At 42.0% G+C, this 144,179-nt stretch overlaps 1 protein-coding gene across 5 annotated transcripts; it reads right to left on the reverse strand.

Annotated features, from left to right (window-relative positions):
- Nucleotides 1-204: 204 nt before the first annotated feature.
- On the reverse strand, nucleotides 205-83,346 carry ITGB8 (integrin subunit beta 8). Of its 5 annotated transcripts, XR_006577033.1 has the most exons (15): nucleotides 82,804-83,346; nucleotides 62,640-62,725; nucleotides 57,267-57,441; nucleotides 49,217-49,463; nucleotides 46,528-46,693; nucleotides 39,687-39,845; nucleotides 31,041-31,136; nucleotides 30,860-30,949; nucleotides 21,134-21,268; nucleotides 17,463-17,868; nucleotides 13,303-13,528; nucleotides 10,788-10,891; nucleotides 8,948-9,111; nucleotides 1,315-1,471; nucleotides 945-1,084 (listed from the first exon to the last, which is right to left on the reverse strand). XR_006577033.1 is itself a non-coding variant. In XM_045006104.1 (14 exons), exons 1-14 carry the CDS (start codon nucleotides 82,928-82,930, stop codon nucleotides 917-919), a joined length of 2,349 nt encoding a protein of 782 aa, XP_044862039.1. In that variant the 5' UTR covers nucleotides 82,931-83,346; the 3' UTR covers nucleotides 205-916. The 5 variants fall into 5 exon arrangements, 4 of the variants coding, with proteins under 4 accessions (XP_044862039.1, XP_044862041.1, XP_044862042.1 ...); XM_045006104.1 differs by lacking the exon at nucleotides 1,315-1,471 and having other exon boundaries at nucleotides 205-1,084; XM_045006106.1 differs by having other exon boundaries at nucleotides 953-1,471.
- Nucleotides 83,347-144,179: the final 60,833 nt, after the last annotated feature.

The raw sequence follows: 144,179 nt of genomic DNA on the forward strand, positions 1-144,179 counted from the left end.
ACTCTTTTACAGCAGTAATGAATCTGGCCAAATGTGTTGGTTTCTGTTGGGTAATTAAAATTTGACTGAATTTAAAAATATATTGGAGAGCGTCCCTTCAGTAACTGATACCTGAATGATTTGTTTTGCTGGTAATAGTTTTATTGCATCTCTATTTACATTCAATAATGTCATTACAGAACAATAACATTCATACTTCGGGGCATTGTTTGGTCTGAAGTCAAGAAAATGATGAAAGGCCAGATGATGATCTGGGCTGAGTGGAAAGCACAGGAGCTGAAGCGGAGCATGACACACTCTCGCCATGCAGCCTTGGTAGGCCCTGGGTCCAGGTATTAGAGGTCGGTGAGTGCTGTGCACCCACTACTCCCCATGATGGGGAACAGATCTTATTTACTGGGTTAGCTAAACATTTAGGGGTCAGTTCTTTGGACGTGCGCACACACGCGCTCTCTCCCAACAGCACCAATGGGAAGTAGCAGCTTCAGTACCACAAGCTATTCGCCCTCTCAAACAGTTTCAGGCCAGGCAAGTTTTCTATACAATTAAAGTTTTATTTATTTCGTACATTTTAAATGTTTTGTTATAAACCCAGCGTTGCAAGCGCATATTTCCAAGGTTCTTTTCTTTATTGTAGATCAACAAAATAAAACTCCCCAACACCCTTCAAAATCCACTCTTCTGCTAGTAGTGCTCAGCTCGATAACAGCTTCTTCTCCTCTCTCCCCACTCCCATTGATCCCTTTCCGGTTGCTATAGTGCCACCACGTACTCCAGATCTTTACTCAAACCATCATTGTGCTTTTTAAACACAGATCTTTGTGGTCAGCTCTCTCTCTCACTCACGCGGACACAGACGACTCTTACACTTCTTTAGGTAATGTTGGGACAAATCTTGCCCTTAGCACAATGGGAATCATGAAGAGACTGAAATTACACAATAGGGGAGTACACCTGCATCACTGTTGTCAAAGAAGTAGTTGATGTCAGGGCCTCTTTCATCCCTAGGCTCTAGAGGCTGTAAGGTAGGTTTCCCTCCTCTTCTGAGAGCTTGAACTACAAGCTTTTTTCTTGTCAAGGGGATCTGCAAAACAATATGAGTAGCATTAGACTGGGGCCAAACCACCTTAATCCCTATTAGGGTCACTGACTATGCAATGAGGTGAATGACGTGAATAATTATAAGACATTATATGCTAGAATGGTGCCAAAAACTATCACTATGTGGACAAATAACTGCGTAACAGTCCGGTTTAATAGCTGCATTTCACATCCTATGTGGAAAAAAAGAAAGGCTTCATAAAGCTCATTTACCATCATTCCACAACAGGGGTGAAGACTGGGAGGTGCACCACATAGCTTGGTATCAGGACCACTGTTGTTAATGGGGACAGGGCTTTGTAGGTGCATACGTTTATTTGCTATAGCTCATACTTTGCCTCTAACAGTTCCTCAACTTCGTCCTCTTCCACTGAAATTATGAAAATTGTGGTCATCGTTCTAACTTTTGAAAGAAAAAAAAAAGAGGTAAAATGATACATTTTTCCTTTTCTTAACATTTAGAACATTCTCTTATGTTGCCCTATATCATTTCCAAGGTTTCTCTCTTGCGTTGCTGAGTCCAAGGGCTCATGTAAGTGACATACAGATTGTCATGAACACAGCAGCCCTTACTTGAATGCTAATTCTTGTCCCGGCACTGTTGTGCTATTTTCAATTAAGCAAAAACAGTACTTGCCAGAATTAGCAATTTATGGTCATGATGAAAGAATGACTAAAGGGTAGGAAGTGATTATGTGAAACAAAACAGAGCTAAAAAGGTTAATTTTGGTGGTGTCACATCATGGACAAGTTTTGAAAACAGCTCTGCTCATTTAGACTTTCTTGGCCCCCTGTCGGTCTCTGTAGGTGATCAGGTATGTTCTTAAAGCATAGAAGTCCTTTTCACATCAACGGTTTGTCCTAGAATTTTGTAGGGAAACTACTATGACCAGAATCAACACAAGAACAAAGTGCATGTCCCTTTCACAATTTACAGACACCATTTTGGCCAGTGTTAGAAAAGCAGCATAACTGTGTCCTATGAGGGTACAGATGTATGCTCAAAAGTACAACTCTATTCCAAGCCAACCTCAACAAGCCAATTCTTACCCAGAGTAGGAACAATGTGTAGAGACAGGGAGGAGGAATATTCATAGCCACGTATTAATATTCAAATCATGCCTTCATGCCCGTTGCTATGCTATGTTACACTTCTCTGAGGTTCAGAGACAGTTTACTGAGTAGTGTCTCAGCATGTGCTAGTGAGCTTCCCAGCCCAGGTCCACAGACTTGTGCCAGTGGGTCTCAAGCTAGTGCTCTAAAAATACACGTGTAGACTTTGCAGCTCAGGCTGGAGCTCAGGCTCTGTAACCTCAAAGCACTGTCTACGAAGCTATTTTTAGATCACTAGCAGGAACGCTACTAGCACAAGTCCGGAAGGCCCACTTCCAGATGCAGCATAGACATGTCCAAAGGGGAGTCAGATACTAGTCCAACATACTCAATGCTACCCATATGTTTGCTGATAAATTCCTAGCTACACTGTCAGACAGAGTTCTGGACCATCATATGCTTTCATATGTTTACCTAAACCCAATAATCATGCTTCTTGAGATTTTGGTCCAGCACTCCTTATGCAGTCCTATTTCATCATAGACAAGTTTTAAGCAAACTTCTCTTTCCTTAACACAGTCCTACAGACTAATGAACTACCTTTATATTCCTAGAGGAAGTGTTATAGTGAGGATAACAAACATTTTTCTTAAAGCACCAGTGATAAAATACGAGTGTATTACAAAACATGACACTCCACAGGGATGAAATACTACTTTTTTATTTTTTTAGAGAGCAAGTACAATAATGTTGCATTAACTTAATGCTATGTCATAGCTGTTACAGCTCTGATAGAAAAATAAACATCTCACAGTACACTACAATGTCAATTCATTAATAAATATAATCAAAATAGAAGTTAGTAGTCAACTGAAATGAATAACCAGCTACAAAGTATATTATTTTAAACAAAATAGTCAGAACATTTTCAGACACATTTAAGTAGTGATTTGTTTAAAAAAATGTCCTTTCAAGCTGGAAATGAACAATAAGAGTTACAAATCTATTAAAAACCTGCTTCCCTTCCTAAAATGTTCTATGTATCAAACTTTTTAAATCTAAAGAATCATTATATATCCACATCTTTTTTTTAACGAAAGACAGCACATTAAACATGAAGATAACCCCCATATTGTATTAGTAATTTTATCACTACTTTGCTAAATGAGACACTTTAAAGTAGTTTTATTTTTTGAAAACAGTAGTAGTAAGTGTGAAATAGATCTCAGCACAGTGACTGTGTCTAAAACTAATGTGTTTGCAAACAGGAAAGAAAGGAAGGTAGCTGGGGTGAAGCTGTGGCCCCAATGAAAACTCCCATTGGCTTGAAAGGGGACAGGATTTCAATTCACATCAACACATGCCAGACATTTTACTCATTTTTTCCTAGCTACGTACCTTGTTTCAAGAGTGTGCAACAGAAAAATAAAGGAAAGAGGAAATGGTAGCTGAAGAGGAATTTCTAAAGCAAAAGAACTTCCTGGACATTTATTTTCAGAAAGAATCATCTTGAACAACATGAAAATATACTGGGCTCTAATTCTAAGCTAGCTTGCACTCTGTGCAACTGCACTGATTTGTCCCATTATATACAAATTATTTTTGCTAGGTAATTTTAACTTATTGCTGACATCAATGTACAGGACACTCAAATTTCCCTTGACTTCCATCAGAGTTCTGGGTATAGAGTAATAGCTAAAAACAGTAACATTCTTCCTAACTACTGCTTCATTATTGTTTACTATGTAAATCTTATTTTTATATTTCAAATGCATGGCATAAACGCTATGGATACATTTCATTTCTAATTTTATTGGACAGTTTGTATCATTCAGCATTGATTGACTGATAAATATAGTGCAGTGAATCAATAAAATTTCTTGCTCACACCTTGGCACTTCCAACTAAAAATCAAAGCGGATGTATCTTTCAGACGTGCATTTTTCTAACTGTGAATTGTGCTGCTTACTTAGGGCCTGCTCCAAAGCCCACCGACGTCAATGAAAAAATTCCCACTGACTTCAATGGGATTCAGTTGAGGATCATAGGTCCAGTCCTACAACCCTACCTCAAGTCATCCATCTTAGTCGCCAACATTGTCCTTTGTGTTTACATCAGGGAACAGGGTTAGGTACAGAGAATGCAGCCTTCTCATCTATGCAGGGGCTGGACACAAAATGGCCCTTACACTCTACTATGCACAAGGAATACCTTGTGAATGCCTCTGCCAGTCTAACCTCTTCAAAGTATCTGGGAAGGGACATGGTTTCCTGCACTGGCTAGTAGAACAGGTTGGGCACAGAGGATGGATACTGTACTCTCTTCAAGGACTGTACTCAAACCTCGCTCCCCAAAGCTCTTGGATGAATTCTGCCTGCTTTAGACACTGTGCCTCATCAAGCCCCTGCTAAGGCAGTACATTTCTGCACATCCCTCAACCCTGAGCTGTGCCTTAAAGGGCATCATAAAACCCAACATGGCTAGTTGGAAGAGTAGGTGTTGCCTGAAAGTAAGTTTCACAGGTTCACTGCTGTAGTTAACAACACAGTCACAATCACACACATATGGGAAAAAAGAACTAATTCCCCAGTGTGACTTGAGAAAGCAAGGGTATCATAATATTTTACCACGTACAGCAAATTATTTCTTCTAATACAAAACCATACTTTGCATAGGAGATTTTTGAGCCATGACACCTAAAAAAATTAATACAATTCAAATAACTGGTAACATGTAAAGTATGGCTAGACAAATGCGGGTTCTTTTTAAGGTCTCCATTAAACACCCCTTGTGAATATTTCAATCTGGCACAATGAAAATTCCCCATACATCATGTGCACATTTTCTGAATGAACAAACCATTTCCCCATACTCATTTGTGACACTGTAATAAATGTATTCATAGAGCTTGGAAGTAATTGACACTGAGTCACTGTAATTCTATGACTGCTTTTTTTAAAATTCAGAAGTAATGTGCACATTTTTAATGCATAAGCATCTCTCCTTTCTAAAATACACATGAACGAGTAGTTAGAGATTAATAGGATTCAGCTCTCTCTATGCTCAAGTATCTAGTTTAAGAACTAGAATAATTAAACCATTCATAGAGATGTTTAAACAAGGACCAACAATTTTTTGTTAATTGTAAATATTGTGCTTATGGGGCATAAAGTAAAACAAATAAAATAAAAAGATCCCCAAATGACCAGTTAACCATACAAATATAGTACCTGTATGTATTTCTTAAATGAAGTGTTTCATATTTTGGAGCTGGCCTACTGTCAAATTATTTGAAATATGATTCATTTTTCAGTGGGCTTAACTTTCTCCCATAAGCCTGTAGTGACTTTGGTTGAGGCCAAATGTTATATTTTTTGTTTGGAGGGAACACCTTAGAGGCACAATAGAGAGAGAAGAAATTGTGATATGAACTATGTAGAACGAACTTGTTTACAATAGCTCACACACTAACTGCTACACAAAGCACAGCCACAGTACCCTAAGTGCTGATCAAATTTCTTGTGAATTATGGGCTAAGTGCTTTCTCATTTAAGGTTATGTGCAAATGGGAGCACAGATCTCCACCACTGTGAGGCTTTTGTTGGGTCATTCCTCCTCTGCACCATCCCTTCTGAAAAGCAGGGCCAATGGCTGAGGGGAAAGCTAGCAGGCAAGGCTACAGTTTCTCATGCATGGCAGCCATCCATTAGAATCAGGCACCGTCTTGAGGATCTTGTTCTGTCTGACCTCCCCACAGGCCTTCTAAAGATTAGCTCTTGGCCTTCTGCATTGCTAGCAGCTAATTCTTTGTCAATAGCCCACTCGTAACTTCCTCCATGGTACATTAACACAGTGGAAGGGGGAGTTACAACTACTCAGGACAGCAGCAGCTTACAAAGACATTTATGTTGCAAAGTTCACTGATAGTGGAACATAATGCATTGAGCAGCTGTTCTGATGGCAACATGCTGGCCATGCCCCCGTTGGAGTAGAGCTGGAGTTCCAACAAAGTGCAACCGAAGGAGAGAAACAGCGATAGGAGGTATTTTGGAGGTAGGGGGGAGATGTTACCATAAAGACCCCTTTCTCTCCTGTATATGAAGTCCCCAACTCCATTTCTGTTCCATAATTTGAGACTTGTGAACAATGAAGAGAAGTTATTTTAAACAGTTATAAGTTATTTTTACCAATTATATCACTTAGCTATATGTTGTCTTAAGGGCTATTATATTTCATTCCAAGAGAATTAGGTTAAAAATCATATTCCATTATTTAAAGAATAGGTTCATATCTTTTGTGAAGCACATGAAATCTTTCAATTAAATAAACAGTTACTGATATCCAGACAGTACCCTGTTTCCTCCTCTCTTTAGCAAGTTGTGACCAGAGCAATATTAAGTATGTTTATTTCACATGAGCCTTTATTCTGTTCCCAGTAAAGTCAATGGTAATCATCCCGTTAACTTCCACGGGAGGAGGACTGAGTCCCACACTGTGCAGTATAAAGAAAAATAATTCAAGTTAAATATAGTATAAAGTTGAAATGATTCACTGTAGTTTACTTTTCAATAATCTATAATTAACAAATAAAAATGAAGGCTATCACGAACACAAATAAAATCAGTGTAATGTATTCCAATTTCAAGCAAGACTTTTTAAGCTGTCTGAAATGAAGTTCAGATACCACTGTGATGAGTGACATAGAAATACTTAATAGAGGAGTTTAAAAGGTGGCTTATTAGGGGAAGTATGTAGTGACTACCACTGATATCTAGAGCTGTTAGAACAATGACAATGGAAATTTTGAGCCATTGTCTTTGTAGGATTTTTTTTTCAAACCTCCATTTGATCAGTGTATTAGGGAATGCTGTCTGTGAAACAACCCATAAAGCTGATTATCAATTCCAAATCCTGCATTCCTTTCACATGCACATCGTTCCCAGATTTCAGTGGGACTTGTACAGAAGGAATGCAGAATTGGGAGAATTCATTTTTCTCATTTCTTATAAGTATCTCAACCATGTGTCTATTCCACTTTTTTTAAAATAAAGACATTTCCCCCTTTGTTTCAGTGAAGCAAATACTCTCTGCAATAGGCACAGATTAGTATTGAGTATCAGTATTTAGCATTGATAACATATGTCATCTCAGATAATTTTTTGTCAACTATTTTTAGTGCATATTTCAAAGAGGTTACCAGGACTTCCTAACTTTATGACAATGTAAAACAAGCCAGTCTGACTACTAGCTGTGCACTTTATATGGCATATAGCAACAAGACAACAGCCTCCACTGTTGCAGAGTTTGTTTTATGGAGAAGTAGAGTAGCTTTGCATAGTTTATTCTGTGGTACAAATTCTGCCCTCAGATGCATCCATATTGGTCCCATTGAATCTAGGAAGGATCTTGATGACTTCTGAAGGCAGAATTTGAATCTACATTGGTCAATTCAACTAGTTCTCATGGGAAAATTTCTCTCCTCTTTTCTGTATTCTTTTTCTTTTGACACCTTCACATCCTACTGGATACATATCTCACTGCACCGCAACAACAATTTAGGTGGTTAAATAAAGGATTCATGCAAACTGATTCTCTCAGCTAAAAAGTAGCAGATGTTGAAAAATCAGGCATATCAGATATTTAACAAGAAGAGAATCCTTATTTGGCAAAACACTGAAATGTAGCTAGCAGACCAAATACAGCCCTGGTATAACTCAACTGACTTCAATGCAGTTCCTCTTGCCAACCCCAGAGCTGAATTTAGCCAGTGTGTTTAATTATTATGTAGCGTATTCCAGTCAGCTAAAACAAAAAAACAAAACCACACTAGAATAACTCTTTCCCCCCCCCCTTCCCCTTTTTATATTGACCCAGTTCTCACATATCTTAAAATATATATAAAAGTCTCTATTTTGGAACAAAGGGAATACTAAAATGTATACACTTTATCACATAAGAAGAATAAATCCTGTTTAAGTGACATTATAATCTGTAGATTTTTAAAAATACCAGTAGTAACTAAGCACTCATTAATCCAGTTATTTTTTATAAGTAACTATAAGAAGATAAACTGATGTCAAAGCAGACAAGATCAGTGGAACTTTGAAAGGAAAACCATAAAAGTTTTAAGAAGTATCGTTTCTACATGTACAAGTACTCCAATAGCTCCATCTATTACCATAATGTATAGGAATGTTAATATTTTAATCACAGTTTTGCCCATTCCCACAGCGCACATCAATACTAGCTACATGTAAAGTGAGATCAGTGCTTTGTCCCCCCATGTTCATATCTACATTCTATGCCATAACTAAATAAATTATTTTACATTAAAGTGCTACACCAACACTAATGGTCTTGAACAGTAGTAATGCACATTTCTCTTTCATAAAATACAGCAGCCATAACTTCAAACGTAGTCACATTATGTGACTATGCTCACATGTTGGTTTGTTACAGTATTCAACAAATGCACGCCACAAAAACAAATAGCATCAGTCAAGACTCTTACACAGTAAAAATAAGATAGCTTTTTAAAAAATGATGGAAATAGAGATTTTCAGAAAATGGTCTTCAGAACTCGCACTTGAAAGTTTCATTTAATCGTAACTTGCTGATGTCGATATTTATATCTTCTGGTTTGTCACGTCTGTATGTTACTGTTCTCGTACAAACAGTAGGCAAAAACATCTTATCCTTGAAGGAGAAGATACAGATTAGCAACAAATAGCTAACACTTATACGCAAGCAAAAAAAAAAAGTACTGAATATGATTTTCTCTGAAATCAATTACCTTCTTTGTTGCAGATGCTCTGTAATCTGAGGAAGATTTAACTTTATTGCTATTCCACTGTAGAATTATCTGCCTGATGATAAGTACAGTAAGCAATCCAATCAGAAATGTAACAATAAAGATTATGAAAAAGATTCTAAAGTAGTTTGGGTCAGAAAAACATTCTGCAATAAAAGGAAAACAAGAATGTAAAGCTAAAATATTGATAAGGGGCACCCATTAAGCCAAGTTTGAATTTAACACTGCACATTAATTTAGCTTCACGAAATCAAATTCCTAAAATAACCCCAAACGATTGTACATGTGAAAGTATTTAATGAAGAAGGCATAATGATTCATATTGCCATATGCAAACTATTTTTAAAATAGCTTTATCAAGAAAAAAATTCCAATTAGAAAGATCCCGATATAGGGTCACGATTTTTTTATTCTTTAATGTTACAGTAGCACCTAGAGGTCAGGACTCTATTGTGTTAGGCACCATAAAACACAGGTTTCAGAGTAGCAGCCGTGTTAGTCTGTATCCGCAAAAAGAACAGGAGTACTTGTGGCACCTTAGAGACTAACAAATTTATTTGAGCATAAGCTTTCGGTGGGCTACAGCCCACTTCTTTGGATGCATCTGTAGAAGTGAGCTGTAGCCCACGAAAGCTTATGCTCAAATAAATTTGTTAGTCTCTAAGGTGCCACAAGTACTCCTGTTCTTTTTGCATAAAACACAGTAACAGACAGTCTCTGCCCCAGACAAGACAGACAGAGGGTGGAAGGTAAAAGTCAGGCTTGTCACTTTCCCTGCTGGTCAGTAGCAAAGTCAGGAATAGAACCCAGGTCTCCTGACTCCCAGTCCCATGCCCTATGCACTGCACCGAGCTACTTCTCTCAATAGTCTTGGCCTCTAATGGTTTTACAAATTTACAGATCCTTCTCATAAATCCCAAATAGAATCACTGTTACTTTTATATGCCTCTTTAAAACAAAAGGTCTACGTAAAGCTATTAACTGACAAAAAGTGATTACATATATGTAATTTTCTTTGCCATTTGGGCCCTGTCACTTGAATGGGCTTTGGATGTGTTTATTAATAGAGAAAGACTTTTACACACGCTCATTACCTTACAGCTGTGTATACTTAAGACACATTAAAATGTTTCATTGAGCTATGTGTTCTACTTCATTTGTTCAGCTCTTGTAATGTGAAATAATATAAACATATGAGAAGTAGTAAAACATATGGCTACTATAATAAATTTCTGTAAATCTTTCTTTAAACATTACTGAGGCAGGATTCACTATTGGATGCAACTTCTCAAGGATCTTGGAAATCTGATCTAGCAAAGCTTGCCAATCACATTTCCTGTTATTATTTATCTTTCATTTTCCCTGAAGCAAAACAAACTTTCTTCAAACAATCACAATCCACTCTTGAAGGAGAATATAAATGCTAACTAGAGCAAGTAATGTTATTACAGAAATATCTGTGCATCAGCGCCAATTTTTAAATACGTCATTCATACGAATATTTAAGCAGGACGATATCAGATTTGATTTTGTTACAAAATAACACGTCAAGATGTAGCACATTTTGCAGGGCTGAGGAAGGCAGAAGGGAAGGGAAGAGTGGAGACTTTTTTACAATTAAGTATTAACTGTTAACTAAGGGGAAAAATTCACCCCAATGCAGAGGGCCTATACGAAGTCCTATACATAACTTACACTCAATTTTAAAGAATTAAGTGGTTCTTAAGTGATGCCTAGTGTGTTGTGTGGCTCCTCTACTATGAATTTTGATGGTTTTCACACTTTTATTAAAGTGATTAGGCAAAACTAGGTTTTTACATACCTGATGCTGGATCAATATAATGCACCATATAAGCACATGAGGTTTTGCACTGGTCAGGTGTAGTTTGTGATGCATTGTTAGAATAATGGCACTGAACACAATTCCTGAAAATGAACATATAAAGAACCACCACTATAACTTCACTGCATTTTCCTTAAACGATTAAATCAACAGAATAATTATTGTGTTCAAATAATGTTCTCTTGCTGCTAGAAAAATACTGAAGCATTTATTTATTAACTTTGAGACATATTGTCTCTCTCTTGCAATATTTTAACCCATTGTTACTTGCAGTGTTGTTGTAGCTGAGTTGGTCCCAGGATATTAGAGAGACAAAGTGGGGGAGGTGATATCTTTTATTGGGCCAATGTCTGTTGGTGAAAGAGACAAGCTTTCAAGCTACATAGAGCTAATACAGTGACCAGAAGAAGAGCTTTGTGTAGCTTGAAAGCTCGTCTATTTCACCAGCAGGTCCAATAAAAGGTCACCTTGTCTCTCTATTTTAGCCCAATGTCGTTTTTCAAAACTATTTGGTGAAAAGTAGTGAAGTAAAACAGTTAGATTGGCTCAAAGCCACCCTCCCCTGGCCCTGGACTACACCTTTCATGCTGTACATCTAAGATGTTGCAGCACAGAATCTACCCCGTAGTTTCTTTAGCTATCAGACCCACAAACTCAACATGAGCTACTAAAATAAAGGTGGGTTCTTTCTTTTCATGCATCATCAATAATAATAATAATGCATCCTTACACCACATTTTCACTCTGTTCAATGGGATGCACAGGAATAATTACAGGGAAACATTTAGCCTTGCAAATGGAATTCTTTTGATGATACATTAGGAAGAATAGACAGGAGCACCTTCTTTGCACAGGACTGGGTCTGCCGTTCCTACAGAAGTAAAGTAGCAAACAACTTACTGTTGTCACTAAATGTCAACAGATCAGACTCTGAATACAAACGGAGTAGGTAGTGCCATTTTTACTACTACTTTCAGAGTAGAACTGAACTTTAAATGACTAGAGAAGACAAACATCATTAGTATTACAAGAAAAATGAATTGACTTTTTAATTAAGTTGAGATAGATTGTTCAAAAGCATGGGCACTAACTCCCTTTGACTTTCAGATATAACCCAGCTGCTCTATCTTCACATCATTCTGCCAGGTCTTAGCATTCACCTCTTCAGACATGGTCTGGGGTTTTCCTCCAACTGCATGTATACTAAACAGCTCAGAATTCAACTGAGAAATATCAATTCTTTCTATTCTTACTGTTTACTTTTTTAGATGAAGGGTTAAATTGCCCACAATGGAGATTGCAGAAAGATGTAACATTCCTGCAGGAGCTTTTGGAAGCAGTGTGCCTGAGAGATTGACAAAAGCCTTCAGGAGCCTTGCTTCAATCTTTGAAAGAGTGGAGAATTTACTCCCCCTTGTTAGCCCAGCTCTGCTGGCTAGTGGGGAGGGAGACACATGGCTGAGGCCTGATCTACATGAGAAAATTAGATTGGCTTAAGTATGTCCTTCAGGGGTGTGAAAACTCCACACCCCAGAGTAGCGTAGTTTAGTTAATCTAAGTCCCTGCACAGACAGCACTAGGTTGACAGAAGAATTCTTTCAACCTAGCTACCGCTTCTGAGGGAGATAGATTACTTACACAGATGGGAGAATCCCTCTCGTGAATGTAGGTTGTGTCTACACTGAAGCGCTACAGCGGTGCAGATGCAGCAGTGCAGTGTGCTGCTTTCATGTTTTGACTGTAGACAAGCCCTTTGTCTCCAGGCTCATTCTTCCTTGTCTTATTTGGGGAGAGAGCACAAGGAAAGGGTTGTGACTAGTCTCTCTACAAGGGTCAGCATGGCAATAGGATTGATGCCTTTCTACCTCGTCGCACATGGGAGCGGAACTACTCACCCTAAGTATTTATCTTTAAAACTCAAAGCTGCACCTTTCCTCCCAGCCCTGTAGATGTTGTATTCAGAACCAAATGAATGAATATACTACCCTCCTTTAATACTCTGTTCCCAAAACAACAGTGTTCCCTTAACTACTTATGAATAGCCTTGTTTTCATTGGCAGCAACGTTATTTTTTATGTTTTAACCTTCCTGATAAAGGGTTAGTGATGTGTGTAACAGATACCACTTTCAGACCATCTCTAAATTATTCCAGTTTAGTAATAATGCAGTGGAAATATATGTTGCCATGATAATCCTGTATTTATGGAGAAATATATAAAACAACCATCTTGATTACAATTACTGGGATACTTTTTTTTTTTTTTACCTGAAGTAAGTTTCAGTGCATTGCATGTGGATCTGGGCATGTCAGCATGAATACCTCAGCTGCAGATGAACTGTACAGTCCGAGCCTCAAGTCGAGACTCAAAGCTTCATGTTTAAGTAAGGCTACATTGAGAATAAAATTCTAATGTATACAGCATCTGAATGGGAATATTCTGGGAGAGGACAACGACATTAAAAATGGAAATTAAGTCACATATTAGAAACATACCTGTTTTCGTCACAGACATTGTTACAAGTAGGGCAATATTCACAAAAACGGCCAAAACTCCTTGGATCAGTACACTCGCATTTTCCACAGACACATGCTCCTCTTCCACTACAAATCTGGCCTTTGGAATTCATGCAGTGTTTTGCTGTCAATAGTGAACACTGACAGCGGTCACCTTCCCAACCGCGAAAGCATTTACATTTACCAGCTTCACATTCACCATTGCCTGCAACATCAGAGAGTATATAAGTGTTCAGTTAAATCCCCATCTGCCTTAGTAAGTGCGCATCTTGACTAGAACATATTCAAAATCCTTAGCATTCTCTAGATTTCTCAGAATTGGAAATGAGTAGAGTTAAATTTAGAAGTGTGAAATCCCTATTCAAGTTGAGAATAGAAGATATTAATAAGTAACTGTATATGGCAGTTGTTTTTATTTCAAATGTCACCTTAGTTTTCCCTTATTAAAAAGACTCATGGGTATGCCAGATATTTAGACAGTCTGTTTAATAACTCACTAAGAAGGGCATTTACAGTACTCCGTTTCCAAACCATGCAGACAGCTTACTTAGATGGTCGATATACTGACATGGAGAAACATAACTGTAGCTGTCCATGCGGCTCAGGATAAGGGGAAGATCTACCCCATTATTGATTAGGTTGTATTGACATTTGAGGTCAATATGGCTTTCTGTGTTTTTGTCTCAGATGCCTTTTTCTATGATCTCTCAGAAATGAGAGAGTTAGAATGGAAAAACTAAGTCAACCTAAGCACATGTTTTGCTTATATCTTATTGAAATTTTCACCTTTCAGGCTGAAATTTCCCCAGCATGATATAGACCTATTTTTTTTTTTGAAAATCTGAAAAAAAGCAGTTACATTGTTCTCATCAGACAATGTTATTCTGAAATTTTCTAAACAGGTCTCACATTCAAGCAGATAGGGTTAAAAAGTGCACATCTAGAAAGGAGAAAGTCTTTAGGGATGAAAAATTCATTTTAGTGCTTTAGTGAAAAATAGTTTGATTTGGCCAAGCTCTAAAGGTTTGAAAAAAATTATCTACGAATGGTAGTTCGTTTTTGTTTTTAAAGACAGGACTATAACAACCTCTCCTAGTGTTCTAAATGAAAGAGGTCTGTACCTAATTTAGAACCACAGTAACAACAACAACAACAACAACATGTAATGAGCTCTGCTTCATTCAGTGGGAATTTAAGCATGCATGCTAAAGGAGTAAAGGGCTATACAGAAGCCCTTATCTCCTTTAGAGTTTTCTATGTGAAACTGTGGCAGCCTGAGGCAGCTAAAAATGTGTTCAGGCACATGTTTTCCATGTTGTAGACACTTGTATAGTTTCACTTTTAACGTCTGGTAGTGTCTATTCCTCCCCCACCTCCCACCAAATGTGACTAAAGATAGTTTTAAACTTTGCATTTTTGGATGGGGGGGGGGAAAGAGAGAGAGAGGAGGGGGGAAGAAGACCATAGGCTTATACATTATATTCCAATATATAAAGTACATGTTAAGAAAACAGTAAAGTTGCAAAGTTAGGCATTCAAAAATCAGGAAAAGTGAAAAGTAAACCTTAACTCCCTCCCCTTGTGCATATGCATTACAATACTGTAATTATTTAAACGATCACACACTATTATTTCTACTTCATCTGAGCAAAGTTATGTTCATAGTTACTGTGATGAACTGGGAACATGTATTTTTATGAATGTATTATAAGTTTGTTTTCTTGTTCTGTTTTGTATTGCTGCCTAACTGAATGCACACAGCTATATCAAAGGAGGCTGTAAAGAAGCTGTTACAGAACTGAACAGGAAAGGTAAAACAACGACACAGGTAACACATTCTCTCAGGTATCTTGGTTTTCTTCCATGGAATTAATATAACGGATGGGCCCTCCAGCTAGTGGGAGAATTTGCCTGGCTGGCTCCATCCAGGTTAGGATGTTTTACTCTTCCCAAGACTATGCCTGGGATCAAAAGAGACCCTACAAGATCAAAAGACTAGGAATGCTTTAAAAGATGCCCCTGGAAAAGGAGGGGGTTTTTTTGGAGGGGAGAGAGGGGGTCAGCTGGATGTGTCAGGAAAAAGCTGACAGGCTGTGAGGTCTCCAGTGAAGAAGGCTGTATGTACGCAGTAAGGGCTGGTTCTCCCAACTTAGAGATGGGGAACAAGTCAGACCAACCTGAGCATTGGATAGAAATGTTAAGCTTAGGTAAGGGAACTTTTGTGTAGGTCAGTTATTTTAAATCTACTTCTCTAAGGACTGTGTACCTGTTGGGCAAATTAAAACATACTTTGGTTTGAAGAAACTGAATAAATGGACACAAATCTGACATCAGGAATCATAACATTAAAAAACCAGTAGGAGAAAACTTCAATCTTCCTGGTCACTCAATAACAGACCTAAAAGTGGCAATTCTTCAACAAAAAAACCCTTCAAAAACAGACTCCAACGTGAAGCTGCAGAACTGGAATTAATTTGCAAACTGGACACCATCAGGTTAGCCCTGAATAAAGACTGGCAGTGGTTGGGTCATTACAAAACTTAAACCTAATTTCCCCAATACTAATTTTCCTCTACTGTTACTCATACCTTCCTGTCAACTGTCTGAAATGGGCCACTTTCATTACCACTTCAGAAGTTATTTTTCCTCCCTTGAAATCCTGCTGTCAAATGAATTGTCTCGTTAGACTGACCTCACACTTGGCAAGGCAACTCACATCTTTTCATGTATTTATACCTGCTACTGTATTTTCCACTCTATACATCTGATAGAAGTGGATTCTAGCCCCCAAAAGTTTATGCCCAAATAAATTTGTTAGTCTCTAAGGTGCCACAAGGACTCCTGTTTGTTTTTATTGCAAATGTAGGCTGTCATACGTGCCCAGAGAAAAAGATCTTGTAGGTGCTAAGCTCACTGAACCTGCTAAATAACACGGCTGGCAACCAGGGAAGTAACCCAGAAACTCAGCTGGAGAGTGGCTGGATTGCATGATCTCATCCCAAAGAGAAGTGAATGCCTGACACTTGAAAGAGCTGCACTCTCAAGGGACTGGAAAAGGCTCTCAGTGTGGGCAGCCTACTCAGGTACTGCAACAATTACAGTAGCGTTAAACCAGAATAACTCTACTGAAGTCAGAGGAGTTCTAAATTTGCACTACTGTAAATGTGACCTAAGTTTGACCATCAATGCACAGGTTGTGCACTATACAGTGAAGTGAAATTAAATATATGGACACATTTCATTGAACAGTGAGGACTACAAAAAAGATATTTACATATTAAGTTATTTTAAAATAAAAAAATAAAATAAAAATTTAAATTTTACTTCCACTGAGAAAGAGAAAATAATTTTGGCTGACAGATAACAACGGTACTGGGCACAGTCTGCCTCTTTGCTTCTGTTGTAATGGTGTTTTGGCATTAATGTCACACTCCTGCCTCAGGCAAAATTTTCATTTTCACACTTCTTTGCAAACAGAATTTCACCCCAAGAATGGAATGAAGGTCTCAAGTACCAAATCAAGAGCTCATTTGGTTTCATACTGCTCACATTGTCCTGTTTTTGGCTTGGTTGTTCTGAGCTACTTTAGTCTGTTTGTTAGCATATGAAATTGAACATCAACCTAAGGCCTGATGGCATTAATTTGGGGTGACTTGTAGTTATACTATGCTATGCACTTGCATCTTCTTCGGAATCCATGTCATAATATAACCGGAGATGAGCCTGAGACACAAAATCAGATCTAGATCCAGAAAGATATTTCCCAAAGTTTGGTGGTGTTCACACAGACTCATATGTAGAATTTGCTTCTCTTCTTTTATAGAATTAACAATATTGTTATCATGGATAAGCTATCTCTGGAAAAAATGTATGAGTTTAGTGTTGAAATTCTTGAATTTAGAGATTAAGTCCAGTGTTTTGGTTCAGACAATCTCAAAAGCGTATGAGATTTTGAGACACCTGTAGTTAACAGAGGACTTCAGTCTCCAGAGCTACAGACACTCTACCAGGCTTTAAAAATAAATAAATTAACTTAATGGAACATTTAGTGTTTGACAACCATATTCATTATTGTTAGACTACATACTGTATATAAACACACGGTTGAGCAAAAACATCACTTAAATTCTGTAGCTTACCAGCACACAGGTTTCCATGGTAATATGGGCAAGAAAAGTCATCCATTTCACAGTATTTGCCATACACTTTGCCCAGCCTGGTTTTGTGACAGAGACATCTTCCACCTATGCAGTCTCCTTGACCACTGCAGATGGGCTGGTCCGGGTGCAACTTACATCTCTCAAAAGGAAATGTATCTTCACTGGAAGTACAGTTAGTGTCTTCGCAATGGGTGCTTTCACCATCGATAAAAGTTTCATCGACACATATTCTTTTGTGCCTTGCACTGTCCTCACACTGACAGGCACAGTTTTTATATATATTAATTATGGTGGTTTCATTGAAACCAATAGGTTTGATTATCACATATTTTCTTCCTCCAGTTGTACCACATCCTTTCATTGAAACTGATACATTAAAAAGCACCTAAGAAAAAATAAATTCTGCATTTATAATGTAGTAATTATTTCCTGTAAATTGTTTCAACATTCTATTATAAATTAAACAAGAAATCATACCACTTATAATACTTACCAAGCAATAAGACTGAAGACACAGTAGCAATTGATGAATGCATCATATTTTAGTAATGGCAAAAGTAACAAGCATAGTGAAACCCAATAGTACAAGACCAACAACAGTCTACATTTCATGTTGAAAAGGCATTGTAAATAATCTGCAGAATGCAGATTTAAACAAAGGAATACAGCATTTGCAAAGGTAGCTGTTCTATTTCTAACTTCTGATAGTGATGTCAGAAATTTCCTTCTCTTATTATTATTTACATTATGACAGCACCTAGAAACCTTGATCTTAATCGGGACTCTGCACTACACAATAGACATATCCCTGCCACAAAGAGTTTACAATTTATGCCAATACAAATGTATAAACCTTTCAGAGTAGACTAACATCAGTGAGTTAACATATTGGTAACCATTGTGTCACTGTAAGACATAAATAAAAGTATTTGTTTGAACAACATATACATGCCTATTGCACCGTTAAGCCTGTAACACCACTTACACTTTTTGGCATTTCACCAACACTAGCTCAGCAAATAAAACAGTTAAAATATTAAATATTTGAAGGTTCACTATGTAATCTGAATAATACCATATGTATGTTTCCTTGGAGACCTGATCTGGTTTTTAGGACTTCTGCATGAATACCTTGGATTAGACCATGCATGACCTCTGCTACTTGAGGACTACATATGCTTAGTTTCCAATATGAAAAATATGATATCACTGGGACCCTTAACACTGTGTGTTGCTGGCAGCTTAATGAGTGCATGAGTAGGTTCTTTCCTTCATGACTTATAAATGAGCAAGGAAAAAAATAAGGACCGTAGACTGTACAGAGTGAGATCTTTCTGGCTGCTAACTCATTCCTGCTATAAGCAAACAGAAACCAGGGACTCATCAAACCTTCTTCCACCGGTCAAAAAGCCAGCTGGAGGGGATGATGGAGAAGACCAGCCTCTAAGGAATCTTCAACAATATATTCTCACTACTTTCAAGTGGTTAGGCGTGGGAAAGACCTCCCTCCAACCCCCTGGATCCTATACAAATGTAACAAAAACAACAACAAGAACCAGCCTGAAGTCTGAGCCCAGGGCACATCCAACTCTTGCCCTGTGGTGCAGAGAGGGCTATGGGAGCTCTCGATGCTATCCAGATTCTAACAGGGGGCAGGAGAAGGACAGAAAGACCGAGGACATAGAACTGGAGAGAGCTAAAGGCAGTAGTAGTTCTGCAAATCACTTCTGCAGAGCTGTCCTTTTTTCTTCTGGTCCTTCTGTCATGGGATACCCATCTTCTTTGATATGCCAGTCCACTGATGAACTAAAACCCATGGCCTTTGGACACTTTGAAGGCAGTAGATATTTTCCCATAGATTGGATCAACCAAGTATTAAAACCTTTACATTTGGTGCTTGTCTTTTTCATTGGTAGGGTACTGCCTATGAAGGCAACCAAGCACAGGGGCCTCTTTTGAAAAGCTGCTCAGCCTGCTGATTGGAAAGGGAAAACTCCCATCCGTGTTCATCAGAGCAGGAATATAAACAGAAAGAAGGGGTGGCAAAAGAATTAGGGAAGAAGGAGATGTTTCCTCCAGTCTAAGGAGGTAACTAGGTCTGTAGACTTCCAAATCAAAGCCCAGATTCAGAAAATAAGAAACTGACTATTGAATTACACAAGAAGTTGGACTAAGTAAGAGAAGCTAAAACTGCTTATTATTTCTCCTTTTTTCTCTCCCCACCACCTCTCTGACCCCCACCTGGAGAAAGCCAGACTTTGTTTGGCAGTTACCTCTATCTTGGGATCAGACTGAAGAAAGCCTCAGACCTGATTTGTACATGGATAACAAGGAGAAAAGCTGTGCCTCCAAGCAGCAGGACATGGTATTTTGTCTTTCTCCCGTGTTTTTTTGATGCATGAGCCTAAAATCCTGGGCCACCACTGTACAACATTTAAAGGAGTAACATGTTTTTAGGACACAGTGTGAATACCACCAAACATTATGACCAGCCTTACTAGAAAGACTAGCTGAAGTGCTTATACCCTGAAGAGATCACAGAATCTTCCAAAGCATAGAACAGTTTTGTGTTTTGGTAGGAGGAGAAAGGAAGGAGGATTGTGCAATGAAAGGAATGTGAGAATTAAGGAAAAGCATTCTCCAAGTAAACAAATACTGAAAGGAAGATTTACTGTTAAGAAGTTAACCTCTTGAAGAAGGCTAATTTTCAGCTGCTGCTGGTTTTGGACCACATTTGCTTTTTTTTAATTAAAAGGAAACAGATAAATATTAGACAACATAACTAATTACAATGATACTACCTATGACAAGCATAGGTGGGAACACTGTAGCTGAGCATAAAGGAAAAAACTAGCAAGCTCATCTGAAACTAGTCACGCAAACAAAATCTACACAAGTATAAAGCATGGTGTAATTTCTAAATTTCACACAGCAAATCCACTGATTTGTGACTGCATACATCCATACACATGAGTGACTTTAGCTAAGCTACATACGCTCGGTAAGAGGAACAGAACTCCTTGAACTTACACTCCAAAAAACACAGACCTCTTCTTAATTAATTAAATAAATTACTTTGCTAATTTAAGCAATAGAATAAAGATATAAATGCACGCACAAATAGAACCGATTACATCCACTAAAGGATAATGCTCCAGATGGACATAAATTGACACTTTAATCTGATTTACACAATATACCAATTACCAGGATCTCTGGGCATGTGTAGGAGACACACTTTTTAAACAAAGAAGCAGAAAAAAAATGCCCCAAGCCATGGCCAAGCAGTTGTCAATCTGCCTCTAATGACTCTTCTCGCATATCTGTAAGGCTCTTCAGCTGAAGAGACCTTTCATATAGAACATGAGCACATTCAGTGGTGGACTGTGGGGAATGGTCCTCATAAATATTATTTAGATGGTTGACAACAATGCTTTGAATCTTATCTCCATGAAATCAGTGAGAACAAACAGTAGCTTTTGGTTTTAAATAAGGTTCAGGAGAAATAATGTCAAGGAGAATGTGGAGAGTTGATGATCAAGAACACAGAAATCTACTTTCAGTCTTAAAAAAGCTCTAGAAGATACCATACAACTAAGAAAAATACAATAAATAGCTCAATTCCTTTGCAACTCAGAAACTCAACATACTTCTTCATTATAGGCCACATTTTTGCATCCTTCCATGCCTGTTTTTCTACTTCCATCAGGGCAGAGTGCAGTTATGTTAAAGTGTAGATCTTGGATCTGGTTATCCACCTGAATTTTCACTTCAGAGATTAGTTTCTGTAAGGAAAAACAATTTTTAGTTACATTGCATTTCAACATTTAATATGCATTAGGGTCTAAAACATGAGCATGCTTGACTGAGAGGCTTTAACTGAAATGAATAAATCTTGTCAGTCTGTCTGAATAAAGGAATGAATTAAAGCATTCTTTTCCATATAAAGACCCAATTATATTCCAAATACATACAACCAATTAGCTAGTAATCCTGAAAAAGAAAACATGGATACTAACCTTTCTGTAACTATTGTTCTTCAAGATGTGTTGCTCATGTCCATTCCAATATAGGTGTGCATGAGTTGGGTGCACCATCGCCAGAAGTTTTTCCCCTAGTGCTATCCGTCAGGTTGACTATGATGCCCCTGGAAGCGGTGCCTTCTTGGCGCAGTATATATTAACTTGCCGCCTCCTCAGTTCCTTCTTGCCGGCAACTCCAACAAAGGGGTAGGTGGGCGGGTTGCGGAATGGTCATGAGCAACACATCTCGAAGAACACTTACAGAAAGGTTAGTAACCGTTTTTTCTTCTTTGATAGCTTGCTCATGTCTATTCCAATATAGGTGATTCCAAAGCAATCAGTTAAGTAGTGGAATTGGAGTTTTGCTGAAACACAGACTGGAGGACCGCTGTACCAAAAGCTGCAGAATTTCTGACCTGTTGAGTGATGGCATAGTGCGAGGTGAATGTGTGGATAGAAGATAAGGTCACTGCCCTGCAGATATCCAGGATCGGGACTCGAGCCACAAATGCCGCTGAAGAGGCTTGTGATCTTGTGGAGTGTGCTAGCAAGCACAGAAGTGACACGTAAGCTAGGTCGTAGCACATGCGGATGCAGGATTTGATCCAAGAAGAGATTATCTGTGATGAGACAGGATTCTCCTTCATCCTCTCTGCGATAGTGACAAAAAGCTGAGTGGTCTTCCAGAACAGCTTGGTCCTTTTCTATGTAAAAAGGTGCGCATCTAACGTCCAAAGACTGTAGCCTCTGCTCTTGCCTATTAGCATGAGGCTTGGGAAGAAAAATTTCCTGGCTACTGTGAAAATAAGAGACCATTTTTGGAAAGAAAGATGGATGTGGTCGAAGTTGGACCTTGTTCTTGAAGAGAACTGTATACAGCGGTTCAGAGGTGAGGGCCCCGATTTCCGAGACTCTTCTAGCCAAAATAATTGCTACCATGAAAACTGTTTTAAAGGACAAGAACAAGAAGAGGCATGTTGCCATTGGCTCGAACGGTGGCCCTGTCAGTCTTGACAGTACCAGGATGAGGTCCCAAGGAGGCAGAGGTTGGCACCCCGTGGATACAAACGCTCTAATACCTTCAAGTATTGGGCACAGATTGTGTTTGAAAATACCGACCGTCCATTCACTGCTGGGGCCGAGATCGCAGCTAAGTGAACCCTGATGGACGATACCACAAGATCTTCCTTCTTCAAGTAGAGCAGGTAGTCCAGGATAACAGGCAGTGGGGCTCCAAAGGTAGGATCTTTCTCTGCAGTGACCACAGCATAAACCTCTTCCACGTAGCCAAATAGGCCACTCTAGTTGCCTGCTTTCTGATACCCATAAGGACAGCTCACACCAGTGCCGAGCAGTCTTCTTCTGCCTCACTCAGCCATGGAGATTCCAGGCCAACAAGTGTAGGGACTCCAGGTTCGGGTGGAGCATACATCTGTGCTCTTGGGTGATCAAGTCCGGCAGCCTGTGCTATAAGGATTATGTGCACCTTGTCCCTCCTTACCTTGAGTAACACCCTATGGATGAGGAGCGTGGGTGGAAAGGTGTAGAGAAACCTCCCTCTCCAGGGAAGGAGAAAGGTATTGGAGAGCGAGTCTGAGCTGTGCCCCAGGTTCAAGCAGGACTGGGGGCATTTCCTGTTAAATCTGGTTGCAAACAGTTCCACCTGGGGAAACCCCGACCTCGGGAAAAACTGCATTCAAGACGTCTGGTCAGATGGACCACTCATGATGATTGGTGAAAGATCTGTCAGACTGTTCTGCCAGCCTGTTCTGAGTGCCTGGTAGATAGGAGGCTTCCAGGGAAATGGAGTGGACTATGCAGTACTCCCATAGCCTCAGCGCTTCCTGGCACGGGGGAGAGAAGCGAGCCCGCCCCCGCCCCCACCCCTTGTTTGTTTATATAAAACATTGTGGTTGTGACACACATTTGCCATGTAGATTGTGACAGAATGCCTGACAGGCTAGGTGCACCACTCTTAATTCCCTGACATTGATATGTAGGGCTATTTCCTCTGGCGTCCAGAGGCCCTGAGTACTGAGGGGCCCCAAGTGATCTCCCCATCCCACGTCCAAATTGTCAATGACCAGCAACATCGAAGGGGTAGGCCTTGTAAAGGAGATACCGGCACACACTGTGTCTCAGTCCAGCCACCACTGGAGAGTGAGCATTCCTGCTGAGGGAAGAGTGATCACTTTGTCCACTGGGTGATGGCCTGGTCACCCAATGCCAGCCAGGCTTGGAGAGGCTGCAGTCTAAGCTGCGCATGCTGCACCACATAGGTACAAGAGGCCCTATGTGCCAGGAGCCTCAGGCATCTCCATGCCCTGGTGATGGTAAAGGATTTCAGGCTGTTTATGGTCTCTTGGATGGCCCTGAAGCAGTTCTCTGGCAAGGAGGCTCTGGTCTGGTTTGAGTCAAGAACCACTCCTATGAACTCTATCCTTTGAATAGAAGAGAAAGTCAACTTGTGCTCATTTATCAGGAGCCCCAGGTCCCTGAAAGTGGACTGTACGAGGTTCATATGCTCTTCCACGACATCTCTCGACCAACCTTTGATCAGTCAGTCGTACAGGTAAGGGTAGACCTGCACTCCTTGCCTCCTGAGAAAGGCCCCTACCACTGCCATGCATGTCGTGTATGCTCATGGAGCTGCTGATAGGGCAGCAAACCAGTCCCCTGGATCTTAGGGAAGAGATATTAGAGGCCAGGAAGACCATACAGAACTTCACCTTCTTCATGAACTTGTCTAGGATGAGTCTGAGATCCCTGTTGACCTTCAGGATCAGGAAGTAGTGTGAGTAAAACGTTTTGCCTCTTAAACTCCACAGGAATCACTTCCACGGCTCCCACCCTTAGGAGCGAATATACTTCCTGGGCCAGAAATCTCAGGGTACCTGAAGAGGGACAGGGAGGGAGGATGGGAAGGAGGGGAAGAAATTAACTGCAGGGGATATCCCACTTCTACCGTGCAGAGCACCCAGTGCTCCGAAGTCAGGTTGATCCAGGCACAGTAAAAAATGGGACAAATGGTCCACACACATAGAGGTAAGATCCAGACTTTGGTCTGGTGTGCCATCCTCGGGCGCACCCTTAAAAGGACTGATTAGACCCTGCTGGTTGTTTTGAGGCACAGATGTGGATGCTGAAGGGGCGTGAGGTGTATGCCTCCTCCTAAAGCCCTTGTTCCTCTGCCGACCGAAATCCTGTCTCTGCTGTTGATGAGGCTGGTAGAATTGACCCTTAGGTTGGGGCTTATAGCTGAGGCCGCTGTGTGACGTCCTAACGACTTCAGAGTGGCTCTGGAATCCTTCAGATTATGAAGATGGGTGTCCATCTAATCTGAGAAGAGGAAATTTCCCTCAAATGGCAGGTCCTGAATTGTTTTCTGGACCTCATGAGGGAGTCCAGAGGACTGGAGACAAGAGCTCAGTCTCATTACTACAACTGTGGCCATGGCGCAGGCTGCTGCATCTGCAGCATCCAAGGCTGCCTGGATGGATGCGTTGGCTACAGCCTTGCCTTCCTCCAAAACTGCGAACGCTGATCTGGACTCTGTTGGTAAGAGCTCTGTGAATTTTAACATGGCAGACCATGAATTAAAGTCATAACAATGTAAGAGGGCCTGGTGGTTCAAGATTCTCAGTTGTAGGCCCCATGTAGAATAGAACTTTCTCCCCAGTAGGTCTAGTTTCCTGGCCTCCTTTGCCTTAGGCAAGGATCCTTATTGTCCCTGTCTCTTCCGCTTGTTTGCAGCAGCCACAACTAGGGAACCCAGCGGGTGACGCGTATATAGGTACTCATACCCCTTCGGGGACACAAAGTACTTTTGTTCCACTCACTTAGCTGTGGGTTGGAGAGATGTGGGGGTTTGCGTTGATGGCTGTAAAATGGCATAGTTTAAAACTAGAGCCACTCTAGATGGACATGAAGATGTCAATATGTCCACCAAGGCCAGGGCTAACTCCCCTATCTCCTCCACTTGTACATTCAGGTTCTGAACCACTCGATGCAAGAGCTCCTGATGGGGCCTGTAATCATCTTGCATGGGCGTTATGGACATATCTGCCACTGCCTCATGGAAGAAGACGATGAAGAGGCTTGGAATGTCATCTGGGCCTGCATGTCTTCTGTGGCTGGTGGGTCCCTTGTGGGGTTATCCTAGGCCTCCTTCACTTTTGCCCCTGGAACTGAACCCCTCTCCGAAGGGGAAGGTGGAGGTACCCTCATCTCCGAGGGCGCCAAGTGGGACTGGCCCATGTGGGAGGCTTGGTAGGGTTGCGCTGCCTATGGAGTCCACATTGGCCACTGTAGTGGCATCTGCCACTGGGCAGGTGGCCATGTTGACCGGGACAACCCCTGGATCACTGGCATAGGATGCCCAAGGTCCACCTGATGTCTGCTCTGTCGCGAGGTATAGACCCTGCCAGCAATTTTGGAGCCTGAGGACCCGCTCCTGAGTGATCATGATGGTGCCGTACCCATCAGTACCATGCAGTGGAACCGCGTTGAGGAGCAGTGCCTCAATGGTGATTTGCTCCAGGAAATTGGCCCTCAATGGGGAGCAGTGCCAGGGTGGTGACCAGCGCCGGGATTGTGACTGGCGCCGGGGCTGCAATTGTCGAGGAGTGGAGCCCCTAGAGGATGAGCGAGATGCCAGGCGATGTCTCACCATCATTGTCGGCTTGCCTAAGACAAGCATTTGCCTCTGTAGGACAGGTTCCTACATTACCGGGGCTGCACCCAACGGGCCTCAGCTCAGAGAAGGCGCTGGAAGGGACAGAAGGCCTTTTACTGCCTGTAAGGGTCTGGTGTGGCGGCTCGGCCCTCTCAGGTGTGGCTGGGAGTCAGGCCGCCTCACTACACGCGTCTGCGATCGGCGGTGCGGTCTGATAGGACAAAGGACAGTCAGGGCTCAGGGCTCAGGGCTCAGGCCCTCAGGCGGGGCTGAGCTGGAAATTAGTCTCTTTAGCTCGGGCCCTGGCTCAGGGCGAGCACCAAACGGTAAGGTAGGGCTCAGGCCCGCAGGCAGGGGCTGAGCGAACAAGCAGTCTAATTAGCCCGGGCCCTGACTCAGGGCGGGGCGACAGCACTACAGTTCAAGGCTCAGACCCTCAGGTAGGGGCTGAACAAACAGTTCAATATTAAGCCCAGGCCCTTGGTCAGGGCGGGGCAGCAAACAGTAGTTCAGGGCTCAGACCCTCAGGTAGGGGCTGAACAAACAGTTCAATATTAAGCCCAGGCCCTTGGTCAGGGCGGGGCAGCAAACAGTAGTTCAGGGCTCAGACCCTCAGGCAGGGGCTGAGCAAACAGTTCAATATTAAGCCCAGGCCCTTGGTCAGGGCGGGGCAGCAAACAACAGTTCAGGGCTCAGACCCTTAGGCAGGGGCTGAGCAGACAAACAGTATATAAGCCTGGGCCCTAGGGCAGGGCGGGGCAGCAAGCAGTTCAGGGCTCAGGCCCTTAGCGTTGGGGTGAGGGGGAGACTGCCAACCGTGTGTAGGGGTGGCAGGGGGGACGCAGGCCCACCCACTCCACTGCGTCCCAGCCCGGGGCCCTAACAGCGGCAGGCCGTCTGCTGCTGTGTCAGTGGGGATCCTGGCCGCAACACACTGACATTGGTTCGGGGTCTCCTGCAGCCAGACTAGGGTCGGCTACCCCCGGGCCACTTCCAATCTCCCCCTCTATTGGTACCTGTGTATCACTAGCATCTTCCGCAGTGTCCCACACCATGGGCTCCTCAGGATACTGAGCGCTGGGTAAGCGGGGCTGTTCCTCGGGATACCGGGCGCAGGGAAGTTCAGGCAGCTCCTCAGGATACCAGGCGAGTGGAAGCTCCTCAGGATACCGGGCAAGGGGAAGCTCAGGCAGCTCCTCAGGGTAGCGAGCACGGGGCAGGCTCGGCCAGTCCTCCTCAGGGTAGCGAGCACGGGGCAGGCTCGGCCAGTCCTCCTCAGGGTAGCGAGCACGGGGCAGGCTCGGCCCAGCAGGAGCTAGGGGCACCAGCGTCTGTCTTTTCCGGTGGCCAGCGGTCAACTGAGCGCTGGGCTTTTATACTTCCTGTCCCGCCCCTGGACTTCTGGGGGGGCGGGAACAGGCAGTGGTGGCTCCGCCCACTTCGGCGTCTGTTCTGGCTCGGCCCTCTCAGGCGTGGCTGGGAGCCAGGCCGCCTCACTACACTGCCTCATATGCCTCTGGCGGAGTTGACACGGCCAGGGCTGAGTCACCTCTATCGCTCACCCTAGGTAGGGAGTCCATGCGCACCGGACTCAACGGGTCCCTTCCCGTGGCTGAAGTCAACGGTGCAGCCTGGTTGCTGCCCATGTGAGAGTGGCCCAGCACAGGTCTCACTCTGTCTGTGGCTTTTCTCAGGGGAACTGTCCCCGGTCGGACTTCTTTGTCCTTTACTTCTGCACTGGTGATGGGGAGCAGTCCCAACCAGTCAGGGTTGACTTCTTGGCAGTCGGGGAAGTGTGTTGGTGCTGCATAACCAGTGCCATGGATCCCGGGTCTTGCTGAGCCTCTCTAAATGAGGCCAGGGAACTTCTGACAGAGGAAGTGCTCGGAGCTGGGTTGGGTTTCGATGAAGAGTGAAGTGCTGCCTCCATTAAGAGAAAATTTAGTCTATTGTCTCTCTTCTTCTTAGTCCAGGGCTTAAAGTTCTTACAGATTCGGCACTTATCCTGAATGTGGCTCTCTCTGAGGCATTTCAGGCAGCTATCATGCGGGTTGGTTACCGGCATGGGCTTGTGGCATGTTGCACACTGTTTGAAGCCCTGAGACCAAGGCATGCACCAGGGACCCTGGCGGTAGGTGCCCTGGCGCAGGAGCTTACAAATACTCTGTCTTATCTAACTATTTGCTAACTACCGACTAATTTAACTATTTACACTCTATTTTACAGAGAACCATTAAGGAGTATTTGCATGCAGAGCAAGAGAACGAGAGTGTTCCAGTGACTGTCATGGATGGGAAGAAGGAACTGAGGAGGTGGAGGGTCAGCAGGTGCCTATATACCACACCATGAAGGCACCACTCCAGGGGGTACCAGAAGCGACGGGACGGATCTGACCAGGGGAAAAACTTCCAGCAATGGTGTACATGACGTTCATGCAACTATACTGGAATAGACATGAGCAAGCACTCAAAGATGATGATTAGGGTATCCACATTCAAGTTTCCTGCTGTTTTTACATAGTTTTGTGACTGTGTATTTATGACCACTGAAAAACCTATTCTAATGACTGTGTGTAACAAAAACTGGTTATTACAGCGACAATGCTGTCTTAACAGCACTCTTTAAATAAAAGAGCAAGTATGCATCTATTGTTATCTAGCAGGAAAGGTTCCAAATTAGTTTGACAGTTTCCTCTTCTGACATTTTGCATCTACTTAGGAAAAATTTTCTCAGGACAAGCCTCAGGTTAATCTAAAAGTTACTGGATTATACTAACTGATTTATTCAGGACAAATGATATGAAGCAGGCAACTAGCCAATCCTGATTGGGGCATTTGAGTGCTACCACGTATGAAACAAAAACCCATCATCATCAAAAATTGTTCTACTGTGCAATGAGTCCGCCTGTTCATTTTAGAGGGAATATTGCTTGTATTTGGCTTATTACAGATTTATTCAAACTGATTGCTAAAAGCTACTACTATCTGTACAAAAATGGTATATAAAATTTCCCCTATTTTAGTAGGTTTTAAATATTTGTTTAATTGGACATTTTCACTGTTACAAAAGGAAGGTCAATTACATGAATCTGAAAACATGTTTTGTGACCTCTGAAAATTAGTGACTCATCTATGTTTTTTTAGCCAAGGATTTTCAGGCAGTGTTTTCCATAAATAAGCTGACAGATTTCCCTGCTTAGAACACAAGTGCGAAAGGCCCACTCTCTAACATTAACATTTATTTTCTTATATTAAAACATTTGCTTTCAGGAAGGCAAAACATCCAAGGCCAGTTCACAATGCATTTGTGTAGCACACATGCTAGAACCATGTTAAAAATGGAAAGTACCAAATCCACAAGGAAGGGAGGAGGGAAGGAAGAAGAGAAATAATGGATATTAGAGAAGTAAAAAACAGGACAAGAGAGTGGGTGGATGGAGCAGGAAAGTCCCAAAGAATCTTCAAGGAAATAAAAAGGTTACATTGTGAAATTTTCATTTCTTCTCATTACATATCTGTCCAGGGTTATCTTCTAGAAATTGGGGTAGGATATTTGATGACTAACACATACGTGCCATGTTACTGGTCAGAAACTGTGTAGCAAGAAATAATCTATTGATAATATGGAATGCTAAAGAGGACAGTGGCCTTAACCAAATGATGCTTAGCACAAACCTTGGATGTTTTCTGGAAATCAGCTTTCAAAGTTAACGTTATGAGAGAAGACACAACACACAGATTAAATTCACTGAAATAAACTGATTTGTATTAATTCAACTCCCGCTATTTTGTCTGTCTTTGGCTATTTCATAGTGCTTGCCTTTAACAGCACTGCAAGCTAAATGTGCACTGACATACTTTAGTGACTTATTTGGTATGCCTTGACAATCCTCAGACCTCAAAAGACAATGGTTTGTAAAACTTTTTCTTTACACAAAAAATGGAAATTGCTCTGAGATCTCCTTTCAAGTCCAATTTTAACATAGTTATTCTGCTATGGCAAAACCTACTTTAAGACTATATCACAAGTGGCCATCAGTAAATAAGACACTCCCAACTCCTACAAGTTAAAAAATGTTGCAATATACAGCCATATCACGGTTGCAATGTCTTTAGTTTTGTATTACATTTCTGAGCCTTTATGTAATATTGGTTTTGCGAAAAACAGCTAACAAAGAAAGCATATGTGTGGGAAAATAAAATGGGTAAAAAGGAAGAGGATAAAGGAGAGAACAGAGACAGAATATAAAACTAAAAGGGAGAAATAAAGAGAGACCAAAAAGGAAAAAATATTAGAGAAGGCAGAAGTGACAGAAAACAGTTAAGGAAGGTGGAAACACAGAAATGCACCTAAACCCACAAACCACTTCCTAGAAAATAGCATAGCAACCAGTGCAAAGGATCCCCTGGGACAGTTAGGAGCAATTAAGGCACCAATAAACTGAGAACTCATCCTAACTGTCAGAGCATTAGGTCACTTAGAATGTTCACCAGATATGGACCTCATGCTAGGAATTACAAAGGAGCCAGGCACCCAACTCCTATTGACTTTCAATAGGAGTTTGGCACCTAATTCCCCTAGGCACCTTTGAAAAGCTCAGCCTTGGGCTGTAGTTTATTCTATGTAAGAAAACTGCACAAACAAGAAAAAAAATTCCATGATCTTCATGGGAAACATACCTGATAGGCATCTACCACCAAATCATTCAGATTAGCTGCTTGCGATTCTATTTGTCTTGCGACAGTACCAGGCAACAGAGGCAAAAGATCCTATGAAAAATGCAATAATTTATTCACAATCATAATCTAAAAACTGCACTTTTAAAAAAGAAATCAATTGCAATTATGACTTTTATCACACCTTATACCAGTGAAACTGGTTTCCTTGAACTGCAAAAATAACATTGATGTTGTTGTCTATCAGTTTTTCAGAAAGTTGCCCAAGTGATGGATGTTCCTGAAAAATAAAATAAATTATAAAAAAGACTTCAGTTTTGGTAGACAAAACCCATGTTAATCATATTCCGTGGTCTCTGAGTAGTAAAATAAACATACCTGGGAGTTATTCCAATCTTTGAATACTTAACAAAAATTAAATTAAACACATATGATTCCTGGGAAAGTACAGAGAATTAATCAAGATTTGGTTCAATGCTTCCCAACCTTTTGATAGAGACACCATTTTCCATTGTATTGCTTTATGGGCCCTGATCCACTGATGCCAGGCCCTGGTACCACAGTTGTTACCTATTAACCTTCCTCCCCCACACCTTTCTTGTATTTTTCTGTGCCTGTTTTCTCTTGCCACTACCCATCTAGCTCATCTCATTTTTCAGCTTCTTTTTCATTATTTGTTTCCGTTCTTCTGTTTGCTCCAAGCTTCTACATTCCCTTGTTCACCAGAAGACAACATGCTACTCAAGATGATGAAAGGGGCAAGGACATAGAGGGTGGGGCATTTGTTGGTGTTTCTATAAGGGCAGGCTGCGTATGTCTGTTATTGACAAATGAGGTGGCCATGGAAGCAGAGAATAGCTGTGCTAGTGCTAGCTGTGCTAGTGCCAGCAGCTGCTTTCACTTGTGGCAAGGAGGGAAGGGAGGAAGTTCATAATTCAACCACAGGAGGATGCACCTTACCCATCATTGTTGGAGTAAGATAACAGGAGTTATAGATAGGACCGACGAGAGGGGGGGAAGCCGGTACAAATTATCGGGGCCCGGCGGTCCAGAAGAGGGTCTGGGGCCTGGCTTTCCCGACTTCGTCGGCCCTGTTTAGCTGGTCCGACCTTGCTGGGGGGACTGAAATTTTTTTTTCACTGGGGCCCGAACCCACTCTTGGCAGCCCTGGTTATAGAACCCATCCCTACCATTGCTTTCTTCCTATTCACATCACTCCCACACACCGCAGACTAATTTAGCACCACCCCTGGGGACCTACCACTCAGGCAGACACACACGGGCTAGATCAAACTCTTAAGTCCAGCAAGGAAATCAGATCTAACAAGGACAAGTGACTTTTTTGCACATATTTGTAGCAAACTTTGGAATAGAAGTTATTTTGGTAGCCCCATGTGGCATTTCCACAAAACTCCTACTATATAGACTACACCTCTACCTCGATATAACGCTACCTGATATAACATGAATTTGGATATAACACAGTAAAGCAATGCTCCGGGGGGGGGGGGAGCGGGCTGCGCACTCTAGTGGATCAAAGCAAGTTCAATATAACGCGGTTTATTTTGGCTCCCGAGGACAGCGTTATATCGAGGTAGAGGTGTATTGTATAAAAACTAAATAAAATCTATTTATAATAGGTCTTTGTGCCTTTATAACAGAACCACCCAAACAGCACCGTTGGCCTGTATGGATGGGGGGAAGGGGAGGAAGTTGTGGAGATGTCATTTATTAGGATCACCATGGGATATCAATGGGAAGACCAACTGTACGCTTGCAGCTGCAACAGCTCCTGTTTATATTGGCACAGCAGCAAAACATGATGGGTGAAACAGTGCTTAGCTTTACTCAGAACAAGTGCAGTCACAACAGCAGACTGAAAGCCCATTCACCAAAGGAGGAATTGTGTGAGTGGATGCAAGGTGCTTTTTATAGAGTTGCAACACCAAAATGCTCTAGTGTAGACAAGGCTTAGTCCAGCTGGTGAAATGCAGTTTATGAATTTGGGTTGAATTCAGTTTGGGCTGAATAAAAAAAAAATGAGGAAAACAATTTTGAAAGGATCAAAACAGTTTTGAACTAAAACTGAATTTTTTCCGGGGGGGGGGGGGGGAATAAAAAAATCAATTGTGGTTCGAAATAAACTATTTTTTTTCCAGATTTTTTACTTTGACAACTGAACTCAAAAATCAATTATTCACTCAGCTCTATTTCTGAGTTTGTGAGGCCCAGCCCAGTAGTCAAACTGCAGGAACAAACATTCAAGCAAGGTCAGCCAGAGGCAAATCTGAAATCAATGGCAAAAGCTCTTAACGAGTTCTGTGGGAGCAGGACTGGGCTCCTAGGCCTGATGAGACAAACTCTTACTCAGATGGGGATCACTGAAGTCTTATGCAAGTAACAGTTTGTAGCATTGGGTACCAGGTCTATGACTCAGCTAGTTAATTTATAAGTGCAACTACAGGTTACCTGTATTTTCATTTTAACTCATTGTAATGTCCAAATATGTTATGTCATGTATTAAAATATCATTTTAGATGAGTCTGAAAACCTGTTTCTTATTTTAAAAAAATAAGGCCAAAGTAAAAAATGTCATCTGAAAATTCCAGAGAGAGCAAATTTTCTATTATATTACAAACATATTACAATATCATAACAAGGCACAGCTGGCAACAGGATTAGTCATCGACTCCATTCTGCTTCCTGTAAGAATCTTACTATGTTTTATGTATTTTATCTTATCTTTTCCCTCTACTAGCCAGGAAAATGTACTCCCTTTTTAGATAGTGTCTAGTTTTAGTTACATCATTGCTCTTTCCCTACTCAAACCTACTGTTTTCTTGAGTTTAGAAGATAATGATCAGAGATATTAAATATTTCAGGGGAGGGAGTGAACCAAGGACATTTCTAATTAAAAAAGGAAAGAGTCTTCTTTCCTCCCATCACTCATGCTTTCTTGGGGACCTTTAAAAGCCACAAAGAAGCAAAGGAAAAAAGTGACAAACTGGAAACAATTTCTGTCTTAAAGGCAAGTATTTGTATATAAATACAGCGGAATCCTCTTAATTGGCACAGCCAAATGAAAACAGAAACACACCAATTATGCTTTCTTCTGTTATTCCCTAGTTTATTTCTAGAGTCTAGTAGGAATATAGCCTGATGGCAAATGGTTCTTCTACTTTGTAAAATTATTGTTGGAAAGTGATCTATAAGGGAGAAAAATAAAACCAAACACAAATAGGTGTGAGCACTTTTTCTTTTGTAGGATGTATTTTCAAGGAGGAAAAACAGTCATGCCTTCTTTCTGTGCCAAAGCAGAAGTTTTCTTGTTGTTTTTGCTTGTTTTATTAGAAAGTCAGGTCTGTGTCTGTTTTTCTTGGAAGGGTCTCTAGGTGACTAGAGGATAAGTAGGATTATCAAAGGTATCAAGAAAGTAAAACTTAATCAACGGTGAGGAGGAGGACTTTTTCCCCAGATTTTAAAATATCTTATTAAAAAGTGAGTCCCTCCAGTCCCTTAATTAAACACAGAATAAAAGGAAACCTCCATCAAAAACAGGGTAGACAAGATTTGACAACCCTGTTCCTACAGTAATTAGAAAACCAGAATCACCGAACCAACTAGTCTGTCCAGGTGTCTATAAGCAATAAACAACATCAGTCCCTATCTCTCCCAACACCTTGCTGGCTATGCTTAGAAGAAGCCACAACAAATTTGATTTATTAAAAGGGAAGGGAAGCAGCCTGTAGTGCACAAATGAGGACCTAATGATCTCCTAGATCAGCAGTTCTCAAACTTCATTGAATCGCAACCCACTTCTGACAACAAAAATTACTACACGACCCCAAGAGAGGGGACTGAAGCCTGAGATCGCTTGAGCCCCACCGCCCCAGGCGGGGGTGAAGGGGAGACCAAAGCCAAAGCCTGAGCCCCACTGCTCCGGGTGGTGGGAGAGGGCAAAGCTGAAGCCCAAGGGCTTCAGCCCCTGGCTGGGAGCCTGTAACCTGGGCATCGCTGCCCAGAGATGAAGCCCTTGGGCTTTGGCTTTGGCCCCAGCCCCCAGGCAGTGGCTCGGGCTTCAGCTTCAGCCCTGGGCCCCAGCAAGTCTAATCCCAGCCCTGGTGACCCCATTAAAACAGAGTCCCGACCCACAGTTTGAGAACTGCTGCATTAGATCTTTTCAACCTCCAAGATCAGGCTGGCAGGGACCACCAGACATGTCATGTACTCTGTATGGAGAAAAGCTACAGAGAAAAAAACAGCAGCGATTTGTGTAGGAAACTGCACAGCAGCCCTGCATGGATAAGCGTTAAACTGCTGCATCACATCTATTCCAAAAAGTCTGATATTGTGAAAGATCCACAGTGTAGAGAAACTCTTTCCCATGTCTGCAGCTACACAACTTCCCACATATCTGCATGCATCAGCCAATGGCAAAACTGGAAAGAGGGTCAGCAGAGCAGCTGTATTAAAACATGCCTCACTGTGGGAAATCCACTGATGACTTCGTTTGGGAGGCTAAACCTACTGCCCATTCCACAAAAACTCCACCACAAAAACTCAGGGCAAAGTTTGATGCCATTTGGAAGTATCCATGCACAGAAGAGTATGACTCCAAAAGCCTTTAGTTCTTGAAGAACATTTAAAACCCTGTCTGCAATCAGCAGCCATCCTGGCTTAATAGAGTAGCTCATTTTTTGTTTTGTTTTATACTGGTGATGGTTTTCAGTTGAAAACTGAAGTATTCAGTATTTCAGTTAAATTCTCAACACAGAAAATAATGGACTTGCTTTGTAACAGATGGACTATCTAGAACATCAGAAGAGTCTTTGGCACCAGATAAAAGATCTATATTTAAAGCAATTGTTTAATATAGAGAGACAAATTCTCCTCTGTTATAGTAGTGCAACTCCTCTGAAGTAAAAGGGGTCACACACACCAGTGGAACTGAAAAGATACTATAACTCACAAGTATATAGTCTTTTGTTCTGATGAAGGGATGCCTGTGGATTACTTTCATGAAACAGATTAAATGGAACAGTTGTTTACATCATTGGAGCAGTACAACAATACTGAAACTAAACAGGCTAGCCGAAGGGGAATAAACAAGCCTGATAAGCGAGGGGAAATATAAAAGGTGACAGAAGGAGTAAATTAATGAAAGGACATTAGATAATCTGAAATCCAAACAGCCTTCCAGTCAGTCTGCCAAGCTTCTAAACACCCACTTGTTCCGAGAAGCATTTCAGCTTCAATGTCACACAACACAAAGTGGCTGTTCTGGAAGGTATTCTACTGCTTTTGTACATACACACTGTTAGCATTATTGTGCCATTCCTGTGTACACTGGGCTTTTGGGATCAAAGTCAGCCCTGGCATACACAGATGGAATTCCTACTGAGTTAATGGGGACGACTGCCATCTTACACTACAGCTAAATGTGTGTCTTACAGTGTGAGCTCCTGGAGGCAGCAAAGTTGCCTGTTGGAAATGTTTGTCTCATGGACAATGCTGTGTTGCAATGGCACTGCATAAACCAAAGACCCACCTGTCATTTCATATTTCCGGTATCTACTAATCAGGGCTGGCTCCAGGCACCAGCCAAGCAAGCTCGTGCTTGGGGCGGCAGATTCTAAGGGGCGGCATTCCGTCCAATGCTAGGGCAGCACAGCCGCCCTTTTCTTTTCTTTTTTTGTTTGCCGCTCTGGCCGCCCTGTAGGGGGCGGTGGCACGGAGGAGAGGAGGGCCCTGCTGGGAGCGGGCTGCACCCTCCATTTGCCCCAGCCGGTGCCAGGTCTGCAGCAAGCCCGGCAGCCAGCGTCCTTCCCTCCCCGCCAACCGGAAAGGCATGGAGCCCGCCCGGCAGACGGCGCAGCGGAGGGGCTGAGTGGTGAGCGCCCTGGCTGAAGGAAGCCCTGGCCGCCTCCCTTCTCTCTCTCCCCCCCCGTCCCTCCCCCTCCCCCCTTGCTAGCTGGGGCACACACTCCATTGCCCGGGGCACGTCTGCAGGGAGTCCTGCTAGCTGAAAGTTTGCACCCTGGCTCCGGCTGCCCCACAGGGCTTTTTTTTTTTTTTTTTTTGCTTGTGGTAGCAAAAAAGCCAGAGCCAGCCTTGCTGCTAATTTATGGTATTGTATCAGTTAGGCGGTGATTCCTATTCCCTCAACTGAACTAAGATTAAGCAATTTCACTAAACCCTACAAATCTGACAAAAATTGCTTTCCAAAACTATAGAATCTTTCATACATTATTGAAGAAGACTTCTGAAAGCTAAAACAAGCCTGCTGAATATAAACAGGTTATCATTGCATGCCAGTGTATTTGATGCATTTTTTGCACGAATATATAAAACAGTAAGTCATGCCGGGTGGAATTTAGATGTATCAAAATGCATGCTAGCTCTTTAAACCCCCCTGGCACAAGACTCCTTTTAGTGTGCCAAGATCGAATTAGTTTCTTGCTATTATACATCATCCTTCCTGCGTGATTTCTACAAGGCCCTATCCTTTACTCCCTTCAATGCCACAAAGCATCCTCCCTGACTTTAAAGCACTATCACTATTTGATTTACTAGAACGAGTCCCTACCATATAATGCAAGACTTCTGCAAATTGCTAGCATATTCTCGTGCAGAGTAATGCAACAAAATGATGATTTCCCTCCTTCCCTTTTACATTCTATACAACAGATGCAGGAGATCTAGCAGATAGTAACTTACCTCCTAAAAATACCTTCTTATACTGTGCTTTGCAGAACACTGCTGACCTCACCAAAATGGATTATTGAAATATTTTACATTGGCTAGAAAGGATGTCAATAATTTTACTTCCACCACACTTCTTCTTGGTCCTACATCCTGCTTACTAAGGCAAATATTAATGTTTTACTAATTTAAGTAGAAGTATCATAGACTCATAGACTTTAAGGTCAGAAGGGACCATTATGATCATCTAGTCTTACCTCCTGCACAACGCAGGCCACAGAATCTCACCCACCCACTCCTGTAACAAACCCCTAACCTATGTCTGAGTTACTGAAGTCCTCAAATCGTGGTTTAGAGACCTCCAGGTGCACAGAATCCTCCAGCAAGTGACCCACACCCCACGCTGCAGAGGAAGGCGAAAAACCTCCAGGGCCTCTGCCAATCTGCCCTGGAGGAAAATTCCTTCCTGACCCCAAATATGGCAATCAGCTAAACCCTGAGCATGTGGGCAAGACTCACTAGCCAGCACCCAGGAAAGAATTCTCTGTAGTAACTCAGATCCCAACCCATCTAACATCCCATCACAGACCATTGGGCATATTTACCTGCTAATAATCAAAGATGAATTAATTGCCAAAATTAGGCTATCCCATCATACCATTCCCTCCATAAACTTATCAAGCTTAGTCTTGAAGCCAGATATGTCTTTTGCCCCCACTACTCCCCTTAGAAGTCTGTTCCAGAACATCACTCCTCTAATGGTTAGAAATCTTCATCTAATTTCAAGTCTAAACTTCCTAGTGTCCAATTTATATCCATTTGTTCTTGTGTCCACATTGGTACTAAGCTTAAATAATGCCTGTCTCTCCCTGATATTTATCCCTCTGATATATTTATAAAGAGCAATCATATCTCCCATCAGCCTTCTTCTGGTTAGGCTAAACAAGCCAAGCTCTTTCAGTCTCCTTTCATAAGACAGGTTTTCCATTCCTCGGATCATCATAATAGCCCTTCTCTGTACCTGTTCCAGTTTGAATTCATCCTTCTTAAACATGGGATACCAGAACTGCACACAATATTCCAGATGAGGTCTCTCCTGTGCCTTGTATAACGGTACTAACACCTCCTTATCTTTACTGGAAATACCTGGCCTGATGCATCCCAAGACTGCATTAGCTTTTTTAACGGCCATATCACATTGGCGGCTCATAGTCATCCTGTGATCAACCAATACTCCAAGGGCCTTCTCCTCCTCTGTTACTTCCAACTGATGTGTCCCCAATTTATAACCAAAATTCTTCTTGTTAATCCCTAAATCCATGACCTTGCACTTTTCACTATTAAATTTCATACCATTACTATTACTCCAGTTTACAAGGTCATCCAGATCTTCCTGTATGATATCCCGGTCCTTCTCTGTGTTAGAAATACCTCCCAGCTTTGTGTCAGCCGCAAACTTTATTAGCACATTCCCACTTTTTGTGCCAAGGTCAGTAATAAAAAGATTAAATAAGATTGGTCCCAAAACCGATCCCTGAGGAACTCCACTAGTAACCTCCTTCCAGCCTGACAGTTCACATTTCAGTATGACCTGTTGTAGTCTCCCCTTTAACCAGTTCCTTATCCACCTTTCAATTTTCATATTGCTCCCCATCTTTTCCAATTTACCTAATAATTCCCCATGGGGAACCGTATCAAATGCCTTACTGAAATTGAGGTAAATTAGATCCACTGTGTTTTCTTTGTCTAAAAAAGTCTGTTACCTTCTCAAAGAAGGAGATCAGGTTGGTTTGGCACGATCTACCTTTTGTAAAACCATATTGTATTTTGTCCCAATTACCACTGACCTCAATGTCCTTAACTACTTTCTTCATCAATTTTTTTTCCAAGACCTTGCATACTAGAGATGTCAAACTAACAGGCCTAAAGTTACTCGGATAACTTTCCCCTCCCCCCTTTCTTAGAAACAGGACTATGTTAGCAATTCTCCAGTCCTACAGTACAACCCCTGAGTTTACTGATTCATTAAAAATTCTTGCATCAGTTTAGTGCCAATTTAAAATCTTGATTTTTAAATTTGACAATGCATTGGCTTCCCAAAGGTAAGAGTGTATGACATATACCTTACCATACTTGTAGCTTTGATGTACACATTATCTTTCAGATGGCAATTTCCATCATTGGGAATTACTATCCCGGCCAATTTACTATCAAGGGCCAGATGAGAGGTCTGATCTGTCATCACAAGAAGTAATCGCTTTGCTTCTTTGCGCCAACCAATATGGCTCTAAAAGAAAAAAGGTAGGCATGAGAATGAAATTTAACTCTTTTAATTCTATAATGGTAAATATGACTTGGAAGTCCAATGTAAGTCTATTTTCAGGTACTGCACTGCTTAAAAATAAAACATAAGCACTGAAGCTGAGTGTTAGCACACACTCGAGGCAGATGAAGTAGTTAAAGCACTAATTCTTTACACATGGAGCTTGGTATTTATCCTGATCCTGCAAAGCACTTATGTGAGCAAAGTCCTGCACATGTTTAAATGCTTTGCAGGATTGAGGCATAGGGTTAGCAAGTCCACAAGAAGTGAGTTCTGTTAGTTTCAATCCACCTTGGAGCGGATAGATTTATTTTCCATTGACTTGTCTCTTCTTTTTAAAAAAGAGGGCAGGGGAGAAGAGACATCACCCATAAAAATTGAGTCAGAAATGTGTGTTGTGCAATATACATGTTGGTATAACACAACTGCAAAATTCCATTTGTGATGTTAGTACCTATCAACTCAACTGCACAGTGTTTGTAAAATTCTTTGATTTGAGATCATTACATACAAGAAACACACAAAGCAATTCTCTGAATGAATGCAACACATTTTTTAATATACTTGATACCAGAGTCAAAATAAGAGAAACACTGTTTTTTTGCAAATTCCTTACACTTCTCAAAAGGGACACAAAACATAGCATCAGTTAGGCTATTGCACGCATTCTACTCAACAAAATTTAACATGAAAAAAAATCACAACTCTCAATCATGGGCACCAGCTTTGTGTAATTTTTGGTGGTGCCCAGAACAGATCCAAGCAGAGCCGACCGCAGCAACCGCCCCAGAGCCTGCACTTTGTGGGGCCCCACACTTCAGGAGGACATGGGGTTAAGGGCGGCCTTGACACGGGGATTAGTGGGGGGCCTGGTGTTGGCAGCAGTAAACAACCTGGCCCCAGCCCATTCCACCCCGCCTGCTCCCAGCATTGCTCGGGGAAGGGACGGAAGCTGGAAAGAGGTGGGGGCTTGGGGGAAGAGTTGGAATGGGGGCGGAGGCAGAGCAGGGACGGGAAGAGGTGGGGCTGGCTGGGGCCAGATGGCTCACTGCTGCCGGCAGCATCATGTATGACATCAAGTTCAGCATCAGGTCTGACACCCAGGCATTTGTCAACCCAGGCATATATTCAGCTGGGCTGCAGAGCTAGCCTGTGGCTCCTTCTAGCTGCAAAGGGATGCTGTGGTGCCTGCTCTGCCAAAATTTGTGCAGCTCCATGTCCTAACTTGCCACTGCTTAGGACAGGGTACGGCGACAGTCAGATGAAGTTTATGGGCATATGCAAATGAGTCCATTACATAATTGGATAAAATGTCACATGGAGCTGCATAAAACCTATTAGCTATGATTCTGAGAAACACAGACCAAAGGATGGCGAGTTGTAGGATGGGAAAAGAGTGGGCTGTGAAGTATTATCCTAAATCAGGGGTCAGCAACCTATGGCACGCATGCCAAAGATGGCACGTGAGCCGATTTTTAATGGCTGGAGTCCCAGCAGGCAGCAGCGTGCCATTAAAAATCCTTCCCAGCCCGGCCCGGACCGCTCTTCTCCGCCCTCCACTCCCCCCCCCCCACGGGGGGGCAGAAGCATAGGCATGTGCACGGGGTGTGCCCAGGCAGGGAGTGGGGAAATGGCCCCACTCTCCCGGCGCGGCAAGCCGCGGGGTCCGTGCTCCTGGGCCGGAGCGCCCGACCAAGCGCAGCAAGCCCCCGGCCCCTCCCCCACCTTCCCCGGTCCCCTGGAGCCATGCCGCCACACACGCAGCACTCTGAGGGGCGGGGCTGCCCGCTCCCATGGGGCAGCGTGTCTGGCTCTGCGCAGAGGAGAACATGCTGCTAGGAGCCTCATGGTAAGGGGCCCAGGGCTGGGGGGGTTGGATAAGGGGTGGGGGCAGTCAGGGGACAGGGAGCAGGGTGGGTTGGATGGGGGGTGGGATCCCGGGCGGGGTGATTAGGGGTGGGAGGTCTCTGGAGGGGGCAGTCAGGGAGCAGGGAGGTGGATGGGGCATGGGAGTCCCGGGGTCTGTTGGGGGTGGATAGGGGTCAGGGCAGTCAGGGAACAGGGAGCAAGGAGGGTCCTGGGGGGCAGTTAGGGTGGGGGGTCTCTGGAGGGGGTGGTCAGGGGACAAGGAGCTGAGGGGTTGGATGAGTCGGGAGTTCTGGGGGTCCTGTCAGGAGGCAGGGGTGTGGAGAGGGGGGTTGGGTTGGCAGGGGACAGGTAGGGAGTAGGGTCCTAGGGGCGCAGGCAGGGGACAAGAAGCAGGGAGCTTTAGATAGGGGATGGGATCCGGGGGGCAGTTAGGGGCAGGGATCCCAGGAGGGGGTAATCAGGGGACAAGGAGTGAGGGGTTGGGGGTTCTGAGGGGGGCAGTCACCCAGCCCTCTGCCCTGAGCCCCGCACACACACACCCCGCCCCCGCCCTGAGCCCTGTACCTCCCTCATACATACCCAGCCCTCTGCTTGACTCCTTCACCTCCCCCAAACCCAGCCCTGACTCTGGCACCCCCCCATCCCATGACCCCACACATCCCCACCCCCACTCTGAGCACCAAACAGGAACTCCTGCACTCCCTCCCCCCACATTCCCACCTGCACCCCTCACATCAAATGGGAGCTACTCAGGTAAGTGCCCCACACCCAAACATCCTGCCCCAACCCTGAGCCCCCTCTCTCATTCTAGCTCCTGGCCAGACCCTTCACCCCCAGCCCTGTGCTCAGTGCACTCCCACCCTCAGCTCAGTGCAGAGAGAGGAAGAGAATGGGCCAGAACCAGGGAGAAGGTAGGTACCCACTGTATGTGGGCAGGGACGGGACCCCAGACTGGCAGCGGGCTGAGTGGATCCGGCAGTCAGGATCCCAGCTAGCAGGAGCCGGCGGATGGAACCCCTGAGCAGCAGTGGGCTGAGCGGCTCAGCCCACTCCCGGTCTGGGGTCCCGACTGCCGGCCCCGCATAGTCTGCTGCCGGTCTGGGGTTCTGGCTGCCGGACCCTTGCCAGCCGGGGTCCTGGCTGCAGGCCCCGCTCAGCCCGCTGCCAGCCTAGGTGAACAGAGCCCCAGACCAGCAGCAGGCTGAGTGGGCCAGTGGCGTAAGATCAACATTTTAATTTAATTTTAAATGAAGTTTGTTAAACATTTTGAAAACCTTGTTTATTTTACAATACAACACTAGTTTAGTTATATAATATACAGACTTATAGAGAGAGACCTTCTAAAAAACATTAAAATGTATTATCGGCATGCAAAACCTTAAATTAGAGTGAATAAATTAAGACTCGGCACACTACTTCTGAAAGGTTGCCGACCCCTGTCCTAAATAATTAAGCTCAACTACACTTTACACTCTAATTTGTAAAAATGGTAATTGGCAACGAGTCTCCTACTCAGAGCAAATTAGAAAGTTCTGCTCTATGAAAAATTAGTTCGTATTAATTAACTTACAGCTCACACTTGTTGTTATGAAATGCACATTGTTCTCATCCATTTTAGTCAACAATTCAATTAACGGGAAGGACTGTCTATACTCATGAATGTTTCCATTCTATTATTTTTGGAAGCATATAATCCCTTTCGAACTTGAATGGCAGAAGTATGGAATGTATCCAGTGATCAACATTTAAATGCAAGAAATCCTTTCAGTGCTTCAAAGTAATTTTTGTAGCAGCTGTGAACAGAATATCTATGTTTTGTGTTTATTTTCCCGCTTTACACTATTCAGCTTTTAAATATAAAGAAGCCCACAGTTAATCTGTTTTTGGTGGGGTGTTTTTTGGGTGATTATTCTCTCAACTCATTCCCCTGTCCTAAAAGAAAATGTATAAATGGATAAGAGAGAAGAACCATGAAAAAGAAGCCTGATCCTCTTGACATGAACAGTACCATTGTCCAGAAGTCCTACCTGCTAAGCTCGACAAGCATTGCATTGCTTCACAAAGCAAAAAGCAAGAGGACTGGATGGACACTCAACTTTGTGTATCATGTAGATCTTTCCTCATTCTTTTCTACTTTGAGGAGTATTAAGATGTTTCTGTAAGCATGCAGTAAGGTGGGTTTTTTTTGTTTTTTTAAAGTACAAACTCTTTACAAGATTGAACTGACACTGAAATGCATCTGTATGCTAAAACCATACAAGGCAATGACAATTTAGTACTCAAATATTTTTGAAAATGGAGGATTTTAGAAAGTTCAAACCACATGTGCAGCCCTCAGAACAAAGGTAGAGGGAGGATTCTGTATTGCTCAGTGGGATCCTTCTTTGGTTAGCTAAAGAGCAGGTCCGCTCTTTAAAGAGCATAAAACTGTTACATGGGATTTTATCATTGTGTCTCAATGATTTAAAAATATCAGCTGTTCAGTTTATATATTTACAGTTAGTTGTTTCTAACTGCCAACCCTGAAAATCCAACCCAGGATAGGAGAATCAAGATTGGAATTTTCCATTACCAATAATAAAAGTTTTCAGGCCAAATCTGATCCTCAGTTACATTCATTCAACTCCTGACTTTAAATTACACCTTTAATAACTTGTGTAAATGCAACTGATTGGAGCTTAGTAAACAATTCTGTTGATGCAGGAGAACTTGCTCCCAGCTCTGTCTCCCACTGTGTTGTTGACTATGCTGTGCTAACAGGAATAAGACACAGTAAAACTTTTTTTTTGTCAATGAAATCAGCACTCTTGCATCGGATCACACACACACGGACCAAATCTGTTAAGTAGGAAAGTGCCATTTTTACTAGGGCTGTCAAATGATTAATAAAATGAATCATGATTAATCATACTGTTAAACAATAATAGAATACCATTTATTTAAATATTTTTGTATGTTTTCTACATTTTCAAATATATTGATTTCAACTACAACACAGAAAAAGTGTAGTGTTCACTTTATATTTATTTTTATTACAAATATTTGTGCTGTAAAAAACAAAATGAATAGTATTTTTCAATTCACCAAAAACAAGTACTGTAGCACAATCTCTTTATCATGAAAGTTGAACTTACAAATGTAGAATTATGTACAAAAAACAACAACACCTGCATTCAAAAATAAAACAACTTTAGAGCCTACAAGTCCACTCAGTCCTACTTCTTGTTCAGCCAATCACTCAGACAACCAAGTCTGTTCACATTTACAGGAGATAATACCGCCCACTTCTTGTTTACAATGTCAGCTGAAAGTGAGAAAGGCATTCTCATGGCAGTGTTGTAGCCGGCACCACAAGATATTTACGTGCCAGATACTCTAATGATGTCCTTTCATGCTTCAACCACTATTCCAGCGGGCATGCGTCCATGTTGATGACAGGTTCTGCTCGATAATGATCCAAAGCAGTCCAGACCAATGCATGTTCACTTTTATCATCTGAGTCAGATGCCACCAGCAAAAGGTTGATTTTCTTTTTTGGTGGTTCGGGGTTTGTAGTTTCTGTATCAGAGCATTGCTCTTTTAAGACTTCTGAAAGCATGCTCTACCCCTTGTGCCTCTTAGATTTTGGAAGGCACTTCAGATTCTTAAACCTTGGGTCGAGAGCTGTAGCTATCTTTAGAAATCTCAAATTGGAGCCTTCTTTGCGTTTTGTCAAATCTGCAGTGAAAGTGTTCTTAAAACAAACAACATGTGCTGGGTCATCATCCAAGACTGCTAGAACATGAAATACATGACAGAATGTGGGTAAAATAGACAAGGAGGCATACTATTCTCCCCCAAGGACTTCAGTCAAAATTTAATTAATCTATTATTTTTTTAACAAGTGTCATTGTCATGGCAGCATGTCCTCTGCAATGATGGCTGAAGCATAAAGGGGCATATGAATGTTTAGCATATCTGGTAAACACAAATACCTGGCAATGCCAGCTACAAAAGTGTCATGTGAATGCCTGTTCTCAATTTCAGGTGTAAATAAGGAGATGGCACCATTATCTCCCGTAAATGTAAACAAACTTGCTTGTCTTACATTGTTTTATTTTTGAGTGAAGTTATGTAACAAAAAAATAAAAATAAACCTATATCTGTAAGTTGCATTTTCATGATAAAGGGTACTTGTTTACCTGTTTCACATTATGGTACTTGTCTGAGGTGAATTGAAAAATACTGTTTCTTTTGTTTATCATTTTTACAATGCAAAGATTTGTTATAAAAATAATAATATAAAGTGAGCATTGTACACTTTGTATTCTGTGTTGTATTTGAAATTAATATATTTGAAAATGTAGAAAATCATCTAAAATATTTAATAAATTTCAATTTGTATTCTATTGTTTAACAGTGCGATTAAAATGGCAATTCATCGTGATACATTTTTGTAATCATGATTAATTTTTTGAATTAATCGCATGAGTTAACTGCGATTAATCAACAGCCCTAATTTTTCCATAACCTTTTTTCCCCATACAAGAGACACATCAATTGTGAGCACTGAAAGGGATGTTCCTAGTCAGTCCTCCTCCAGCAAGAGGACATTATCCTTGATGATGGCTTGGAGACTGGAATGGCGCTGTGGGGAAATGTAATGCCTCTGTCAGGCATAAAGTTGATAAGGAGCATGATTACTATAAGGGCTCAGTATCATTGAGAACAGAAACAATGATAAATACAGATCTGTTGCTGAACTGCCATTCAGTTGTTTGTTCAGAAATCTCCTTACCTGGCACACAGCTGCCTGGAGCATAGCATCAAACCCCCCTTCAGGTGTATCAATATTCCCAGAGATCTTTTGTTTATTCACTGCATTTTTGAACTCTGCTATGTTGTCAGTCAGGGACAGCACATGAATGTAGCCATGAGGTGGCATACAATCTAAATTATAATCACTGTAGGAGAAAACAAAGCAAGCCCAACATATTATATTATTATTTAAAAATAATTTTAATAACTCCAATACTGAATGGGTTTTATGGAACATGTGAATATAAACATTTTGAAAAATAGAGAGAGAGAGAGAGAGAGAGATTTTTTTATACAAGAATCTTTATTAGACTCACTTGAACGAGAAATATTTCTAGTTCATGTTGAACAAAAATTAGCGCATGTTTTTTTTCTTCTAGTTATTTGAAAAGTGTACCCAATCCTAATTCATGCAATCATAACAGAAAATAAGCAATGCTGAAGTATCGAATTTAATGTACAGCAAAATATGGCAAGAGACGGTATAACTTCAAACAGCACATTATCCCTTTGGAATCCCTAAGAAAGGGAACAATTAGACTTCACATTCACATTTTTTGTGTCCTGATAAAAAAACTACTACATACTAAGGACCAGATCCCGTAACAATTTCACATGACTATGAGCTACAGAATCAAAACCTAAAAAAAAAATCAACTCTAAAGGGCATAAACATATGAATATATCTCACATTGAGATTAATAATAGTTATATAGCCACACGAATGGAAGACTATGTTCTCAAATTCTCAGAGGTTAAACAAGTTTTACCACTTTATGTTAAGGAAGCTTTGAGTAAGAGATAGCTGAGCTAATTCCAGAACCCACAGATTAGGCCCTTTTTCTGTAACACAGTTGAGCACTGACTTCAGTGGGACTGAAGCACATACATAAGTGCTTAAATGATTCAGAGAGACAGTTCCTGATCCAAAGCCCATGAAATAATTGAAAAGATGCCCGTTGATTTAAATGGACTTGGGTTCAGGCCCTTACAGTAGAGCTAATATGTAGCAACAAGTACAGTAACTCCTCACTTAATGTTGAAGTTATGTTCCTGAAAAATGTGACTTTAAGCGAAACGATGTTAAGGGTTAGGCTCCAGGGAAATTTTTTTCACCAGACAAAAGATTATATATATATATATATATATATATATATATATATATACACACACACACACATATATATATACACACATAATATATATATAAGTTTTAAACAATTTAATTCTGGTACACAGTGATGACGATTGTGAAGCTTGGTTGAGGTAGAGGAGTCAGAGGGTGGGATATTTCCCAGGGAATGTCTTACTGCTAAATGATGAACTAGCAATTGGCTGAGCCCTCAAGGGTTAACTCTCACACTCTACAAGGCAGCAAGAATGGAGGGAGGGGAGACAGCATCACAGACAGAGACAGACACACACACCATGTGTGTGAGAGATGCGCATTTCCCCTTTAAGTACGCTGACCCTACTCTTAAATACACTGCTTTGTAAATTAGATCAGCTTGCTGAGACCACAGCTGCTGCCAGCAAGCTCCCTCTGTCCTGAGCCCTGTCATGTGTCCCCCCGCTCTATGGAAGATGGGGTAAACGGGGTGCAGGAGCAGGGGGGAGGGGGACACCCTGACATTAGCCCCCCTCTTCCTCCCCTCTCTCCCGCACAGCAAGCAGGAGTTTCAGGGAGCAGCTCCAAGGCAGAGGGTAGGAGCAGTACATGGCAGTGAGGGGAGGGACAGCTGAACTGCAGGCAACTGATAGCCTGCTGGGCAGCTGCTGCACAGGGAACTTAGGGGAGTGGGGAGCTGATGGGGGGCTGCCAGTTCACTCTGGTTCCAAGCCCCCACCAGCTAGCTGCAACGGGCTGCTCATGCTGCAAGCTGTGGACAAAGCAGGCAGCTGCCAAACGACGCTAGACGGGAGCATTGCACTACTTTAAACAAGCGCGTTCCCTAATTGATCAGCAACCTAACAACGAAACAACGTTAACTGGGACAACTTTAAGTGAGGAGTTACTGTACATATGATGTAAAAAAGATTAATATTAATTATTCACAAACAATTTGATTTATATATAAGGGTATTTGGATGTGCTATGTGGAGTCTTGTTCTGTAGAGGTTATGGAAAGTGATCCCTCACCTTACATACATGTTGAATACAAGGAATACGATCTGTGACATGCAAAAATAATTGGTCCAATCCTGTACTTCTCACTTGTGGAAAATGGGGGTTTGGCCAAGTAAGAATGGCAGAAGCAAACCCCAAAGGTTCTTATTTTGTTGGTTAAATAGATTGGGAGAAATATGTATTACAGGGATGAAAGGGAAAATTTCAAGGAAAGCATTTTAACACACAAGTTTTGAAAGTACTGTTACTAGGAAATAAACATGCAAAATAATCAATCACAATATCTGACTGTATTAAACACAAAAGCATATGTAAAATATACAAAACATATGCCTTGAGTGGTTCTGAAATTTTCAAAATAATCACCGAATACTGTGTGAAAGAAGCCTTTTTTTTTTCCTTGGGAAACCAAGCTGATATCAAAGAGAAAGACTCATAGTGAAGTTTTAAAAAAATTATAATGTAGCATAACCTGTTAAGTTATTATTTATACAATTTTTGTCACTTGGCATTACCCAAATAAACATACATCATTACATACCTGCACTGATTGTGGATTCTTTCTGGGTGAATGCTAATGTAGGGTGACACAGTCTTGTCCACATATGATCCAAAGCCAAGTCGAAAATCAAGGGAAATATTTGCCATCTTTTTAGATAAATCAAATCCAACAGAATTTAATTTTTCTATGTTGTTGTGCATAGAAGCTGAGACATCAACTAAATAATAAAGGTCCACCGGATACTTCTCTAGAGGATGGACTTTTAACATAAAGCTTGCTTTACCTCCTGGTTAAAAGGAAACAAACAGGTTTATTGCATATTTTCAAATGTATCCTTTTCAAAATACTGCAAATTTACCTTTAATGTTGCAGGCACCATACACATTTGCAGGCAAGCAGAAAAAAATAAATTAAAGTCAACTAGAGTTTTAAATGTACATCAAAAACAAATCCAAAAAAAGGGCCTGTTTATAAAACTTATTTAGCCGGTCTCCTATATGGGTTATTGTTAAAAATGGGCCTTTTCCTATTATCTTTTAAATTCTTGATTACACAATCCATTTGGCATTATACCAGACAGGAACCATGACTCAAAAACTGAAAGAATTTCAATCACTTCAAGGCTGATAGTTTCTAACTGTTCCATTTTACTTGGCTAACAAATGGGTCTGTTATTTCCATGAGGGGTGTGTCTAACTCTATAGGTATTATATATACACATACCCCAAAGAGAACAGGACCTGAAATGCCTAGTTATGTAGGGCTTCAAGTTTTCCATTACATTAGTGCTAAAGAAGTCAATGAGAAATCTTTCAAGGATTAAAGAAAAACTAAATGTGAGTTTAAGAAGAAAAATCCCTACACTGACCTCAGACAAAAACAAACACAGGTAACCCTTTATCTCAGGATGTCAAATGTCTGTCTGTCCCACAGAGCCACATTACAATCTCTTATGTAACAAAAATCACTAACCTTTAAAAAAATCAGCCTATTGCATTATTATTTGTTGTTTTTGCAAATGCCAGCAAAAAACAGCAACATCAATACACAACTGGGTAGCATTTAATTTTAACATTGTGAGGGTTTACGTTATTTGTTATTTCACAGCACCCAAAAATATGCTAGACGCTTCACAGAACAAATAAGATGGCATGATCCCTACATAAGGATCTTACAATCTAGTATGACATGACACAGTGAGGAAATAGCAAACCAATAGCGAGGAACAAGTGCAGGATAGAGGTTACAGCAGAGATTATTGTAGCTGCTCAACAAAAGCTAGTGTGCAACATGCTTGACCAGAAGCTATTTAAAAAAAATATATCATAAAAAATGTGGCTATGCATTTATGCCAGATATTAGTCTCTAATGACACTGCTAGACAAGATCCTCAGCTAGTTTTAATTGGTGAAGTTCCGTTGACTTTAACAGAGCTATTGCAATTGACACCAACTGAGGATCTGCCTCATTGAGTTAAAATGAAAACTGCAAATATATCTATTTTAAAGGCAATTTACCTGATGATTTTGGGGGGGGGGTGAGGGTGAAGGGCAGGGAGGGGTATATGTGAACATTTTCCATCTGAAAATTTCAGCTTTTATCCATGACCAGCTCTTGTATGAATAAAAGAAAATTTCAGTATGCTGAAATTCTACCTATATGCTTCCTACTTGCCAATGAAAACATTTTTTTTTGAAAATGAACCTCACAGTCTTTAATTTGCAATGCAACTCCCATGATGTAAAATATTTTGTCATAAATAGAGCTTTTATTTTCTTCCACATAAAGCCTGGCTTTTCTGATTACGTAAGTGAATCCTAAAAGACGGGATTAAAAACAAAACAAAAATCCTTCCCCTCCACCCCCCAGCACACACTTTTATTCTGCATAACCTACCATACAAATGCCATACAGTGAGCGTGGCCCCACAAAGTCGCGGGACCTCCTGGTCAACCTCCTCCTCGCCCTGGCTAAAAAGGCCATCCACGCGACCAGGGAGAGGAGGTTGGCCGACGGAGACTCCTGCGACTGTGGGGCTTGTTTCCGGTCCCTCGTCCGCTCACGTCTCCGGGCGGAGTTCCTCTGGGCGGCGTCCGCTGGCTCCCTTGACGCCTTCAAGGAGCAGTGGGCGCTGTCCGGGGTTCTCTGCTCGGTGTCCCCATCAGGCTCCCTCCTTATGACCCTTTGACCTCACTCCTGTCCCTGTTCTTTTATTAGTTGTCCCCCGCACTTAGTGGGTTTCCGTGGCCCTGTGGATCCTCCCCTTAGGCTGGGGGGGGATCCGTTAGCATGGGGCGGGCTTCCGCCCGCCCCCTCTCCCGGATAACCCAATAGTACAGTTATACCTATGCAACATCACTGGGTTTAATTAAGGGCAGACTGTGGCCAATCTGCTCAATTCTGAGTCTTAGCACCGTGGGCAATTTCAGTCGTATGCTTCTCTTAAGCAAAAACCGGCAGTTGCTCTAACTCTGTGAAACTTTGTGACATGGACAGATGTTCATTTAGCACTAGGACGAGATCTCTAAGCTCCTTTTCATTTATAGAAAGCAGATTACTTAAACCAGCTTTTCAGAAGATTGTGTTGCACATTAGCCCAAAAATATTTCAGAGCCCCTAAAAGAATTTAATTACGGCTGCTGGAGGGGCCCAGATTCCGAGACCCCTACTCAGCCTGAATTCCACCTTACTCTACAAGTAGTCCTACTGCACTCAATGGGATTTTTAGAGAAGTAAAGTATGATTCAGTGTGAATAAGGGTATCAAAATGTGACCCACCATTTTAATAATTTGAGGGGTGTAAAAGGTGGATGGCTAATATTCACTTGTGCTTCACACTTGTAGTAAGACTTGAAGATGACTCAGATCTTAATTCCCTTAGTGCTTTTCTACGGAAGACCCATCTTCCTCGTTAAATGTGGAATTGTCTTTGTGACAGTGGCTATTCTCCTTCTGTAGACTACAGGGAGTTGAAGGACACACGATCACACATATTTGAGTTGGTCAGACAGTGACTTTCCGTTCATTTAAGGGCAAGTTTAGGTGTACAGAGGTACCTGGGAATTTATTCCCTATATCAACTTTAGGCGCCTTTGCAAGCAGATAGTAAATGTGAACAAAAAACCCCAAACAAAATATAGGGCCATCAAGCTATTAAAAGAGTTTATCGTGATTAATCACGTAATAATAGAACAACATTTATTTAAATATTTTTGGATGTTTTCTACATTTTCAAATATACTGATTTCAATTACAACACAGAATACAAAGTGTACAGTGGTCACTTTATATTTATTTTTATTACAAATATTTGCACTGTAAAAAACAATAGAAAATATTTTTCAATTCACCTAATACAAGTACTATAGTGCAATCTCTTTATCATGATAGTTGAACTTACAAAAGTAGAATTATGTACCAAAAAAACCCCCTATTCAAAAATAAAACAATGTATAACTTTAGAGTCTACAAGTCCAGTCAGTCTTACTTCAGCCAATCGGTCAGACAAACAAGTTTGGTTACAATTTGCTGGAGAACATGCTGCCCGCTTCTTGTTTACAATATCACCTGAAAGTGAGAACAGTAGTTTGCACGGCACTGTTGTAGCTGGCGTCGCAAGACGTTTACATGCCAGATGCACTAAAGATTCACATGTCCCTTCCTGATTCAACCACCATTCTAGAGGACATGCGTCCATGCTGATGATGTGTTCTGCTCGATGATCCAAAACAGAATGGACCGACACATGTTCATTTTCATTGTCTGAGTCAGATGCCACTAGCAGAAGGTTGACTTTCTTTTTTGGTGATTCGGGTTCTGTAGTTTCCACATCTGAGCGTTGCCCTTTTAAGACTTCTGAAACCATGCTCCACACCTCGTCCCTCTCAGATTTTGGAAGGCACTTCAGATTCTTAAACCTTGGGTCCAGTGCTGTAGCTATTTTTAAAAATCTCACATTGGTACCTTCTTTGTAGTTTGTCAAATCTGCAGTGAAAGTCTTCTTAAAACGAACAACATGTGATGGGTCATCATCCGAGACTGATATAACATGAAATATATGGCAGAATGTGGGTAAAACAGAGCAGGAGACATACAATTCTCCCCCAAAGGAATTCAGTCACAAATTCAATTAATGAATTATGTTTTTAACGAACATCATCAGTGTGGCAGCATGTTCCCTGGAATGGTGGCAGAAGCATGAAGGGGCATATGAATGTTTAGCATATCTGGGACGTAAATACCTTGCAACACCAGCTACAAAAAAGCCATGTGAACGCCTGTTCTCACTTTCAGGTGACACTGTAAATAAGAAGCAGGCAGAAGATTCTCCTGTAAATGTAAACTTGTTCAGCTAATTGCTAAGACAAACAAGAAATAGGACTGAGTGGACTTGTAGGCACTAAAGTTTTACAATGTTTTGTTTTTGAATGCAGTTATGTAACAAAAATAATCTACATTTCTAAATTCAACTTTCATGATAAAGAGATTGCACTACAGTACTTGTATGAGGCGAACTGAAAAATACTATTTCTTTTGTTTATCATTTTTATAGTGCAAATATTGGTAATCAAAAATAATAATATAAGTGAGCACTGTACACTTTTTATTTTGTGCTGTAACAGAAATCAATGTACTTGAAAATGTAGAAAAACATCCAAAATATTTAATAAATTTCAATTGATATTAATAACTGCATGATTAATTGCAATTAATTTTTTAATTGTGATTTTTTTTGAGTTCATCACGAGTGATTCATTGACAGCCCAACAAAAAAACAAAACCAAACAAATCTACAATCTAGGAATATTAGCTCATAAATTTATTGTACGGGTTCATAAGTAATACAGATTAAAAATACCGTAATCTTCCTTTGAGAATACATATAGAAGAATCTAAATTTAGATGATAAAGGAAGAACACAAAACAAAAAAGACCAGAAAAAAAAGGAGCAGCAATTTTAAGGTTAGACTGCCAAATTCTGCAGTCTCTGGTGAGAGTTTTCCTTAGTCAGGGACCACAGAATTTGGCCAACAGGAACTAGTAAATGAAGGGACATATCAGAACATCTAGTTTATCTCCTGCCAGGGCAAGTGTTCCCTATGGTGCACTGTCTACTGCTTTGTCCAATCTAGTTTTCCACCATTCCTCTCAAAAGTCTTTTTACAACCTCAGGGCCGCCATCTCCATTAGAAAAACAATCCTGTTTGAACATGACTGTGAAACATGGCTGTGGCCCAAATGCATTATAGAAATGTTTCTTCTGGCCTGTGTGAAATACTCCCCACCCAATTAGATTACAAACCTGTTAAGGAACAGTGTTTAAACTCAGGTAACACCCTAGGTTAAAATTCCACAGTATAGATATAAAAATTATGGTTTGGTCTATTCAGTAAAGAAGAAATATTATTTTAACAAAGTTGAGTCCCAGCCATATTTCAAAGCAGTGCTTAAACAAGTTTGTTTTAGTATCATAGATAGGACCTAACAGATATCACCATAAGAAAGTCTCTTCCATATATTCAGCCTAAATCTTCTCTTTCTTCATTTCACTACTCCAAGTTATACCCTCATGTTACAGTACTAGAAATTATGAGTTCTGCAAAATAAACAGACATATCACATGTCATTCAGATTCTTGTATGAAAACGGGAAAAATAAAATAGGTTTATTGATGTATCCGCTAAGGGCAGTGCAACTAACATTGGACACTCTTCTCTTTGTTCTGACAGAACATGTGTGAGAATATAGCTGTGGGAGATGATTTCATATCATTGCTTCTCCCAAATATGGTCAGTGTTTAACCTGGGTCTATGACAATGAATTTCTATTATGCACTTTTAAAAATCTACTGTTACGCTGGGTTTCATTCTAGTTGTCCCATCTGTAAAGACTTCCTCCCATTTCTTCACCAGATAAAAGAGAGGTAAATTTTATAAGCATTGTATCTAAAAAAAAAGTCTAACTTTGCAGAGTTTATCCAATATATTTATAAGGAACAGCATCTCACAGTTTATAACATTTATTCTCTATTTTTCATCTCTGCTCCATGACCCTTGCACTGACAGCCAACATGATCCAACAATACCATTTATTTGGGAAGTACGAATTGCAATATTTTGCAGTTAAAGTTGTGTTAATTTGGAAATATATGGCTTTTCTGAGAGAATAAAGGCATATTTTATAATTGTGACAGACCATAAGCTGAGAGACAAGGTTCAGTAAGAGAGTGGTGTACCACTTCATTGGGATGCATAGCAGAGGCATATAGTATTATCAATTTTCATTCAATTGCGTTATCTCAGACGTGGTCTGAAACAGTTAAGTAAAATGCTAATTACTGAATTTTTACAGTCACTTGGATTACTTATTAAATACAATACATGTGAAAAAGCCTGCTCATATAAGTGCACATAATCCATTTAATGATTTATGAACCTAAAGTGTACAATAAAGCTGAAGCGTACATAATGGCTTGGATTTTCAAAGGGAGCAAATAGAAATAGGAGCTAATTCCCACTGAAAGTAAATGGGACTTGGAAGCCTAACTCCCTTAGGCCCCTTTGAAAGTCTCCGGTGATGTCCCAAGCTTCACAACAAGCAACACATACTTTAACAAAGTGGCTACTTTTGAATATGCACATGTGCCAGTAAGGTGAGGAAACATATCACCTGTGTGAACTGCATATGAAAATTGTGTAGAAAAAGGAGCAGCTCCCTTTCCTCTAAGGTATCAACATCCCTTTGGTACTATTGTTTTGCAGGTGGGGGTTGAGACATTGCTACCAGGAAAGAATGTAGCAGGGGTTGCAGCTCTTGCTCTAAAGAGCATGTACCACTTGGAAACTCATGGACTTTCCCACTGATGACTTCACTGGAAATTAATGCTATTCAGACCAGTATTAATCTCTAATACATGACGTCTATCCCCTTGTGAGAACAGGGGTAGAGCGGATGGCTGTGGGGCAGGGATGAATTGAAACATGGCCACTGAGCTAGCCAGGAGCTTAGGGCTGAAGGAATAGAAAGATGGCTGGGAGCAGTCTAGAGGGGCAGGCATTCCAAGCTTTGCTCCAGGATCCACAAGGTTGGGGTCATCCATACAGAGCCTTCTTGGGTGTTCATGATTAGAAGACCTAAAACCACTGCTCCCATCCATGAAGCCACAAGATTCTCCCCTCTCCTTCTGGACGAGGCAATTTCTGGGGTGTCTTGTGGCTTCTAGGTAGGTATATTTTGTATTATCTTTTCCCTTTCTGGGTAGTTTTAATCAAATGGAATGACATGGTCATATGATATGGCATGGTTTAGATTATATGTGGGAAAATAAATATATTACAATAATACTACTGAAGTTTTAAATTGCATGAGAGTCAGGGAATTCAATGAAGGTTTTTACAACAACCCTATTACTGTACAGTCTTCTATTCTAACACAATATACTCCAGCATTCTCACTTAGCACTTATGTGCATTAAATTTACACTACAGAAAAAAGCAAAAATCTGATTTCAAGATGAGTGTATCCAAAAAACATCCTAAATGTCTTTTTTGTGTTTGGGCGCATGAACTAATAAGTCAGTTTGTAACAATTTTGTTAGATAGTCAACATTATGGACCAAATAATGTTTTGGTATTTAGTTTAATGAGGTGGGTTTCATTCTTCCAATTCTGGGATAATTCAAGCAACAGAATTATAACCTATCTTTTGAGAGTTGCTAGAATTTAACCTGCATATTTCCAAGCGCAAAACTCCATTCTTGACATTAACTTGGTGGATCAGGATGGAAACAGCTAAAAAATAAAAATGAGACAAAACACCGCAAAAAGTTTTCACCTTCACCTCCATGTCACTGTTTGTGAAACTCAGTGGCAGCCCTAATCCTGAGTTAATGGGCATAGCTGCCAATAGATATAATTTTTAGCTATACACATAGGAACATTGCAGTTATACTTCTACAAATAGTTTTATAAACGAAAGATAGTTTCATTCTTCTAAATAATAATTACAGCCATTGCCTCACAAACTGGATTGAAACGTCCCTGTATTTAGTTTAGATTTAATACAATAGCAATGTTTTAGATAACCAAACCTGGACGCAGTTGGATTGAAACCTCTCCCGGTGTTACTTGTGTATTTGCCTTGTGGTCGCTGTGTATTGTTACACGAATGGTGGGATTTTCTATAAATTCTGTTTGGCAGCCTTTTTTTATTAAATTAAAAACCATGTCGCATCGTCCCTTCTGTGTTGCTCCTGCCATGAAATCCTGGTTGAAAAGAGGCAAAAAGTACAAACCATTTTAAGTTAAAAAAATATAATCTTCAAAGGAAACCAAGTTACCAAATAACAAGTGTTTCAAACAATAGAACATGCTACTATAATTGCAAAGACTGTTGTGCAAGGCCATGGAAGCCACATGTTTTTAATAAGGACAATAACAAGCAAATATTTAAAATAGAAGTTAAAGAAAAAATAATTTTAGATTTAAAGGACAAAACTTTTTGAATAGAGAGAGGATTTTGCACTATTAGAACAAGCTGCCTTTGGAAAAAGGATGGTTTGCACTGTCATTATGTCACTGTAAAATCGTTTGTGCTACGTTCACTAAAGCAGTTCCACCAAAGTAATGTGAGCCACACTTACTATTTTACTTCAAAATGTACTGCTAATTTCTCAGAAAAAGTCTACTGGAAATTTTGTTTAAGACAATATTTTCAAAATTAGGACCAATATCTATGGTTAGTTGCTCAACAAGTGGCCAGGTTTTCAAGTGTGCTGGAAACTCAGCAGCTCCCACTGATTTTTGAAAGTCTTTTGTAGGGGGTATGAAGTAGGGTGACCAAACAGCAAGTTTAAAAAAATCGGGACAGGAGGTGCGGGGGGGGGAGGGTGTGTGGTAATAAGAGCCTATATAAGAAAAAGACCCAAAAATCGGAACTGTCCCTATAAAATCGGGACATCTGGTCACCCTAGTATGAAGGGTTATTTGAGTGTTTGCTGAGGAGGAAGCCTACTATGTCTTCCTAGCAATTGCACAACTGCGGATGAGCTGTACTATGCTCAAAACAGGGGTGAAGTTCTATGACCCATGCAATACAGGATGACAGACTATATGATTTAATGGTCCCTTCTGGCCCATTAAAAATCTACAAGCCGCTGAGCCCATCTGTTCCCCCTATATAGTGAGGCCAGTATCCTCTTGTTTTGTGGTTGCCTGTGTATGAGGCAGGAAGTGTTTTAAATAGGGATGTCGATTAATCGCAGTTAACTCACATGATCAACTCAACAAAATTAATCATGATTAATCACAGTTTTAATTGCACTGTTATAATATTATAATAATAATAATAATAACATATGGAGATATACCCATCTTATAGAACTGGAAGGAACCTTGAAAGATCATCAAGTCCACCCCACTGCCTTCACTAGGTAGGACTAAGTACTGATTTTGCCCCGATCCCTAAGTGGCCCCCTCAAGGATTGAACTCACAACCCTGCATTTAGCAGGCCAATGCTCAAACCACTGAGCTATTCCTCCCCCTCCCGATGTTAAACAATAGAATAGCAATTTAAATGTATTAAATATTTTTGCATGTTTTTCTACATTTTGAAATATATTGATTTCAAATACAACACTATACAAAGTGTACAGTGCTCACTTTATATTTATTTTTATTATGAATATTTGCACTATAAAAATAGTATTTTTCAATTTACCTCATACAAGTACTATAGTGCAATCTCTTTATCATGAAAGTAGAATTTACAAATGTAGAATTATGTACAAAATATAACTGCATTCAAAAACAAAACATTGTAAAACTTTAGTGCCTACAAGTCCACTCAGTCCTACTTCTTATTCAGCCAATCGCTAAGACAAACAAGTTTGTTTACATTTATGGGAGATAATGCTGCCGGCTCCTTATTTACAATGTCACCTGAAATTGAGAACAAGCATTCACATGGCACTTTGGTAGCCGGCATTGCCAGGTATTTATGTGCCAGATATGCTAAACATTCATATGCCCCTTCATGCTTCGGCCACCATTCCAGAGGACATGCTTCCATGCTGATGATGCTTGTTAAAAAAATAATGTGTAAAATTTGTGACTCAACTCCTTGGGGAGAATTGTATGTCTCCCGGTCTGTTCTACCCGCATTTTGCCATATATTTCATGTTATAGCAGTCTCGGATGATGACCCAGCACATGTTGTTCATTTTAAGAACACTTTCACTGCAGATTTGACAAAACACAAAGAAGGTACCAATGTGAGATGTCTAAAGATAGCCACAGCACGATTTAAGAAGGTTTAAGAAGCTCAAGTGCATTCCAAAATCTGAGAGGGACGAGGTGTGGAACATGTCTTCAGAAGTCTTAAAAGAGCAACACTCTGATGCAGAAACTACAGAACCTAAACCTCCAAAAAAGAAAATCAACCTTAACTGCTGGTGGCATCTGACTCAGATGATGAAAATGAACATGCATCAGTCCGCACTCCTTTGGATTGTTATTGAGCAAAACCCGTCATCAGCATGGACGCATGTCCTCTGGAATGGTGATTGAAGCATGAAGAGACATATTAATCTTTAGCGAATCTGGCATGTAAGTATCTTGTGACCTCATTCTCAGGTGATATTGTAAACAAGAAGCAGGCAGCATTATCTCCTGCAAATGTAAAAAAAAGTGTTTGTCTGAGTGGTTGGTTGAACAAGAAGTAGGACTGAGTGGACTTGCAGGCTCTAAAGTTTTACATTGTTTTGTTTTTGAATGCAGTTATATTTTGTACATAATTCTACATATGTAAGTTCAACTTTCATGATAAAGAAGTTGCACTACATTACTTGTATTAAGTAAACTGAAAAAAACTATTTTTTTTCACTTCAAATACTCATAATAAAAAATAAAGTGAGCACTGTACACTTTGTATTCAGTGTTGTAATTGAAATCAATATATTTGAAAATGTAGAAAACGTCAAAAAATATTTAAATAAATGGTGTTTCATTATTGTTCAATTGCGCGATTAATCCCATATTTACTTCTTTTAATTGCTTGACAGCCGTGGTTTTAAATTGCTAAAATATTGGGAAATGTGGATGACAGCAAAAGGGAGCTTTTGTAAAGGAGCTCTCCCTTGTATATAGATCCAAAACTTTTTGACAGAGGTGGGTTTGGGTTTGTTTCTCCTGCTCCCCAATTCCACAATCTTAGGGATGGCTTGCGTGTCAGACTAAGCAAACTATAGAATGAGATGATCTTTCTGGAACCTTACTCCATTAACTTCTGGGGGCACAGATTTTTTAATGGGTTACTTTCACAAAACAGGTGGTTTTCAAAGAACAAACTAAATGTATGAGAACTTTTTTTAAAAATATCAAACAGAAGTGGATCAATTAATTTGTGTTTTATTGACAAAGAAACCCAGGCTTTCTTTGCTGAAATTCATAAAATACTCCCATAGTAGCACACACAGTTAACAAAGAAATGCAGAAAACATAAAATGAGAAAGAAAAAGGGTGTGGTTGCAAAAATAATTCTCTTACACAAAGAGTTTTGAAAGATGGTTTTAACAGGCACAGACAAAATTTAATAATTAGTGTTGATGCCAGAAAGTTTTTTCATTTAGTAATATGAGAGCTCGTTGAATAGTTTCAATTTGTGTGTGTTTACGTGCAAATAATGTAGCAAATTATCATTTCTGGGTATGTTAATTGTTGTTCGTGAGTATGGATGCCACCAGTTATTTATGAAAGGGTTGACAAATCCAGAACGTTTAATGAATTTTAAACAGGAATGATGATTCATCTAAAATATTCATACTGAAAGTGTTATTCATTATTTGCTAGTCACTATCTGAATTCTCTTCAGCAAAAGAATAAAACAAGACAATCATTCAACCGAGGAGCAGAAACAACAACATTCAACTCAGATGACCAACCACACATGGCAATGAGAAATAGCACAAGGGTAAAAGACATTGGCCTGTTCTACATTTAAAATGTAGATTGACATTGCTATGTTGGTCAGGGGTGTGAAAAATCCACTCGAGTGCCGTAGCTATACTGACCTAACCCCGCAGTGTACACGCAGCTAGGTCAATAGAAGAATATTCCCATTAACCTAGCTACCATTGTTTAGGGAGGTGGTGTTCATACAGTGATGGGTTATGGAGGAAAAGCTACAGCACTGTACCTATGCCAGCACAGTCTCTAAAGTGTACACATACCCGGAGTGAAAGAGAAAGGGTAACATTTGTTCACAAACTACTTGATGAACACTTGGGGCTAACAAATACACTTGTAGAAGTTGCAGTCAGTGCATAAACAGAAAAAGAAAAATAGCACCATCAGTTCTAATTAACAGCTTTAAAACAATCAAATTAGCAATGTTTGTAGTATATTGAAGAAATATAAAAATATACACTTTAAAATTGCATATACAAAATGGAAAGTTTAAAAATGATTTTGTAACAAAACAATAGGGAAAATACGCAAAGATTAAATGTAATAATGTAGTATTTTAACTGACCCACCATTCAGCCTCTAAAATTATGCTGGCAGGAAGTGGAGAGAAAGAAATCCATTGGCTGCAATGTGAGCATCAAAATAAACAAACCCTTGTGAAGTCAGCAAATGACATCTTACGCTATTACTAATTGCCTAAATGTGTCCTTAAAAGTTTTTGTGAACTTCTAATTGCCAGTAAACAATCTTGCAAATAAAATAAAATAAAATAAAATAAAAACCTACAAATCACCCTTAACACCCTTCAGAGACATGAAAACTCATAACTGGGTATATACCAATTGAAATTAAGTGGTTGTTTCTCAAAAACAGAAACCTTGCTGTTTTCAATACAGTACTGATTTCAGAATAATTCAACTTATCACAAAAGCATTACAATCCCTAGTAAGTCACAACTGAAGGTTTCTTGTGTCAAAAGTAGCAAAGCATCAGTTTTTCCATATGTGACAAAGGAAATGATACATGATTAAATCAAATTGACTCCAAGAAATTCAAAACCAAAACATTACTAGTAAAGTAACTTGCTGAAATGTAATAAGCACAGATATGAAAATGATTTGCTTCTGATATATAATGAGAGTGTTTAATAGAAATTACTGATAAGTAATTTTGTATTGCTGAGGCCAAAAACTTTTGAACTCCCCAAAGTTACTTTTAATCTGCCAATGCTGTGTATAAAGTAGATGGAAAACAAACTGGTTCGCACTTTATTTAAAAATTACTGTAATTTTCCAAATAAAAAAAAAGTAACATTTTCTCTTTTGGCAACCAAATAGATTTCACATGATTTCTCAGGTGCTGTCTCCAAGAATAAGACTAAATAATTTTTCCCTGTTATTTCTCAATATCTTTCTTTTTCATATTCTGGAGTTCCTTCATCTGCATAAGGGTGTTAGAAGCAGCTAAAATAAGGAAATACAACAAAGAAATAGCTCACCTCTTGAGAACACCATCCACACTCTGGGCCCAGGGCAAGACACAGTGTGCACGTTAGTGCATTTGAAGTGGCACATCTGTTTTCCGCTGTAATGAAATATAAAAACAAACATTAGTGATTCATGATGGTATGTGGGAACTCTGTAAAATGCCTAATTTTAAACTCTGATTAAATAAACTACTGGTTAGCAGATTAAGACTGACGACAAAGTTTTTTTAATAAGAGAAGAACAGGATAGCAGACGGGCAAGTAGAGAGCACCTATACAAATCTTAATGACTATATTCAGATACTGGAAATATTCTTCCCACCCATCATTACACTGCTTAGCATATTGCTTCGTGCCTGTGTTTTTGGAGGGCACAGTGTCAACTCTCACTATTCTCAAACCTTTGATACAGAACATTGGAGATCTGTTCCTTTTGAGCCTGTCAATCAGCCCTCTCTGAGCATCAACATTAACAGACTCTTTCAGCATATTCAGTCTAAGGCTATGTCTACACTGTACTTTCGTTGTTAAAAAACTTTTGTCGCTCAGGGGTGTGAAAAAAAGTTTTAATGACGAAAAGCGCCAGTGTGACCAGCACTTCATTGGTGGAAAACACTCTCCTGCTGACAAAACTACTGTCCCTCATTAGGAGTGGGTTTATTTTGTCATTAGCAGAGCTCTCTCCTGGCAGAAGAGAGTGGCTACACTGCGTACCTTACAACACCATGGCTCTGGCAGCACAGCCGCACCAGTATAAGGTATGCAGTATAGATGTAGCCTAAGTGACTTTCACATCCAAGCGTATGTCTGTGGCAGCAGAGAATCTTCCTGACAAGAGGCATTGGAAAGTGTATTTTATGGCTCTTCAGTACTCAGCGAAGTATATTTAAATTGGTGTGCAGCTGACACAGTGATCAACACCACTGCCAGCAAATGTCACAGAAGCCGGCAGAGACACTAAGGCTAAAATTTTGGAAGATAGCATCTTAGTTTCATATGGTCCAAATGTTAAAACTGCAATTTGTACTGGCAACAAAGTCAGTAAGTGCAAATGTAATAAATTACTGCACATGGGATCCACCAATACACTGCGGATAGTATAATACACAATCTTGCATCCATTATAACAGGTGCATGCTGCTTTAAGAGACACTTGTTTTTCATTCAAGATTTTAACTTTGTATAAACCAGGGGTTCTCTAACTTTTCCATAGCATTGACCACACCTTAATAAAGATATTGTCTCACAGATCACCTCCTTCCCATTCATTATCATGCAGGCCACTTCCCCTTCCAGAACAAAATCCTTGTGACAGTTAAAACAGCTCACACTAAAAATAATATTGAGAAAGTATTTTATATTTTAGCTTCTTTTAATGTGATTTTAGCAGCTGGATTCAAGGAGGAGAACCAGCATTACACAATCAGCCAGCTCTCCACAGGCAACTAGCAAGAGCTCCTTGCATAACTGATGCTTACTTGATAACAGCTTTGGAACTATTGGTATAAACAAAATAGATCAATGTCTAATAGAATATTACCTTAAGGTCTTATCCTGCTAACATTTTAAGTTAGTGGCAAAACTCACAATGACTTAAATAGAAGCTTGATCTGCCTTTTATTTTATACAAGCTGTATCCAAAATGTTTTTTTAATAAAATATAATAAAATAATAATAATAATGCAGAGAGAGAAATTAACACATATTTGAAAGAGAGAAAATGTGCGTTATCAGATGATAGAATATTGATAAATTGAAGAGATACAGGAACACAATTTTAGATGGCAAGAGATGCAGAGAAGGTTCTTGCAGCAGAAGAGAAATTGCTTGAAGGGACAAAGAGGACGTCAGTCCTAGGTAAGTGGAGAGAGCATCAAGAAAAGTAAAAATAGCAAAAACTAGTCTATATGGTGTACTTTAAAAAAAGAAACATGGTAAATTTGGACTAGACCTGAAATAAGTGCAAGGCAGGGCAGTGATGTTCTTTGTTACCATCAAACTTCTTTGCATTTGTGAAAAGAAGGGCAGCAGCATTATCCACGTGCTGAAATCTAGAGAGCTGGAACTTGGATGCCACGGAGAAGGTGGCACTACAAATTGAAAGGGTGGGAGAAGACAGCACAGATGAGGATTTCAGTCAAGGCAGTGCACTGGCAGGGCTGTGAAGCTGGAATAAGAGGACCCAGGACGATGCCAAGGTGTTGGAGGAGGAAATCAAGGGGATGGAGTTGCATTTGAGGATTTTCATAAGAACATAAGAACATAAGAAAGGCCGTACCGGGTCAGACCAAAGGTCCATCTAGCCCAGTATCTGTCTACCGACAGTGGCCAATGCCAGGTGCCCCTGAGGGAGTGAACCTAACAGGCAATGATCAAGTGATCTCTCTCCTGCCATCCATCTCCATCCTCTGACGAACAGAGGCTAGGGACACCATTCTTACCCATCCTGGCTAATAGCCATTTATGGACTTAGCCACCATGAATTTATCCAGTCCCCTTTTAAACATTGTTATAGTCCTAGCCTTCACAACCTCCTCAGGTAAGGAGTTCCACAAGTTGACTGTGCGCTGCGTGAAGAAGAACTTCCTTTTATTTGTTTTAAACCTGCTGCCTATTAATTTCATTTGGTGACCCCTAGTTCTTGTATTATGGGAATAAGTAAATAACTTTTCCTTATCCACTTTCTCAACATCACTCATGATTTTATATACCTCTATCATGTCCCCCCTTAGTCTCCTCTTTTCCAAACTGAAGAGTCCTAGCCTCTTTAATCTTTCCTCATATGGGACCCTCTCTAAACCCCTAATCATTTTAGTTGCTCTTTTCTGAACCTTTTCTAGTGCTAGAATATCTTTTTTGAGGTGAGGAGACCACATCTGTACACAGTATTCGAGATGTGGGCGTACCTTTCTTGCTCAAGAGAATCCCTTCTCTCTTCAATTCAACGTCTTCAGAAGCAGAGATGAAGCCAGAAGTTTATTTGGTCATGACAGACAGAGAGAGGAACAGAGAGAAGTCATTAAAGGTACCAAAGGGTATAGAATGGCTGATCATCAGCATAAGTGTGGCAACTAACAGAAAAGGTAGGGAGAAGCTGGATAGAAGAGAAAAGAGGCTCAGACCTAAACCTTGATGGGATCCACTGAGATGCAGCCAGTTCTAGCAGACGAGTTGTTTGACAGGTAAGAACAGAAAGTTTACAGGCAGAAACCGCAGAAGAAAGTGATCCACAATACTGAAGTCTGCACTAAGGCCAAGAAGAACCAGGAGGGAGAAAGTGCCTTCAGCAGAAGTAAGAAGAAGGTTGCTAGTTACATGGAAAGGATCGATTCTGCTGTTGCCATTTCCCTTAAGAGTTTTTAATATGGTGTATTGGCCTGTATGACTAAATAGACAAAAATTGGCCAAATTAATCCCTTGTAATCACTGTAATCAATGGAGTTAAACCAGAAATGAATTTGATCCAGTGAATTTCTTATATTCATTTAAGAGAATCTCTACTATAGCTGTAGACTCCAATATGAATAATACAGGTAATTTACTTGCAGAGTTCTTGTATGTATTTCTTAAACATTTCCCAGAATGAAATGTTACTGCATGTGTAACATGACTCCTCCTACACACACACCCGCCAAGAAGGATAATGAATGTCAATCATCAACAGGATAAGTGGACAGCATCTGCAAGCTGAATAGACACAAAACTTCTTCCAGATTTTTTTTATTAATGTTATTGTTGGTTATGAATATAGCTAGAGTCTATTTTGTTAGAAATAGCCAGGAGTGAAAACAGCCAGAAAGAGGAGAAGGCCCTAAAACTCCAGTTGGGGTTTTCCATGTGATAGTTAACACATGGAAGACTGTTAACAAATGAGAACTAAAGATCTTTTTGCTGACGACTCCTCGGCCTCAGAAGTTCTGTTTTCCAATCATGAAATTAATGACTGGCAATTGAAAGGCTTGTTGCCACTGGCTTAAAAGATTAATTCATTTGGAATGAGGAGGAGGGAAAACTTGAAACTGATTTATTGATACCCAAAATAGACTCTGGCTATATTATTAATGTCATTCCTAAATTTGTTTCAATATGATCTCTTATAACAGTTACATTTATGGACATGTTTTCATTCACAAAGTATTTATTATTTAGTTATAAGTCTATTCTAAAACTTTAAAAGGAAAAGCTTATATAAAACAGTTTAAAAAATATCTTATTCCAAAAAATAAGAAACATTTTTATGAGTTGGCTCTATAAAAAACGGAGAATTTTCTTGCCACTTCACCAACAGAGTCCAGACAAGACTGGCTTACTATACAGCCAAAGTTAAGAGCAAGTTTCTATTGGCTTAGTTAGAACTGATGTATGCCAAAAGGTATTTTAAACAAGAAGGGCCAAATTTTGGCTTGAGAACCACATAGTTTTTATTATATGCATATGCCTAAGTGTAGCAGGTTAAACTGCATATATCCAGCCACACATACAAAGAAGAAGAATTCCCCACACAAGTCATAATTATCACACATACTGAAGAAGTGAATGCACTGCTTTCTGGAGGGCACACTCTTAGGATGGCAAGCCAAAAACATAACCATCAACGTGTACCCTCTCAGATTGTTTAATAAATGAGTACATAGAGCTGAAGGTGAGAATGAGAATTTATGATCATGTAGCCTACATAACAGAGGTTACAGAATTTCACCCAGTCACTCCTGTATCAAGACCAGAAACTTTTGGGGAACTAGAGAATAGCTTTTAAAAAGACACCCAATCTTGTTTGAAAGACTTAAATACACCAACTCCTTATCTGGGCCTCTTTGTAATTACTATGGTCCATAATAGCCATTATGTGGCAACACTTTGGAAGAAGACCACAGGTTTTTCCTGTGCCTGTAATGCAGTATGCTAAAGTTGCCTTCACCCTTCTATTTTATTTGACAGGCCAGACAGCTTCATTCCCATAAGTAGGACAGCCAGCAACTGCCCCAGATAACAGACAGTTTCCTAGTTTATTTTGACTGAAAGTGCAGATGCACACTGAAAAAGTATTGCAAAAATGGTACGGAACAGGAGGGTTTCCATTATGATTGTGTCTAACACTTCTTGCTCACTTTCCAAGCGGGAAAAAGGTTTGTTCTAATTGCCAATCCTGAAAACTCCTCCTGGAATCTGAAAGTCAACATGAGTTCTTTCCTGCTTGCATTCCACCATAAACAATATAGTACAGGGTAAATTAAGCTATCAGGATATGTCTACACTGCACACTAAGTCCAAGCCCTGACTCAGGTTTGAGCCCAAGCTCCCATTTTGTCCACACACAAATCATTCTGACTTGGATCAGCAAGCACTCAGGACCTAGGACTCAGCTAGTGTTGTGGGTCATCGTCTGACCCACTATCACTTGGGTCCAAGCCCTGTTGTTCTGCAGTCTGGATGTAGCTCAAGTGGCAGACCCAAGTCAGAAAGTGGACACACCAGCACAGCCATGAGACCCAGGTCCAGCAATTGTAAACCCAGGTTTACAATACAGTGTAGATGCTAAAGCACAGGTTTGGAAACACTGAGTCCAAAAGGCTGGGTCCTAAAGACCCAGGTTTACAAGACAGTGTAGACATACTGGCTGTTTCCAGGGAGTTGCACCTATGCCTTTAAATTAATTTCTGCTACACACAATTTCCCAATAGGATAGCACAGGTGTAACAAAAGGACAGAATTTCAGAGTAAAGGAACACCAACTTGGAAAAAAAAATCACATTTCTTTATGAAAACCTGTGTATCTGCTATTTTTACAAGTAATCCCTCAGATTACTAGAAAGGAAACATTAGAGCAAAACATTTTTCCTCTGTTTTTTCCCCTGTACTTTGTACAGTTGACAGTTATTTGAGTTTAGTCTGTTTCACTATTTTATTGATGGTCACTTGCATCACTCTCACACTTTGCTCTGATGGGATCTAGCTGCATGCACCTCCACAGGATGTGGAAGAGGGTGCTTAACAGCAAGAAGACCAGCAAACCTGCAACTGAACTGAAGAGGTAGCAGGCAGATGCATGCACAAAGAGAATGGTAATGGGAAGGAGAGCAGGATTGAACAGGTTTGGTATTGCTGCTCTTGGGCCCACCAAAGAGACTTTTGTCAACATGGTAAGGAAGTAAAATCCACTCCCATAACCATTAAGATTTATTCCCCCATTTAAAATGTCTAGACTTTTTTTTTAACTGGCTAATTTAAAAACTTCCTTATTTTAAGGAATACTGTCAACTTGAATGAAGTGTTCTGGTAGTGTTCTGAAAGAGATCAAACCATAAGAGTTAAACGCACACATCTAGATAAATACTGTGGAAAGCATTGCTAGCGAGCAAGACTGGGAGCTGGATTTAGATTCTAGTCTTAACGCTACCATTGTCTTGCTGTGTGCTGTTGGTAGGTCGGTTAACCTCTCTGTCTCTCATTTACTCCTAAATGGAAATAATAACCTTTATAAGTCACTTTGAGATCTAGGAATAAAAAGCACTACTTGCACATGCACAGCATAGAGTGACACAGAGTCAGGATTTAAAAAAACTAAGTACTTGAGATCCTAAGTGAGAACAATTTCTGAAGACTGTAAACTTTATTTTTAAATAAGCAGTTACTAAGCCTCTATGGTCGCAAAGAAAATCTTCAAAATGTTACGTGATGCAGCATTATTTCCATGAATCTTTGCTGCTCATAGGTTTGCAGGTCTCTGAGATGTACATTAGCAAGTCTAGAAGATTTAAAAAAAAAAGAAACGTGGTAAATTTGGACTGGACCCTGACATATGGCTCAGCTGTGCCTCCGTGGCTGCTACCCCTCCTACCATGGCAACACTGCTATTTATATGATGATAGTGCAATAAGACCTAGTGAGAGTATACCTACGTGAGATGGGGAATCACACCCCTCCCTCATAGTTTAGACGTTGCCAGAGAATTAAGGAAACCGGTCACTAGTCATAACGCTGTGGGCAGCAGCAGTCAAACAGCAAAGACTCACCTCAGTTTCATACTGCATGGGAAATCTAGGAGCAGCAGCAGAGGCAGTCATAGGAATTATTAACTGGGAAGATCAACCAAGGACACGGAAGTTAGGGGAAGAGTAACCAAGATCTCTTTCCATCCCTCCTTGTAGCCAGAGGGCTCTGGGGTAGAGGTAGAGCAACAGAGACTTCTGCCAACACAGCATCCAAGAGGCTGTGAAGGAAAGAGAGGACACAGGCAGTTGGGGATGGAGGGACTAGAACAAGTTTATCAGAAATATACTACCCTAAGGCAGAGAAGGAAAGATGGACCACCAAGTGGTGCCCAGAGAGAGCACCTTCCCCCTCTCTAGCAGCAGGGCGATGACATGGATGCTGACCTTCATAAGGATGCTGCCTCTGGAGCTAGCCTTGGCCTTCATATCTTTCTCTGTCCAACAGGTTTAATCCTACAGCTAGTAGGTGCCTGGAACATTTTTCAAGTCATCTTTGAAGTTGGTGAATATCCCCATCATTCATTTTTAGTCCTTCTTCTCTCCCTGCATTTTCTTGTGGAGCTGTCTGCCTTTAGACAAGATGGCTATAATTCCTTGGTGTGATGCATGCCTGTAAACACTGAGTCAAAGAATATTCTGTTTCTGAAGCCATCTTATTCTGAATCTGTCTCTCACAGATACAAGTGTACACAGTAATTTAAGATGATCATATCACTTGGAAATACTCATCCCACAGCCATTAGCTGCTGTGTCCTAAATTTGATGGATCTACTCAAGTTGCTCTGCACCAAAGTGATGGTATGAAGTACCAAGAAAGCTGCCTTAACTGCATCCTTTAGGATTACCCTTGTGTAAAGGGGACCTCAGGATGCATACAGCTGGCTTACCAGCTACAAGAAAACACCCTTGGCTCCTGCTCTAGGGGCATTCCTGGAAGGGATGTAGATGTGGGCGTCTTTATGCCCTGATCTCCAGATGCTGGAATCATCCTTTGCAGCTGCGCATAATTTAGAGCAGACTGAACTCTACTCTGTGTTGCACTAGGAACCAGGAGCCAATATCTCAGCTACAACAAAGTTCCCTCTCTAGCCTAATATCTATGAGCAGCACTTCCATTAGTACCTCATCAACATGGAAATAACAGTAGGCCCTTTGCATGTAGTCTAGAATAATATGGGGAAATACACGTTTTAGAATCACACACATTTAAAAACCACTATTTATACAAAAAGTAAAATTCATATCAGACAGGCTAGACCCCATCGTTCAGGGACTCTGTGTTCAGTGGCAATATTTAGCCAGATATAATCTGTTTGTGAGGCTATTTTAATGTTTTTGTTGACTTTTGGAATACAGAAAGAAAAAGGAAAAACAGTGCTTGGTAATTTTTCAATGGAATTTTGTAATCTTAAATTATGGTAAATGATTAACATGAATCTCAGGGAGTATGGTAAATAACATTTCAGGAAAAGAGTTTCAGGTGTGAAACTTTTTTGGTTTGGCTTCGCACCCTTTGAACTTAGACTAGTTAATTAAAAAATATCCTCTTCAATTTGTGGTACACCAAGCAATAGACAGTGCCTGCAGTCGATGAATTGCCTAAGCATAAATTTAGAAAGATGAGCTAAGGTACAAAGCTTTTGTAAGTGTATGGCTTAAAATTATTGAATACACTATTACATCTTATAACACAATACTGTAAAGTCGGTTCCTTTTATTGTTCTGTGAAGTTATGAATTCAGTATTTGTGCTTTTGTTGCAGCAATTTTTGACCTCAAACACACCTAAGAGCAGGAAGTTCCTGTGTTCTGTTGTAGGTTTTTAGAATCCTCTTCTCAATAAAGTCAATTAGGTTTGTCATTGCTTCCAAAGGGAGAAGGATCACATTCCTGAATGCATGACTTGACAGATAAGCGAAGGAACAGATTACAGAATTATTATTTTTTTAATTGTATGTATTGATAACGTTGAGGCCAAGATTTAAAAACAAAAGCAGAAAAAGAGAAAAAAAAAGACTTAAGTTGTGCCCACAAAATATACAGACTCAGACGCTCATTGTAATCGTATGTGCAAACACATTTTTATATGCAATTTTCCTGTTGTGCTTCCAAATTTTCATTTGTTCATTCCTATGTTTTGCAGGTACAGGTTAGGTATCCAATGGGGGGAAAACAGACAATACATTGCCAGATTTTAAACAGTTAATTAGTGTTTTAATGTTTCAAAACCACTCCACAGCACTTCCAAGGCAAAATGAAAATTTACAGTTGTTTAGATTGAAAGAGCACACTTAGTTATGTCATGAGCTTTGTTTTAGTTAAAGATATTCTGTATCATTCTTGCAAAACTTTAAATCCCTGATACACTTCATATTTCCTGGGGGATGGAGGGGCATGGGGGTCTCTGTACAAGCACAGTGGATCCTATGCTTTCCCTGAAACTTACTAAGTTCTCCATTAGGGGTCATGGAGTGACAAGGAATTCCCATCCCATAGAAATGTGCTTTTGTCACAAAACTGCAAAACTCTATCAGTCTGAAAAGCTGAAACCGGGAATGAAACCAGGTGTCAAGTACAGCAGAAATGTATATGACTCACCCCAGTTCACCAGCACAGATATCTGTATGCTAGAGGGATTCAGTCTGGGAGAGGGGACCTGCTTGGTTGAATCAGCTACTCCTCTAAGTGCCCTCACTTGACCCAGCTCCACCCATTTTTGCAATGGCACTGGCCAGCCACTACAGAAATGGACAAAATTATCCTGAATTTTCAAATAGTGCCAGAATATACTGAAGGGGGAGGGAGGGAAGGAAGGGCCACTGTTCTTAGCAGGATAACTGCTATGAATTTCAGAGACAATGACAAATTCTTGGGCCCTACCAGTGTTACCATCTCTGCAATAAGAAGTTTGCTGCAGCTTAATCAAATCTTTAAGGAACCCACTCCACCCCATTGCAGCTATCCAATCCCAGACCTGCCTAGAGATGGTGTTAGACTCCACTCTAACTCTGAGCTGGAAGGGATGTTTTGGAGCCATTGACAACACAGAGAGTCCCATCCCAGCTTAGCAGAAGAAGAGGGTAGGTGCCCAAATAACTGACAGTCTAGGCAAGACTTCTGTCAGTTGACATCTGAAATGGAACAGAGTACAGGCAAAAGTAACCCCTTCCCTATATTGATTGGGGTTACTACTGCCCTAACATGGCAGTAACCATGGCTCCCATAACCTGGTAAGGGAGGAACTTATATTTGTGGAGGACGCTGCTTGAGAGGAGAATGGGAGTTCACTCCTTCACCCCATGGCTCTACAAATCCCAATGGATTCCTTATACCAGGTCCCAATGCCCTCAATATTGCCTGACTGATACATGCCATGGTGAGGGGCTGTTGTACCTTTCATTATTGTGTGAAGCAAAGTCAGGCTGTTGTCTTACGTTTTCCCTCATCTATTTTCAAATCTGTCCTTTTCCCAATACCACTGTAAAATATATAGCTATTAAAATTAACTGGGCACAAATTAAACCATGAGCCTCCATCTAGGCTTGATAATGAATAAATAACTGAAGAACCATCCATTGTGCTGGCTATAATACACCTGTTTTAGTCCAACAGGAAATTGTTTATGATTTGTTTAACAGCGTGGAAGAGTAAGAGAGAGAGAGAGAGAAGAAAGAATTATTCATTACCGGAGCTGAACTTTCCTGAAATCCTTTTTTGTTCTACAGTGACCTTAAACTAACATAGTTTGCCCTCTGTACTAGCCCAGCATGTCCTTTTTAAGTATTACGATACAGTTCCCATTATCAATATAGACAGGTATTTAAAATGTCTATGCTGGTTTCAAGTCAACAAGATCCTCTTTTACATATTCCCTTGGACAAAAGTGAGCAAAAAGGTAATAACATTTTCATTCCAGTGAACAAGCTACACAGTTTGATTCTGGTGTTCTCACATCAGGTCGTTTGTGCTAGTCCAGCACAATGTACTATAATTGTTCATTGTTAAATAATTTTATTTCTGAAGTTGCCAAGATGATAGAAAATGTAAAATAATTTATAAAATAAACAAATTACAGCAACTAAAAGAAGTTTATTCCACTAGTAATACCAAAAACACTAACCATTCTTATGGAAAATGAACATAAAAACATAGAAATATTTCTCTCATAGCACCATCTACCATATGTCTGTGCTAGAGTACTTATATATTTTATTGCTGTACCAGAATCAGGCAGAAAACACACATATCCTGATGGACATCAGCAGGCAATGCAGTGGGCTAGTTTCAAAGATGTTGTGGGAGATAGGATCTTGTTTTTAAGGCACTAGATGCGCTTAATTCCTGGCTCTGTCACAGATTTCCTATGCAAATTGCAGTTCCCCAAGTAATACTTTCCCCACCTAAAAGGAGGTGGGAGGCAGTATTGGGAGGTGCTCAGTTACAACAGTGATAGGAAAGAAAGAGAAATACTAGTAAATAGGTGTGATTCAGAGTATTTTACATATGGAGTCCAAAGGTTTTAAATTAAAATAACGGGTGGTATACTTTAAAATTTACAGTTTCCTGTTCGTTGCTCTTCTGCTAACTCTGTCTGCTCTTTCAATACTTCAACAGACAACTTCTATTCACCTTTTAACTTGTCCCATTGTGCATGTACATATATACACAATTTACTGCAGAAGCGAGATGTGCTATATATCACTTATCTGTAACGAGTGGATCTTTCAGCATAAAGTAAGTTATGCAACCAAGCTACGAAGTCCTGAAAATGGGGTGTGACGGTGCACCCCATAAGGCTTCATGGAAATACGTTTATTAATGTATATATATGACATACCTGGAATATGTTTTATGCTACATATGCCATGTAACATATTTCTGTAAAGGTTATGATCTACTGAATCTATTCATCCTATTTGCATGCATGTGTCATTGTTGTATTCTAAGTTATGAATATTGGCTATGTACTTGCTTGATTTCTAAGTAGCCTTAGTAAAGCATTTGGTCAGCTTCTTGAGAATGGAATGTGCAAATTAAGTGCCCAATCAAGAAACACTTAAAGGACAATGAATCTTGGAAAGTTCCAATCCACATAAGAAGTCTACCTGAGGACATTCAGGGTAGCATGTAAACAATGGCTGCTGCCTGTAAAAACTGAGTCATGCATGGACATGTGACTTGCCCATGTGACTCCAAAACTCCATCTTGGAGTTGGACTTTGCATAGAAGAGAGGAGGGGGTCTCCATCCACAAGAGAAATTCTATTTGAACCCCTTGGAGACCCCTCTATTTGGTCTTCAGCTGGCTCAAGAAACAGCCTCTCCACCCCCACGGATACCTGAAAGAAACTGGAACAAAGGACAGTAACTACAGGGGGTGTGAGTGATTGCTGGACCCAGACTAGAAGGAGACTAGTCTGTAAAAGGAATCTTACTGGAACACCACTCAGGGTGAGATTTTGTCTGTATTCAGTTTTCTTACTGTATTAGACTCAGACTTGCATGTTTTGTTTTATTTTACTTAGTAATTCACTTTGTTCTGTCTGTTACTACTTGGAAACACTTAAATCATACATTCTGTATTTAATAAAATCACTTTTTACTTATTAATTAACCCAGCGTATGTACTAATACCGGGGGGGGGGGGGAACAGCTGTGCATACCTCTCTATCAGTATTATAGAGGGCGAACAATTTATGAGTTTACCTAGTATACGTTTTATACAAGGTAAAACGGATTTATTTGGGGTTTGGACTCCACTGGGAGTTGGGCATCTGAGTGTTAAAGCCAGGAACACTTCTTAAGTTGCTTTCAGTTAAGTCTGCAGCTTTGGAGCACGTGGCTCATACCCTGGGTCTGTGTTGAAGCAGAGACTGGCGTGTCTGGCTCAACAAGACAGGGTGCTCGAGTCCCAAGCTGGCAGGGAAAGCAGGGGCAGTAGTAGTCTTGGCACATCAGTTGGCAGCCCCAAGGGGGTTTCTGTGAGCCAACCCATCACATGGGGTTTATTAAAAACTCATTCTGTATTTTCACACCAAGGTCCCAGATTTGATTCCCAGTTCTGATCTTTACCAAAACAAACAGCTGCCAGCGGCATTCATCTCCTGAGGACACAGGTATCTTAAGTCATTCAACAGTGATCCCATCAGCCAGTTAAGCAACAGTTCTGTTGTGTAGAGGAATATAGGCACCACATATGGCTGTGGTCTGAAAGGAAATCAGTCAAATGGCTGAAAGGAAGGTGGCCATGACATGGGGTTTTGAGGACAAAATATAAAGCAAAATGGGGGGAAAATGGGGATCCTCACAACTCGGACAGAGATATGGAGGACCTTCAGCGGGGGGAATGTTAAGAGGAGACTCCTCCTTCTCTTCATGAACAGAAAAGGGAACATACTTATTTTAATTACACTTTTACTAAAGCATAACATGCAGCTATACTTATTCAAAAGGTACAAAATCTATGTGCCAAAAACTTTGGGTATTTTAAAGCTTTGAGTCCAATCCTGCAAGGCAATGAGCATCCTTAACTCCCAAAGAAAGCAAGGGGAATAGAAAGTACTTTGAAATTTTGAAAAATCCAACCCCTAGAAGTAACACCCTATTGCCTGCAGCAAGGGCATATTCCTTACCTGAGCCACTAATTAAAGAAAATTAAAGAGGAGGGAAAACTGCACAGTCTCTAGCTTTTTTTAATAGTTATAAATTATTCTTACTCATTACTTTTGCCTATTACTAGTAATAACAGGAAGAAATTACTTTAGACCCATGACAATGGAGCAATGGAAAACGCAGAAACATATGAAGAGAATGCTCAATTATCAACTTTGCAAATACTTGAACTTAGGCAAACACAGAAGTTGTTTCTTGGCAGCTTGCTGGTGCTGTAAATTCCTATCCTCCTGAAACGCTTATATTTTGCTCAAGGGGTTATTCTTATTCTGCCACCAGAACAAGAGAGAATCCTGAATGGCTGGCAAGGCGTTTGCTTTTCTTCCCGAAAGGTTCCATTACAATGGACAGTACAATAATTCATTAGAGCTGTTCTTCCCTCTCAAAAGGCCGCACAAAATAGCCAAGTCCATTTATACTAACAATCAACTTCAATATTGAACTGCCAGAAATGGAATGATTTTAATTAACAACATCCAAGCATCTTAGAACAGAATAATACAGCATATTCTATTTTGTTCATCATAACTTATGCCTGTTCTAAGCAGATGCGAAGGAGGCATTGAGCCTTTTAATTAGGCTGGAGAGAAAGCGGAAGTTAGGACAAGAGCTTTGACTTTAGAGTTGGCTGGGAGGGAGATGTATGATTTGGAATGGAGACTTTTAGATGCTAGAAGTTTGATAGGAGTCCAGTTTAAAAAAAAAATCACTTTTCCCTCCAGTATTTTATTTTCAAAGCATTAAGCTTGATAAGCCAGGTTTACAACAAAGCATCTGGACTACCAGCCTTCAGTAGAAGCACAGGGTATTTTCCATACATGGGGCTTCTGATTTTAGGTTTTAACCCAAAAAAACAAAACAATAAAAAAAACCCTGATAAAACACCCTCAAAATAAATAAATAACCCACAAACAACAGAAATATACCAGAAATAGTTACTCGGGCTGTGCTGATTTCACCCCTTTTCAGTGCAGTTTGTTTATTCAGGCGCTACCCTGGCTTTCACCTAAGGGGTTGTCTACACAGAGGATGTGATTTCCAAATCACACTAACCTGTCATACATAAAGCCATCCCCGTGAACCTTGCTGGTGCACACTAAAGGTCCCCTAGTGTGCTTTAACATGTGATACAGTACAGTAATAACATATAGTACATGTATATACCAAGGGAAAGTCCCCAAAACACCCCAGTTTGTGGACACATCCACAGAACTCAAAAATTGCTAAAATATACCCCTCCTCAATTAAATTAACCCTCCCCCACAAAAAAAAACAAAAAAAACCCAGAAGCCATATCCATAGAACACTATTAAGCATATTATATGGCTTTGGGTCTTTAATGTTTGTACAAGTGCTTTCGAGATAAGATATACAATGCTCACAATATTTATATAAATTATTTGATCTTAAATACTAATGTGGAGCAGCTTTTAAGGTTTATATCCATCATGCAAAAATATTCCACATTTGTGACCCATCATTTTTCTGCATTGTGGGTTGAACATTTGTGAGCCTAGTTTAGTGCTCAAGAAAGGAAGTAAGTCTCCATTCACTACAATGGAGTTACAATCAACTATGCTAATGATTAATTTGGCCTCGTGACTGTAGTCTCAAAAAATGCTAGCAGCCATCAAATAAGAAATATTTTCCGCTTACGCAATCTAATTATACTGTCATATGCTTCCTCCCTCACAGAGTGCTCAATATCTGATAATTAGCATATTAATGGGGATTATTCACATTTTGATTTTTAATTTTTAAGGTTCTATTGTTTGTGGCTTTATATTTTGTTATATTTGTGCTTATTTCTGGTACTGATGTGTTTTCATCTTCAGATGTTGTCTTTGTGAAGGGTGTTCCTAATATTCTTACCTTACGATTCTTAATTCTTCTCTTTAGGGACTTGTTTGTAAAATATTTCAAGCATTCAAGCCCTTTGTTAATTCAAAGGCAGATTATAATATTCATTGATTCCATGTGTTAGTCTCCTTTGTTGAATGGCTGAGCAGGTAAGGGTTTATTTGATGCAGATTTTCTTAATTCTGTTGAACATTCTGATAAAGGGCACACTGCAACATTTTACTTGTGCTCTGGAGAGGATGTTTGACCTGGATTCTATTTTAATGACGAGAGCCATCCATTTCAGATCCATTGATTGGTAGAGAATGATTGTAATTTCTAACAAAGGCCATGGGACTGCAGCTCAACCCTTTTGCAGCTATTACTCCAGTCCAGCCTAAGAACCAGAAAAGCAACTACTGTCCCTTGGAAACATGTAAAGGTGTTCCTGGCCAGTGCAATCCACAGCTTCCATTCAATGCTCCCTTCTGCAATGGCATGTTAGTTACATGCAGCTAATCTCAGTGGCACATAAGGCGTACAGAGGGCCCCCTTCAATAGACACACATCTTACACCCTACCCCATTCCAGAACAAATCTATTATAAGGCTTCTGTAGTGTGGAGAGCTGTGCATGGACCCTCCTCAAAGGGGCTAGTTTCCTTCATCATGGACAAGCAACAGAAAGAACATAGAAACTAGAAGAGAGTGCATTAGCAGCCCATGTGAAGTGGATATCCTGAAATTGAAACAGTTTCAGTAATTCATGCCTTTGGTAAAAGATATTTATCAGGCATAGTAGAAGGGAAATAATGAATTGGTGAGCAGAAAAAACAGAAGAACTACATGTCCTAGAGCAGGGGTCGGCAACCTTTCAGAAGTGCTGTGCCGAGTCTTCATTTATTCACTCTAATTTAAGGTTTTGCATTCCAGTAATACATTTTAATGTTCTTTGAATGTCTCTTTCTATAAGTCTATAATATATAACTAAACTATTGTTGTATGTAAAGTAAATAAGGTTTTTAAAATGTTTAAGAAGCTTCATTTAAAATTAAATTAAAATGCAGAGTCCCCAGACTGGTGGCCAGGACCCGGGCAGCGTGAGTGCCACTGAAAATGGCATGTGTGCCATAGGTTGCCTACCCCTGTCCTAGAGTAATTTTTTCTGTTAGGCTTGTTTCCCTGAGAAGGGTCAAGTCTCCTCAAGAAGAGGATCACTCAAGCAGGCTCAAGGAAAATGAAAAAAGGATTTTTCTTCTTGCTGGATTGTTTTCATTTAAGACTTAGGAAAAGCAGAGCTGTCTGAATATTGAGTATTCTATACAATACAGCTTTCACTGAGTCCTCAATGGAAATGAGCCAGCAAAAAAAAAGAAAATCAACAGGCAGGCCTGTCCACATGCTTAAAATAACTACCAAAATACACTAATTGCTTCAATTTTTTTCTTGAGGGACTCCTCCTTTTAAAATATATTTCCTTCATGGGGGGCTTGAATAGTTTTCCCTATACCTTACAGAAGTAACACAATAATGAAGTAGGAAACATTCGGTGCTAGAACAGACAGACACCAGAATGAGATGTGATAAGACTGGCAAAACACCAAAGGAGCAGGAGAGAGAACACTTGACCATTATATTTGGAGTTAGAAATCATTCTATTGGGACGGACCAATAAACATCTGTCCATACTATGATCAAAGGATCTTCCACTCTCCTACCCCCTCCCAACCAGCCCTTCCACATGAAACTTGAAATAAAGAGAATATAAACTCCAACGATCAAAAGTTTTGTCAACCCTGGATGTTGCAGCAGAAGCCATGGTGCTCCAAACTTCTGGCTCCAAATTAGAGATAAAGATTCCACACCATCCAACCCTTGCGTGGGTAGTCAGGGTAAAGCCTGCTTACTTAAGGTTAACACAGGGATCATAATCTAGGTATTTCTAAGGCTCCCACCGAGACCAAAGTATATGAATTCCAACAAATGAGCCACTGCTGGGATTTAAACCCACAATCTCTTGTTAATCTTTACCAACTATTCCTCAGAATTGAACTCTTTTAAAAGTTTCATATATGTACTTAACTGACAAACTGTAGAATTATTGTTCTATATAGTTTGTCAACAAGATGAGTTAACTGATCCTGTGTCTCTATGGAAGTCAATAGCATTAGCTAGCTGATTAACATGGCCCAGTATAGCAATGTCTTGTATTTACCTTTTATTCTGTTCAGTGGTTTACTTAATTAAGAGGTATACGGTTTTTAATATTTTATAAGCCCAGGATCTGTGTAAATTGCTACTTGGCAAATTTCATTTTGCAAAAGTTTCATTCTCGTGTCAGGTATTTGTTTTATTTGGCTTAACGGAACTGCCATTTCCTTTGGTAAAAGTTTCTGAACAAGAGATCCTTTGTCAGTGGCAGGAAAACTAATCTTTTATCTGTGCTTAGAGGACATTTAGTGAGACGTGCAATTTTGCAGTATTTTCTCTGATTTTATTTTGTGCTCCAACCTTAATTCAAATGAAGGATCAAATTCTACCTTCATTTACACACCCATGCAACTCCCGATGTCACAGACTTTCATGGGTATTTGGTGCTATTTTTAATGCAACTGTTTAGTAGAATTACAAGCAATAGTTAAATAGAATAAAATAGTATATTTTTATCAATAATACATGACAAATATGTCAGCAAGAATGAGTGAAATTCTGTGTTTTAAAATTATGTATCTCTGTGCAAGCATGTTTCTTTTTCTCTTTCACAGGTGCAATACAGCAAATACACAGGTCTGGATGGTTGCCTCCATACATCAGCTCTGCAAACAGACAAAAGCCACAAACCAGATGATCTCCTCATAGGGAATACTCCCATTGGAACAGGACAGTATGGCAGGATGGAAGTAAGAAAAATGATCTTCCACCCTACCTGACATAAGAGCATACCAGGGAGGTAGCAAAGAGGCATGGCTGCTCCAATTATTCTTACTGCTGGATGTCTCCATAGGGAGCTGTTGCAGCACAGTGAGAGTTATGGCAGGGATGCAAAGAATTCAATAGTGCAAAGATGCCTTAGTCACCCTAGCCACTCCCTCAAACCCAGCCTATGTTGAACTCAGCTCAATCCTAGGTCAAAACATCAGGGCCAACGTGCTCATTCATATTGTGGAGAGCAGTGATCCCCAACCTTTTTCGTCTGGCAGGCGCCAGATGATGAGCCATGGAGGACCGTGGCAGCGGACGAGCATCCGCCGAAATGCTGCCGACAAGCGGCAACATCAATAGGCGTCACCGCCAAAATGCCGCTGACAAGCAGCGTCATCTAGAGGCGTCAGACGACACTGCTTGTTGGTGGCATTTCGGCAGATGCTCATCTGCCGGCCAGTATGCGGGCACACTTAGACACCCCAGCGGGCACCATGGTGTAAAGAATACCAAATACGGGCTGTCTTTGTTTCATAAGAAATTTGATAGTAAACTTTTTTCTCATTGACGTTTAGTTTGGTTCATTTTTAATTAAAAAAACAAAGCCAAAAACAAAAAAACAAAAAAAAACCACACCATGAAAGTTAACTGAAGTTATTCCACTGTTACGTCATTTAATAGTACTGGGCAAATCTTATGGAATTAGACATTAGCTTGTTACATATTCAACAATTAATTAAGGCTAAAATGCTGTTCCCATCATAAATCTTATTTTATATGATTATAATTTGGATATTTTAATTAACTCCAGGCTGAAACTTGGCATACAATTTAATGCAGAAGAGTATATTGTAGTCTACAAAACTACTAAAAATTGATTAAACCCTTTTCTAGTGCAGGATGTTAAAAAAAAGGGGGGGTTAATTTCATGAATAAATTGCTTTATGACTTTAGAGCCATTTGCATGCAGAACACCTATTGAAGTAAATGGAACTTCTGCATATCAGTGCCCCATAGCCTGCACTTTTGGGCTAACGCCTGTTTGTAATACCACCTGTAAAAGGTGTGTAAGGAATTTAAGTCCTCTCTCAACATTAATGTTCTTTTTTCTTTCTTTTTTTTTTCGGGGGGGGGGGTTAAGTATGAGGGGAGGAAACAATCACCCTTTACCTTGATCAGATCCTGGCCCAGCACTGGGCTAAACAGTATTGATGAAACAGTTAATGTTTTCATTCTGACTATAAACTGTACCTTTGCTCCATCATTTAGCTACAATGACCTGTATTATCCAAACTGTAAACAGCACATAGGAATAACGTGTAAACAGAGGGTGGCACCATTAAACTCTTTATGTGAGTTTCTCTCCCCCCTTAACCTTATGGCTGATCCCACGGGAACGCTGCTCCTCCTGCAGTTTTCTAGAGAAAGTCAATTCAACGTCAAGGGTAGAAATTAGGTTAAATGGGCCAGATGCACCTGGCCTCAAGGGAGGAGCCCGTTCCAAAGACACACCGGGAAGGATCCTGCAGGATTAACCTATCTAGTTTCAATCTACAACCCTTCCGCTGTCAAGTGCAAGTTTCCCAAGACTTATGGCTCCTGCTGGCAGTATCTATTAGCCAGGAGCCCTGCGCCTTTCAGGAGCCGCTTTCTCCAAACCGGCCCGGCTGCTGCTCACCTGCCCTTGGGCGCCTCATTCAACCCACTCACGAGAGTGCAAAACACCCGACCCAAAACAAAGCCCGGCAACTTACGGCGCTGGCACAGCCCCGGCACAGCTGCGAGCACACGGGCTGCCCGCAGCATGGGGCCAGGCCCTCGTTGGCATTTCTGCAGAGAGACGATTCCAGCAGTAAGAAAAGCCAGGAGCGGGATCCACATAATGCGAAGCAGACGGCACCTCTCCCTGTCCTGGCGGCCAAGTCTCGGCTGAGCGGCTCGCTCGCTCTCAGCCCCGCCGGGGGCTCGGGCGGCTGCGGGGGAGGAGGCGAAGCAGGAGGAGGGGCGCACCCTTCGCAGGTAGGAGGCAGGGCAGGGGCAGCGTGCGGCGCCGCATGTCAGGGGGAGCGTAGGGACCCCCGAGCCCAGCGCAAAGCCGCTTGGCGGCGGCAGGAGCCAGGTCCTTTCCGCGCAGGGACGGCGGGCGCCTCCATCCGCCCCCAGCCCGGCTCACAAAGGGCTTTTGTCTCCCTCTGCCCGGCGGCGGGGGAGGCACTTGGCAGAGCCCCAGAAGCAAGACGTTAAGCGGCCCCCCGACTCACTGCACCACCCTCGCCCGGGGCCCGGCCCGCCAGGTGGGCTCTGCCGGGGCAGGGTCGGTGGCCCCGGGCTGCCCCTCCCCGGGAGCGGAGAAGGCTCCAGCCGGCGCGCGGCGTGTGCGGCGCGCGGGGTCCCGCGTTGCTAGGAGACCACCAGCGGCAGGCAGGCAGGCAGGGCAGGCTCCAAGCCCGTCCGGGTCTGGGGCGCTGAGCTCCGGCTGCGGCGCGCGGGGCGGGGCGGGGCGGCAAGACTCCGCCCCCCGCCCGCTCCCTTCGTTGCGCTGAGCTGCAGAATCCCGGCGCCCCCCTCCCAGCTCCGTCTTCGGCGGTGCAGGCTGCCTGCAGTGCCTCGCTCCAGCGGGGCCGAGCGGGCGCCTGCCTTGGCACAGCGTCCCTAGTCTCCCCCAGCCCCGCCATCCCTCTGCCATTGCACCCACGGGACCCCCCCCCCCACCATCCGGAGTCCTCCAGCCCCCTGCACCTCCTCCCCTCGCCCCACGGCACCTCCCACCTCAGCCCCCCCGCACCCGTCCCCTCGCCTCGCCTCCCCCCGTCCCCACCGCAGCACCTCCCCCTTTCACCCCCCGCACCCGTCCTCTCCCGGCCTCACCTCGGCGTTCCCAACACGGCACCAGTCCCTCCGGCACCCCCTCCCCTCGCCCCCCCTCCAGCACTTCCTCCCCTAGCCCCTCGGCCCCCTGCTCCCATGCACCCTCCAGCCGGAATCCTCCATCCCTCTGCACCTCCTCCCCTCGCCCCAGGGCCGCCCAGAGGGGGGCAAATAGGGTAATTTGCTCCAGGCCCCGCAGGTGCCCCCACGAGAGTTTTTCGGGGGCCCTGGAGCGGGGTCCTTCACTCGCTCCGGGGGTCCTGGAAAACTCTCGCGGGGCCCAGGGCCCCGGAGCTTCTTCCGCTCCGGGTCTTCGGTGGAAATTCAGCAGCGGGGGGGTCCTTCCGCTCTGGGACCCGCCCCTGAAGTGCCCCAAAGACCCACGGTGGGGGGTCCTTCTGCCCCGGGACCCACCGCCGAAGTGCCGGGTGTTCGGCCGCAATTCGGCAGCGGGAGCCCCCGGCCACCGAAGACCCCAGGCCCCCTGAATCTTCTGGGCGGCCCTGCCTCGCCCCCCTAGCACCCGTCCCATGCATGTGAGGAACTGCAGTTGTCTCCGCAGCCCCCGGATCCTCCGAGACTCTCGTTTGTGCAAAGATGGGAAGATGGCAGTACATCTCAGTCAGAGCCTGCATGGTAGGGCAGATCTGGCAGCAGTGGGTACCATGCTCACTCTAAGGCATCCCACCTGTATGAAGCATGAAGCCAGACCAGGGTACTTGTGCTGAATGTTGGCATCTGCCCTTGTACACACGCACTCTCTCTGTCACATCCCCGCCCTCTTTTGGATAATATGTCTGCTCCCATATCTCACCACATGTGCTGCCCAGTTGTAACTCCCAGTTCACCACCATTTGATTGCCTAGCTCCCTTTTCTCCTAGGATTAGGGTGACCAGACAGCAAGTATGAAAAATCAGGACAGAGGTGGGGGGTAACAGATGCCCATATAAGAAAAAGCCCCAAATATCAGGATTGTCCCTATAAAATTGGAACATCTGGTCACCCTGCCTAGGATGCCTTGTCCCCATTGGGAATGCCTGTGATCCTATGAGAATACCCTGGCCCCCTTCCATCCCACTCTGTGTTGGTTCTCTTTTAATACTTATTTTACTCTACCTCAGATCAGGTAAAAACAAAAATATCTTAGTTTGTAACCCTTCCTTTATTTCCTCCTGTCATCCCTCTCAGGCAGTCTTCTAGTCTGGGTTTCCGCCCCCTCAGGCAAAGTAGGAGTGTTCAAAGGTTAACACTACTCCTGAGTGAGTTAGTAAGTGAGCGGAAAGTACCTTGCTTTCAAGCAAAAGTTAGGAAACTCCCTCCCTGTCCCCAGGTGCATTCTGTCACTTGTACCTATTACAATAACATCTCAAATCTTCTGAAGAAAATTTATCTCCATTCAGTTTATTAAATCATTTATTTTGGGGCTCCATTTTCAAAAGATTACATGTTGCTTTGTTTACATCTGAGAGGACCAGGATTTGTGCATCTAATCAGCCACGTTTGGAATTAGACAAGCATGGCACTTTTCAAGCCATGTAGATACACATGCATATCCGTACAGCTTGTTCTGTGTCAGCCAAAAGTTCAAGGGCCTATAAATACAGTCATGTTCTTTCGATTTTTGTCTGTCTTTCTTATTTAGATTGTAGCTTTTCAGGGGCAGAGACTGTCTTTTACTTTGTATTTTTAAAGCGTGCCTAGCACAATTGGACCCCAGTCCTCATTGGGCCTCTAGGCACTACTATAATACAAATTAATAATAATCTAAACGTTTACCATCACACTTAAGCTTCCATTATTGTTGACCAGGCCTCAGTGGACATGTAGGACAGGGTACTTATCCAGAAATGGCATCAAAGTTTGTCTGTGTTATTGATTTGTATAGAATTAATAACTCATTCAAATGTAACTGAAACATAATTCTTGACAAAGTGACACCTAACAGTACTTTTCACATCTAATGCCCTTAAAAATGTGAGGATCTCAAAGCTTTTCCAAGCAATGCACTAAGCCTCACAACATTGTGAGATAAGGATATTTTATTATCCCCATTTTAGAAATTGGAGAAAGTAAAGCGTAGGTTAAATCACTTGCTTAAGATCACAGAAGAAATCTGGGGAAGAGATGGGAATGGAACCAACATCTCCATTGCCAATCTGGTGTTTTAAAATGCTACATTATCATTCTACCTCAAAATTTCCCCCTTCCTAAAATTAATTTTGGGTACCAGACCACAACCTGTGAAGGCCCTATTGTGGGATGCAAACAGACTCATAAATTTTGGGAACAAAAATTATTAATTCAAGGAGCTTAATGCAGCTGGGATCCATTCATTTGGCATAAAATAACTCTACAATTTCAGTTCAGTTTCAATGTAAATTATGTAAAACAATAAAAGCGAGGGACTGCCAAGTTTGTATGGAACCTATGTAATTTTGAGACTGAAATGAGGCATGTTAGGGACACCCTAAGCTTGGCTGACTCTTATGCACAATGTCTAAATCATTGTGTCAAGACACTCCAAATAAATCTGGAATATTTTAATTAGTTTGCAAGACCTAAAAAATCCTGCAATGGCGATCTGATTACAGGTGATCTGCATTATCAAAAACCTGTTCAAAGTTGTCTCGATGGCTAACATCTTTCTGAATGTAGTCTTGGAGTTTTTATACACAAAGAAAAGCTTGTTTTCTACTTTCAAGTAAATATTGTAAGTCAGAAAGTTCCATTAGACGGGAATATAACTTTGCAATTTTATTTGTTTGAGGATATGTCACAGAATGTTCACTCTTTGGGTCTCTAGCACAATATTGGCTGTGAACTCTAACACTCTTCAGTTGTGGGAGGCCTGCATATCCCACCCCATCAGTATGTGGAACATGTGAGTGGTACAGCCCACTGGTAACCTCTTTTGTCAGTTTCTTTTTCAAGTAAAATAATGAAATACTCGCTTGTGTGCAGCTATAAAGACACAACCTACCACTTTAAAAGCAAAGTTTCTAAATTCAAAGGGGAGGTGGGTGAATGAAAATTTGTGTGATGGTCTCTGCAGACAAGGAGAATTACAAGGTAAAAAATCTCCATTCAGGAGATTCTTACTGTAAGGATTAGATAGTATGAGGAAAAGCAATACTACTCGCTAATTCAGGCAGTGATGAAGATACAGGGCCCTGCTAAACAAGCAACTGAAACGTTTTTGGTTGAACCAAGGAAGGGATCAAGTATCTCCAAACAGTATGAGAGCTAAACTCAAAGAGCTTCAAGAATGCATTCCATAAAAAAGAAAAAAGTTCATAAAAGCAAAAACAAGGGACATGCCGAAAGAAATAAAAGCTCTAGGGAACTGAGAAAGCTTGAACCGCTCTGCTTTGGAGATTGGCCTCTGAGCTCTTCATAATTAAAGCCCACAAATCTGCAGCTATCTGCTTTATATCCGTTGATATCCATGATGCAGATATCCACGGACCATTTTTGTAGCTCGCGGCTCAGATGCGAATAAAAATTCTGTATCTGCACAGGACTCTAACCATAATCCAAGTGAGGTTTGCCCCAGGGAAAGAATACCAACAATATTGCTTTATGAGCATATACCACAAGGGTCACATAGCTACGTGTATCTGAACAGAATGAAAACATCTATAAGCATGACAGTGAAAACTGCTCTACATTGGATAGCAGGAACCATTTTGTGAACTTTATTTATATATCAGAGGGGTAGCCGTGTTAGTCTGGATCTGTAAAAAGCAACCAAGAGTCCTGTGGCACCTTATAGACTATCACAGGGGTCTCAAACACGTGGCCCGTGGGGCTATTTCCTGCGGCCTGCCAAGCAGCCCATGCCCACCCCCTCAGCCTACCTCCAGGCCAGGGGTGGGCAAACGACACCCGCGGGATTGCCCCCTCAAGCCCCGTGCCGCTCCGTGAAGCGGCTGGCATCACGTCCCTGCGACTGGGGGGGTGGGGGAGCAGAAGGCTCCTTGTATTGCCCTGGCTTCTAGGCACCATCCCCCCGCAGCGCCCATGGGCCGGGAACGGGGAACTGTGGCCAATGGGAGCTTCAGGGGAGGTACCTGGAGGCGTGGCAAGCAGCGCCCGGACCCCTGCGGCCCCTGGGAGAGGGGGCCACAGGGACATGGTTCCAGCTACTTCCCGGAGTGGACCGGGGCCGGGGCCAGCAGCCTGCCCTGGCCCTGGTGTGTGCCACTGCTACCCCAGAGCCCGAAGCCCTCCTGCACCCTGCCCCCCAACCCCCTGCCCTGAGCCTCCTGTTGCATCCCACACCCCTTCTGTACCCCAATCCCCTGCCCTGAGCCCCCTGCTTGCACCTCAACCCCCTATCCAGAGCTCCCTGCTGCACCCCAATCCCCTGCCCTGAGTGCCCTGCCTGCACCCCAACCCCCTGCAGCAGCCCAACTCCCTGCCCTGAACCCCCTGCCGCATCCCACACCCCTCCTGCACCCTGAGCCCCCTGCCTGCACCCCAACACCCTGCTGCGCCTCAACTCCCTGCCCTGAGCCCCCGCCACACCCCTCATGCACCCTCTGGGGGCAGGGAGGGGGCAGAGTTGGGGTGGAGACTTCAGAGAAGGGGTTGGAATGGGGGCAGGAAAAAGGCGGGGCCTCAGGGAAGGGGTAGAGTAGGCCAGGGCCGGGGGCAGCGAGGGGTGTGTGTGTCAGTGATGCGGCCCTCGGGCCAATGAACTAGCCCTCGTGTGGCCCTCGTCGTCATTTGAGTTTGAGACCCCTGGACTAACAGACATATTGGAGCACAAGCTTTTGTGAGTGAATACTCAATTCGTCAGACTATAATTATATAGTTATTCATCGCACTAGTGAGAAATGAAAACACAGTTGTCTTTTTGACAGTGAGATCCAAGGAACTCGTCTCAGAAGAAACAAAGCTGGATAGACCACAAATGCCTTTAAGCTAAGAAAAAAAAACAATCTTTTTAATGTCGAATTTGGTGAGAAGGATTTCACCAAAATGAACATATAGGCACTAATTAAACACTGAAAACATAGAATAGTGTGGATCAGCCACCAGAGCCTGAAGACCATTTGCTGTGCAGATTGATGTCATTGTCACCAGGAAATTAGTAAATCTAAGCACAACAATATTTTGTCCAGATGGATTATAAGAGCTCACAGTGCAGGAGACTTTTAAATATAGGTTTCCTTGTGTGAAATGGACAGCCAAGAGCTACAGAAACACTGGTCCACCTTCCATTTAGGTCCAGAGATGCCAACATATCTACCCCTTAAATAAAGTATTTCTGAAAACTAGGCAAATGAAAGGTGATCAAGCAGTTCATGCGGACCAGTTAAGGAGACCCAAAGGACCTGTGAGTACAACACCACAAACCTTCACCTGAACTATAAATATTTTTGGCAGACTTCTTCCAAGAAATAAACATCTGAGACACCTTCTCGGAAACACCATGCCCCCCAGAACTCTGCATTAAAAGGGGAGTGTTCCCAGGATGGGATGGAGCAAATGCCAAAGGTTTGTCCTTTTATCTTAGGGTATCACCTTGCCATCTGCAACAGGGTTGAGAACTATGGTCACTACAACTTGAATTGCTGGCATAGCACTCCCACATATAGATATGGACAATTCACTGAACCTGTAGACCTCATGCAACTCAAAGCATGCACAGACATCATAACTGCATTATAAAATCTGACATGGTAGCAGAATAAGCTAGTATGTCTAAAAAATATGTCTGAAATTAACTCAATCCTGAAACTCAACATGCATCTATTGAACAGCAAGTCAGTCTCTGGTACAGAATAAATTATAGGAAAAATATTACATTTCATATGGTTATGGTTTTCAAATGCAAAATAATAGAAATGATTAAAAGTAATATATTTTAATATACCAAGAGCAACTGATCTACACATAAGCAATGTATGGCTTTGGAAATACAGTTTGTACTTATTTAAAATATGAAGATTAGGTTTTCATGTATAATTTCAAACATAATGAAAGTTACACAAGTCAGCTTCATTAATATAGTGTTTACTTCATACACAATTAAATTAAAGAACTTCTGATATAACTAAACTAAATTAATTCTAAGTTTTCTCCTGCTTCTCTACATCTCCTATTTCTATACAACCTCACTATGAATTACTACTTTCTAAATAATAGTTTACTGTCTTTTTAGACTATGGTAATTAGTTTTACATTTTAGGCCTTCTCTTGCTCCCATTGACATTAATCTGAACAGGTTCTGGTCTTTTGCCATACAACTGTATAGAAGAGCCATATATTTGTCCGTTACATACAATCATACTTATTTTGCTTTTTTTATGCTATATTTGAATTTAAAAGGCATCTCATGTGTCCATTATATAAAAAAATAAAGAAAATCAGTGTGTTAACTTGTTTTCTTGCTCCACAAATGTGCAAAAGCTGGACTATTCAAACTCAACAGCTGGTCTCATAGAATAGAGGTACCTGTAGCTTCTATAAAAATAGCACTTCTCCACTGACTCACAAACCTTATCTACCGACCCACAAGGATGTGCGCCCGTTGAAAGTTGTAGTTCTCTGTTTTAGTGATACAGACTACATGATACACCATTTTTCATGCCCATCATAATTATGCATACAATTCCAATTATCCTAATCCCATATGGTTAATATTTTTAATATGCTGCACATCTTTGAAAAAAGCTGTGATACATTTCATTATAAGATGTAAACATTTTGCACATTGGCACTTATTTTTCATAGCATAACACTGTTAGTAATAATTTCTAGTTTTAGAGGACAAAATGCTAGGTATTATTCATGAAAAGATACATAAGTAACTAGGTCAGCATCACTGAACTTCAGAATGCACGTGTGAGGAAAAGAAAGTAACTCTGTCAGGAAAAAGAGTACCCCCAAAAAGACTGATTACCTTTTTGGAGGTGCACATGAAGACTCCCACTCACTTCAGTGGGCATGGGATCAGGTCTCAAATAAAAACTAAATCTTGCCCTGCTTCACAACCACAGTGATTTCCATAGTTTTGAGCGCATATCTTGCAAAGATTTGATGTACTATGTAGAAATTTATGGCTCTGGCTACACTACAGAGCTTACAGCAGTGCAGTTGAACTGATGCAGCTGTCGCACTGCTAGTGCGGATACTATAAGCCGACAGGAGAGAGTTCTCCTGTCAACATAATGACTCCAGCCCCTGCAAGCCACGGTAGCTATGTTTGTGGGAGAAGCTCTCCCATCGACATAGAGTTGTCCATACTAGTGCTTAGGTCGGTATAATTTATGTCGCTCAGGAGGATGGCTTATTCATACCCCTGAGTAACATAACTTATACCATAAGCTGTAATGTGTACATAGCCTATCTTCTTGACTTCACTGAGTATATGTGTCAATGGCTATTGTCATGCAGGAGACAGGTTTAGTAGCAACTTCCCTTTCCTTGCTTCTCAGCCCAATGGAGTCTGGTATGTTGCATTTGTGACTGATATTGTTCACACTTTATTTGGATTTAAATATAACATGAAAAATCTCCTCTCCTGGATTCTAAGTACCAGGACTATTACTTTAAAATAAATAAAGAGGTACAAAATCATTACAAACACCCAAACAGTACATTTCTTCCCTTTACTCTATATATCCATCAGTCAATCAAATTATATGTATGAATCTATGCATGTATGTTACAAATCAGAACTGTGCACTCTTCACATCCCCCTAATTCCCAGAGGGGAATTCCTCCTGCGTATTGAAGATTATTTTCCCTATTCGGCTTCCCTCTTTGCTTTCTCTATTTATTTTACTCTCCTTTCCACTGTTTTCTTCCCTATCACTTTAACCGGACACCTCAGTTATTCCCCCAAACCTGTAACAATATAGGGTTTGGGGGAATAACTGTATGTTATTCCCCACGGGGCTTGTTTGCCCACCCCTGGCCTGGAGGTGGGCTGAGGGGGTGGGCGTGGGCTGCTTGGCAGGCCGCAAGAAATAGCCCCACGGGCCACGTGTTTGAGACCCCTGTGATAGTCTATAACCTGTAACAATATAGGGTCAGTTTTAGCACATAAAAGAGAGGGGTGTCCAAAGGATCCTTATAGTATCACTACTGTTACTAGACAGGCTACAAGTACACTGCATACAGGATGAGTGACTGACAGACACAATTATTTTCCATGCTAGATTCGTGACATTTGGCGCACTCAATTATGGACTGACAAATATAGGTAAAAATCCAAAGGCAAACTTTAGTTGTTGACTTTTCCATTAGAGGTCACCAGGAGGTTATCAGTCTAATGGGAGGCATTTCAACTATTCAAGTGCTATGTTTAGAGTTACAGTCTTGAAATTTGGTGTGCTCATTATGTATGGAACATGCTCTCTGACCTGATTCATAAAGCTGCTATCCTCTCCTCCTCCAAATCCCATCTCAGGACTCACTGAGGCTGTGACAACTACAAGCAGTGAAGAAATGCTTAATGGCCAGGCTGAGGGATAATGGACTTCAGCAGTTGAGGAATATTTGGAAAAATCATTTATTGACTTATGTAATATTACAAGTGTCTGTTTATATAATGTGTAGATATATTTACTTGCCTCCCTCTTCTCCCCACCTCACCAGATGCAGGTTTATTTTTTTAGATTATAAACTCTTTGGGGTAGGAACCATGTTTGCAAGTATGTTTGTGCAGCACCTAGCACAACAAAGCCCCAGTCTTGAAATAAGAATAATTCACTCATTATGGACAATTTTTCTCTGACACAATTCCAAGGGCAAGTAGAATGGTTAATATTTTAAAGAATGTGTTTCTCATTAGAGCAATGGGACAGTTAAGTCAAAGGTAGAGCCATGGCTCTTCTTCAAACAATGAGTATATTAACTTGTAGGACTCTTTGCTTCAAGATAAGGACTCTCTGGAGTTTAAAAATACAAGACATTTATATGAATTTTATCTGCCACTACATTAGCTAAGATAATAGCTCATAAGGGAGATAAACTTTCAAGCACCAGAATAAAAAACAATCATTAACTATCTGGAGTTAGGGAGAAATGACCCCCACAGGCATATTATTGCATAATTGATCCTTATAGAGGTTTAATACCTTCCTCAGAAGCATCTGGTACAGACCACTAGTGGAGACAGGATTCTGGATTAGATGGACCATGGGTTTAACACTACATGGCAGTTCATCCATTCCTCATTCCCTTCTCCAGTTTGGCAGAGAGGCTTCTAGACATAGCTGGTGTGCTCATTAATATTTTAACAGGAAGAAATTGTGGGGACAAACTTACACTAAGTTCACAGTCAGTCCATTTCTGTATACATGGTAAAAGCCTACCCCAGTGGATTGCAACCTTGATATGTTGGAGCAGCTTCAGTGTTCCCATGATCCTGAGACCGATGTCAACAGGAGTCTTGCACTCCTGGTAGGGTCACTCCAGGCAGCAAGATCGAAGGTAAGGTTCCAGATGAACAGTGATCCGACCCCCCCGCAAGTCCTCAGTGGCAGTGCAGGCAGATGAAGAGATAATTTCTCTCAATGCCTGTGAAGGCAGACAAAGGCTGCAGCAGGATGGTGGTTTCCAATCATCTTGGTTCCTCTGGCATTAGATAAAGATCCTCATCCTGTCAAGGCCCATGTGGATTCTGGTGTGCAATGTGTCTCCACATTAAAAGATGCTCACCAAATTTTGTTGCTGTCCTCCAATTCCTCCACAACAAAATGTCTGTGATGTTCATCAGCAATGGATCTGAAATGGACCCGTTCCTAGTCAAGACAGGAGTCAAGCAAGGCTGTGTCATTGCTCCAACCCTCTTCTCCATCTTTCTTGCTGTCATCCTCCTCCTCACTGTTGACAAGCTCCCCTCTGGACCTGACATCCAATACAGAATGGATGGCAAGTTCTTCAAACTCAATCACCTCCAAACCAAGACAAAGACTATTACTAAATCAGTCATTAAACTCCAATATGCGGACAACTGTGCTCTATGCACCCATTAGAAACAAGATCTTCAATTAACAGTCAACATCTCTGAGGCCTACAACCAACTAGGCCTCATGCTCAACACCAAGAAAACTAAAGTGCTCCACCAACAGGTTCTGAAACACCAGGTTCCTGCTCCCACAATCAAGATCAACAAAGAGAACCTGGAGAACATCAAGCACTTCCCCTACCTTGGCATCTATCTGTCACAGACAGCCAACGTTGACTAGGAGATTCAACACTGTTTCCAATGCACCAGTGCAGCATTTGGACACTTGAGAAAACATGTCTTCAAAGATTGTGACATCAAGAACCAAACCAAGCTTCTTGTGTATCAGGCCATCGTTATCCCTGCTCTCCTGTATGGTGCCGAAATCTGGGTGATGTACAGTAGACACCTCTAGGCTCTTGAACAATACCATCAACAGTGCCTACACATGACCTTCTGAATCAAGTCGGATGACTGACACACCAACATCAGTGTTCTGTACCAAGCCACAACTTCCAGCATTGAAGCTATGATCATTCACCACCAACTCCATTGGGCTGGCCATGTTCTTTGAATGTCAGACAATTGACTCCCAAGGCAGGTCATGTTCTCACAACTGAGCCAAGGCCAATGGATGAGGGTGGGGCAAAAAAAGCACATCAAAGACTCCTTCAAAGCCAACATGAAGAAGTGCAACATCAACATATACTCCTGGGAAACCCAAACCCTCGACTGATTAAAGTGGAGAAGGACCTTGTGGCAAGGATCCCACCAGGAAACATCTGCCCCAACTGTGATAAGATCTGTGGATCCTGGATTGGTCTCATTAGCCACCTGCGCATCCACCAGCAATAACTGGCTATCATTTCATGGAAGACAATCATCCTCAAACTCTGAGGGATTGTGGACTACTATGTGATAAAAGCATATAGTTATTTGGAATTCAGGGGCTAGATCATGAATTCTGTATCTCAAACTGAAAGTACTTTAAGCAATTTTATGAGATCTAAACTATTAATAAAGCACATTAGAATTTAGTTAATGAAAAATATGACCAGTAAACAATCACTAGCTGGTGTACTAGACTGGAGAACTTTGGGGCACAAGTGGAAGTAAAAGATTGCAAAGAAATTTGTGAAGATGCCCCAAAATTTAACTATGGTAGAAGATAAGAACATCTTATTAGATTTTTTCTCTATTCTATTCTCCATCACATGCAGTACTTAAACCAAGACTGGATATCTTTCCAAGAGATATGGTATGATTCAAACTGCAATTACAGAATTTATGCAGAAATTACTGAGTGAAGTTTTATGGCCTTTGTTGTGTAGGATATTATACTAGATGATCCCTTCTGTACACCCACCCCCTGCCTACCACCCGCCCAGGGGCGGCTCCAGGCCCCAGCACGCCAAGCGCGTGCTTGGGGCGGCATGCCGTGGGGGGGCGCTCTGCCGGTCGCCGAGAGGGTGGCAGGCGGCTCCGGTGGACCTCCCGCAGGCGTCCCTGCGGAGGGTCCGCTGGTCCCGCGGCTTCAGTGGAGCATCCGCAGGCACGCCTGCGGGAGGTCCACCGGAGCCGCGGGACTGGTGACCGGCAGAGCGCCCCCCACGGCGTGTCGCCGTGCGTGGGGCGGTGAAATGGCTAGAGCCGCCCCTGCCCCCGCCTCTCTCAAAAATCTATGACTCTTTTAAACTTCCCCTGTTCTATGAACAGTTTAGTTTGTTATCCTCATGTGAGTGCTGGATTGGATGAGGTGGGTGTGGCCAATAATGCAGGAATTCTGGAGTTTAATGATCATCATGTTATACAAAGTACTGAATAAAGACTACCTGGGGAGTGGAGGAAATATAACATAAGACAGGATAGGTGCTGTTCCTGTGGGAGTCTGAGATTTCTTCCTTAGAAAAACCTGGGATAGAAAATATCATTGACGTGACTGTAGAATTTTGAATGGGGAACTGGGATGTTGGAAAGAAGGTCCCTTCTTTCCAACATCCCAGTTCCCCATTCAAAATTCTACAGTCCACTGGAATAGCTCTGTGGGCCACTGGCGATCAAAGGACCACAGGATGAGATTCACTGTATTAGATTATCCAATCTAGAGAGATATCTATCAATTTGACTGTATAATCTGAATAATAACTGTAGCATTGCCCACAACAATTTTTATAAGTTCTTCTTCTTAGTGGATGTGCAACGTGCCTCAGATGGCACATGATCAGGATTCATCAGTGAATTTTGGTCCGCTGGTTGGATCATTAGCTTCCCTGGCCCGGGCTGGGTACTGACGGTGAGTGCAACATGAATGCTGATCCATGGCCCCTTTTATAAGTTACCTATATGTATAAGATTCCACCATATAAAACTGACTTTTTATTGAAATGTCCTAACTTAGAATGGATTTCAGATGCCTCTGAAGTAGGCAGGTATTATCCCCTTACTACAGATGGGGAAAATGAGGTACAATGAGGCTAAGTGGCTTAACCAGAGTTACCAAGGCAGTTAGCATCAGAGTGGAGACTGGAGTTCTGCAGGAGAATACATAAGGGGATCATGGCTATGGTCCTGCCTCCTCTGAACTGCTGGAGTGTTTTGATGGAGAGAGCAGTCTATGGGGAATGCAAGAACTGCAACTGTGCCTGCCTGCTGCGAGTAGTGGCGTTTGTTCCATGGGGTCCCTATCTGTTCAGAAGATGTAATTTTTCTACAAAATGACATTCTCCACACAGGTAGGGCGCACTCTGGCTCCACTTTCACTGTGTTTGTCACCAGGTTCAAGTAAATGAGTCACTATGTCAGAGGGCCCCTCACTGCCCCAGGGCACCCTGTGATTACATGGGCTGCTGGTGCCTAACTCCACCATTGCATACTGCCCTCCTCCTTTGCACAACCCATGAGGTAGTTGGACACACTTTGGCCCTCAATTACTTCAAGAGCCATCTGTTGCTTAAAGGTGTGGGGTATGTTTGTTTTTCACTAAAGCCAATTGGTGTGACCCAGAAATATATCCTAATTTTTAGATCTGTCATCACAAATCCAGAGGATGTGCAGATGGGAAGAGTCATACTTTTTAGAGGGCTGCCAGATGCGTACAAGATTTATTTTTTTCAATTCAGTTTTGTCCCTCTAATCTCTTGCAGCTACAGTGACCTTAGCTGTTGCTTGTAACAACAGCAGGAAAACATTTTCCATGCATAAAGTGTGATTTTTTAAGCTGATGGTGTCCCTTTAAAGCAACATATGAAACCTTTAGGTGGCAGCCAAGGGCTACAATTTGAACTCCTAGATTTTCTCTTGTGTGCGGTTTATGGATTCTAGTTCTAACAATGTAGAGAATACCTATAAGAAGAATGAGTTTCCAGTCCACCCAGAGGCAAAATTAAATAGAAATTTAACACTTAAAGCAAGACATCCACTAAATATAGATTTGGACATTGGAACATAATTGGGACCTTCCTTCCTGGCCCAGCCAGCCGCCATGCCTCCACTCTGTTCTCCTGCAAATCACTTCTGAAAAAACACTTCTTCCATGAAGCCTAAAATCCTAGTTGTTCTGCTAATCTGGCCTTCTACCTCTGGTCAGGCTCTTATTAGTCCTGGGGCATGCATCCATGGGTGGGGTGGAGGCATACAAGGTGGTGTCTCTCTCCTCACCTCCTTCCTGCACCCTGCCCAAGGGTCCAAAGCAATAACAGTTATTGTGAGCTGGGACTGCCTGTCCTCTCCTTTCCTCCAAGTCATCTGGAAAGGAGAAGGAGGAGGGCATCACTCTGCCTTCACTCCCTGCACTGGCCAACAGAGCAGGGCTAGAGCACAGTGATTTATAAGGAATAATGTAACTATACTGAAAATTATGGCCTTGTGGTCTTGGAGTGAAAATGAGTCACCAGGGAATCATGTGTCTCAGTGCTGGCCCATTCAAGTGGGAGGGAGTTGTCACCCATCCCTGGCTAGCTGCTTATGTAATGTATTGCTCAATTGTCTACTTTTGCACCAATCCAGAAAAGTCAATGGAAAACCATCGAAGATAAACGATAAACATCAAAACCACTTGGAGGTTCAAGGGAACATTATAACAAACAGTGGATCACCCTTTCTGGGAAGAAAGACAAAAGACTGACTCAATATAGCACAGGGTGAAGAAAGAGACTCTGTATCCATTCACTGAGGAAATGTCTAGTTGAGCAAAGGTGTTTCATGAAAGATTGGATCCTGGTTCTTAGGGAGCCAGCAAGCTCTGCAGATTGAACTTTGGAGCGCTACTTTATTAGATAGGACAGGTAAATGTTAGTAAGCATAGGCCCTAGTTTGCATTTTATGATTTTGTTTTGGATTGTTACCATTTGTTTTCATCATTCTCTCATTTCTAGTATTCTTTCTAAATAAACCTTCTTTTGCTTTATTATAAATCCTCACAAGTACTGTGCATTATACAGGAGCAGTAATTTGAGGTTAAACTGGTAAACTGGGGTACACTGTTCCTTTGGGAGCAAAGGATCTGGGATTTCTGTGAGTAGCCAGTGTCAGGGGCTGGAAATCACAGAAGAATGTTTCAAGGGGACTCAGGGACTGGGATGCACCTACTATTAACCTGCAAGGCAAAGACAGGGGTAGCACAGCCCAGACAAGGAGTGGCTGAAAGGCTAATGGTGTTAGGAAGGTAGCACCCAGTTACCGCAGACGAGACTCCCTCTTGCTAGAGGCAGACTATCATAGTACCATTTTCACATAAGAAAATTGGTGACTCTGCAGTTAGTTCTAGAAATAGGAAATCTGAAAGACTTTCAAATAGCGGCAAATATTTATTTTATAATCTTCAACACGCTTTTCGTAATTAACAACTATATACGGAAAAGAATCAGTTTGTTTACTCAGTAGCAAAATGCAACTACCTCTAAAGTAAAATGCAGCATATGCTCTGTTGCCATCTCTAGGATAAATTGCAGTATTCATTAAAATGGTACTAATAACCTTACACAACAGGGATCAGTGATCCAAATTCAGTAGTGATATAAGTAGCTGTGTAACATGTGTAAGGGGCCAAGCAGTTTACACCATTTTAACCATGGCTGTGCAACTTCCATTTCAATGGCTTGCAACATTTTATGCTGGGCTGAATGTATGGGTATTTGTTAAAGTAAGAAGGGTTTGCTTTATCTGACACCTTCCACACAGTTGCTTTTTCTTGCTATTCCTTCCACTCTGCATATTGATTAAACTCATGGTGTACACCCACTGAATTCCCAATAACTGCAAGCTTAGCAACTACTTTGCTTTTATAACCCGTTACACTCCCTATTGGATCAACTCTCCGCACCTTGCAAATCATTTCTGGATTTGGCACTGAGAATTCTGTTTATTCCTAGCTGCAATTGGCTGAATTTGGCCAAGGAAGTGAAGAATACCACATCTAATCAAAGTAACAGAGGAACTTAGGTAAGCAGAATGTTGTTATCCATTGTGGAATTTATCCAGGACACAATAAAAGGTTCCCCTACACTTACAAGAAGTGCCATAGGATATTTAAATTATTAGAAGTGGCTACTAGAGTCTTTCACCCAGAAGACATGACAACAGTTTCTCTCGTGTAAATTTTCATTGATACTGGCACTTTATGTTCACTCACATAACAAAACATTGCAGAATGAATTCGTAGGGCTTCTCTACATTTACAGTGCTGCAGAGATGCCACTGTAGCATTTAGTGAAGAAGCTATCCACAGCAAGAGGAGAGCTTCTCCTGTCAGCATAGGTACTCCACCTCCTCAAGAGGTGGTAATTGTGTAAATGGGAGAAGCCCTCCCATCAACTTAGAGCTGTCTACGCTAGGAGTTAGGTTGGTATAATTACATCATTGGATTTTCCGTACCCCTATGCTGACACAAGTTTGTAGTGTAGACCAAGCCTCAGAAGCAGAGCTGTTAAATGCACTTGTTTTTAATTAAATAACTTATCACTGGGCAAACATTCCATTCAGGCATGTAGTCTCTCAAGGAATAATATTTCTTTTGATCCTTTGCTTCACATCACAGTCATAGTCCAAATACCTGTGATCAGTGGATCATTTATGTTCTCTCTCACACTGAGCTAGAATAAGTTATTGTGTGACACATTTAACTTCGTAGGGAATGGCATGCCATTTGTTGTTATGGGTGATTTTAAAATGCTAGTTTGAGAAACATGTTAAAAATAATCTCCCGAGTTACAGTATTTCTGTTGGATTGTAAGATCCTGCTTTGTTTATGAGAGATAACGGTACAGTTCTAGTGTGATGGAAAAGGAATTTGGCTGTCAGCTCACATAAATAATAATAGCAGTTGTGGGTAATTGCCCTGTGGTGAAAATGCCTTCTGAAGTGGCTACATTTGAATTTCTAAGCAACTCCTACTAAACTGCCACATTTTAAGTGGCTATGGTTTTCAAGTAATAAAATTCCCATGAAATACTCTACAATAGCAAGAAATGCTCTGATTTAATTTTTCCCCATTTTTCAAATCTTCGGTGACTGACTCACTTCAACAAATCCTTGTACAAGGTCTGCACTAATGAAAAAAATGGCTGCTAACAAAGCAGCACATCAAAAGATCAGTATTTTGATCTGTTAAATGTGTTGAGTCATAACATATCATTAAATAGGTCAGGCTAGACACTTTCTGAACAACTCTTGTATACTCCACTGGCACAATGAAACTCTATAATAAGAGTAAAGTTAATCTGTACAGGAGGCAGAACTTTCTCATGGTCCAGTCCAAGACTGTGGAATGAACTCCCACAGCAACTAAGGACCAGCACAAACTTCACTACCTTCCACTCCAAGTGAAAGGCACATTTCTTTGTCCTATCTTTAACACAAATACATAGCAACATGTATATTTAAAAAAAATACCAGAGCAAGATACTCCTCTGCACACACTTCTCCCTCTGCGGAGAGAATGAGAGAACAAACACCACATGACAGATGCTAGTCACATTACTTAATGAACTACTGGAAAGTGCTCAGATAAAATGGTGGTGAGCACACTGTAAAATACTATATAGAATAGAATAGTATGTGTGTCTCTATAAAATAGATATTGTCATAGTCTTATAAATAAGAGGATGGTTCACTTTATTCAATTGACTAGTTACTGTACATGTTTACCATCCTATATGAACCATATGTACCCCAACCTTTGGTACATCATAGGTTCCAATATGACTACAGGCAAAAGGCATTTAGTTGTTATGTGATCCAAAACCACACAAAATTCCCATGGGCTTCCAATAATGTCTCCATACTTTTAGAGACAGTCGAAACAAGAGGAAGTTTATTTAACCATCACTCTACATGATTAACTAATGACCCTCCAATATTCTTTTAGCATGAAAAAGTTACTAATTCCTCTCCTTTTTACAAGGGAATCTCATTGCCGTGCATGCTCCTTGTTTCATTTTTTTTAAAATTGTAAATACAGTATATTATCCACCTCAGTTTTTTTAACATAGTCAGCCTATTGTTAATTTTGTTTTTTTTTCACATATTTCAAGACTTGGGTCACCCTTAGCATGAAAAAGCTACTAATTCCTCTCCTTTTTACAAGGGAATCTCATTGCCGTGCATGCTCCTTGTTTCATTTTTTTAAAAATTGTAAATACAGTATATTATCCACCTCAGTTTTTTTAACATAGTCAGCCTATTGTTAATTTTGTTTTTTTCACATATTTCAAGACTTTGGGTCACCCTTTTTATCTATTTGTTTGTTCTACTTCTCCAAGTAACATAAAAATGTGTCTTTCAATGCTTCTCTGACCTACTTTTAATTTTGTTCTGTCCATTTGGTGAGTGTTCATGATTCTGCTCCACTGTGGTACGGTACATTGATGTTACACTACATGAGATATTTGTTGAATTCAAGCATCAGGACGTCAGAGACTCAAGCACTATGGGCTGAACACAACTGTAACATCTTCAGTTTCCTCAATTCTGCTGAAAATCTTTTAATTTTTTCTGTATTCTTCACATATCATTCAAACAAAGAATTGTTGAATGACAAGCATTAAGTGGACTCTGCAAGAGAAAAATCCTTTTCTATACATTGAAGCTCAAATTTTCAAAAACAGCTTCTAATTCTGAATATTTCAGTTTTAGGATATCCAATTTTAGATAGCTAGGGCCTGATTTTCAGAGATGCCCAAGCACCCTAAGCACCAACTAAAATAAACTGGATTTCAGACTTAAAACTTGAGATGCAGTGTACACACACACACACTCTCTCTCTCTCTCTCTCTCTCTCTCTCTTTTTTTCAGGGAAACTGATGTTCATTCCTAACTAAGGCACCACTGCAGTTGCATGTATATTTTTTCCTAGATAAATGCTATTGATCCTCAGCATATCCTGCTTTAAATGATTATGCTCAAAGTTAGAAATCTTTCAGTGATATTTTGATTAACAATCTAATATTTACAAACAGTTGTCCATTTCCATTATCTTTAGTTTTCACACAAGAGGAAAGCAAAGGCACCTATCTTTTTTTATATCATCACTCTTCTTCAGGATGAACAACACTATTTTCTTTCTTTATTAAAGATACCTGAATCATTTTCATACCATTTAAGTACACTGTCCTAATTTATATCCAGAAATTAGTTTCAAAACTGTACATGTTTATCATATCAAGAAGATTTAAAAAACATTTCTCTATTGGCTGATGGTATAATACCTGTCTTGTAACTGATCATGCCTGAGAGAGACAATAGTGTCTCCAGACAGGATTTATCTAAAGTTATTAACTAAATCACAGACAGTTCATTTTCTCCTTTTTGTTCGTAGTCTATGCTGGAAATACAATAGTGTGATTCACTGTTATATAAAGCAGGTCCATATTTTCTTTTTGACTGTATGCCTCTTGTCAAAGAATCCACATGCCAGCACTAATGTGGAAGTGGCATCACTGGGAAAGAATGTGCAGACAGAATAACAGTATTTATTTCTTTTGCCAGAATATTCTACCTATTTAAAGATCTTAGAGCAGGCAGATGGGAAATGCCTAACAAAAATAAAGGCCAAGAGGATGTAGAGAAAGAACAGGTTAAGATAGACCATCTGTGAAAACGTTTGGAATTTCAGATGTAAGACTTGAATAGTTGGCATAAAAAAATGAAAGCCCCATTATTTCCAGATGATGCAGATGTTGGGTCTGTCTTAAACTATTACAGAGTGCTTTGAGTTTGTAGCAGTAACATAAGCTAATGCTGGTAAACATTTACTATCATCATCTGAGTTGAATTCAATAGATTCTCCTGCCTGCGCAAAAAAGAGGTCTTTCCTTTATGCTAGTTTATAGACAGCTTTTTCAGTGTCGGTATATTGTGTAATGCAAGAAGGCTGATTTTGGTCAGACAAATTTGGCAACTCTGTGAATTCCTGAAATCGTTTTAGTGAAAGTCGAAGTGGATCATTTTACCACTAAACTTAGAAAGACATCTAATTCGGTACATGAAATCTTACTATAAAATAACAGAGTATATAGTTAGAGATTCAGTTTTTCTCATTTTCACTGGTTATTTTTGTGCCTAGTAAGTTTAGAATAAAATAATTTTTCTGGGTTTATCTGAATTGTGACTGAATAAATTTAAGCAAAAAAATCAGTTGTTTCACTAGCATTGAAATAAACATAAAATGTTAAAAAGCAATAAAAGCTTGAAAACAATCTTACTATTTGCATCTCTCAAAACTGGGTGACTGGGCAACAAAATGGCAGATGAAATTTAATGTTGATAAATGCAAAGCAATGCACATTGGAACGCATAATCCCAACTATACATATAAAATGATAGGGTCTAAATTAGCTGTTAACACTCAAGAAAGAGATCTTGGAGTCATTGTGGATAGTTCTCTGAAAACATCCACTCAATATGCAGTGGCAGTCAAAAAAGCGAACAGAATGCTGGGAATAATTAAGAAAGGAATAGATAATAGGACAGAAAATATGTTGCCTCTATATAAATCCACGGTATGCCCACATCTTGAATACTGAGTGCAGATGTGATCGCCCCATCTCAAAAAAGACATATTGGAATTGGAAAAGGTTCAGAAAAGGGCAACAAAAATGATTAGGGGTATGGAATGGCTTCCATATGAGGAGAGATTAGTAAGGGTATGGCTACACTATGGGATTATTCCGATTTTACAGAAACCGGTTTTTGGAAACAGATTGTATAAAGTCGAGTGCACGCGGCCACACTAAGCACATTAATTTGGCGGTGTGCATCCATGTACCGAGGCTAGCATCGATTTCTGGAGCGTTGCACTGTGGGTAGCTATCCCATAGTTCCCGCAGTCTCCCCCACCCATTGGAATTCTGGGTTGAGATCCCAATGCATGATGGGGCAAAAACAGTGTCACGGGTGATTCTGGGTAAATGTCGTCACTCAATCCTCTCTCCGTGAAAGCAATGGCAGACAATCATTTCACGCCCTTTTCCCTGGATTGCCCGGGCAGATGCCATAGCATGGCAACCATGGAGCCCGTTCAGCCTTTTTTCACTGTCACCGTATGTCTACTGGATGTTGCTAACAGACGCGGTACTGCAGTGCTACACAGCAGCATCCCCTTGCCTTTTGCAAGTTAGCAAAGACAGTTGCCAGCCATACTGTACTGTCTACTGCTTTGCAAGTTGACAATGATGGTTACCAGTTATACTGTACCATCTGCTGCTGTCATGGGTGCTCCTGGCTGGCCTCGGTGAGGTCGGCCAGGAGCGCATGGACAAAAATGGGAATGACTCCCCAGGTCATTCCCTTCTTTAAGTTTTGTCTAAAGGGAGAGTCAGTCCTGCCTAGACTATCAGGCAAGCCTACTAAAGAACCAGAGAGGCAAACAGCCACTCCGGATCAGAGCCCCAGACATCCTGCAGAAATGATGAGCTGCATGCCATTCTAGGGGGCCCCTGCAATGACACCACCCGTTGCTTCCCTTCTCCCCCACCTCTCCTGGGCCACCGTGGCAGTTATCCCCCCATTTGTGTCATGAAGTAATAAAGAATGCATGAATTTGAAACAACACTGACTTAATTGCCTCTGCAAGCAGAGATCAAAGGGGGGAGGGAAGGACAGCCTCCAGCTGCTATGATATTCCAGGCAGGACTGAATCGCCATTAGACAAAGCTTAAAGAAGAGAATGACCTGGGAGTCATTCCCATTTTTGCCCAGGCACCCCCAGCTGACCTCACTGAGGCGGATACCAGACATACTGTGCTGTCCGCCGTCCGCAAGGCAAGGGAAGGGAAGGGGATGCTGCTGCGTAGTGCTGCAGCACTGCGTCTGCCAGCAGCATCCAGTAGACATACAGTGACATTGGAAAAAAGGTGAGAAAGGATTTTTTCCCTTTTTTTTCACGGAGGGATGGGGCGGGGCGACGACATATACCCTGAACCACCCGCGACAATGTTTTTGACCCTTCAGGCTTTGGGAGCTCGGCCAAGAATTCAAATGTTTTTTGGAGAGTGCAGGAACCGTGGGATAGCTACAGTTGTCAGTTGCCCCTCCCTCCACGAGCGTCCATTTCATTCTTTGGCTTTCTGGTACGCTTGTCTCAGCTCCTTAAGTTTCTCGCAGCACTGTGTTCAGTCCCTGTTGTGGCCTCTGTCCATCATAGCCTTGGAGATTTTTTTCAAATGTTTTGGCATTTCGTCTATTGGAACGGAGTTCTGATAGAACAGATTCATCTCTCCATACAGAGATCAGATTCAGTGTCTCCCGTACGGTCCATGCTGCAGCTCTTTTTTGATTCTGGGACTGCATGGTCACTTGTGCTGATCAGCGCTCTGTGCTGGGCAAACAGGAAATGAAATTCAAAAGTTCGCGGGGCTTTTCCTGTCTACCTGGCCAGTGCATCCAAGTTCAGATTGCTGACCAGAGCAGTCACAATGGTGCACTGTGGGATAGGTCCCGGGGGCCAATACCATTGAATTGTGGCCACACTAACCCTAATTCGAAATGGCAATACCGATTTCAGCGCTACTCCCCTTGTCGGGGAGAAATACAGATATTGATATTATGAGCCCTTTATATCGAAATAAAGGGCTTCGTTGTGTGGACGGGTGCAGCGTTAATTCGGTTATAAACTCGAAATAAACTCGTAGTGTAGACCACGCCCAAGACTGGGACTTTTCAGCTTGGAAGAGAGATGGCTAAGGGGAGATATGATTGAGGTCTATAAAATCATGACTGGTATTGAGAAAGTAGATAAGGAAGTGTTGTTGACTACTTCTCATAGCACAAGAACTAGGGATCACGAAATGAAATTAATAGGCACCAGGTTTAAAACAAATAAAAGAAAGTATTTCTTCACACAACGCACAGTCAACCTGTGGAACTCCTTGCCAGAGAATGTTGTGAAGGCCAAGACCATAACAGGTTTCAAAAAAGAACTAGATAAATTCATGGAGGATAGGTCCATCAATGGCTATTAGCCAGGATGGACAGGAATGGTGTCCCTAGCCTCTGTTGCCAGAAGCTAGGAATGAGTGACAGGGGATGGATCACTTGGTGATTACCTGTTCTGTTCATTCCCTCTCGGGCACTAGCACTGGCCACTGTTGGAAGACAGGATACTGTGCTAGATGGACCTTTGAACTGACCAAGTAGGGCCATTCTTATGTTTTCTGTTACCATACAATAAAAAACCATATTGGCCATATTGTTGCTCTGTCTGACAAATAGTGAACCACAGAAAACATGAGCAGGAGGTGATACCAGCTGTAATTTACAGCGGACAATCTGAAGAGGACCTGTCTTATCTTGAAAGTCTTTTAAAAGCTATCTTGCCCTCCCCCCTCCTCTGAAGTTTTTTTAAACTAAGATCTTAATTTCTAACCAAAAATTGGAATCTCTGTATGATACCACAATCAGTGAATACAATAAGTGAACCTTTCAAATTGGAATGAAAAAACAAACAGATTTTATAACAGCTCCTAAAGTCATGTTTATAAAGCTGTTCCCAGTCTGAACAGGGAAAAGAAACACCAAAGGATTGTTTATAGCAAATATCTAGGATGGGGTGAAAGAAGCCCAGGCAAATAGCTGTATTTTCTGTCTTTTTATGCTCTTCTTGTCCAGAATTATTCCATAAAAACCAGAATCCATATTTTAAAAAGTTCAGGCTCAATTCAAAATTATTCATCTTCTTTCTCCATGGGAACAAACATGTTGCTATGGAGATGGACTGTAGCAAAGACAAAATATAGATACAGATAGATTCCCTGGAGGAACTTAATTCATGACATAAGTTAACTACTTGGATAGTATAAGTCCTGTCCAGACATGTCTTGTTTTGGAGAACTGCTGCTTCAAAGATACAATAAAATATTCACTATCTTCCACTATTAGTGGGAACTGCTTTACGAAGAAGATTAAGCACCCTTTAAAAATAGTTTATCTCTTTTTAGATAAAATGACAGTACAACAATCTTTTTATGGCTACATCAAGCTTTATTACAATATAAGGGGCAATAAATAACAAGTGAACAACTCCCCCCCACCACACCACCTAATGTCGTCTCACCCATACGCGTATGGTCTCTGGGAGGCTCTGTAATAACTGCTCGAGGATCAGGGTATCCAGGATTTCCTCGAGTGTCCGTGCCTCTGGCCTCAGCCAGCACGTGGCCCAGTCCCTCAGCCTCTGGGTAAACATCCAGGGCCGTAATACTGATGTCCACCTGGCCGACCGGAACTTCTGCCAGTACCGCTCCACTGGCAGGCCGACTCTATCCAGAATGGCTGCTCTTATGGCCTCATAATCTCTGGCTTGCTCTTTCTACAACACCATATAGGCTGCTTGAGCCTCCCTGGTCAAATAGGGAGCGAGTCAGAGGGCCCAGGTGCTCTCCCACCCAGCACCTGCGGCTAACTACTCAAAAGTCCCCAGGAAGGCATCTGGGTCATCAACCGGGCTCATCTTACATAGTCTCCAGCCCGGCAGCTGGGTGCCCTCCCCTGCCATAGGACTCACCATACGTTGCCCCTGAACGCTGGTCTGCTCACGGATAAAATCCTGCAGGCTCTGCTGCTGTTCTGCCTGCCAGGCCAAAAAGGCCTGTCTTTCCGCTTGGAGGGCCTGCTGGAAGTTCTGCAGGGCCTGCTGTGTCTGCTCAATGAGCCATTGCAGGGTCTCCTCCATCGCCTGGCAGCAAACCACGTGTGCTGGCTTCAGGTTCCGGGAAAAGACCAAACGTGTAGTGGTGCGCTTCGCCACTCCTCTCAAAAACCAATCAGAGACACCTCTGTGCAAACACCAGTGCCCTTTTATTTTCTGTGTTTGTTCCCACCATCTTTTATATACAGTTCAATTCAGTCCAGGTAGCCTCTTGGGGGACAGCTAACTCCTGCAGCTAGCTGGGAACTCCAGCCTAAGGCTCCCCCATTTCCTGTCCCCCCCACCCGCTCCCCGCTTCCTTCCTGTGAGCTTTATACAGCCCCCTGTCCCATAAAACCCACAGGTTTTTCTTCTTTAGCCCGGCAACGAGCCACACCCTGCCAGCTCCAATTAATTCCCCTTAATTGGAGCTGGGGCTAACAGGGGCCTGGCCAGGTCACTATGTGACTCCTTGACTACCCCAACGTCCAACATGGACTGAAGCTCCTTTTGCACTGTTTACCAGTTGTGTTTCGGCAACAACTGAAAATTATCTCACACCTTTTTTCTTGGCTCAGACTCTATGTAGTACAACACCAGGTGAGTCTGATCTAGCATCACTGCAGAGAAGGACTGGATAAGCTTTTGGATCTGTTTTTCTAGTTCCACCCATAGGCCCTCTCCCAGTGGCACTTGGTTGGAACTGGACGATATGAAGACCTGTGGTCCAAGTTCTGGTTTGGGGGAAAATGGCTTATCAGGAACCCTTCCCAATCCTTCCATGCCTTTAGCAAATTGATATAATACAAATTGGTGTCTTTCTTCTTTCCAGGCTGGTGAGTCTTGAAATTTACAGTGCTGATCTTTCTGATTACTTCAAAGTGGCCTTGCCCTTTGGCCAACAGTTTGGATGCGGACATGGGTAGTAGAAGTAATACTTGGTCCCCTGGTTGGAACTCCCTGATGCAGGCCCCCTTCTTGTAGGCTAGCCCTTGCCTTTGCTGTGCCTTCACTAGGTTCTCCTTTGCGAACTTGCTCTGGATCTTTAATTTTTCCCTCAGTTGTAGAACACACTGATGTTAGTTTCCTTGGAAATTTGCTCTTCCCATGTCTCATCAAGGAGGTCCAGTATTCCCCTTGGCTGCCTTCCATACAATAACTCAAATGGGAAGAACCCCATTAACACCGGTGGAACCTTGCAGATGTCAAATAGGAGGGGCGGGAGCAACTGGTACCAGTGGTGTGATTCGAGGGCTACCAACTTCCTTAGCATGCTTTTCAAAGTCTTATAACATCATTCCACCAACCCATCAGATTGGGAATGGTACATCAATGGTCTTAAGGTCTTTATTTTTAACAGGCCACACAGGTCTCTCATAAGCTGGGACATAAAATTAGTACTTTGATTGGTAATTATTTACTGAGGGATCCCCACCCAGGCGAACGCTTTTATGAGCTCTGGTGTGAGGGTTGTTGCCTTCATGGAGTGGATGGGGATTGCTTCAATGTATCATGTGCTGTAGTCTAGTATAACTAATATGTGTTGGTAACCTGCCATGCTCTTTTTGAAGGAACCCACCAGATACATGCCAATTCTCTCAAATGGAGTTCCCACCACAGGAAGCAGTATCAATGAGGCCCAGGGTACCTTCTTTTGACTTGCCCTCTGGAATTCTGGGCAGGAGTTGCAGTACTCTCACACTTCTTTGCAGTCACCTGGTGAATAGAACTGAAACATCACTCTCTCGAGTGTTTTCTCCTGACTGATGTGTTCCCCACAGGATACTGCATGCACCAACCATACTATTTCCCTCCGGTACTTCTTTGGGACGAGAAGTTGCATTGATTCTTAAGCTTTCTGGTCTCACGCTCTTTCTCCACTCTATATGCTTTAACTCTTTTAGCTTGAAATGTGGCCACTGCTTTAGGAGCTGCAGTTCTGCCATTTCCTGATTAACCTGGGAGAGCTGTTCATAGGCTTGGATTAAGGTTGGGTCATTTCTCTGCTCCTCTATAAATTCAACTCTGTCAGCTCACTTAGTCCTTTCTGTTGCTTAACATTCCTGAGGGAAGTTTGGATAGGGTCAGGGGTCCTGTGAGGGCTGATGTTCCTTCCCTGTCATACTCATCTACACCAAGATCTAAGACCCCACTTCCACCAAGTCTCCTATATTGCCATCCGCTTCTTCCATAGGCCCCTTATTCTCAGACCTTATTAAGTCCCTAAAGAATCTCCAATCCTATCTGATTATTACTGGGCATGCAAGCACCCTCATAGTGGTCCTGCACCCTTCAACTGCACCCTCTTTGTGGGGTAAGAGTGCACATCCCCATGAATGCACTGCAAGCATATAGTGCCTGCAGGGTCCATTCCAGGTCCTGCCAGACTTGACCTCACCAGAGTTTGGCTGCAACCTGAATCTATGAAGTCTTGTGCCTTCATGCCATTGATTTGTTTGGGAACCTGTAACAGCCCCTTCTTGCAGGCCCTGGAGTCAGCCACCCAGACTTGGCTATAGTTATTGTCTATGTATGGGTAATCTCAGTGGAAGAAGCCTAGTTGCGCACACACAAAGCAAATCTGTCACTGAGGGCAGTCCCTGCTTCGTCTCCTACAACCCCTGCTGGTTTTGGAGGAGCTGGAGGTGGGAAGGGCTCCTGCTAGTGCGAGTTGCACTTCCTAGGCCTGGGTCCTGGAGGGGTTATGCCCCCACATGCTACCCTTGAGCTGTGGCCGTGGTCTTGCCATGGTCTGATTGCCATGTCCCTCTTCTGCCCCCCCATCCCTTTCTTCCTCTCTCTTCTATGGTCTGTCTCAGACAGGGTGGGGTTGAGTTACCTGGGGGGGGGGGGAAGGGGTGTCTCCACTTTGGGCCCAGTGGTGAGTATATAGTTCTTGGATAACATTACAGCCTCCAAGGACACTTTGGGATGGTGCTGCACCCCCCACTCTTGTCCTGGCCAGGAGGGTTTGGATAAACTGCTCCAAGTCAACTCTTTAAGCTACTTCGATTCCCATTTTCTTGTTGGGCTGGAGCCACCACTGACAATGTTCTCTTGGACATTGTGCCACCCTCCAAGGTCATGATGCAGGTGGGAACCTTTCCCGTTAGAAATGCTGGCAGTGAGTTTCAGATAAAATATCAAAGCCATCCAAGATAGCTGCCTTAAGCCTAGGGTAATCTTTCAAGCTGCTGCATCGAGGCTTCGGTCTGCAGACTGGGTCATCCCCATGAGGTCTGGGGCTAGAAGAATGGTCCAGCTATCCACGGACCAGCAGGCCACTGTGGCAACAATCTCAAGGAATGCCACAGATATCTCATCCAGCCCCATTTTTGTTAGTTTCAGAGTGGATACTTAGGGCACGTCTACACTACAAGGTTAAGTCAAACTAAGTTATGCAACTCCAGCTATGTAAATAACATAGCTGGAGTCTATGTCACTTAGGTCAACTTATTGCGGTATCTACACTGCACTGGGTCAACGGGAGAAACTCTCCCCATCGACTTACCTTATGCTTCTTGTTCTGGTGGAGTACTGGAGTCAACAGGAGAGTGATCGGTGGTCGATTTAGTGGGTCTTCAGTAGACCTGCTAAACTGACCCCCGGTGGATTGATTGCCACAGCATCGATCCACAGTAAGTGTAGACAAGCCCTTAGTATGGGACTCAGACTGACACCTCCTGGTACTGGGTCACCTGGCATATTCTGGGGCTATAAAATTGTGGGCCTCTGTTCTACTGGCTATTGTTGCTGATCCCTTTGCTGTGTAGATAACTCTCTAATGAGTTGCTGCTGCTGCTAGGCTTGCTGCCAATGCTGAGCAACTAGCTGCAAGAGCAGCTGGACCTGATGCTGTTGCTGCTCGATGACCAGTTGAGTAGTTCGTCCATGTCCGTCTTCAAATCCCTATCTCCTTTTTTTCTTCCCTTCTCTCTCTCTCTCCTCCCCACCCCCCGCTCCCCATGCCCCTTTCAGGTTGCCAGCATTCTCCACCAATTTGTAGCAAGTTTTACTCAAAGAACAGTATGACAGGTTCACCCAGGGTTGCCACCTGGAATTGAAATACCACTGAGCCCCCTGACCCACCAGCCTGGGCTCCCTTTTACATTGTACTGTGTGGCAAGCTGCAAAGTGCTCTCTAGCCTGCACTTTCACCAGCATACATACAGTTAGGGACACTCTGAGCCTCAGTTTCATGCAAGCAGCTCTCTGACTATCCCCTGCCTGGGAAGGCTCAAACTAGGGTACCTTCCAGCTCTTCAAGCTCTCACCCTCTCTGGAGTATAAACCCCAAATTATACCATCTTGTGCTTCACAGGGAACTGTACAGCATAAGCTCATAAGATTCACCCCCTCCCTCAATGTGGAGAGGAATATGGCACAGCTTTCTGCCCCTTGGTTATGATTTCCACATAACCATGTAGAGTCATAGCAGCCATCCCTCATGGGTTGTTTGGAGCATTTACAGGAAGACTCACCATGTGGGAGAAGAAGCTTCTCCTAAGGCTATTGTTTCTTCCTAATCGCTCATTAACCTGAATGGGCCCTTCCAAGCCAGCCATCTAGACTGAGAATATTTTGCCTAGTGGGCGTTGCCCATGAATAACTACATGTGAAATAGATACATAGTCAATATTCATAACTTCAGATACAAAAATGATACATTCATATGTAACCACACACATCTTGGGTGTGGTGCTCTGTCCCATGTAGTGGCACCAAGACCACTTAGAGATTAATGAGTCTGCTACAGCCTGAGCTAACAGCCATGTGGCTTTTAGCTCATGCAGTAGAGGCTCATGCATTTAGCTCCAGCAGCCTCAGGTTCGATCCCGCCTGCCCACAACCATGTACAAATAGGATAATCATATTCAGCAAATCATAACCTTTTCAATGACATCTCACATGATCCGTCTTGCATAAAATATCATAATCATATCATAATAATATTATGAAGAATATGGGTGCAGTGTCACAACCAGCATACCCAGTGGGCAGACCATGGCCTATCAATTCCCCAGTACCCCTGGAGTTCTCTCAGACGGATGGGGAGGTGGGAAGGTAGGGGGACCTAGGTCTTCCCTCTCCATTGGGTCCAGCCCAGGGTCCAAAGGAGATAATGTCTTGGTCACCTCTTTCTGGTGCATCTGACCAGTATCCCCTGGGTTGCTTCCTACCTCCCCACTCTCTTTTCAATTTGAGGTGTGGTAACAGCCTACTTTCTCCCCAGCAGGAGTTCCCAATCAGTCCCAGTAGCTCAGTCAGTCAACTGAGCATGCCCCAGCTCTCTTCCTAGTGTCCAGTAATTCTCCGTGAGTAGAGAGTGCGGGAGAGGAAAAGGGGCAGGCCTCTATCTTCCTAGTTGGGTATTACCCGTGGTCCAGACCCTCTCCTGAGGATCAGTTTGTCCCCAGAAGCTGAAAACCACCTTCCTCCCTCTGGACAGGCTCTTCTTCACTCTCTGTCTCCTTCTTTTATTTCATGGAGAAGCAAACTCACTTGTTGAGTCTCTGACCACCGAGCACTGGGCACCATAGATAATTAAAGAATTAAAGTCTTTTACTTTTCCAAGTATTCTTAAAGAATTTCAATATTGCTTTTTTATATAGGGCCCCATTTGCTTGACTGCCTGTAATAGGTTTTGCAGTGAAAATTTTGATACTTTAAAACCTCTAAGTTTTCATATGAATACCTCCTTTTGATCAACTGGCTCCTGGACCTTACACATCCCACATAATCCATCTTTAGGTCTGTTTCTTAGAAACAAATTACTATTTAAGACACTATGGCCAGTTAAAATTCTAAATAGATTCAATTCACTCTGTCAGGGCCTTGGAGTATATCAGCATTATTCTACTCTTGGGAATATTTCCCAGAATATTTTCCCTTTGTTTCTTTTGCCCATATATCCTGCCATTCCTTTCTGAATTCATTTTTAATTAGATTTTAAAATTCCAGTTTATTTAAAGGGATTTCCATATCAATTTGCTCATGTTTGACAGCATATTTTACTACTTTGTCTGCCATCTCATTACCCACAAACTCTACATGTGCTGGGATCTATGCTATTACTATGATTACATCCAACTACATCAATTCTGTTAACAGCAATATTTCATTAAGTATATAATTTCTGCTATCTGAAGTGCCATTTCTGTTCACCAGTAATCCTGATAAGGAATCAGAGAGGATGACCAGGGCAGCTGGGCACACATCTATGATCCAATTTAATGCCAGCATTATCTTTGCCAGTTCAGCCTTCAAAATGGCTACAAAATTTGATAGCCATACCATTGTCTTGATTCTGAGCAAAGGAACACAGAATACTGTTCCCACTCTTCCTGTTATTACCCTCTCTGGAGCCATCAGTATACATTAGGCAGTAGCATCCCCACTTATCACAAAAGTATTTATTTGCTATATCTGGCACATTTAACCCCCCTTTTCCTCTTTTCATTTCAATACACAATTCCGTATCTAGCTCAGGATGTAAATTTTTCCAATTATAATGGATTTTCCCAAAGCTATAGATTTTAATCTCTTTTAGGTCTTTCTTTTCACTAAGATCCTTTGTCCAAATTTTAACCCTACTCACCTGAGTCATTTTGAGTTTTTGTCCTACACACTGACAGCTTAATTCCCAGCATTGATCATATATTAATTTAGTGTTTCCTTTTTCACAGTTTCCAATTACTTTTGCCTAAAAGGTTAAGTCTAAAAGCTTCATTCTAAAAGTAATAGGCATTTCACCCACAGCTATCTGCAGTACACACAGCAGTATTGTGTTGAAGGTACCACAAGCAATTCACAACACCTGAACTTGGACTGAGTTGAGCTTTCTTAAATTCAGTATTGATGCCAAACTAAAAGTCTGACACCCATACTCAATAAATGGTCTTATTAGCATTGTGAATTGTATTCCCACTGCTTTCTTAACCATCCTTGGCATCTGTAGCATCTCAAAAGAGGAAGGATATATGGCTTAATCCAGAAAATCTGGTACCCTATTGTCATTCTTTCTGACAGAGACCCTTTTACATGTGACTAGAACAGCTGCTGAGGGTTTGCTTCACCTCCTCTCCTGCTGATTAACCACTTAGCATAAATCACCTTATCATTACCTATACCTTCCTTTATTGCATCTTCAATCATTTCAATCAGAGTAGCATAAACTACCGCTCTGGTTTCCATCAGAAATTTGAGGAGCTGACAGCTTACTTTCAGTTTTCCTAGACCCTTAACCTTATGTAGTTTCCCCTCTTGTTCTTTGTTTTTACATTCCACTAACAAATCACCACCTGTACTTCCTCAGCTCTTACTATATCGCCATCACATTTTTGAATCCACTCTGCTACTCTCGGGGGATTAATATCCCCTCTCTTCACATCTGCTAGCAGTGATTTCACAATTATGAAGTTTTCCCCACTGCTCATTCCTTGCTGCTCCTTCTTCTGGATCAGACAGATCCACCTTTTTCTTTTTTTTCTAACCTTTAACCAAGTCTTCTCCCTGCCATCCCCTTCAACATTTTCTAAACTAGCTTCAGTATCATTCATTAAATCTTCCATCTCTGTCTGTTCTCCTTCCTAGTCCTGTGGAGCAGCTCAGTCTTCAGACCAGGCACCCCTTCCCCCACTGCCAACCCCACTGCAAACTGGATCTACCTTTCCTTGAGCAAGCCAGCACTCTCTGGGTTTCCCAGCTACTAGACCCTCAGCAGCCCAGTCATCAAGAAACCCAAGCCTCAGCTTCCCTCTCTCTACTTAACTGTCAAGTCCCCTTTTGAGCAGATCTTCCTGTGATGCTTTCTAAACAGGTTACCAGCTCTGATGCAGACAGACCACCTCAGATCAGAGCAACAGGGCAATTCACTTGTGTTTGAATATCAAAGAAGGGTTGGGTGTGTCAATATGTATTCAAGCCAATTCACTTCTGCTGATAGAAATCAAGAGAGATGCTGACAGTATTGTTTCGTATGTCTGTATCCTGTACTTAATTAGCCTTAGATTGAAATGTATGTTAGTGTTTAAATGTGAATTTACTTGATGTGTAAAGCTGCATGAAAACTAATGAAGAATTGTTTCTATTTATCATATTGTGGTTAAATTATGGTTACCCACTGGAGATTGGAGCCTTTGGAATGTAAATGAAGGATCGTGTTGACCTCAAAGTGTGGGTCATTGTGTGCTCAACAATGGGAAATCTATGAACCTATGCTGTGATGGAAATGCTTGACAGACTGTTTTCAGCTATAAGAAGGAACCCTGGAAGAGATTCTGAATCTCTGATCTATTTGGATGTTGTCAGAGGGTATTCCAGATAAAAGACAGGGATGTCCAAAGCCATTTTGGGCAATCCTGAGAGACCTATGGGAAACTAGCAGATACCATATCACTGCTATCATTTGGACTTACAACCTCTGCTTCATCTGTTATGTACTTTACCTGCTTTAACCTCTCGATAACTCATTTCTTTTTCTTGGCTAATAAATCTTTAGTTAGTTTACTAAAGGATTGGCTACCAGAGTTATTTTTGGTGTAATATCCAGAGCATCCATTGACCTGGGATAAGTGACTGGCCCTTTGGGGCTGGGAGTAACCTAATGTGAGGTGATTTTTGGTTTTAATAACCTTTCATCACAGAAGTCCAGCTTGTTTAAGTGGCAAGATGTGCTGGAGAGCTTAAGGGGACTGAGTGGCACCATGGTGAGTCTAATAGTAATCCAGAGCGTACATTTGTTACTGGCTTGGTGGAATCTAATTATAGAATACTAAAACTCCTAGCAAATAAAATAATAATTAAAAAAGGCACTTATGTGGGGATTTCCATTCTACATCAAATTCCCCTTCCTTATATCAGACAGACCTTGAGCACCATTTGTTTAATTTGAAAGCAGAGATGAGAATAAATAAAGGAACCATTCAAAAGAGAAAGTAAATGCTAGGCCGTATTGACATTTACAGAACTTGCCTTCCCCAATATAGACATGAAGTATGAGCCCCAGTTTCAGTAAATCCTCTCTTTAATAAAGGGAGACAACTCAGTGAAATATTTCCCACCGTCAGAGAACATTGAAAGTCAGTGGGCAGATCCTGGTCTCCACTGAGGCCCTTGTTTACACCCCTCTAAGAGCATATAGGACCTGTAAAGGGAATACATAATAGAATCTGGAGGAATCTTCCTCATGCTGAAGCTGTGCTGGGATGGTGAAGATGCTCCTGTGCAACTTCTCTCAGTTCCAGGGTAGAGGCTTCTGGGAACACAGAGCCTCCCACCTATTCTGTGCTGCACAGCAGCCCTTGTGGCACTCACCTCATGACTGCCTAAGTCAGAGTAGCCCCTAATAGTGGGGTGATTTTGCCACTAGGCCACTCCAGCTTCAAGCCACTTTTACCTCCCCATGTCCACCTTTCCCCTCTTGTATTTTGGCTTCTCTAGTCCACTTCCTAAGAGGTTCAGCAAAATATCTTACTCAGTATATAGGAAATCCAAGAGGAGTTAATCGGAATGTCAGATATGAAAAGATTGCTTTACACACAGAGGCAGGAGAAGGATCCATAATATCTCAACAATTTAAAAAAATACATTGTGGGCTACCAAAAACGGAAGGTCCGATGTTATTCACAGTACGTGTGCTATAAATACAAAACCACAAAAGGTCTAACTACAGAAAATAGAATACAACAAGGCATACAGCACTGTAGTTTGCATGAAATCTACCTGATAATGGAAGTGATTGTAAAGGATACAGTCATATCTAGAAGGACAGAAATACTAAACTAAGTGAATGTCTGACAGAATGGAAAACAATTACAGAGGAACTTTGAAAGAGGAAGTGACAGTTTGTTGATATATGTAAATTATTAGAACTGGTTGAGAATTTTCCATCAAAATGTTATTGCTACAGAAAATGTTGATTCCCCAAAATCAACATTTTCTGAGGGTAAATTTTGTTTTTGCTAAAATGTCTAAATTTTTTTGTTGGGAAAATCCAAATCAAGTATTTCATTTTTTGGGTTGGGTTGTCTTGAATTGAAACATTTCAGTTTGTCAAAGCATATTGAAATATTTTGGTTTGGGTCAGTTTGACATTAATCTGTGTCCGCCTGAGTTGTTGTGATGCTTCATAAGAGTTGTAGTTCAGGTAACTCATGCCCCTATTCTCCCCCATGAGCAAAGGCCCCACGACCTACCATGGAGTCTCCTCTAGTTGAATGCCATGATACATCATGGACATCCTGTGAGTGTGGTGCATCATGGGAGATATAGTAGTCTGGACAGTTAGTCTGGCAGATAGAGGATAATGGGGGCCTGAGGAACCCAAACTACAGTTCCCATGAGGCACTGTGGGAGGTCAGGGGAAGCCCATATTAATGTCAAATTGACCCATATGAAACAGGTTGTTAAAACACATCAAGAATGTTAAAAATTGTTTTGGAAATGTTTTATTTTGACATTTTTCTAACAAATCAAATTTTTGGAACTTTTCTTTCCAGATTTTTTTGGGGGGGAGAGTGTGGGGGATATTTCAACTTTTTGTCTCATTTGGGGAAAAAACACAAATGTCAAAATATCAGAATTTTCTGTAGGATGAAAATTCTGATTTTCGATAATCGTTAACATGATGCTGTAGGCCCAATTTTCCTCTAACTAATACCATTTCAAATCAGGAGTTGATCCACTGAACTCAAGAGAATTATACTATTGTACAACTTGTGCATCAGAGATAGGAGCCCAGGGCACTAACAGTGTAAGTGACTGATGCATTTGAAAATGCATTTTAGGCTTTCAAGTAGTTTAGGTACTTTTGAAAATGTTATCTTTTGTCAAAAGGATTTACAAACCTAGCGAGAGAAGAAGTTATCTGGCAGGTGATGAACAAAGAGAGGCAGGATAAAGTTGAATGTATAGAGAATTGTATAGAGAATTGTATAGGAAGGTACATGGGAGTATAACTAGAGAGTAATGGAATGGGATGATATTGAGCAAAACAAAATTTAGGCAAATATCAGTAGAAATTTTTAAGACTAAGCATGATTTGACTGTGCAATAAAGTCCCAAGAGAAGTAGTAACCCTGCCACACTTCAGTTCTTTGGAACTCAATTGCCTAATAATAAAGATGGCCAAATACTTTACAATGGCAGGTAAACATCATCTCTATTTCACAGATGGTGAAATTTAGCCACACAGCATGACCTGCCCAAGGTTAAACATCAGCTCAGTGGCAGAGCCAGGAATTCAATCTGTGTCTCTTGACTCTCAGTTCAGTACCCAAAGAATTGGAGATTATATGGAAGCATCTGAATAAACAAGGTGAGATCATTTTTCTTTGAATATAACAACATATATATTTTATATAAGGATAATGCCAACAGTGCAAGATTATTCCATCAAAATAAAGGAGTAAGAATGGTGTCCCTAGCCTCTGTTCTTCAGAGGATGGAGATGGATGGCAGGAGAGAGATCACTTGATCATTGCCTGTTAGGTTCACTCCCTCTGGGGCACCTGGCATTGGCCACTGTTGGTAGACAGATACTGGGCTAGATGGACCTTTGGTCTGACCCGGTACGGCCTTTCTTATGTTCTTATGAGACCAGAATTTAAAATATTGTCCAAACAAACAGATATGCTGAAATTCCTTTGGTAAGAGTTCAATAAAGTCTTAAACCTCCTGCATCTCACAGAGAATTGGTCCAATGAACAATAAATAATGTCTAAAAGCATATGATGCAATATTATTTAGAAACAAGAGTCCAATCTCAGGACAGATTTGAATTAAATAAAGTTGCACTATTTTATATGCTACAAATGGAGCATGTGACTGAAACCACTGTGAATATTTATCCTTCCAGCCAAGCCACTGGTACTTGTTTGGGTCAGCAGGTATTTCACACTTGGATGCCTTAGATTAAAAATAGTTACAGCTCTGGAAATAAAAGTTTGAGACACTAGAAATGATAAAATGGATTCTATTTACATTACATTTATACAAAGTTCAGATTACAAAATATGTACCAAAAAGCATAAGCCAAGCTCTCCAACCCCATTAGCTGGCATCAGATCTCCCGCATTTCTCTGTTCACCTTCTATAGGACGTCCTCAGCCTTCTCTCCTTCATTTCTTGGTCTTCCCTAAATCTAGCATCTTCTGTTGCTTTCAGATTGTAGCAGTAACATTTGCTTGGTACATCCTCATTCTATATTCGCATGTGGATCAAGTTCAGCACCATCCTGCAACTCTGACACCAATGGAAACTCTGTTGTATCTGAATGAAGGGGAGAAACACAATTCCATAAAGCCAACAGACCTTAATCTCTTTCTACATAGACACATGTCACCACAGTACTCCCATGTAGTAACAATAATAACTTAGAAAAACATTCTCCCTTTCCCTGTTGTAGGAATAAAACTTGAATGGATAGTAGATTGACAGTGTGTGTGAAGGTAACTATGTATGTGGAAAGCTATTGTGAGAACATTAAGTCAAGAGATAGGCTCTGAATTCACTTCTGAACACTGAAATCCATGGCTATTACCCTACCATATGGGCAGTTCCTGTGAATATTCTGTCTCTGGCACTCAAACCTCATGCTATTGGCTGATACATGCAATAGTTCTATAGGTACGTAGCTGTGGAGGAACATCATGGTCATGAAGGCAGAGAGGCGATCTTTCAGGTAGTTCAGGTCAATCCTATTGAGCACTGAGAATATTAGCACAGAGACCTTTAACAGTGCAAAGGTTGCTGTGTTGCCAAAATAGACAAACTGCTGCATTTCTACCAGTTGGAGCCATTTCAGGGTGTGATGATGCTTCAGTGATATAAATGATGAGACACAGTAATCAAACCTGGAAGTCACAAACAGATGGATCATGGGGACTAAATCTCTGGGATGTGGGGCCCTATCTACCTATAAAAGCAGATGTCTCCCCTTGAGCTGGCTACAGGAAACACAGCAAAACCACTTAACTTCTACATTCCCTTTTACCATCCCTCTAGCCCCACTTATATAAAGCTAGCGGTGAAGGGGAAGCATTGCAGTACGATTAGGAAACAGCCCTGCAATAGTTGGACAAGGTGACCTGAGGGGTCTTTTCTATCTCTAAACTTGCAGCGATGAGTCTATGGCAGTTGTATTTTGGTTTTCACTTGGTCTTTCATATTATTTAATACAAAGCTGTCACTAACCAGTACTGGGTCTGAAGAGCACTATGGTGCTATTTAACATGAGCTAATGATGTACTCCCCAAAGGATTTTTCAGGAAGAGCAAACTGTCAGTGCAATTACTGGAAAGCCTACCTCAAAATATTTCTGATAAGGAGGTGCTCGCTCATCCTTCCTCCCAAGAGACAGGTATCAAAAAGCAAAGCACTAAGATCAAGGGGCACTGCAAAAACTGGAATAACTAAGCATTTGCAGGGATTATATATACACACTATGGCAAAACAGGTTTCAAAAATAATTGGAGAAAGAAGTTAGAATTTGAAGCTAAAGTTGGAGCCATAATGAATAGATAGATAAGATTAGCTTAGATATCACACTGCATGGTTGATTTCATGGAAATGAAGTGAAGGAAAGAGCTGTGGAAGTAGAATTGGCTGGAAATATTCTGATGAAATATTTTCCACACACTCATGGCTTGCAGGCTCCTAGGCAGCCTGCCTGGTGGGCTGTCAAGGAACGGAAGCCTTGGGAACCCTGCATCTAATTTCTCAGGGCTGCCAGTCTCCCTGCTCCTCAGCAGCACACCAGGCAGGCTGCCCAGGAGCAGGAAGCCTGGAAGCCGAGGAAATATGGGAGCATATTTCGTTTCAGAAATATTGTTGGTGTTGGTGTTTCTGAAACTGGAAGTACACAATTCTTCATTTCAAAGATTTTGGATTTTCAGCCTGATTCAGGACAAAGGTTTTTATAAAAACAAACAAAAAAAACCATTTTTTTTCATGAAAGTCCATTTCCTGGCCAGCTCTAGATGGATGTCTCATCACAAAACAATCAGAGCTGGATGAGAAGAAACAAGATGAACAAAACAGAGGCTTGAAAGGGGAGAATACACATCTGAGCTGTTACAGAATCAAACCCTCGTGCCCTAAATAAAGTCCTGATTTGATCCATAACTCCATAAACTCAAGCTACCTCATCTCTGTCCTTTCTCATCCCTTTACCATAATTGTTTTCTTCATCATGTTTTGTTGTATTTAACTTAAGGATCAATACTGTAAATACTAGCAACATAGCAGTTACTACTGTGAGTGATCCCACTGAGGTCAATGTGAGTATCTTTGTGGGTTTGTGCCCCTAGATTGTAAACTTCCTGGGTCAGGGCTGAAATTCTGGCTCTGCTGAAGTCAGAGACAAAATTCCCATTGACTCAAATGGGGCCAGGATTTCACCTCATGTCTTTAGTTTCTACTTAAAGTGCCATGCACATCTATGACATGAAATACAAATGTTAAATAATGATGTCTCTGCAAAGATAGTAAGGGTCCAATTTTCACTGAGCCTTATTTACTGAGCCCACAAAATTTGCAAGTCTTATCTATTTGCATGTGAAGTTCAATTCAGATTTCACAACTGGGTAATCTTTACAAAACCCTAATCTACGGGTACATACTTGTCCCCTATGTTTCTCATCCCCTAATTGAGAATGATAAATATTTGAAAGTAAATAAGAGTTTTCCTTTTAAGAACAGTTTTCTTTATCCAGAATCCTAGTTTCTAGAAACAATCCAATGTTCTCAATGACAGCTCTTACACTGATAATCATTCTAATGGGGAAAACAATTCAGCATTAATTCAGACTATAATATGTAAGTGATACATTTCTCCCCCCCTCCCCCATAAATATGCTTCTAGTATAGGGAACTTCTTAAAATATGTTTTTGGGAAAGATATTTTAGAAGCGTTAAAAAATCCCAGAATAATTTATAAAATGTCAATATATTCTGGTGTCTCAAGCTAATCTACAGTTTTGCCTCTCCTACCTAGGCTTTGCTCCAGAATTCTTCCCATCTTATGAATACATGATGCTGCACTCTGGGTTGGCAAAAAAGATACCCGTTTATATCCAAAACGGCATAGTGTAGCAGAGAAAGTTGTGAAGAGTTTCATTCATTGGGTACATGGCTTCACTTCTGGACTCAAACAGGAGAAATATGGTACAGTTAATATACAGTGACTGGTTTGTCTTTGTGAAACCCATAGACTCAAAGAAGTTATATTACTAATAGCTGAAGAACCAAGCAGCAGGATATTACAGGACAATATGTTATGGGGCTTTACATGCTTCGTGTATATTCAGTCTCTGGATTCAACCAGTGAAGGGATGTTCTATAGCCCCATAAAACATTCTTAAGCCAGATTCATTCCCAGCATTGGTAGTACAATTCCATTAAAGCCCATGGAGTTAAGCCTGCTCACACCAGTAGTGAATTTGGATCCCCAAATTCTGATGATTAAAATACAAACCAAAACTGGATCAGAGGGGAGAGGGAGAGGGAGAGAGAGGGAGAGAGAGAGATCCTTCAGTGGAACGATTACCATATAGCATATTGCTCAAGTTCCCCACAATTCAATAAATGGAAGCAAGGTTCCAATATACAAACAAGTCTCGATTAGCTGGTAACTGAGTTGACAGTTTTCTCAAGATATCTAGAATAATTCAGAAAATGAGTGTTGCCAGTGATCTTACTCCATTCTTAACACACAAATGAATGGCTGTTAGTGCTGAACATATGGTAATAGTCAGCTCTTCCTTTTGCTTTTTAGATAATCTCATTGAGCCAAAATTTTAGAAGCAAACCCTGAAATCCTGATGGACAGGGGGTCATACTAATTTCCTCCTTGATGAGTTTATTACCCATAAAGTGGGTAAATTAGGATTAATCTATAGAACTACACATATACTGACCAGTGTGCCAGGAAAGTGGCAACAATTGGTCAAGAAGCTTTTGTGGAGTTGTTTTAAATGCAATTATTCCTTTGCACTGTGCATAGGTTAGTAGATGTTAAATTTGAGCTTCCCTCATGTCTTTTTTATGTGTAAATAAGTGTAAATCACAACCGTTATATATTTTCATATTTGCTTTCCTTAGGTTATCCTTAGGTGGAACTCTACCTCTGAGTTAGAACTTAACCAGAAGCCAAAAATGATGACCCAAGGACTCAAAATGGGGTCACTGTGCTGCTGGAGGTGAAATCTTTGTGACGACACAGCAGATTGAGGTCCAAATACTGATGTTCATTAAAGACAGTCATTTTTCCTGATAAGATCATAAAGTACACAGCTGAGGAAGGCTACAACGCTCATAGGTGCTGGCTACGTTAGCTGCACCTACACTGAAGTCAATGCATTTGCATCAACATGCAGAGTTTGTCTCATTTTACATAATTTATGCCTCACTCTGCTCTAGTCATAACACCGAGTTTTTTGACCTTTTTAATATTTCATGTTTTGAGTAGCTAGTAAGGTTCTTCCCCACTTATTACAAAGGTTGAAACGAGAAGAACTAAAATATCCATTGACTCAAATTAAAAAAAAGACAAAATATTCAAAAAGTTAAAGCAACACTAATTAATACAAAATATGAGACACTGTTACAGATTTGATCTACCATTCAAAGTGCTAAAGTTCATAGTCAATGCAGTTACATACATTAGTCTATAGATAAGTACAGATTGATTCATAGACATACGCAGAAACAAGCTTGTCTCTAGTGCACGTTTGAAGGAAGCAGTCTCAGCGTGAATCGGACCCAATTAAAAAGTGCTTATTGATTTCACAGTGGAATGAATGTATAAACCAGTACATTATGGGCCAAATTTATTCGTAAATTCCAGTGCTTTGTACTGCTCTGCTGATGCAAAACTGCTGTAAACCACCCGAGTTGGTAATTTCAGATAGTTTCACTGCTGTTTTACATCACCAGAGCAGTGTAAAGTCTTCAGAAAATACTTACAAATCTGCCCCTAAGTGTATAACAAAAATGAAAAAGTAGGTCAACCGCAAGCACTGACGTGTGCACCATTACGTTATATGGTTTCATAAATGTATTTTTGTACTGCATGAAAGATGGACAGAAATCCTTTTCTGATAAATACATATCACAGACGTGTCAGTTGTGTAAAAAACATTCCATTGCTTAAGTGATGACAATTTCATAGAATCATAGAATCTCAGGGTTGGAAGGGACCTCAGGAGGTCATCTAGTCCAACCCCCTGCTCAAAGCAGGACCAAACCCAACTAAATCATCCCAGCCAGGGCTTTGTCAAGCCTGACCTTAAAAACCTCTAAGGAAGGAGATTCCACCACCTCCCTAGGTAACCCATTCCAGTTCTTCACCACCCTACTAGTGAAAAAGTTTTTCCTAATGTCCAATCTAAACTTCCCCCTCTGCAACTTGAGACCATTACTCCTTGTTCTGTCAACTTCTACCACTGAGAACAGTCTAGATCCATCCTCTTTGGAACCCCCTTTCAGGTAGTTGAAAGCAGCTATCAAATCCCCCCTCATTCTTCTCTTCTGCAGACTAAACAATCCCAGTTCCCTCAGCCTCTCCTCATAAGTCATGTGCTCCAGCCCCCTAATCATTTTTGTTGCCCTCCATTGGACTCTCTCCAATTTATCCACATCCTTCTTGTAGTGTGGGGCCCAAAACTGGACACAGTACTCCAAATGAGGCCTCACCAGTGCTGAATAGAGGGGAATGATCACATCCCTCGATCTGCTGGAAATGCCCCTACTTATACAACCGAAAATGCCATTAGCCTTCTTGGCAACAAGGGCACACTGTTGACTCATATTCAGCTTTTCGTCCACCGTAACCCCCAGGTCCTTTTCTGCAGAACTGCTGCCCAGCCATTCGGTCCCTAGTCTGTAGCAGTGCATGGGATTCTTCCGTCCTAAGTGCAGGACTCTGCACTTGTCCTTATTGAACCTCATCATATTTCTTTTGGCCCAATCCTCTAATTTGTCTAGGTCCCTCTGTATCCTATTCCTACCCTCCAGCGTATCAACCACTCCTCCCAGTTTAGTGTCATCTGCAAACTTGCTAAGGGTGCAGCCCACACCATCCTCCAGATCGTTAATGAAGATATTGAACAAAACCGGCCCCAGCACCGACCCTTGGGGCACTCCACTTGATACCGGCTGCCAACTAGACATGGAACCACTGATCACTACCCGTTGAGCCCGACCATCTAGCCAGTTTTCTATCCACCTTACCGTCCATTCATCCAGCCCATACTTCTTTAACTTGCTGGCAAGAATACTGTGGGAGACTGTATCAAAAGCTTTGCTAAAGTCCAGAAATAGCACATCCACTGCTTTCCCCTCATCCACAGAGCCGGTTATCTCATCATAGAAGGCAATTAGGTTAGTCAGGCATGACTTGCCCTTGGTGAATCCATGCTGACTGTTCCTGATCGCTTTCCCCTCCTTTAAGTGGTTCAGAATTGATTCCTTGAGGACCTGCTCCATGATTTTTCCAGGGACTGAGGTGAGACTGACTGGCCTGTAGTTCCCTGGATCTTCCTTCTTCCCTTTTTTAAAGATGGGCACTACATTAGCTTTTTTCCAGTCATCCGGGACCTCCCCCGATCGCCATGATTTTTCAAAGATAATGGCCAATGGCTCTGCAATCTCATCGGCCAACTCCTTTAGCACCCTCGGATTTAGTAGATGTGATCAAGATGCAGCAGCTCTGTTTGCAAGGGGTCTCGGTGGTGTACTGAACTAGTGTGCATACATGTGTATTTGCACACAACTGCCTTCTACTAGAATCAAAAATGTTCATCTGTGTTCATAGGCCCTTAGTGCTAGCTGCTGGCAGAAATTCTCCTGTAGAGGAGGGGAGTGTGCTTTTGGAGCAGGAGAATCTGGTTCCTCTCACCACAGTTATTAAGAAATTTGAGTGATGATAGCATGCAGTATAGACTCAACTGTGAACTCAGATAGCTATGGATTTGTTATAGCATAATCTACCACTTACAAATTTCAGTTACCATTAAACAGTTGTATAAATCTTGTAAATGTATGTTTTAATCTCCAGTCTATTCTTTTCTGTACAAGTACACTAACTCCCACTGAACTCTAAATTTATTTTTACTAAAATGAAAAACAAACAAAAAAAACACCCACCCAACAACAAAACCTCACTACCACCCCAAATTGCTCACCTCCCAGGGCTCTGTTGCAGATCACATTTTCAGAAACATAGAATTTACTGTTGTAATTTCTACTAGGAGGGCAGTACTGCCAAACCCAGCTGTTCAAAATTGATAAGTTACACATCCACCTCAAAATCACGAGATTAGCTTAAAAATCATATTATTAAAATAATAAAATGTTTGGCTCTTTTTGTTTGCCTTTTGCTTTTTAGCCTTTAGGGTTCATGTTTTCCTGAAAATGATTTAAAAAGATATTAAAAATGAAAGCAGAGATTCTCCCTAATCACTTAACTCCAGGAACTGGAGTTTTAGGGTACGTCTACACTGCAAGATTATTTCGAATCTACTTAACTCGAATTTGTGGAATCGACCTTATGAAGTCGAATTTGTGTATCCACACTAAATACACTAATTCGACTGTCTGAGTCCACAGTAACGGGGCCAGCGTCGACTTTGGAAGCGGTGCACTGTGGGAAGCTATCCCACAGTTCCCGCAGTCCCCGCTGCCCATTGGAATGCTGGGTAGAGCCCCCAATGCCTGCTGGGGGAAAAAATGTGTCGAGGGTGGTTTTGGGTAACTGTCATCATTCAACCGTCACTCCCGCCCTCTCTCCTTGAAAGCGCCGGCGGGAAATCTGTTCGCGCACTTTTCTGGTCAGTGACAGCGCGGACGCCACAGCACTGTGAGCATGGAGCCCGCTGCGATCATCGCTGCACTTATGGCCGTTGTCAACTCCTCGCACCTTATCGTCCACCTCTTCCACAGTCAGCTGCTGAGAAATCGGGCGAGGAGGCTCCGTCAGCGCGGTGAGGACAGGAAGTCACAGAGTGGCGCAGACCTCTCACAAAGCAGGGTACGCCGCGCAGTGGAGATCATGGTGGCAATGGGTCAAGTTCATGGTGTGGAACGGCGATTCTGGGCCCGGGAAACAAGCACGGACTGGTGGGACCGCATAGTGCTGCAGGTCTGGGATGAATCACAGTGGCTGCGAAACTTCAGGATGCGTAAGGGCACTTTCCTTGAACTCTGTGACTTGCTGTCCCCTGCCCTGAAGCGCCAGGACACCCGGATGCGAGCAGCCCTGAGTGTGCAGAAGCGAGTGGCCATAGCCCTCTGGAAACTTGCAACGCCAGACAGCTACTGGTCAGTAGCGAACCACTTTGGTGTGGGCAAATCTACCGGAGGGCTTGCTGTGATTCAAGTAGCCCACGCAATCATTGAGCAACTGCTCTCAAAGGTAGTGACTCTAGGAAACGTCCAGGTCGTCAGAGATGGCTTCGCCACGATGGGATTCCCAAACTGCGGTGGGGCTATAGATGGCACTCACATCCCTATCCTGGGACCAGCCCACCAGGCCAGCCATTACATTAACCGAAAGGGCTACTTTTCTATGGTGCTGCAAGCACTGATGGACCATAGGGGACATTTTACCAACATCTACGTCGGGTGGCCGGGCAAGGTTCATGACGCGCGTGTGTTCAGGAACTCTGGTCTGTTTAAATGCCTCCAGGCAGGTAGTTTCTTCCCGGACCACAAAATAACGGTTGGGGATGTGCAGATGCCTACAGTGATCCTCGGGGACCCAGCCTACCCGCTAATGCCCTGGCTCATGAAGCCCTATACAGGCGCCTTGGACAGTGACAAGGAACTCTTCAACTACCGACTGAGCAAGTGCAGAATGGTAGTGGAGTGTGCTTTCGGACGTCTCAAGGGGAGATGGAGGAGCTTACTGACTCGCTCGGACCTCAGAGAAAAAAATATCCCCGTTGTTATTGCTGCTTGCTGTGTGCTCCACAATCTCTGTGAGAGCAAGGGGGAGACCTTTATGGCGGGATGGGAGGTTGAGGCAAATCGCCTGGCTGCTGATTATGCTCAGCCAGACAGCCGTGCCGATAGAAGATCCCAGCGGGAAGCGCTGTGCATCCGGGAGGCTTTGAAAGCTAGGTTCCTCGGAGAGCAGGGTAACCTATGACTGTCCACTTGATTTACAGAGAAGCTGAACCTGAGCCTGTTTCAGTTACTGTTGACTTCGATCTGCGGTTACATACCCCGTTCTCCAGGTTTCCCCCCTTCCAACACACGTTTTAAAATAAATTTAATGGAACACTGATTATTAACAAAGTTTTCTTTAATTATGAATTCCTGTTCTAGGGTTGAAACATGGACGCAGACCGTGGTGGGTACAGTGTGCACTGATGTACAGACTGCTTCTACACTAGAGGAATGACAGGCTCCTGCTCCTACAGCGGTCTCTGGGGGGAGGACGGTTGCAGGTGGGTGTGCAGGAAGGGGTGGGTTTGCAGGAAGGGGTGAGGGGTGCCGTCTTTGGGATGGAGTTTGGATGCAGGCTCTGGGCTGGGGGTTGGGGCATAGGAAGGGGTGAGGGGTGTGTGGGAAGGGTGAGTATGTGTCCGTGGATGAGGGCTCTTGCTGGGGCTCAGGGCATCGGAGAGGCTCGTGGCTAGGGTGGAAGGGCATGGTAAGGGCAGCCTGCCTTGCCATTTGTGGATGGCAGGCGCTAGGACCCTGGGGCAGCATACACCTCCCAGACTGACCCTGGTGCCTAGTGACTGCAGTCTGTGTGTGTCCTGCTGTTGATTCTGCCCCCAAGTCTGTACCCTGGTAATGGAGGCTGTCCTATGCAATTAAAAAACCCCTCCCGCCCCCTTCACACAAAGTCTTCTGACAAGAAAAACGTGACAGGAACAGTGAATAACAACAAACTACTCTTAATACTCAACTACACAGTGGGGGGATGAAACTTGGATTTTGGACTGGGTGATCCAGGAAGGGAAGCACTTCTCAAAATTTATGGCATGAGAGCTGTGTGGTACATGAGCTCTCTGCTGGGGTGCAGTGACAGTTTTCACGGCCCCTAGCGCCCCTCCTTCTTGTTATTTTGGGTGAGGGGGGGACAGGACTTTGTGGCGGGGGATGGCGGTTGCAGATACAGTGCAGGGGGGCTCTCTCCTCCTGCCTGCGGTCCTGCAGAACATCTACAAGGCGCCGGAGCGTGTCCGTTTGCTCCCTCATTAGCCCAAGCAGCGTTTGAGTCGCCTGCTGGTCTTCCTGCCGCCACCTGTCCTCCCGTTCGCTGTGTGAGCGCTGGTGCTGAGATAGGGTCTCCCTCCACTGTCTCTGCTCTGCCGCCTCGGCTCTGGAGCAGGCCATCAGTTCCGAGAACATGTCGTCCCGAGTCTTTTTCTTTCGCTGCCTAATCTGCGCCAGCCTCTGTGAGGGGGAAGCCGGGGCAGTTCGTGAAAGAGCCGCAGCTGTGTGATGGGAAAAAGGAAGTGATTTCCTTGAAAAGATACATGTTTGCGAACACTGAACACAGTCTACTCAGTTTCTGTGAACAAGACCATACAGGGCACCTAGTCTCACGAGCTCTCAGGACAAGTTCGAGATTTCGGAATACGCTTTCATTGGCTGCGGTCTTGCACAGGAGATCGGACAAACGGGGCGGTACAGCCGAATCCGTGTAACAGCCAGGCCTGGTAAGCCCTACACTATAGGCTGCTTAACAGTTAATGGATAGCTGTGCCCTCCCGCTGAAGGCAATCTGGAAAGCATAAAGTCTGACCCTGTTCCAGCCCCTCCCGGCTGTCCCCGGGAAAGATCACTGTATGCTTTTCCTCTGCGGCCTCCAACATGTGGCTGTTAAACGAAGGTCATTGCTATGCAAAGTAAAAGTCAAGCATTCACAATAGTAACAGTACACTAATTGCCCTAATTAGATGCAGCAGTCACCGAACGAGATTACCCTGAGGCGGGTCACTCGGAGAGAGAGAGAGAGGATGCTGCTAGAATCCCTGCACAGACCAGGACCGTATGCTGCCATGCTGGTTGAGGCAATGATTCCACTGTACGTTAGGATGGCCTGGCGTGGAAGAGTGTGCTTCCATGGAGCACCAAATAAGGCACCTCTCCCCAGGAACCTCCTGCGGAGGCTTTTCGAGCTCCTCTACGAGAGCTTCGTGGAAGTGTCCCAAGAGGATTTCTGTTCCATCCCTATATGTGTGGACCTTCTTTTTATATAGTTTTATATGGAAAAGTTTTTATATAGTTTTTATATAGTTTTTATTCCTGTTTTTTAAAAAATAAATGTTTCCATGTTTATAGCACTTACCGACTGATCCTTCCCCTGATTCTGAGTCCGGGTTAACGGCCGGGGAGGGTTGGTAAGGGATCTCTGTGAGGGTGATGAAGAGATCCTGGCTGTCGGGGAAAGCGGTATTGTAAGCGCTGTCGCCTGCGTCGTCCTCCACAAACCCTTCCTCATCTTCCCCATCGGCGAACATCGCCGAGGAACTGCCCGTCGACACTATCCCATCCTCAGAGTCCACGGTCACTGGTGGGGCAGTGGTGGCAGACCCACCTAGAATGGCATGCAGTGCCTCGTAGAAGCGGCATGTCTGGGGCTGGGCTCCGGAGCGTCCGTTTGCCGCTCTGACTTTTTGGTAGCCTTGTCTCAGGTCCTTGATTTTCACGCGGCACTGCGTTGTATCCCGGCTGTATCCTCTGAGTGCCATGGCTTTGGAGACCTTCTCGTAGGTCTTTGCATTCCGTTTGTTGGAGCGCAGCTCCGAAAGCACAAACTCCTCGCCCCACACAGCGATCAGATCCAGGACTTCCCGGTCTGTCCATGCTGGGGACCTCTTTCTATTCTGGGATTGCATGGACTCCTCTGCTGGAGAGCTTTGCATCGTTGAAGGTGCTGCTGAGCTCGCCCCGATGTCCAACCAGGACATCAGATTCAAAGTGCCCAGATAGGAAAAGGAATTCAAATTTTCCCGGGTCGTTTCCTGTGTGGCTGGTCAGAGAATCCAAGCTTGGACTGCTGTCCAGAGCGTCAACAGAGTGGTGCACTGTGGGATAGCTCCCGGAGCTACTAAGTTCGATTTGCATCCACACATAGCCTAATTCGAGATAGCCATGTCGAATTTAGCGCTACTCCCCTCGTCGGGGTGGAGTACCGAATTCGAACTAAAGAGCCCTCTAGGTCGAATTAAACGGCTTCCTGGTGTGGACGGTTGAGCGATTAATTCGAATTAACGCTGCTAAATTTGATTTAAAGTCCTAGTGTAGACCAGGCCTTAGAAAAAAAACACCCAATATTGCCAGACTTGCAATAAAATTGCAAAAGATGGCAATACTGGAATGTGCGGAAGTCATGAATTCATATTCCAGCTCTGTCTCTCCCCAGAGACTAGCTGCTGTCAAACTATACCATCTATGTTAGCATATTGAGTGGAATAACTGCAACAGAGGGGCTCCACTACAGCTCTTTAGTCTTCCTGTGGGATGAATGTGTGTGCGTGTGTGTGTTCCATGCAAAGCCAGATTATTCATTGACGAATTTCAGACCAGGAACACATCAGTCCATGGTGATGAACACAATGCAATAACCTAAATAGTATACATTCATTGTGCACATTTTCACACACATTGTTAACACTAGCACATATACACAAATGATAGACTTTGCATATGCAAACTCGTGCTCTAAAAAGTGACTATGTAAAGATAGCACCTTCTTGCCAAACAGGTCTGCTCCCTGAGTATATTCAGCATCACACCCACTTATTTTAGTGACTAATACAAGGCTGTGTCTACATGATGGAGATCATACTGGCATAGCTATGGCACCGTAGCACTGACTGTAGCATAGAGGGTTTCCCCCCCCTCCATCAGTGTAGGAACACAAGTTCCCCAAGCATTCTTCCATCCACCTAGATCATCTACACTGGGGGTTAGGTTTGCATGGGTATGTGGCTCAGGGGTGTGGATTTTTCACACCCCGAGCGACACAGCTATGTTGATTTAAATTTTAAGTGTAGCCCAGGCCTGAGTTTTTAAAACTTTTCACTCATTAGCCCTGTATATTTGTAAACATTTTGGGGCAGAGTTGGTCTGTCAGTACATGTGTTTTCCATAACTAGCACAATAGTAACCTAATACCCAGAGGCTAGTGGGCTACCACAGTACAAAAAATAATAAATAATAGAATCAACAAGTTCTGAGAGAGTGAGCTAGAATCTAACTTGGCTCATGTATCATGCGCAGAATTGTTAATTGAGTTCCAGCTGTAGAATTTTTATTGCTGATGCTGTGTGAGCCTGAAAGGACTCAGTTTGACTTGTGGCCCAGATAGAATTTAATTGGCTGGCAGTTAGAAAACTTTTTTATTTTTACATTTCAGCAGGTTTCATCTGGAAATCATTGACAAGCATGCATATGATCTATCAAGTCTTAACACATTAAGCAGCTCTAGGATAGCTCTCCCCAGGTCCAAATAAAAATACCAGTCTATTGTCTATATACCAGAATACTCATTTAGAAAATGTTTTACTTAAGCACAATAGACTAACTGGGCTTGAATGTAAAAAAATAAGAAACTGTGTGTGTGTGCATATGTGCGTGCAGGGTGGGGTGGGGTGCTCCTTTTAAGGAACCAAACCTTTAATATTTCTGATTAATGTATTGAAATGATTGACACTGCTGGTGGTGGGGCAAAGAGAGGACAGAGAGGGAAGGAATAACTACTGCTCACTCCTCCATTGGTAGCTGTAATTTATAGCTTTCAAAAGTGATGAGCGTAAGCAAGTTTCTAGTGACATCTCATTTAAAAATAGCTTTAAATGATAGCAGGCCAAAAATTAACTTACAAGTTAATGGCTGATTTCAACTGAAACACAGTGTCTGGATTTTGAAGTGTACAGACTGACTTTTTTGTTATTGTAATTTATGATTTCATTCTCCTCTCTCTCAAATGAGGCAAAATGTGGCGAATATATAAATCAATCTGTAATGCTTCGTTAACAGTGTAATTTTTGCTTATCATGGCCCCCATGATGGTAGCATCTGAGTACCTCACAGTCTTTAATGTGTTAAACCTCACAATACCCCTGTGAGATACAGAAGTGCTATTATCCCAATTTGTTGGGAACTGAGGCACAAAGAGACTAAAAGTGACTTGCCCCAGGGCATATAGGAAGTCTGTGACAGAGCAAGGTCTCTGGAATCCAAGCTTAGTGCCCTAATGACTGGACTATCCTTCCTATTATTGAGTAATACATTCTTTTAGGGAATTATTTAGGTGCCTTTTTAGGAAATCCCCTCCTCTAGAAATAACTGTATTTACTATATAAAGTTTTGATCCTGTCAGGTGTTAAGTGCCTTCAACTCCATTGACAATAGTGAAAATCCATTGAAAATGCTCAACACTTTACAGGACTGGACCCCAAGTCTGTTCATTTACAAGGTTTGAATGCTTCCGTGCTTCTGTTAATACTCTGGAATGTGTTTATGCTTGTTAATCTGCCAGATGAAAGCGTGATATACAGTACTATCACTAGTCCAATGATTCTTCATTACTCTCTGTAGGAGACTTTCCAGTCATATATTTGAGTTGTTCTTTTCTTGGAATAAATAAAGTTCCACATCTGGATTTTCCCTAAATCCTAAATATTTTGACAAATCACTTGATTAAAGGCCAAATTTTCAAAAGCGGCCCAAAGACTTGAGCCCACAACTTTTCATGCCTATGGTACTGATTGTGCTCCCAGTGGGAACAGGAATGGGCTCTTGTTTTTCACATGTACAACTCAAATCATACACACAAATGGATTAACTATCTGATTTACGTGCAGAATTCAAGTTTTTGCACATGTAAAGGTTGGACACGAAACTCTGCCAGAGGAATTGTAGAAGGCAAGATGAATGCCTTTAGGAAAATCTGACCTGAGAGGAAAAAAAATATATTTAGGAACCATCAAGACAGTTGTGCTCCTCTGAGACAATGCAGATACAAAGGCCAGAATGAAGAATGTGAATGAGAGGCTGTGAAACAAATTTCTAGAGGAGATTAAATGAATAAAGACTCTGACCACCATTAGGAAATGCTGCAAACAGAGGCGCCGACTTTCTAATTTCCCCAGGAGTGCTTGACACCTCCCCACCCCAGGCCCTGTCCCCATTCCACCCCTTCTCCCAAGGCCCCACCCCACCTCTTGCCGCCCCTGCTCTGCCTCCACCAGCGTCTTCCTGTCCTGTTCTGCCCCCTCCCTCAAGCACATCCTGCCCTCGCTCTGCCCCCAGTGCCTCCTGCACACTGCTGAACAGCTGATTTGCAGCAGGCGGGAGTGCGGGAAGGTGCTGGGAGGGAGTGGGAGGAGCTGATCAGCAGGGCCCACCAGTGGGTGGAGGGGGATGGGGGGTCAGGGAGCTGATTGGCAGGGCTGCCGATGGGTGCTGAACACCCACTATTTTTTTCCCCCGTGGGTGCTCCAGCCCTGGAGTACCCACAGAGTAGGTGCCTATGGCTGCAAAGCCTTTTTTATTAAACAGTTTTTTCCACCTTAAACAGAATGATATTCACATCAGCTCCTTTTATCTGCCCCCATTTTGGAAAAAAAAATACTCAGCCAAAACCTACCCCACGCAAAGCTTTTAATAACCAAAAAGAGAACCGCCATAGACTCTATCAAGTTCACCAGGAGCTATTTTATATAGAAGATGCTCAGATACTACAGCGATGGCCAAAAGCACAAAAACATAAGGTGCAGGAACGTCAGTTGTCTAAAGATTAGTGCTATTGTTATGGCTAAAACTGTACTGCAGAGTCTTTGGCACTGATAATACTTTGGGCATCATATTGTCAGGGTAATAACGTTACTGATTTTGTTTTAAAACGTGGTCCTTTAATTCCATTCACAGATTAATGTGACTCTCCAACTGAGCAACTGAAGCAGTCCCAACAGATGTACAGTAGGCTGTTCAGTGAACAAATACATTTTGGCACATTTCACTTTCATTTTACACTTGGGCTAGGGGTCAGATAGTGCTGAGCTGCTCTGTGGGCTAAGTCACCACAAAATGTGTGCGCGCGCACACACACACACAAAATCAGACTATGCTCTGTATGTGAGTTTGGGGATGCAATATTTTTCCCATAGCCTCACATGCCACCAGACAGTGGAAGCAGCCAGGCAGTCCGCCCTGAAGAAAGGCATTAGCAGTTGCACTTTCCCCTCATTTCAGGGAGCTCCAGGAGCAATTGCTCCTCCCTGAGGTGGAATGGCCCATGGAGGGCTCCCTGTAATGTGGCTGCTCTGCACTGCATCAATGCAGGGTTGCACCTAAATGGCTTGACCAGTTAAACGCTGGATTTGTGTATGCCGTCTCTGCCCATGTGTCCATCCTGATGCTAATGAGAATCATAGACACACAAAAGTCTATGGGATAGTTTGTTTGTCAGTAAAAGACAAACATCCTTAATTGTCATCAGCTCATTTAACTATACAAGGCTTTGCCTGATACTATTATTAGATGACCTCAATTTACTTAGAGTTTGATCCTTCAGACACTTATTAGTGAGCGTAGTTCAGTTCCCCCACCCCCACAAAATCATATTTCCATGCTGGAGTGAGCTATTTGTCATCAAGAGCTGCAGTCACAGTCGCTGGCAATAATGACCTCTGTTGGCACTGAGATGTATGAGAAAAATGTGAAACTAAAAACTGAAGAGCTCCCAAAGAAGGGAAAGGGTTGATTGATTTTCCTGTACACTGAAAAATATGTTGAATGTTAATCACGCTAAAAAATGACATGTTTATGGAATGTCTGATTTAACACAATCAACTCCTAAAAAAATTTCATTTAAAAGCAACCCTCTCTGTTTCAAATCTCAGTGACAAACTGTGCACCTATTTTAGCAAGAATATCGTCTCTAGCAATGGGAGCACTTCCAAAGGTTTCTAGTTCAGTTTAATTGAGGCTAATCCTCTAAAGGGTCATAGCGTTAACGGAGGCTTGTTTGAAAGTAGGAAAAACTTTGATAAAGCCCCTCTGGAGTTATTCTCCTAACAGTTCCTTACAACGCAAAGGGTCCATGATACTAGCAACCCCACCTCCTCCTCAGAACAGGCCCCAGGTTTTTGGGAAGATACTACAGCCTGATATCTCCTCCAATATCTATAGGGGGGCTTGGTAGTCCTTCTTCCCCACCAAGTAACATCTGGTGTTGTCCCCCTCCATCCAATGAAGGATGGGATTGACTTGATATGGCTAGTCCCTCTCCCTTTATTATTATTTCTTTAAAAAATGCTACTGAGGTTACAAAGTCAGAAATTAAATGTCAGAATTAAGGTTGCCCATGCAAGCTTAATTTACCCCCATTGAATTACATGATCACATGCTTTTTCCCCCATGCCAGGAGGCCCTTTCTTTGCAGATCCTGGGGAGGCCATAAACCCCTCTAATTCTGTGCTCCCTGGTGTCCCAAACTACGCTTCTAAGGACATGATATGCCAGCAACTCCTCGAGGTTTCCTGATTCTCTGCCTCCCTTCAATGGGTTTCTTCATAGAAGGGGGCAATGTGATCCAGTGTCTCTATTTTTTGGACAACTCAGTTAAAACAGATGAGCAGATACCTCCAAACTATCCTTAGGTCTTGTAGAACAGTATTGGAATCTTTTACATTCATATGTGACAACTATTACATGAACTGAACAAGGGAAAAACCCGTGGATTTTACCTCACTTAAATTGCTCACTATTGCAAAAATAATGCACAGAAAGGCTGCTTTGAGTAATTTCAGAAGATGAAAAAAACCCACTGCTCCTGTCCCCTGAGAAGACACGTAGTGTCTGAATATCAAAAGAGAAGATAACAAAAAAGAATTAGCAAGACAGAATTTCTATTAACTGTGGGATATTCAGATAATATTTCAGATATTTCAGTTCTGATAATTTGGCTACGTCATTTGTAAAATCTAAGGGCTATTTCTATCTAATATTATCATAGTATCTAAGTGCTGCTATTTAGGCTTTTGTAAGCATTGACTATTGAAGTCAATGGGGCTACTTGCACATGTAAGGGCTGCTTGTGGGAGTAACAGTGTGTAAAACTGGACCATAGAACAGCCATGGCCGATGGGGGCGTAGTTTAAACAATGGGCCTGATTCTCCTCTCTCACCAATTTTACAACCAGGTAACTCCATTGGCTCCAATGGAGCCCCTCCTCATGGGCATTAAGTCCCGTATGTGTAACAGCCACCAAGTCATTCCGTGACAGATACCAGAGAAAAGGTATATGTGGTCTCCTCATCCCCAATGCCACTATGGGCAGTGGGACCAAACTGAACCTGTGGAATGTGCTGCTCAGACAGAACTGACTAGTGAACTTCTGCTGTCAGCAGTGCAAGGGCAGATGACTTTATTGCTTCGAACTGCTGTAACTGGTGTTCCATATTTCTCAGTCTGATCTTTTTAGGAAGGTGATAACAGCATTCAGTGAGTTCATCTGGGGATCATACCCAGTGCTTCCCGCAACTGGCCTCTTTGCTTGTCCATGCACATTTGTAAGAGCTATACATTATTTTGTTCTGGATTTCCCTGGGCTTTGGATCAGGCCCCACTTTTTTTTAAGAGCAACATTTCAGAGGCTATATTATTTTGTGTGGCAGACAGTACACTGTCAAGAATGGGCTCCTTACCATGACATTTTGCCAATACATCATGTGGAGCTAATGTTATCGTAGGGTCTTACAATTATTTATAATAACTGTAGCTCCCCCTTGCCTCCCAGGATTAGTAAAACCCCATTTATTCCTTGGTCTTAAGGGGTTCTGTTGTCTACCTTTGGATCAGTGAGCCCCCTGGGTCCAATGTCATCACATATTTGCCGGTCAAACTGGGAAATTACTAAGGGCTTGTCTACACTACCGCTTAAATTGATGTAACTTACGTCACTCAGCCATTCCCCTGAGCGACACAAGTTACATCGACCTAACACCAGTGCTCAGTCGATGGAAGACGCTCTCCTGCCAACATAACTTCTGCCTCTTGCTGAGGTGGCATAATTATGCTGATGGAAGAGCGCTCTTCTCTTGGCATAGCGTGTCTTCACCAGATGGGCTATGACGACACAGCTGCATCAGTGGAGTAGTGTGGTAGTGTAGACTAGCCTTGAATGATGAGAGGTTTTGTGACAGGGTTGGGGGGACCCCATCTAGGGTGGGGTGAGTGTGCCTCGTCTCCCTTAGGTGTAAGCATGCAGAGTGTATGTCTCCGTAACCAAAGTCAATATACTTGCCTCTATTAGCGGGGCAATGAGGTCTCATGGCCGAAGTCAATGTATTAGCTCTGCTCTGCGGGACAGTATTGACCAATGGCCAGAGTCAACAGATCCTCCCTCTTGGCAGGGCAGTGGCCAGGGTCAATTGATTCACCCCAGTTTGCTTGGCTACAAGGCCTGGGGACCAAAGTCACTGTATCTGCCCCTGTTAGCAGGGCAGGGTGGCACAGGGGCCAGAGTCAATAGGTTTGCCCCTCTCAGCAGGGTAGTAGGGCCTCATGGCTGAAGTCAATTAGAACTGCCCCACTTCGCAGGGCAGTAAGGGCTAGTGATCAAAGTCAATGGATTCACCCCTGTTTGCAGGGCAGTATGACCCAGTGGCTACCTCCATTCACAGAGCAATAAGGCCTAGTGGCCAAGTGGCCTCAGTTGGGGTAGGGGGCCACCATGCCCAGAGACGGGGGCAGTGGCTGGCCAGGAAGGGGGACCCAGGCCCTCCCTCTCCACTGGGCCCCAGCCCAGGGCCCTGGTAGTGGCAGGAGCACATGCTACTAAGTCAGCAGGGGAGAGTCCGACCAAAACACACTGACTCCATACTCTGGTTCACCAGCCACCAGGCCACTATTTGTTTCCCCTGGGCTGCTTCCTACTATGTTTCTTGCTGCTTCGGTCTGGACGTCTTGGCTGTCTCTGGGTTCCCTGGGCTGTGCTGTCCCCGGCAACTCTGTACTTTTCAGGGCCTCTGTGGGTAGCTTGGCATCTGCCTGGGTTGCAGCATCTCCAGCTCCCATGGCCTCTGGCTTTGGCTGATCCATGGCTGGAGCCTGCAGCCTGCATCCTTACTCTCCAGCAGTAACTGAGCGGAGCTGCTTCTTTTTATACTGGTGCATTTGGAGCATGCCCAGTGTGACGTTATTGATATAAATTGGGACCATATAGAACATGGGTTGCAACCAAGGTCCTGTAGTGGCACCAAATCTTAAGTAAAGGGGGTCATATAAGGTGTCTAAGACCAGGTTCTGGGTTGCTGGTTATGATTATGCTGTCTGTATGTCTGTGTATAATTTTGTAGTTGAAGTTATAAGTATTGGCTCTGTACTGTCTGTATTTTGTATTATGCTCTGCTTCTGGGAAATATCCCAGACAAGCTGGTGTTAGCCCTGCCTAGCTGGCTTGATGGCCCATTAAGGACCATCAGCTACACAATTGACCCATGGAGAGAAGGCAGACACGCCTTGTGACTCAGCAAAGTATGCAGAGACTTGTCCATGTGACTGCAGACTCCATTTTGCTGTAATTTTCCACAGTGAGGACAAAGAGATTCTTACACCTGGAAAAGTCTATATAAGGCTGATGCATCATCTCCATCTGGTCTTCAATCCTGCTTCTGACCTCTGGAGGGACTTTGCTACAAACTGAAGCTCTACACAAGGGACTGACTGACCCATCCCAGCGGGGGATGTATTCCAGAGACTTAATTTGAACCTGCAGTTTACTCCATCACTGCTGCAAGCCTGAACTAAGAACTTTGCCATTACTGTATGTAATTGATTCCATTTAACCAATTCTACCTCTCATCTCTACCTTTTTCCCCTTTGTAAATAAACCTTTAGATTTTAGATTCTAAAGGATTGGCAACAGCGTGATTTGTGGGTAAGATCTGATGTGTATATTGACCTGGGTCTGGGGCTTGGTCCTTTGGGATCGAGAGAACCTTTTTCTTTTATTGGGGTGTTGGTTTTCATAACCATTCATTCCCAGGACGAGTGGCACTGGTGGTGATACTGGGAAACTGGAGTGTCTAAGGAAATTGCTTGTGTGACTTGTGGTTAGCCAGTGGGGTGAGACCAAAGTCCTTTCTGTCTGGCTGGTTTGGTTTGCCTTAGAGGTGGAAAAACCCCAGCCTAGGGCTGTGACTGCCCTGTTTGAGCAATTGGTCCTGATTTGGCACTCTCAGTTGGGTCTCGCCAGAACCGCACCATCACACCCAGTAGAGTTGAGGGGGCGTGGCTTCCTCAGCCTACAATGCAGGGTTCCCCTCTCAGTCCAGTGTGGGGCGAGTGCACCCTGTCATAGGTTTCCTTAACATGAAAATCACAGAAGAGTTTTACAGTTGCATTATTCTGATTAAGAGCTGCTGAAGTCTGATGTGCTTTCACTTGCTGAGAGGTGGGTGCAGAGGTGGAACTCTGAAAAGATTAAGTCACATAACTTCCTCGAAATTTTTCCTTAAAGCATAAACTTCAAACATTTCAAGATTGATACGTAAAAACTATTCTAGTGGGTGATTTTCACAGTAGCAGTTATGTTCCCAGCACCCCTTGGAAGCCAATAGGAGACAGATGCTGTATGTGCCTTTGAAAATCTCCCCCCTAATTACTGGCTTTCCTGAAGGTACACAACACAGGCAACTTCATTTAACCAGCCCTGGTAGTAACATCTGTTTCATGTCTTTTTTCTTACCACTGAGCAGTTGTCTCCTCCTGCTGCTACAGCCTGATCCCTTGCAGCCATTTCCTTTCTCCCAAACACTGTGGTTGTCTGAACCCAGTGCATGTGTCTGCCTGGACCCAGGCTTTATGCAGGCTATCCTGGGCCTAGAGTTAGGTGTCACTGTATGTCAGTCAGGTTCTTGGCCTGGTAACTCTGCCTCCTTTTCCCTGGCCTAGTCCTCACAGGCTGTGCATGTCTCAAGCATACAGGTTAGACAGATCTTTGGAGTCCATGCAGCCTCGCTCCTTTCTGAAGGCTCTGGATAAGCTTCCAGTGTTGCCAAACAAACATTTCACTTTGTCATTTTTCCCCCACCCATTGGTTCTGAGCTGGTGCCTCTGGGAGCTGATTCTACTGGCAGGGGGCTAGATAATTAAATTCCATTATTTACCAAAGTTAGATGCTCACTATGCCAATCTGTCACTGATTTTCTCTAAGAGCCATAAGCTACAATCAGGTTTTATGCATTGCATTATTTTCTCTGACTTGAAAGAAAGTTCTGTGTCTGAAATGATGGCAGGCTATAGTTCTGGGATACTTGCACTACTTTGTATTAAATGGCCGAAACCTGCTTGGTCACCCTATTCATATGACAAACCTCAATAATGTCAATAGGATTATTTGAACTAGTGAGGATTTGGCCCTAATTTTGTAAACAGATGACTTAAATTCAGTGATGTAGCAATTAGAAGGTAAATTTATCATCCATATTGTACACTTTGAAATAATAAAAAAAATCAAAATAAAACCCTTTTATAGTTGGAAAATTCTAAAATGTTTTAGAAGTGTTACATCAGCTTTTCATTCATGTTATTTAATTCTACATCTAGTCACCAGTATGAATCCTACATTTATAATATATATTGATTTGTTGACTAAAATTCAAAATACATTTTAATATGGTTTCCTTTTTTTTTAAACTGTATTTCACTTACTCAGGTCTGCAGAAATCCACATTCTTTTCAGCTGATCGAGTATAATGTGTTCCAACCCTTGTATTTCATTGAGAGAGATCTGCTGTCTCCACAGGAAAAAGTTGGCAAAGTAGTAACCTCTGGAGCAGAATTTATTCTACTATAAAACTAATGTGAGGTTCCAACATTTTTGTATGTGTATAATAAAGCCCTTTTATAGCAGCTTTTTTATTTCAAAGTTTTTAAAATACAAATCACTAGTGTTTTGTCAATGGAAATGAGTATAAAAGATGTTGTAGCTCTCTTTTAAAAGTGGGTCTGTTAACCCCAATTTCCACTATTTATATCCAGATCACATTCAATAATCTCAAGAAAAAAATAATTCTGTATATAACTCATGAAAGAGAAATATCACTTCACATCTCTTGTGCAACGTTCCACGTGGCATCTATTACAGTGTATTAAAATACTGATAATTTTTCAGCAATATTGAATCTCAGCCCTTTAATTCTGTTTGAATACCCCAATTCAGGAAAGCACATACTTAACTTTAATCACATACTTATGTTTAAAATTAAAGAAACGCTTAAGTCCTTTCTTGAATCTGGGCCTAAAGGAATAGGAAATTAACCATACAGTAGTACAAAGATGAATTAAAGTAATTGCTAATGGAATTGGGTACTGAAAAAAAATGCATAAAAGCATATTTATGCTATCCCATATTGATAAAATCATTAAGGTGTGCATGTAAAATATTAAAGATGTTGACATGCCTGCTCATGCTATAAAGTAACTTAACAATAGATAGTTGAAAAACCGAACCATACATGGTTAGACTTTTATTGTGATTTTTAACTTATAAAACATTATTCTTTCCTTTCCACTGTATTATACATGGGCCTCTGAACTTCTGCTCTATGACCGTTCACTGAACTAGGGACCATTTTTTAGTGAAATGAAAGAAGAAGAGAAGAGGTAAGGGCGAATTATGTTTTAGTCAGGAAAAAAATAAATGCTACTCTTTTGTTTTTTACTTTTCTAATTATATAAAATAATTTGTCAAGGTGCTTGTGTATCTCATATTCATCAGTATTTCTGCTGATGTTCAGTGCTATAAATGCACATTTCCCTTCTGGCTCTATTGCCCTTTCTGATGAAGATGAACCTGAGACATTCAGCTGTGCATTACGAAAAAGAGTTTGTTTTCTTCAGACTTCACTCTTTTCTTAGTTTCATGATTTTCAGGAACAATAAAAATGAATACAATTAGAGGAAGCTGGCACTTCAATGAACACTTGGGGGTATAAAATTTGGAAATACAGAACTGAGAGGAAGATTGATCTTGTGTAGAAGATATTAGACTGGGATTTAGAAAATCTGGATTCAATTCCTCAGCTCTGCTACCAACTTTCTGTTTGACCTTGAGTAAGTCATTTTAATCATAGAGATGGTCAAAACAATTCCATCATCAAAACTTTTTTTTAAAAGTCCTTAAATAAAAATGTTTGTCAATAA

Source organism: Mauremys mutica, chromosome 2 (genome assembly GCF_020497125.1).
Source record: "Mauremys mutica isolate MM-2020 ecotype Southern chromosome 2, ASM2049712v1, whole genome shotgun sequence".
Taxonomy (NCBI): domain Eukaryota; kingdom Metazoa; phylum Chordata; order Testudines; family Geoemydidae; genus Mauremys; species Mauremys mutica.

What these genes read in the sequence shown, in the direction of transcription:
- ITGB8 (XM_045006104.1), bottom strand. Translation starts at nt 82,930, where the DNA reads ATGTGGATCCCGCTCCTGGCTTTTCTTACTGCTGGAATCGTCTCTCTG. An exon ending in AATGTCTGTGACGAAAACAG is followed by an intron (nt 10,892 to 13,302) that starts GTATGTTTCTAA and finishes GTTCATTTTCAG; the next exon opens with GAATTGTGTTCAGTGCCATT. An exon ending in GAGCATCTGCAACAAAGAAG is followed by an intron (nt 1,085 to 8,947) that starts GTAATTGATTTC and finishes ATTGTTTTGCAG; the next exon opens with ATCCCCTTGACAAGAAAAAA.